This window comes from Rhinolophus sinicus, chromosome 3, assembly GCF_057876585.1.
Source record: "Rhinolophus sinicus isolate RSI-liver-muscle chromosome 3, RSI-T2T, whole genome shotgun sequence".
NCBI lineage: Eukaryota > Metazoa > Chordata > Mammalia > Chiroptera > Rhinolophidae > Rhinolophus > Rhinolophus sinicus.
The window spans coordinates 145,281,792-145,425,970 of record NC_142503.1 but is presented as its reverse complement, the minus strand read 5'-3'; the positions used below and the strand labels follow the sequence as shown (position 1 = coordinate 145,425,970).

The 144,179-nt window shown below is 40.6% G+C and overlaps 2 protein-coding genes and 1 pseudogene across 3 annotated transcripts; 2 read left to right on the top strand and 1 right to left on the bottom strand.

Moving 5' to 3' along the window:
* The first annotated feature begins 21,607 nt into the window (after nucleotides 1–21,607).
* TIPE3 (TNF alpha induced protein 8 like 3) lies at nucleotides 21,608–64,949 on the top strand. Its single transcript, XM_019730650.3, has 2 exons — nucleotides 21,608–21,996; nucleotides 63,424–64,949. The coding sequence occupies exons 1-2, from the start codon at nucleotides 21,945–21,947 to the stop codon at nucleotides 63,984–63,986; spliced, it is 615 nt and encodes a 204-aa protein (XP_019586209.1). The 5' UTR covers nucleotides 21,608–21,944; the 3' UTR covers nucleotides 63,987–64,949.
* Nucleotides 64,950–70,021: 5,072 nt separating this feature from the next.
* AP4E1 (adaptor related protein complex 4 subunit epsilon 1) lies at nucleotides 70,022–136,661 on the bottom strand. 2 transcript variants are annotated; one of them, XM_074327746.2, is made up of 22 exons: nucleotides 136,418–136,661; nucleotides 134,582–134,653; nucleotides 131,954–132,077; nucleotides 128,308–128,381; nucleotides 127,133–127,254; nucleotides 124,217–124,376; nucleotides 123,504–123,670; nucleotides 121,536–121,609; nucleotides 115,354–115,476; nucleotides 115,144–115,253; nucleotides 112,047–112,186; nucleotides 110,919–111,031; nucleotides 110,687–110,805; nucleotides 106,482–106,784; nucleotides 104,432–104,546; nucleotides 99,494–99,617; nucleotides 95,764–96,022; nucleotides 91,185–91,742; nucleotides 89,631–89,821; nucleotides 87,942–88,099; nucleotides 86,774–86,916; nucleotides 70,022–70,181 (listed from the first exon to the last, which is right to left on the bottom strand). In XM_074327746.2, exons 1-22 carry the CDS (start codon nucleotides 136,565–136,567, stop codon nucleotides 70,149–70,151), a joined length of 3,432 nt encoding a protein of 1,143 aa, XP_074183847.2. In that variant the 5' UTR covers nucleotides 136,568–136,661; the 3' UTR covers nucleotides 70,022–70,148. The 2 variants fall into 2 exon arrangements, with proteins under 2 accessions (XP_074183847.2, XP_019586212.3); XM_019730653.3 differs by lacking the exon at nucleotides 70,022–70,181 and having other exon boundaries at nucleotides 83,928–86,916.
* A 2,411-nt stretch (nucleotides 136,662–139,072) lies between these two features.
* On the top strand, nucleotides 139,073–141,257 carry LOC109446843 (histone deacetylase 2 pseudogene; annotated as a pseudogene).
* Nucleotides 141,258–144,179: the final 2,922 nt, after the last annotated feature.

The following is a 144,179-nucleotide window of genomic DNA, read 5'->3' as shown; positions in this document are numbered from 1 at the left end:
CCCTTTTGGTAGGAATGCCACATAAGTGATGTTGAATTCTTCTCAGTGTCTTGTATCAGGAGGCAGTATATTTTCATTTGAAAATATATTATATGGAATGATTGCTTTGAGAATGGTTCTGCAGAAATAATGTATAACTATAAAAATGAGAACAAACAACTAACTCCTCAAGGAACCACAGTAGAAACAACTGTAAAAAGATGTAGTTGTTTTCCAAGATGACACGAGAGCCTGGGAGCGACCATTTTCTATGTCTTCAGAATTTTCTGTGTGTCTAGTCCTGAGTGCATATAGCCCCATTTGATGGCCTGTAATACTTTTTAAATCATATAATTTAAGGAACAGAAGTCCGTATGATATATCAAGAAAATGGAATGCTATGAAATCATTAAAATAATACAATGGTAGGAATCATATGAATAGATCTGAAAAAAATGTTCAGGGTGCAAAGCAGGAGGCATAATCCCATTTACGTAAGAAAAACATGAAACAGAGAGAGAGAGAGAGATTTGGAATGATACTTACCTAACACTGGTTATTTCCGGGATGTGGGATTATAGGCAAATTTCAGATTTCACTGTCATCTGTCCATATTTCTGAATATTTGGAATTTTTATAAGGATTATTATTCTTATGATCACCACAGCCATACATATAATTCCATTTTGGAAAAAAATTGTTTTTTGCTTATAAAATAAGTCTTAGCAGCTTCATGGCATCTCCTCAGAAGCACCTCTCGTCCACACCCCTTCTTCTGTCACAGATGCCCTCACTGTCTACACCCCTCGAAAGAAAGGGTACGCCCTCCATTTTCCTGCCTTGCACCTCGTGGTTTCTCTGCACGACTCTCAACATTGCCCGTTGCCCATTACCTTCCTCTCAAAGGAAAGGGCCTCCTTTCCCCTCTTCCAGGCCCCTCTTCAGAACTCTCCCTCCTAAAATTTCCTCCATTCCCTCCTACCCAGCCAAACTTCCCAGATAGGCGTGTTGCCTCTCTAAGCCCTGAGGTCAGCCTCCGCTCTTCCTCCCTGTAACATCGTGCTCTTACTTCCAGGTCACCATGTGATTGCACTGATATGTGGTATATGAACCAAAAACAACAAAAGAACAAGACAAACAAATGAGAAACAAAAACTCATAGACACAGACAATTAGTTTAGTGGTTACCAGAGGATAAGGGGGGTGGGGGGTGGGAGATGAGGGTAAGGGGATCAAATATATGGTGATGGAAGGAGAACTGACTCTGGGTGGTGAACACACAATGGGATTTATAGATGATGTGATACAGAATTGTACACCTGAAATCTATGTAATTTTACTAACAATTGTCACCCCAATAAACTTTAATAAATAAATAAAGAAAGAAAGAAAAATCCAATGCTAGCTTTTCCTTTCCTTTCCTGGAAGAGTCCTCTGCAGCACTGGATACCTGTGACAGCCTCCTTGAAACACACTCTTCTGTGGCTTCTGGGACAGGCTTCAGCACCAGCCCTCTTCTCTCCTCCAGGACTGTTCATCTCCAAACCCTCCTGAATGGGTGGTTCTCTAAGAATCTGCCCTCAGCCTTCTGCTCTGCGTTATGACACTCTTCCTAAAGATGATCTCACCCACATCAGAGACTCATCAGTTCCCTCCAAACCTCCAAGGGCTCTTTCAGCTTTTAGCATCTGGTCTTTTCTTTCACACGGGATAGATAACGCTGACATTTTCATTTCCACAGTCATTGGCCTGCTACGTCCAAGTAAATCTACTGCTGAAATGTCTTGTTATGGACTGAATGCTTAGATCCTTCCAACCACCAAATTCCATATGTTGAAGCCCTAACCCCCACTATGATGGTATTTGGAGGTCGGGCCTTTAGGAGGTGACTAGGTTTAGATGAGGTTATGATTGGGGAGCCACCATGATGGCATTAGAGTCCTTACAAGAAGAGGAAGAGACACCAGAGTGCACACTCTCTGCCATGTGAGGACATAGCAAGAAGGTGGCCATCCACAAGCCAGAAAGACAATTGCTCAGAACCAAACCTGCCAGCATCTTGATCTTGGACTTTCTAGCCTGCAGAATTGTGAGAAATAAATGTCTGTTGTTTGAGCCACCCAGTCTGAGTTGATTTATGGCAGCCCTAGCAGACTAAGACATGTTTGTTAAGTCTTTAGTTCCTCTTCTGCCACCCCACAGCCACTGCCCTGCTTCGGGCCTTTGTGTGTGACAAAAGCCTTCTCCTAGAGTCTAATCACTCACCTTTACAAACTATACCTCAAGCTGAGACCAGAATCCACTTCCTGAAACATGGCCTGACCATGTCATTCCTCTGCTCAAAAGCAAAATTCAGATTTCCCAAAGGCCATTTCACAGGACACTTGCCCCGTTAACAGCTGATAGGGAAAACTTTTTAAAGTGGGGACAGCAACGTCCATATAAGTTTGACTTACTGAGACTTACTTGATTTTTTGAGAAAAAAGTTCAACTGTAGAACTCAACAGAGTCCTTCATATGCTAATGCACATGTTAAATCTCCAAGAAAGAAGTTGTAAATTTATTACTTCTCAAATTTATGTGACCCCAAAAGTCTTTTTTTTTTTGCACAGAACATTGAAGCTGTGGGCCACAAAATGGAAGGACACTAGGTCCTCAAGTCACAGCTTGGAGCATCCCAGGAGAGCAGTCCCATCATGGACTATTGGGTGGGTGAGACATACACGCTTACTGTGTTCAGCCACTTAAACTTACGGGGTTTGTTATCGCAGTTATCCTATGGCACCTAATGCAGAATGCATGCCGGTGTTATCTGCCATACAGATGATCTTTTTCCTCAGGGGAAGTTACTGTCACAAACAATAATAGGCCACATGGATGGCAGCCTTATTAAGTGTCAGGTACTGTGTAAGCGCCTTGTAAACATTATTTCTTTTAATCCTCTTGACCCCCCAGTAGGGTAATTACGATCATTGCCCCATTTCACAGACGAAGAAACTAAAGCTTACAGGTTAATACAATAACTTGGAGGTAGGAAGTCTAGGATTTGAATCCAAGTCATTTGGCTTCTGGATCCTTGACCTTAATCACACTGAGGTGCTGCCTCCTGAGCCCAGGTTACGAGGTCAGAAAAGCTGGGTCTCAGGCTCAGTGTGTAAGCTTCCTAGACCAACACAACATCTGGCTGATGGGCTTCCAGTCTTTTAATTTAGACAAATCGTTCTCAACCAGGTATGGTTTTGCTTCCTCAGGGGACATCTGACAATATTTGGTAACATTTTTGGTTGTCACAAGTGGGGAGGTGCTACTGGAATCTGGTGGGTAAAGGCCAAGGGTGCTGCTATAACATCGTATAATGCACAGGACAGCCCTTCACAACAAAGAACTGGCCCAAAATGTCATAGTGTCAAGGTTTGTAAACCCTGACCCAGGTATTTATATATTTTATTGACAGAGCCCAAAATGTCCAGAATAAATCCACACTCTTGTCTAGAATAAGAAGCATGCTTGAAAACTCTGCTTTCTGCTTTTATACCTAAAAGAGCAGGAAAGACAGTCAACAACAAATGGCTTTTGGTGCTCAATGGCCAAGGCTCATTGGGGGCGGGAGTGCAACCTAAAGAAGATTGGCCACAGATAAAGAATTTGGTTTGGCAAGAGCTCGGGAACAATATACAGTGGCAGAACAGAAATTCTCTTGAAAGAATGCCAAAACTTTTTGGTTTCCTAGTAACACAATTTTCCTGAGATGCCTCTTATATTTGAATGTGTAGCATCTCTATACCTATTTTAAATCAAAGCAACAAAAGAATCTTTTTTAAAGATATAATAGAATCAGAGCTTCTTGGGGAAGGAGGAAAACCTAAAAGACATCTGGTCCACCCCCTGCCCACATCTCTGGTGTATGCTGCCCTTGTTTCAACATCATGTAACTGTGGGGTGGTGAAGTCACCATCACGAGGATCCCATTCCATTTCTAGAATATTCTTTACAAAGTTCTCCTTCCCAGGGGCAGAAACCTACTTCTCTGAACCCTCTGCTTGTTATCTCTAATTCAATCCATTGTCAAAGGTTGGGGTTGGGAGGGAATGGGTACAAAGAGGACAGGAGGGGATGGAAAGCATCCTCCAATGATAGCTTACCAGGTCCCGGGTGCTGTGCTTCGTGCTTTATGCTAACCTTCCAACAATTTCTCGTAGCAACCTCAGGTTAATTGTCAGGAACAGCCTCCCACCCCTGCCTGTTGTCTCTTTTCAGGTGAAACAACAAGAGATCTATTTTCACACGAACATATCCCTTTGACACCCTGTTCGATCATTCATTCATTCATTCATTCATTCATTCATTCATTCATTCATTCCGTACGTATTTACTGAGCATTTTTGAAGTGACAGGCTTGTGCCAGATATTATGGATACAACCATGGGCAGGTTGGCCTCTCAGGACAGCAGAACTACCACCTACTGCTATGAGGGAAGCCCTCAGTCTAGGTCGTTATTATTATTACTTGCAGCAAAAAATTCCAAGGCTGGCACCCTATAAAGTAGCCTGTGACGTCAGGGGCCCATCCCAGAATGGTGATGTCTCCCTGGGAGTTTAAAGTGAGACACAGAGGGCTTCCCCAGGTGATGGGGATAGACAGTGTTACAGGCAGAGGGAGTCACAAGAGCACTCAGGACACTAAAATCAGGCCTGCCTGGCTGGAATGGAAAGCAAGGATCTGGGAGAGTCGAGAGCAATGTTAGAGAGGTGGGCCCTGCAGCTCACATAAAGGATTTGGGCCTTTAGCCGAAGGACAGTGAGGAACACTGAATCTGGGAACAACAGGATAGGATTCAACTTTCAGAAAGCCAGTCTTGAAGGCCGTGTGGAAAACAGATCAGAAGGAGCAGAGGGGCCAGAGGGGCCGGGTGGAAGATGTGCTATCGTTCTGTGTTGCACAGTAAGGACAGTGGCAGTGGGGTTGAGAGAAGAAACTGTGGTCATGGAGGGGTTGGGGAACCTTAGCCGTTGCCTATAATCTCCATCAACTAATTTCCAAAAGTCACCCCAAGCAAGCAGATACTCAAATTTAAAACAGGGCATTGGATATGCACTAGTAGCTAGGAAATAAGCCCCCAGTCCTACCCCTGCTTCCACCAGCAGATTATTCCCTAACCCCACACTTCACAGTAAATTCTATCCAGCCTAGAGAAATGGGGGTATTTAGGGTAGACAGGACTTGGTATTTGCACATGGGATGTGGAGAGGGAGGGAGGCAAGGATGACTCTGGTCTCTGGCTTGAAGCATTATCAGCAGGAAGATAATGGAATCTTCAGGAGACAACAGAAGGAGCATGTTCAGTGGGGAGAAGGGGGATTCAGTGGGTCCAGGTGGAGCTAGGGGCACCTGTTGGTCATCCAAGTGCAAGGAGAAGAATTTGGAGCCCCAAAAGAATCAGGGTGTGACAGAAGACAGAGGACAAAGGGGTGAGCCTGACAGTGGAATTAACTCTCTTTTGATCCCCATAAAATCTTCAGGGACATTTCCAAACTCATAAAACACTTGCCATAATGCATGTTCCATGAACACTGGGGTGTAGCTGAGCTCTGCACACCCCCGGGGCTTCATCAGGCTGTGGAAATAGGTAAGATGGCTAGGACAGGGAGATGTCTAGGGAATTTCACCTAGAATTCAACCAGAGAGAGATCCCTGATACACCTCAAGTGACGTACTCGTACATCTGGGCCTTTGATACAAGAGTTCTTTTGCAGAAAGAGCTCCATTGCATTACCATCAGCCCCTCAGAAAAAGTTTGAAAACAATGTCATCAAAGGGAATAAATCCCTCATGGTGGAACTGTAGGTACTGTGGCAGGTGACTGGGACCACAATTGGTGGTGAAGGGGACTTTTTGGCACCTTCAAATCACACTCCCTGCTAGCAGCTGGTTCCTTCCTTGTGCCCCACAGGTGCCACCTGAAGGAATGATCTCCCCAAGACCACTGAGGAAGGCCCAACTCTCTCCCGACTGGTCAGGAGTGTCCCCAGCCATCCCTGAGAAAGTAGGAAGACCTGAATGAAACAACAACAGAAAACAAATTATATGGAGACGTCTCTCAATGAACCGAGGGAAGTTGTGTACAATTCTATGTTTTTGCCATTTCTCCTGAACGTGGGGGGGTGGATTTTACGTCTGGAGACTGAACAAGAACAGACTGAAACAACTGCATAGAGGCTTCATAATCTCCTGGAAATCTCTTGAAAAATTACGTGAGGTAAATGTGGAAATTAAAAAAAACAACAACAAAAAAAAACACTTTACTGAAAAATAATTTGCAACTTGAACATTATATAAAAAAGTATTTTATATCATGTAAATTTTCATTTCAGGCTCATCTTGTTGAAATAGCATTGCCTTTATTTACTGTTTGTTTTGTTGTTAAGCACATGACTAAGCAACAAGAGGCCTATGTTCTGCCTGCTAGCTGTTTTTTGGGTACTTGTCTTGCACACACCCCAACTCCTCCCACCCCAATCCAGCTAACTGACTCCTTAAGGCTGAGAGGGTCCCATTTCTCTGCATGAGCACCAGGCCTGAGACCATACCTCCCAGGTAGTAGGTGCTCATCAAGAAAGAACACGCAGATCTGAAGGGAACTGTGGGGGGAGGCAGCAGCATGGCCTTTTCCTCAGGAAAACAAGGTCATGATGCAGCCATCTCCAGAGGTCACTTGCTCTTCTGTTCCGGGTGCCACATGACAGCAGGGACCAGGCCATAATTAGCTTTGAGTTCCCAGTCCTTGCTACCCGGAAGGCACTTCGCAAACGTTTGATGTAAGAAGCCAGGCATTAGGGCCAGGAGAAAGAACATCTACACATGGGGGAAATACTACAAACGCAGGCGTTTTTCTCTTTGCAATCAGGTTACTCCAGGCCAGAGGAGCAGCAGCATTTGGCTGCTGGTATAGCAGAGCCGGCACTGGTGAGGGATGGCAGGAGAGTTCCAGGATCTTCACTCCTGGGGGACGAACAATGTGGGCAAGATGTGAGGACCAGCCGGCATCTCCATGCCTGGAACTGCAGCGCTGACCCTGTTACAGTGCCTCTTTCTGAATATATTCCACTGCTACCATTTTTCTGGGATGGGCTCTAGGGACGGACTTAGGTTTCAATCAAAACTTCACCGTTTATCAGCTGTGTAGCCTTGGGCAAATGACAAGCCTCCATTTCCTCATGTATAACACAAGAATAAAATTTGGAAATGCCTATCTCATTGGGAAATCTTGAACTATGTAAAGCACAGCGCTTAATACATACCAAGCATCCAATAAATCTCCCAAGGACAGGAGAGGCTTACCCTTCGTGGGCCCTGGCCAAACTTTGAGGTGAGAGGTACTGTTCACAAGCCTACCTTCCCTTGTACTGCTTCCATGCAGACGGTCCCAACCTCAGGAATGGGGTGGAAGGACTGTCAGGGCTACAGGGCGTGGCACAGAAGCAGGGACAAAGCAGGACGGGGGCTAAGGGGAACCAGCCTGGAAGGTGGCCTGCTCCCACACCGGTGTCAGGCATTCAGGATGGGGGTGACGGAGCCAAATGAAGGGTTACCCAAGGGGGGGGGGGTGTCCCTGGACAGGAATCTGTAGGGAGATGGGATTTGCTGGTGCAGAGGGGAGAGACAGGGTTACAGTCCCAGGATTGGCAGGGATTTCCCGGGTAAACTGGGGCTTGGGATGGCCCCCTGGCCCTCTGGGAGAGAGGCTGCATCGCTATTAGGGTTTACTCCAAGCCGTCCAGGCATTCAGACTAGGAATCAGCAGTAACTACTCCTGCCCCCACCCAGCATCACCCCACGTCCTCCTCAATGACCACCTTCCCCGCATCTCCCCGCAGCCTCTAGGCCCCTTGCTGGTCCACCCGCACACCATGTGTGCTTCGCACTCAAGCCCTTCACCCCAGCTGGGCTCAGTGAACCACTTCAGGTACCATGGAGGGCAGGGGAGAAGGTGTCAGGCTGTTTGGCTCACCCAAACCACACCGTTTGATTCATTTCATGCCTACCTATAAGGCTAACTCCAATCGAAACCAAAAGGTCATTTATACAGACAAGTCATTAGAGAAATTTGAGAATTTAAGTCTTAGTTTCAGTAGTATTACCCAGATAAATGACAGCTTGTGGCTAGAGCTTGGATGAAGTTCTTGCCCACAGGTTGGGGTTTCTTCTCCCTGGTGCTCAAAATCACTGCCTGGTAAAGGATGCAGCAAGCAGGGTATCATTACCATCAAGAGTTCATGACAGGAAATTCAAGAATGTCCAAGCTCCACCCAGAAGCCATGGTCACGAAGCTCGCCCCATTTGCTCATGGCTGAAGCCACTGAGAAGAATCATTTCGGTACCCAGAACACATTTCTCCAGTTCCTGTCCACACGTGAGGAGAAAAGGCAAACGCCTCTCTGTGGGACAGCATCCAGAAACACTGGTGAGTGTGAAAGAAACCTCACCCACAGCCGTGGCTGACATCCAAGAGGTTTTCCAAGGTTCTTCCTTGAAGAAGCAATGAGGAGGGTGGGGCATGGGGGTGATAACATGGAAGGGGAGAAAGAAAATGAAACACCCCATCCTGAAAGTGTGAGGTCAGCAAGGGTGGTTGTGTAAGAGACAGTCCCTTGAGGGCCTGTTACGGCTGCCTCCCCTGCCTGCTACAGCCCAGGGCACAGCATTCCTCTTCAGCCATGACCAGTTACAACAAAATCCATTGCTATGAACGAGAGGCACCTGCACAGGGTCCCCTTGAGCAGGATTTGGCCAACGCCTGGGAATGGGCATTGTGTCTGTGCAGGAATGTCCTCAACACCCACCATAACTGGAAAAGGAATGGGGTTTGAATCTCAGTTCTCCCACTTAGCTGTGTGAGTCTACACAAGCTTATTAACCTCTCAGAGCCTCAGTTTTGGCATTTACAAAACAAAATAACGTTATGCCCATTGTGTTTTATCAAAATAAATATTATTACATGAAATTGTGTACATAAAGGATCTAGAAAATGCCTGGGAGTGCTCTATAAATATTACTTTCCCTATATGCCTCATTGTTTTGCTTACTAAATGGCATTATATTACTTTACAGTGGATTATTATTGCTTTTAACTCCTGGTCTAAACTGCCCCTTTTAGTTTCTTCTATTTTTTTTGTTTGTTTTAGAAAACATAGAATATATTCGTTGTTTAGTTATAATAAACCTATACATTACAACTAGCTTAGTCTAATAATACTCTCAAATATAGGAATGATTGGAGGGACATTCATTCTCCCATTAATTCATTTATACTCTGCCTTACTCCAAAAAGTATTTTGAGGGAGCTTACAAAAATAAATACAGCAGGATACAGAGAGACACAAGTTGGTCAGAAAGTCAGTCCTGAGCTTCCCAGAAGCCAAAGCAAAGGGGAAAGCAGAGCAATGGTAAGACTCAAGGTTTTTGCAAGATACTAGCTGCTTCCAGGAAACAGCATTTTCTCTGCACGAAGCTCTATGTGAACTCTGTCCCATCCTCAGTAGTATCCCCACAGAACAGCTGCCCTTGAGTCTGCCTATTGATACAAAACACGACATCACACCTAAGGGCTGCTCAAGAAAGATCCAAGCAAGGAGGGTTTCTGTGGGTCTGGCTTGATCCAGGGGTAGGATTTTACTGACAGAGGAATCAGTGAAATGTACATCGGTTCCAGCTACTATAGATGCATAACAAATTACTCCCAAACTTAGTAACTTACAACTACCATTTTATTTTGCTTCCAATTTGGTGGACCAGGAACTTGGAGAGATTACAACATAGGCAGCTTACTTCTGCTCCACGATGTTGGGAGCTCACCTAGGGGCCACTCAAAAGCTGGAATATGGAGGCACCTTCACGTACATCTCTGGTGACTGATCTGGCTGTTAGCTGGGACAGGAGTGTTCACACATGGCCTCTCCATGTGACCAGAGCTTTCTCACTGCATGGAGGTCTCAGAATGGTCAGAATTCTTATGTGGCAGCTCAGAGCTCCAAAGGTGAGTGTCCCAGAGAACCAGCCAGAAGATGTGCAGTCTTTTCTGGCCCAGCCTCAGAAGTTATGCAAAGTCCCTTTCACTGCATTGCATGGGTTATAAGTCACAAGCACACTGAGATTGTGAGGAGAGGACACAGACCCCATTGCTTGATAGGAAGCGTGTCAAGGTCAAATTGTAGAAAAGCATGTAGATGGGAGAGATTGTTGCTGCCCGCTTTGGAAAACACAGTCTGCTACAACATGCTTTATGCAATCGCACATAAATACCGTCTCTTGCAGCCAAGTGTTTGATAAGAACTGAGCAGACCTAAAGGGTGAAAGGGTCTTTCCAGTGCCAAACACCAGGTGAGGAGGTCTCAATGGGCATACAGCAGGTTTGAGAGGCACAGTAACCCTATGCTAAATCGATCAACAGGTCTGATTCCTCACGTGTACTATTCTTCTCAGGATTTAATAATATAGTCCCATAGACTGGGTGGCTTAAACAACCGAAGTTAAAACAAATTTCTCATAGTTATGGAGGCTAGAGGCCTGGGATCTAGAAGCAGGCACTGTCAGGTTCTGGTGACGCCTCTTCTCGTGGCTGGCAGATGGCTGTCTTCTCACTGTGTGCCCACCGTCAGAGGTCTCTTCTTATAAGGACACTAATCCCATCGTCACAGCCCCACTCTCATGACCTCATTTAACCCGAGTCACCTCCCAAAAGCCCCGTCTTCAAATACCATCTCAATGGGGGTTAGGGCTTCAACACAGGAATTTGAAGAGGACACAAACATTCTGTCCATAGCACCATAGCTACAGACATGCTAGCATTTAGTGGGAAATGACGTCAATTCCTATTTCCAAATATCTTGAGTCTTTAATCAAGTAGACAAATTACCCACACACGTGAGTTCTTCACTTTCTTTATAACTTAGTCTTAGAGCTAAAACTCAAGCCAGAGACTATGACATGGATATAAATAGACCTAAAGCATCATTATATATAATTTGGAAAGGATTTCACTGCCATACATCTGTAAGCAGTTCAGAAACACTTTCAAGCTGTGTTTACATGATATCAAACATCTGGATGAAAACTGAAAAAAATAATCAATTTGGATTGGAAACAAAACAGAAGCACAAATCTCAGTGCACTTGCCCTTGGAATACTGAATGCACAGCTGACCCCCATGCCCCAAGAATGAGATAATGGTGTACAAGAAGGACCACTGAAGTGGCTGAGGGGGAAAAGGGGCTTTCGTGGGAAGGCAGACTTTTGAAAAAGAGCTCCATTATGCAAACAGGGGATGGGGCAGAAAATCAAGGACTATGAAAAACATGAGAATACAAATCTTAAAGAACCATGCTGTTGAAACCAGGAGCTTTAAAGCTGAAATGATTTTAGTTCAACTGAAAACCCAGTAAATCCCGGCTATGAAGGAAAGGGGTGTCCAAGAAACTCAAGCTTTTAGATAGGCAAGTCATTATTCCTTTAAACATCACAACCCATTTTCACTTTCAGGCAAAAAACCTTTCTAAAATGTGGTGCTTATTCCCCAGGCCTCCTACAGAACACGTTATACCCCGATCACTACCACAGCCCTCGGTGTGTACGGCGATTATGTCACATGCCCCTAAGTTCCAATAGTCCTTGCTAAATGATCCCAGGGCCCCAAATACTTTAGTTCTTGTCTCTACTTTTTCAGAGTTCTTCAATTTTCTCTTTGCATTATTTCTCAGCTTTCTGTTCTTTCACCAGGATTTAAGATAGGTTCCCCAGACACAGCCCCTGACATAAGAATTTGAGGGTAAGTTGCTTGTTTGGGAAGTGATTCCAGGAAGCAACAGTCGGGAGCTAAGAGTGTGACAGGGAAGGGATGGCAGCCAATACAGGTGCATTACTTACAGGTGGAAGTTGCCTACCCCTGGGGGCAGCGGGGGCTCAGTGGCACTGGGTCCTCTACAAGCCTGCAGAGCTGTCCCATATGAGGAGTGGAAACCTAGATTTTATCCCCAAATCCTGCCCATCATTCTTTGAGGGCTGCTCACTTTAGCTCTCTGGCACTTCCACAAGCCTGCAGGTGTCTGCAGCAGGCAGCCAGCAGGATGTAGGGGAAAGTAAGTGCCTAGGGGATGTAGAAGAGGACAAAAGCTCCTCCACGCTGGCTCTGCTGGCTCCGGTGCTGCTTGGAGCAGCTGCTCCACCCCTCCCTCTTGTTCTCAACCCTGACAGAATTTTGGGGGTAAAGAAAGAAAACTAGACTATGAGTGACAGCCTTAGAAACTCTCCTCTGAGTCAAAGATAGATTTTATGAAAGCTCAGGGGTCCTTACTTTTTGCTTCTCCTGGGTTTTGGTTATATTTTTTAACTGGTAGTTAAAAATATTTTTTGGCTGTTCAAAAAGACCCAGGAAATTAATTTTTAAAGCAAAGTAAGAGTCCACAAATGGCAAGTTGTATTAGGCAGACTCTCTGGAGATGAAAACTGACTATTTGTGTTATCTCAAGGAATAGGGAATAGCCAGACCTCAGAAAGAGTCAATGTCCAGGGTGGGGCTACTATCCCAAGAAGGACGCATGAGTGCAAATGGGGAAACTGAGGCAAACCGAAGCACACTGGTTTATACACTCTATGAGGCAGAACCAAAAGGGAAACTGTGGGTAAGTGGATATGCAGGGTCCCGGGGTACTCTGGGCACCAGGTTACAAAATTCATCCCTTCTCTCATCTTGTGGCGGGAAGGAGGGCTTGGTCAGTACAGGCTGAGGCTTTAGCGGGGAAGTGGGGGCATATTCAAAAGCATGTGAGATGAAAAGCTGTCGGTCTTCAGAACTGGCATCTGAAGAGGTGTGGGACAGGCAGCACTGACTTATTTAAGGTCACATATCAAGTTCATGAACAGCCAGGACAAAAATCCAGGTGTCTTCAATCCACCACAGCGGAAATTACCCAACACTTAGTGGTCCAGAGGCAAAGCCAAGAAGAGGATGTGGGTTCCAGGGACACCAGGGCACACTGGCCAAAAGTTCCTATGAGGATAACTCTGGGGAGAAGGGCCTGAAGCCAAGGCAGAAAGTTAAAACCTCCAGTCATCACAGCAAAGCACCCGGGCCAACAGACAGGAGATAGGGAGAGTGTGTGTGGGGGGGGTGGGGGGGGGACAGGTAGGGGGGTTGGGAGCCCACACATCAGGGATGGAGCTGCCACAAACAGAGAGGGGTGGGCATGGGACAAACCCATCACTGCTTAGACTCTGGCTAGTTCTCTATTTTGATACATATTCACGCATGAGGAGCAGAACAGTAAAGATGCAAGCTCTCAGACGAAAACAGGGACCTTGAGCTCTGGCTTGGGTGTAGTGGGATTTAAGCAAGGGTAGAGAAAGGGTTGTTGCAGCTATCAAGACACAGGTGAAGACCGGGGAGAAGGGAGACTGCAAATTCTGAAAGAAAGGGGTAAAATCAAGAGACTTATGGAAGTAATACCATTAGAATTTGATAGGACTGTGGGTGCCGAAGTGGAAGTAAGAGAAAAGTCAGGGAACTAATGTGAAGACTACCAGCCTAGGGAACTAGGAGGCTGTTGGTACCTTGGGTGATGATGGAGACTTTGGAATGAAGTGATTGGAACTGAGAGACAGTATTGCTCTGATCCCCACCCTCCACTCTGTATCTAGGAAAGGCGAGCATGATGGGGTTAAGAGCCGGTGTCCAAGGCTGTCCTTTTTTCTGTGGGTCCCTCCCCCTTCCTGTTCTTGAAGCAATATCACTATACTAAGGAAGGAAACAGGTGTCCCATACACTTGTTTCTGGGGCAGAAACTCAATACTTGATCCTTAGACTTACCAACTTCATCGAGAGAAATTACAGTATGAGTTTCAAGTATGTGAAGGGTGAACTGAGTTCCTGAATTCTTGACAATTATCTGACTTCAAAAAAATCCACATTGGAAGAAAGTAACACAGAATTTGGAAGGATAGAAGAATATAATTAAGCCAACTGGAAATATGGTGTCTGTGTGTGGGGGGGGAAGGATTCATTCATTTACTCAAGATCATTGTGACTCGGATATTGTATTATAATGATGTTATCTGAAAGAGCTTCAATAAATCTAACAACTCATAAATGTCTAGGTAACACAGATTTGGAAAGATGGAAAAACCAGCTAAGATTGATACTAACAACCAAAGGAGAATGTTGTTGAAACACTGAAAACTCCCATGGAATGATATGTGTTAATGGTTTGAACTAAAATAAATGTGATATTTTTGGCTATGGGAGGATTTCCCATCTATACATACCATACTGTCTGAGGTGTTAAATGCTTACATCCACAGTGGAGAAGCCAAGGAAGTAAAAGAGATTGGCCCAGGGGTCCTGCCAAGGGGTGACATTAATTTATGGCTTTCCTCAGAGAATGATCAAAGGTTTGTGGTAACCAGAAATCAGATCCAGTGCTTGAAAGATTCCTCCCTTAGAAGTGTTGATGGCATCAAGTAGGCATATTGGCTTTGAACACAGAGGGGAAGGGTCAATTAAAGAACAATGCCAATGGAAGACTTGGTGGGAAAGAAAATGTTGGCTAGAGAAGAGAGAGGAATGGAAAGTGTGAGAATTCAGCAGAGAAGGGGAGGGTTGGGGAGGGAACAGAAGGAAGCTGCTGATGAGATGAAGCAATTAAAAAGAGGCGTTCGTCAAATCCGGCTTTTGATAATTCCATTCCAGGTGGAGGTGGGCTACGGGTGTGCAGGGGGTTAAAGAGGGGGAAGATCAATATTAGGAAAAGAGATTTGGGAGCAGAAGGCAGAAGCAGATTGAAAATTATGTAATGAAGGAGAGTAAAGGGTCCATAAAGAAGCGTGTGGTACGATGGGTATCCTGAACTAGGGTTGGAGACCTGGGTTCTAGTTTCACTTTTGCTCCTAACCTTGGGGAAGCCATTCCATCTTTCTGAACTTGTTCCTTTATATCTGTAGTGATGGGGTTAAATGAGGTGACCTTGAACATTCCCTCCCTCTTGTAAGCCCTCATACCATAGACATTATGAAATCAGAGACTTACATAAATGGAACCTTCCAGATTGGAACACGTATTTAGCTTTTCTAAGTAGAAAATGTTTTGAAAGTAGGAAAAAAAATGGTTCCACTCAACACTTGGCGAGCAGTATTTGTTCTGTAAAATAATTAGTGAGTAAGCATCATTGAACTGGGTTGTCACATAATTACAAGAGAATTAAAAGAAAAAAAATTTAAGAGACTCAATTTTCCCTCCCATAGATCAGAAGGGTGATTAACATAAACCATGGGTGGATGGTTAATAAAGACATATGCAGAAGGAGAGAACTAACATCAAATGAAAAGAGTGCTGATTTAGGGATCAGGAGCCTTGAGTTCTAACCCCACTCTACCACTCTCAGGATTTGGGCATCTCATTGGCCTTCTGTGCCCCAACTTCCAAAGGAATCCTAAAGGTTATGGGCTCCAGGCTCCCACAATATGATCATCCACCTGTAATCATCAAAATACTCTTTCTTCATTCTGTGTGTCTGTGCTAATAAGGTCCAACTAGGAAAGAGAAACTGTGTTATATCTTTTCAAGAGTAATGCAGGGAATTGGTTACAGAGGTGATAGAAGAGCTGAGCACCCAAGAGGTCAGTGTGGCAACCTAGATATTAGCAATAGCAGGAAGCCACCACTACCCTGGGCTGGAGGGATAGAAGAGAGAAGGTGCTGTGACCAGAACCCAGAGGCTGTGGTCACCAGATGAACGCTGGAACCATAGTGGGTCCATCTGGTGGGAGCTGGAGCCACAGAGAAGATGCAGCCATTGTCCGCGGTGCCAAGATCTGAGGGATATTGGATTGGAGAGAATATCCTGGCTCTTGCTTCCCCTGCCCTTCAGTCTTCTGCCAGTGCCTCTCATTGGCTGGATCCCGCTAGAAAATAGCTTCCAGGAGGCTGGTCAATGCAACCTGCAAGGGTCAGTCCCTCTCCCATACAGAGCAGGGAAAGGGCAAGGAATGGATTTGAGGACAAGCATGCCAGGACCGGCACTAGGTCCAAATTCTACTTTCTTATAACATCTACCTGTTGGTCCTACATCTGCCTAGAGTCTAGGTCTTCACACATTTGAGAACATCCATCCTGTTGTGCCTTGTGTTCTCTCTTCCCCAGCCTGACACTCAAACTTCCTCATACGGAATGGTTGTCAAACCTTCTTCGTTGTTCTGGTTCCACTCCTCTGGGAGCTCCCTTGTATGGCTCCTTAAAATGTGGCACCAGAAGTTCGTGAGACTCCAGGTGTCTATAACACCAGCTCAAATATAGAAGAACTATTCCTGCCCTTCTTGTAGCAGTGCAGCTGTTATCCCGCTGTTGACTCACATTGAGTTTATGGACAACCAAGACCCACATCTTTTCCATGTTATTCCAAGTCTTCCCTGACCTGTCCTAGCAGGGTAATCTACACATTTGATAAGCCAAACCAAATCTGTCCTCTAAGTCACTGACCTTAGCTCTTAGACCAGAGCTAAGGACAGAGCTCTGTGTCACTCCACTAGAGACCTCCCTCCACATTAACTGAGAACCATGAATCAAAGTTCACTGGGTAGGGTTGTTCAACCCGCCCCAGGTCTACCTAACAGCAAGGGGGTTATGTAAGACTTCATCAGGTTCTTTACTTACAACATGTGGTATCGGTCGCAATCAGTTCCCTTCACTTTGCACCTGAAGCACACAGTGGTCACCTAATACTTGCTGCATTGAAGTTGAATAAAATTATCTTGATTTACCCATCTAATGACCCTTTTTAAAGAAAGTTAACATGATCATTTTAACGGGACATGATAATGAATCCATGATGGCTGCTGGTGAGGATCGTTTTCTTGCTTTAAATATTTGTAAACCTGTTGTTCCACACTTTTGCTAGAGAGTGACAAAAATGCAACCAATGTTATCCCTGGAATCCACTCCTTTCTTTCTTTTAAAAACTTGGCAATATTGCCCCATCAAGTCTTTGGGTACTCTCCTATCTTCCTAAAAATTTTAGTGACTCGAGAGACTGCTTAAGCCTCGTGGGTTTTGACTCCCTCTTCTTGCCAGTTGGAATATTGACCCTGTCCATGCCACAGATCTGTGTAAGAACCCTGGAATATAGGAATACACTGGGCACAGTTAAAATAGTCCCGGGGTGCCCACGTAGGAGCCATGTGGATCCTTGTAAGAACAGCTCCAACATAGCACAGTCACATCCTGCAGCCCCCAAAGCGAATGCCATAAGCGGGACCAGACACCATATGTGATCAAGGAGATTCCCAGCAGGGCTGAAATTTTGATCCTGCTCCTGCTGTTTAAAGAGGCTTACAAACAACCCCATAGGCAGCTAAGCCAGAGCACAACAGAGATTGGTTCCATAGTTTTCTTCTCTCTCCCTTTTTCTCTTCCTCCTCCTTCTTCGTCAATTTCCCTGTCCCTCTGAACCAGTGCTTTAGAGTCACTATAACTGCATTAACTGCTCAGGAAGCTGTCCTGAAGGCAGCTCACAGGGGTAGAAGCTAAGAACCTAGGAGAACAGCCTGAGGCCCGAGTTGCCAGTCTCATCCACCCCCAGCCTCCCACAAGACGTCTGGACTTGCATGGACTATGCAGAGGACATACTGCCACAATAAAAACGTGAAAGGAAAGTTTCCATTCCACCTATAGGATCCCCCTCTGGACTCAATCAATGCTTGATAAATGCAAGAATGAACTCAAATAACCCACCCTCTTCTGAGAGGGGATTATACCCACAAAAATTCTTGATAACCTTAAAGTGTCGGGATATGTCCACAATTATTTTGTTAGCTACAATTTTCTTTCTCATTTTTCTCTCCCAAGAGCAAAAGAGGCCGCTAGAATTTCACAGACGGTGATTAAAGATGTGTACAAAGATTGAGACATGACAATATTTACTGATGGTATTAGAGCAGAACATTGGAAACAACCTATATGTCCACCAATAGTTGTTAAATACATTATGGTACACCTGTACAGAACACTGTGCAGCTATTAAAAATCAGATTGTCACAGAGTGGATAGAACGATGCGTACAACATATTGTTAAAAGGAAAAAGCAAGTTACAAAAGCAGAGTGTTGTACATACAAAGCGGGAAACTTTTCAAAAGATACCGCATGTTATCAGTTAAGGCAACTGGTGGAATTATGAATGGATTTAAAACTTTTCTCCTTTAGTGCTTATATATGTTTTCCACTTTTTCTACAGTGCTGTGCATTGCTTTTAAAATGGGAGGGAGCGATAAAACCTATTTTTGCTAACCAGAAAGAAATAAGAAAAGTCCCCACTTTCAAGGCTGTCTTCCAGCACTTTGTTCTGCCAGATGGGTATGAAGCCAGCTCAGACCCCACTGTCCAGCTTGCCTAGAGCCCCATGGATGCCACCTTGGCTTTGGACAGACGCTTTCTTGGTACCAGTATACACCTTGAGACAAGTTATTAAAAATGAAGTTGTCTGGGCCAACCTTTCATCCCAAAGTACCAACGGCCACTTCAGCCCAGAGAAACGGCAATTCCAGAGCTCTGTGGGTTTTTGAAGCAGAGCAGCAGCTCTAGCTTTTGCGAGAAACCTCCCTCCCTCCCTCTTCCCAGCTGCCTGGTAAAGGTTTGCAGACAGCTCCCTTTCCATCCCACAAGAGGAGACAGGCAGATGAGTCATAGCACTGGCTCAGATTAAAGAAGTATTATTGTGTTAGCAGAAACGGATCTTATTTTATTATCTGTTTCTTGACACCTTACAAATAGATGTGCTTTTCCCACCGACAAGCAAGTGCCTTAAAAAGCGAATAATTTCGTTAAGCTGAAGCTAAGAAATGACCAATAAGAGTTAGAAATTCATATATCTGAAGAGCAGCCAGAAGGAAAAGATGTAGTGGAAACACTGAGGAAAGTGGTTTATAACCCTCAGACTCCAGATTCAAGTCTGCAAAGTGATGCCATCCTTCTAAAAATATACAGAGGAACTACGGAAATCCTTTCCTTTTTTCTAAGAGCTTTCTCTTTCTTTTTTTCAAAGAAATATACTCGGCTTGGTTTGTAAAGGAGATTCACCACCTCAGATTTCACTGCTTTCATGGGGGTGATGGTCGTGGGATACTATTTTAAGGACTTCCTTCTCTTGTACAGATTTTTCCATACTGGGAGGACAGATAAGGTATGTTCCACTAATGTTCCTTATTAAACACACATGTGTGCCAGCAGTCACTTCCCTTTGTCTTGCTATCCCATGACAACAGATTGCACATCATCGGAAATTGGAATGGAGACCGTATTTAGTTTGGATCTCTCTTCTCCATTGTTTAATTCCACATTCAATTTTTCATTCTCTGTCTGCCTCCTTTTGCAGAAATATACTATGACTGACTATAGGAACAGATAAATGAATAGGCGTTGTTTACTAAAGACTTACATCATGCACTTTTCAGAAGCACTTAGAGGAGCACCCCACCCCAAGCATTTTTTTAAACCTCTGGGCTGAAATGTACCAAGTACTCATAAAGATCTGATGACTGCTGGATATATATGTGTCGTAAGTGTGCACTCCCCATACTTTGTTTACTGTTGATCAAGCTCCAGTAGTGAATCTCCCTGTTTTCCTTATTGCTGTGATGCATAGGGTATATGTCTCCTTCACCCTTCAACCAAGACCATCTCTCCTTTAAAATAAACAAAAACAAACAAACAAAAAGCTTCCACCAAGTGCCATCGCTCCTTTAAAATAAACAAAAACAAACAAAAATCTTCCACCAAGTGCCAGGAAAGGAGGTCTAAGGGAACAGAGAAAGTTTCACATTTCCTGTCGTTGAATCTAGGCATGGCCTTTAGAGGAAGCTGGATGCCTTTCCAATCCCATGTGCTCTGTTCTGACGCGATCATCATCGTTTTTCTTTAAGACTGCAAAGGTGTGGTGGCACACTTTTAAAATGATCCCAGCTGTTTGGTTTCTGAATATCAATTTTTATCCAAATGTTGCTATGACTTGTTTCTTTTCATTTAAAAAAATGTGATTTTAAAATATTTTGTTTTCCTAAATGGGATCCATTAGATCTAAGAATGAATGTTCTTTCCATTTATCAAACATTTAACTGTGTGTCAGGCATTGAGTAATAGCTTCCACACTCATTATTTCATTTACTTACTCCCTTACAACCACCCCATGCAGGAGATGCCAACACATGAGGAAACTGAGGGAGATGAAGCCATTTGCCCAAGATCACACATCTAGTGTGGGGCTCTCTGCATCTCTCCATCGAACTCCATCCAACTTTTATCAAACGAAGTCCATGAGTTTGGCCATCCAGAAAACGTTTTCTAAGAACACAAAGTAGAGTTGTATTTGCTCTCTGAGAAGCCCATACCTCAGTATAGAAAGCAGCCCTCAGGTAGCAGAGAGACCAAACTTACTTGTAACTCACCATACCGTAGCCATTAGGAACAGGTCTCTCTGTCACATAGCCCTGATTTCAAGTCCCTGCTCACCCACTCACTGGACCTGAGACCACAGGAAATTTATCTATTCTTTCTGAGACTCAGTTTCCCCATCTATAAATGGAGATAACAATATAGATTGAATTATATGAAATTGCCCACTTGCAACCATTTTTTACCTACGAGAAAGCATTTTCAAACGACTGTACCTAAATTCTTCACTGGGTCATTGTAGGATTGTGCATAGGAAACAATAAACGGAGCTTTTTAGTTAACTTTTTCTTTTTGATTTCATTTTGTTCAGGTTAGTAAAGTTAGTCTGTATTCTCTGCCTACACCTACACTTTGTAGGCAGAGAAGCCGGCCTGAAGTTATGTACGTGTTAGAACTGATAATTCCGGGAGACAGTAAGACTACGTGGAGAGTCAAGAATTAACAACAAAGAATCTCTGGAGGCCTCACTGCCTCAGGCCCCCCTATTTTACTCTCTTAATTACTAAATACACTTACAAATGCTTTTCTTTTCTTTTAAGAAAGTGAAAGGAGGGTATATTGAGGAAGTTTAGCACTCCGTGTTAAAGACAAAGAAAGGGTTTTAAAACCAATTCTTGCCCCTCTGGCAGGGCGGGTCCTGACTTTGTTGCGAACTAGGGTTCCCAGCCCTCGGAACCAGCTCCACCGCGGCTGGTCCACGCTGCCCCGCCCCCGCCGGGAGAGGAACAGCCCGAGTTAGCAATACCTGCTATGCGTTGTTTACTTCCTCGCTGGCTGCCAGGCCCTGCTTTTGGCCCCTCACTTGCATTATCTTATTTACTCCCCCCAAAACATTCCGGATAAAAGGACACTCTCATTTTCCCCATTTTCCAAGTGAGGAAACAGAAGTTGAGTCACTTGCCCAAAGTCTCCAAGTGAGGGAGTCGCACTCAAACCCGGGAAGCCCCGAGGCTCCCACTGGTAACCTCTCCTTTTCCTACTTGAGTAGAGGCGCCTTTTCACTTAAGAATCCTCCAGACTTAGTCACCGCATGGAAAGGGCGCGGCCTCACCGACGCGCACGACCTCAGGGGCGCTCTATAAGTCCCAGGCTCCTGGCGCCCGGCATTGGGCGCGGATGACAGGAATGACACCGCCCCCGGGGTATTTAACCCCAGTCTGGAGCCCGCGGGGCGCCGGCCACTCCCGCTCCTCCGCTCGCGCCTCCCTTCCCTCCTCCCCACTCTCTCCAAGCGCGCCCCAGCCTCCGCCCTGCGCTTGCCTCGCGAGCAGGCATCGGCCGGCGGGCGCGGGGAGCGGGGCGCCAGCAGCTCTCTCCTCTGCAGAGCTGCCCCCTGGCCGCGGCCGCCACGCACTGCCCAGACCGCGCCACTCCGGCTGCCCGCACGGAGTGCCCGGGACAGCCGGAGCCGGGACGCCGGACCCGAGCGCCCCGCAGACGGGCGGGCGTCTGTGGAAGCCCGGCTGGTAGCCCGCAGCATGGATTCGGATTCGGGCGAGCAGAGCGAAGGCGAGCCGGTGACCACCGCAGGTACCGAGGGGTCGCGGCATCCCAGCCCGGAGGGCTGGGGCCGGCAGGAGGGCAGGCCTGGGCTGGAAATCGCGAGTATTTCTTTGAGCGGCCAGGCGGGAGGCCGATCCCCAGCAGCCCGGTCCCTTCCAAGCCGGGACTGGGGATTGCTCCGCGCTGTGAGTTTGCTTTGGGCTTTTTCTCCGATTGCACTTGGACGCGCAGGAGGGACAGGAGGTGCGTTTGCGGGTGGCTTTCCTCGCTGCCAGACTCTTGCTGTGGGTTCTGGTCACCCTGGCTAGGCGGGGGTGGGGAAGAGTTCGGGAAATCCACGTCCAGTAGTTTGCTGCAGCGAGGCTTGCAACACAGCTGCCTTTTGAAATAACTTTCTGAGCTCTGGCACGGTCCTCGAACCCCAGGAGCCGCGGAAGCTGCGGAACAGGTGACCTGGTCCGAGGACCTGACAGAGGACTTGGGAAGAAAAGGCCCCGCGGGTAGACCGGCTGGGGTCAAACCGCAGCCAGTGGCTGCGGTTCCAGAGGCTGCTAGACGAACCCGTGCAAAAGCGTTCGCCCATCGCTGCCCCGCACGAGCGGAGGAGGTCCCCGCCAAGGGGTCCGGGGACACAGACGCGGGGGCGCGCAGGAGCCGGGCTATGTCTTTAAGAGGCTCCGCTGGCTTTTCACAATCGATAGTTATTGAAGCAATGGGTGGATGCTTACTTAGGAAAAAATGCATGTCCTCTCCCGCCCCTCCCCGATACTGAGCAACAGGAGGAAGCCACCCACAACCTTGAGCCGACTTACCGAGGAGCTCTGCCCGCCGCCCTCATGTCCACTCAGGAGAGACGCGAAAGCCCCGCGCCAAGTGGCCACGGCTCCCGCATGTGGCCCAGAAGGCTAGCCCTGGCCAGTAGACCTGTGACCTGAGAGCTGGGACCCTCCTGGTACAGACCGGAGGTCCTGGACCAGTCCCCACTCTTCTCAGTGTCAGACCTGTGTCCTAAGGGTGGGGACCCAGTGAAGGGAGGCACCATCAGCCCAGGTGTGGGTGTAGGAAAGGCAGGCTCAGGAACCAGACAGGACAGGGCCAGGCGCTACGCCAAGGGCCCTACATGTATTATTGCCCTTAATCTTCACAGCACCTAGTCAGGTGATTATTGGACTTGCACACGTCTCACAGCCAGGGAGTAGCCAAGGGCCGAGTTAGTCCCTTTCCACTGTATCATACACCTCAGCCTCTCACAGGGCGGCTGTGGTCAACACCTTCAGGTGGGTGGGAAGGGATGAGGCTGGTGGAAAGGAAAGATGGCATCGCCAAGATGCCTGTGTGTGAGGATTCCTGTGTGTATGCAAGGGCCACCTGCTCTGTGTAGGTATGTGTGGATATAATGAATAAACATGAGCCCTTTGCCTACCTATATATTTGTGACTGTGAAGCACCAAGATTTTGTTTCACAGGTGGCTTGTGGATCTCCTCACATCATTTAAAAGTTCCAGTGGGTGTTCTGTGTGTATCTAAGTATATCTTCAGAACTCAAAAGGGGGTTGGAGAGCAGTGACACTGACACTTCACTCTCTCAAAATCCCAGGAACTAAGAGGCTCTCCCTACCCCCACCCTCAGATCTCTTTTGTGGGTTGATGGAGAGGGGGAGGAGGATAAAGAGGCTTAGAGAAAGAGAAGGGGAGGAGGAAAGAGGGAGGAGATATTCCACAAGAGTTGGTACTTGGGTGAAAGGAGAGAGAGGAGTTCTTAAGGGTCTTGTTGCTTCTCCCTCCAACCTGCACAGCAGGAGTTATCTTGTACATATGTGTTCATGTCTGTTTCTGTCAAGGCCTCTGCACAGCTAACAGCAAACATTATCACCGAAGTCAGATGGGTCCAATGAGGAATAGGGCAGCCAGCTCTTGTGAGGTGTCACCATTTGTTTGTGACTTACTGTTTTCTACAGTCATTTCTTCTCTCTCTGTGTGCTTGAATCTCACAAGGTGAACATTTATTTGAATGTCACAAGCCATTCTGCTAAATGGCATTCAGTCTCACTCATTCTTTTCAGCCTTAAAGTATTTTTCATGAGGAAGCTTCAAAGCTAGGCGCTAATTCGTCGCCTTGCTGTGGCTGCATCATGTCAAATACAGCATGTCAAATGCAGCTTAGGATACAGATTAAATGACAAGTACGTCATCCATAGGGGCTGACCTTGTGTCCCTATAAGGAATATGGCATTTATCTGTGGACCTGTATCTGTGCAAGCTGGACGGGTTTGTAACTGAGAAGGACAGCAGAGCAAGTGGGACCTGTTGGAGTATTCATGTGTGTTTGTGTGTGTCTGTGTTCACCTACTTCATAGGCATTTGCTATATAAGGATTCTTTCCTGCTCAGTACTCTTTCCCTCCCTAGCTTGTGAAAAAGCTCTGCCCTAAGACAGGCCTTATTAAGGTCAAGAGCCTGAACTGTGGAATCAGAAAGACCTAGGTTTCAATCTCTACCTGATGGGCAAGTTACTTAGCCTCTCCAAATCTGTTTTCTCCTCTGTAAAATGGGAATAGCAATAGTACCACAAGGGGGTTGTGAGGATTAAATAAAATAACTCATGAAAACAGTAAACGGTAGTCATTCAGTAAACGGTAGCTGCTATTTTGATTATTACCTGATTGGATTATTTGTTGTAAGAACACTGCCAAATAATATACCCCTGTGCTTTGTAAAATGTAAATTACTAGCATGTGTAAAACAATTAGTATTGTTGTCATTATCATCACATTAATATAATTGCCTAAGAAGGTTTGTTTTGAATTTTCTCCTTTACACTCTCCCATTCTCTCTCTGGTGTGTGTGTGTGTGTGTGTGTGTGTGTGTGTGTGTGTGTGTGTTTGGGGAGATTAATTTACGCATACCTCTTCTCACCCTCATCATCTTCCAGCTCAAGGCATGAAGATGGAGACTTTCAAACCTCCTGGTTTTACTACCACCCTTTTCCTTCAACTCTAGGGCAACTTGTGAAAAGCAGAGAAGCCCTTACCCAATCCACCTGCTAACCTGGAGGTGAGCCACTTTGAAATAGAAGAAGAGGGTATAACCCTGTCTTCCACAGACTCTTTTCCCTTCAAGGTGGCAGGAAGCACAGGAGGTACTCACCATTCTCTCTTCCATTTTTGCCCATGGTGGGAGGTGATACAGGTGAAAAAGACCCAGCTCTTGCCCTTAGGGGGCTAACAGTCTAGGACAAGATTTGAGACGTGTACAGCAATAACCATAAAGCACACAATGGGAAGTGGCTGGTGTCAAGAGAGAACATATAAACAAGAGATGAGGCCGAGATGTAATCCCAAGCAAGGGGTCAGGAGTGAGGAAATCTCCGAGGACCACCTACTCTTTGTTGTACCCAATTCAAGAGACTTTTCCAAAGATCTCCAAGTACCTGCTGGCAGATCTCTCACCCAGCAACTCCCTGCATAGAAGGGTGAAGGGGGAGATGAGATTTGCCTCAGTCTGCATTTTCTGTTTTTCAGGAAGCAGAGGATGATGCTTCTATGTCATTCTACTGCCTGCAGCTCCCCTCTGCCTTTCTCTTGTTTTATGATTCTTTCTATGATTAGGAGAGAGGCAGCGTTTATGGAACACTGGATTCATTCCAGAGACCCAACTTGGCAGTCTTTCCTTTGGCAAACCCACTATCCATCTCTCAGAAACCCTAGAGCTTGGTGTATTAACTCAGCAGCGATTGAGAGGCTTTCCAAAGACGCAACAAGCGAGTAAACATTAGCAGTGTCAGCTTTTTCCCTTTCTGGCTTGTAAGACCAAGTTAGTCTACCCAGCTGAAGGCAGACAAGTTCCTTTCACTCACTAGATGGGCCAGGGCTGCCACACTGATGGGGCATCTTTGCGGCTGGGTCGGTACGACAGAAGAGCATTTCCATGAGATGGAGTCAGGATGCGCTAGGGGAACTTCAAGACAGTAAAGGATGTGGAACACCAGCCAGCTCCTAACATTGCCCTTCCTGTCCTTCCCGTCCCTAAGGTCCTAAGCTTGGTCTGTGTGAACAAAGTGGCAAGGAGTGGTAGGATTTGACAGGCAGCCAAGAGGAGGAAAGGTGTTCCAGAAGTCAGATACCACTTGAGCAAAGGTACAAATGAACAGGGAGGTGACTGGTGTGAAGAACATATGTTAGGGAGTACTGGGAAATCAAGTTAGATGAGTGTAGGGAGGGCCCCTTATATGAGGGTCTTAATACCTTGGTCCTGATGGTGCTGAAGGAGCATCTTGAGCTGATTGTTGAGCAGAGACGTGACCAACTGACAGCTGGGTTTTCAGAAGCCACATTTGACAGACATGAAGTGTGGTGATTGCCTACGCTTAGAGCCTCAGCTCCCTGGGTGTGGCCACAATACTGGAGGGGGCGGTAGCACTAAGACAAGGCAGAAGAAGAAGGATGCAAATGCCATTTCAGAGAAACAAACAACAGAAGTTGGAGACAGATTGTACAAAAGCAGTGAAAGGAGAGGGGAAATGGAAGGAGACTGGTGTGTTGAGTTGGATGAGGGCAGGGAGGTGCAGGAGACTGGTTCCCCCACCCCACTAATGCTTTCCAGCCCCTCTCTTTCCATCAGGCACTTAGAAGCGATGTTTGGCTTAAAGGTGCTTTCCCCCTGTAGACAGTAAATCCTGCCGGGGCGTTGGTTTCGGGGCAGTGTGAGGTTCTGGAGTTTGTGATTGTCATTGGTAGGCTCCTAGTGGAGGCTGTTCAGTAACCTTTGTCAACTGACTGAGTGATGACTGATGAACTGGCCAACTGAGGGCAGAGACTGCCTGGGGATGGTGTACCACTGGCTATTAGTCCCAGTCCCACATCTTACTCCTGTGTGTGTACATTTTCAGAGGCCTCTGCCTTGTCCGTGCAGTGGGCTGTAGCTGCTCTGAGGGTCAGGGCCTTGTCTTGTGCTTTCCTGTTCCCGAGATTTTTATGGACATAATAAATGAACGAGCATCTTGAGGAGCCTCCAGAGAACTCTGCATTAAAAAGTCAGACAGACAGACAGACAGAAACCTGTCCAATGAAGTGGAACTGCCAAAGATTTCTTTCAGTGTTTGGTTTTACTTTGTTTTAAGATTCCTTGCACAGTCTGGGACTCTGTGTTGGGAAGTATGGGGAACGCGAAGAGAGAGGACACAGTCCGTCCTGTCCTCCAAGGCTTGAGATCAGATGGGGAGAGGGGACGCATATGCCAATGGCCGCAGCCTAAGCCAGTGCCTGAAGATTCCTGACCTGCTTGCTTGGGATTATACCTCGGCCTTGTCTCTGTTTATATGTTCTCTCTTGACACCAGTCACTTCCTATTGCGGGCTTTATGGTTATTCCTGTACATGTCTCAAATCTTGTCGTGGACTAAGGGCAAGGGCTGGGTCTTTTTACCTGTATCATTTCCCACCAACACCATCCATGTGCCCTAAACACAGTGGTAGGTTGCTAGCTGGCTGGCTGGATAGATAGATGTATGGATGATGTTGTAGGTTGGTTCCCCAGGAAGCAGCCTCTGAGGTGGAGGTTAGCCTACAGTGAGTTTATTTGAGATTGCTCTTGGGATCCATACCTGGGGAAGTGATGGGAAAAAGAAGGACACTGGACAGGGCAGAATTAGAAGCTGAACTGCAATGCAGACCCAACAACAGCCTCGAGCTCTAGAGCTGGAATAGCCCTTCAGAACTGTTCTGAGTTGGGGTGAGGAGCTAGGCCTTTATATGTCTGATATAATGATCAGTCATTAAATGCAGGCCATTCCAGGGAAAAGGCTATGACCTTGGGTGAAGCCATTCCCTTCAGCGGAAAACTGTCTGCATGTATTACTCCCACCAGTTTGTAGAATGTTTGGGCCTTCATGCCAGAAGGAGAACCTTGGTAGGACATTGCAGCATCCACCACAGGTGACCTCCAATTTCTTCAACAGTGTTCACTAGAGATGGCAGACCCTGTGTACTAGCAGTGTGCAGGGGATACTTACTGAGCTGCCAACTTTATCCAGACCTCATTAGGGCAATTTAGATTGCCAGATGAAATTAGCCAGTCTAGACCTCATAGCTCTGCACCCAACTGTTAATCCACACAATCCAGCAGATACTGGCTGGCCATCTGCTTTGTGTTCAGAGTGGTGCAGGGGCTTCGGTAGCATACAAAAATGGAATTAGATGTGGCCCTGCAGCCACGTTAGGGAGAGAAAACATCCACCCAAGTCTGAACCTGCAAGACTGGGCAGCATTAGCAATAACTAGCGCAGGATTTGGAGCATGGGGCATGGAGGTTTGGAGTTCTGACAGGAAGGCTTCGTGGAAGCGATGGCCTTGAGGATAGGCCTGGCTCAGTGGGGGCCCCTTAGATGGCACATGGGAGAAGAGGGCTGTCATACTCAGAATGTAAAACTGGTGTTTTGGTGATCATTGTAGACAACATGTAAGTTTCTGAAGCTGGAGGGAGAATGTGCATGAACATATAAATATAAAGCTCTATTTCCTATGTTATTTTCTCTTTTAAAATATGGCACCTGCTTTTTTATTTGTCAGCAAGACCAAATTATAGTCACACTTTCCATTAGCACTTTTCTCTAACTGGTTCGTTTTCCTCCAGAGTTACCATTGGCTCCCACTTGAATTCACATGTAAATCTCTATTAAAAAAACACTATATACATAATTTTGTTGTGGTTTTCAGTCACTTGGCTTCAAACTCTTTATGTAAAATGCCTGTGTAGGTGGGTGTTTGGGCTGTATTTTGTACAAGTATAGAAATAAAGGCTAGAGAAGAAATAAAAAAATAAACAAGTCTACCCTAACAACCCAATCCAAGAAAACATATAAGGAGCATGCATGCCTTTTCCCCCCACATTTATTAAGGCATGCCAAAAATATATATTTGTTTTTATACATCAGAAATACTCTTTAGGCAACTGCATAGCACAAATTCTGAGACTGTTAGAATAATCTACACGTTCATATTGGGTTTCCTAAATATCATTGCCTGGGAACAAATTTGAGCCTGTTCATGGAAAATCTAGTGTGCAGACTATAAAAATGGAAGGCTTGGCAGCACAGGAAGTGCTAGACACACCCTCATAGAACGAGTATTTTGTAACTCAGTGCTCCAGGGAAAAAAGGAGAGACTTTGGTGGTGTCCAAATATTGGCTTAAACTGTTGAAAAGCCACAGAAACAGCTAGTAGCTTCTAGGTTCTCTTCTCAAAAGTAAGATATGCTGTCTGTTCCAGCCCTGAAAGGGAGCATTTTGATGATACGTAGCTTTATGGAGACTCCCAGTTTATTGTTTTATAGTAGAGGCATCTGATTTTATGTGCAGGGGGAAATTCTGTAAAGGGCTGCTCTGGTGAGCACCACATCCCGTGTTCCTGATTTGGGGCCTGTGGGTTATGCCAAGAAGGTCAACAGATATTTCAGTGTAGATTGTGGGAGGGAAGTGATGGGGGCCGTCTGCAGGGTAGGCCTCTTTCCTACCATGTTTGAATCTGGTTCCTTGGTTTCTTTGGGATGACAATGAGAAAGTCAGGGAGAGAGACTGAGTTTGGGGTTAGATGGTCAGAGAAAGTAGTGTTTAAGAAGTTGTAGCAAATATCCAACAAGATGAGAAATTGTAATGATGGTCTTTGCCAGCCAGAGTTCAGCCCCAGAGGGCTAGTTTTGAATGTGAAATAATAGTGATGCTTTGAATTTTTACTATTTTATATCAATTAAGCACGCACAATGTATTTAAGACTGGGTTAACTGTTCATATGGTACTTAACGCTTATACCAGTTTTCTGGGCTAGGTACTATAGAAAGCCCCATTTTATAGACCAGGAAACTGAGGTACAGAGAAGTTAAGTAACTTACTTAGGGATATACCGCTTGTCAGTGGATAAGAAGCCAGTCTAACTCTAAAAAAGGTGCTCTGGTATCAGGTACATTATGTAGTTAGGTCAATGGATGCCACCAGGCTTCTTTGCAGCTCCTGCCAGCTCCCCTGGGGCCCAGATCTCTGACCATTAGATTTGTTCATTAGGTTTCTTCTGTTAGGTTAGGATATTACAGTTCCAGTAGGCCCTGTTTTAAGCTGCAGACATTATCTGCATTAGCCCAGTAACACATGGGCAAGGATTGGCCGGCACGGGCTCCAGAACAGGGGCTGCTGAATGGTGGTTTGGGAGAGAAGATGGGGAGAGCGGCACTAAGTTGCTGCCTGGGTGAGAAGGTCCTGGAAGGACACTGCAGCCATGTGCATCTCCAGGGTCATAGAGACCTGCTGCTGAGTGGTGAACGTGGCAAACATTGAGAGAAGGATTGAAAAGCAGAGTGAAGGGAGGCGCCAAACACAAACCAACATCCCGTTTATCGGAGTACGCTTGAGCTGGATCCTAACCTACTTTTTTCCACTCCAACATTTAGAATCATTTCAGATATAGCATCTCCAGGACATGGTGACCAGTGGGATTCAAGGACAAGAGAAAACTCAAAGATGAGACTGCAGCTCAGTGACGAGACCTTGAGCTTCAGAGCTAGATAACTTAGGTTTGGGCTTCCAGAGCTATCTCGTAATAACATTGTTTTCTGACCAAAGGAATGCAAACTCTTGGTAGAATATGTGAAAATAATACAAAGAAGAAAATTAGACTGAGCCCTAAGAGTCGATGTGCTTTTTCCTAACGAAAGAGTGTAGTCCAAAAGCAATGCTGAAAAGATGACAGAGAGCTTTATTTGGGGAGGGAGGGGGTTTTGTAAGAGAACAAGAGTCTCCCTTCTGAAATGTTTACTCCGGGGCACTAATGTCATCTAGCTGCTCTGCCAGGCAGTGTCAGAACCAGAATTGGAGGCCAGATCCTCTGGCTCCTCTATCCTTCCCCAAAACATGTAATGTTAAAAAAAGGAGCAGAGTTATTCTGGGTGTCGGGTTATCAAAAGGATCCCTGCTCTTCCTCCCAACACCTTCCACCATGCTTCTTGCTGCCCATTCCCCTCTTTTTCTTGTCCTGAGGTTTCTCCCTCCCAAGCACATCTGCCCAGAGTTCAGACCATCAGAGGCCCACACCAGGCCCTTCCGTTGTGCCTGGCCCTCTCCTCTTTCTCAGTCAGGAGAGCCCTACACGGAGCCCTCACAAGATTTTTACATTTTTTTAATACCCGAGAGGCATTTGGTGGGTTTGACAGATGCCCAGTGACAATTGCAAAGGTTAATTTACTTTGAGTTTAGCTACCAGCTTTAGGAATAGATTTATTGGCCTTTGGCTCTCCAGTCATGTTTTATCTTTGTTTAGATTGATTTATTTTTGTCAGGAAATGGGGAAATTTGTTCATGTGTGTTAGCCTCTCTACCCTTAGGATTTAACTGCATAATTCAGTGTTTCAGTCTCAGTCAAACAAGGTAGCCAGAGCGAAGTTAATACAGAGTCAACTTTTAGAAAGCCCAGAGCAGTATCTGATGAGAGTTAATCCTGAATTTTCTTGACTTGCTTTTCCTATTGACTTCTCTGACTGTATCTAATTGTGGTTTCCCTGCACCTGTCCTCAATTGCTCTTCCTGCATCCCTCATGAATACCTTTTTCCTACCTATGTCTCCTAAGGCCGAGCTCCTGTCCTTGTTCTTTTGTGACAATACACTCATTTGGAAGCGATCATCCATTCTTACAGCACGAAGCTAAAGATTCCCAAAGCTGTAGTCTACCCCAGTCCTCTCTCCGGAGCAAGAATCCTGTCTTCCAGAGGCCTCTAGGCCTCTCCTCCTCACTGTCCACTGTCCAAGAGACATCTCAGTAACACCACAGCCAGACCATTACCCTCCCTTACCTTTTCCCAACTCTTCTGGTGGCCTCGACAGCCACCAGGTCATTCAAGGTTAAACAATTGTGAAGTCATAAGAGCAACGGGATATCCTACACGTGGTCTCATAGCAAAACCAGAACACAGAAAAGGCAGCGATTCTTATTCTCAGTTTACAGATGAAGAAACAGATTCAGATTACCCCAAATCACAATGTAAGTGGTAGATTTTCACTATTTAAAACTGCCTCCCCACCCCAAAAGGGGGCAGAAACTAACTGAACATCCAACCTAAACAAAACAATCTAAATATTCACTCACAGGAGGTCCAAGATAGTGGAGATACAGTAGGGTATGGAACTCACCCCTTCCCATGAGCAAACTCAAATATACAACTGAGGGCTGAAGGAACAACTTCTGACAACAAACAAGAGAAAGAGACAAAATAGCAAAGGCAGGGAAACCAAAGGAGCCCTTGAAGAGCTGCAGGAAGAGCCAGGGAGCACCACTGTTTACCTCCCCTCCACTTCAGTAGAATGGTAGGGAGCGATATTTGGGTGCTTTGGCCTACCTGCAGGATGGCCGGGAAGCGTTCCCAGCAGACTTTGCCTCCGAAGTGGGAACAACACAGCTTCACTGCGTGTGTGGCTCCCTGCCAGGAGTTGCTCCAGCCAGCAGGCCAGTGCCCCAGGTGATGTAAGCGCATGCCCAGCTGTCATGCAGGGGCTCTGGTCCCACTCCCCGCACAAGAACATGGTGAGGCCAAAAAGGAACATCAACGGAGCCATGGATGGAGGGTTCATACCACTATAGTCTCGCTGGCATCTGGGTTGGAGACACAGGAAGCAAGAGCCACACAATGCACAATCTGCCATCTGCTTCTCTGCCAACCAACCAACCCCACTTGCTAGCTGCAATCTGCGCTTGCTAGCTCAGCCACAGCAGTTATATCAGTGGCCAGTGGCTAACTGGTTACAGGTGATGGCCATCTAATAACAAGCGAGCACCTTTCCACATGAGGCCGAGAGCCTGGAAACTGCTCTCTGGGACTCTGTTCCCACAGTGGGATTTCTTTGGGGTCAGAGGGGCTGATGATCACCATTGTTTACATCTCCCTCCACCTCCACAGGTGGGTAGAGACTCTATGCAGGTGCTCTGGCCTACCTGCAAGGTTGCTGAAGAACATTTCTGGATTCATTGCTGGAGCCCATTTCAACCAACAGGATCAACAAGGCATTACTACATGCACCTGGCCTCCCTACTCAGAGCCGCTTCTGCTCAGCAGGCCAGTGCCCCTGATGCCTGAGGCACCCAGTTGGCTCCTACCAGCTGGTTAAAACCACCCTGCACACACAGCTTACACAGAGGCTGCTTCTACAAAAGCCCACTTTTCCAAGACTGGAACAGACAGCTATTTTGTCTAATTCATATAACAAACATAGAAAGTCAAAATGGAAAGACAGAAGAATATCTCTCAAATGAAGGAACAAGAAAAATCCCCAGAAAGAAAACCCTAAGGAAATGGAGATAAGTAAGTTGCCTGATCAAGAATTTAACTAAATGGTCATAAGGATGTTCACCAAACTTGAGAGTGGAGTAGAGGAACTTAGGGAAAACTTACACAGAGTTAAAAAGTATAAGGAAAAAAACAATAATTGAAATGAAAAACACATTGGAGAATACCATACAATAATTGAAATGAATAACACATTAGACAGGGTGTCGTACAGAGAAGCCTGCGGGGTCTCTGCTCCCGCTCCCCATACAAGAACGCAGGATATGGTGAGGCCAAAAAGGAACACCCACGGAGCCATAGGCAGGGGAGTCATACCACTATATTCTCTCTGGCGGCACTATACTCTCACTGGAGGCTGGATCCACACTGTCCGCAAACCGCCATTCACACTTGCCAGCCCAGCCGCCATCTTCTTGCTAGCCCCCATTCTCTCTCTCTTCTCTCTGCTAGCACAGCCACAGCAGTTATATTAGTGGCCAATGGCTCATTGGTTACAGCTGACGGCCAACTAGCCACAGCTGATGGCCATCCAATCACATTGATGGCCATTTACTACCTGAGCCAGGCACCTGTCTATGTGAGGCCGAGAGCCTGGAAACTTCTTTCTGGGGCTCTGCCCCCACACAGGGCCAGCCTGGTGGCTCAAGTGGTTGGAGCTCCATGCTCCTAACTCCGAAGGCTGCCAGTTTGATTCCCACATGGGCCAGTGGGCTCTCAACCACAAGGCTGCCAGTTCAATTCCTCTAGTCCTGCAAGGGATGGTGGGCTCTGCCCCCTGCAACTAAGATTGAACACCGCACCTTGAGCTGAGCTGCCTCCCGGATGGCTCAGTTGGCTGGAGCACGGGCTCTCAACCACAAGGTTGCCAGTTAGACTCCCGCAATGGATGGTGGGCTGCGACCCCTGCAACTAGCAACAGCAACTGGACCTGGAGCTGAGCTGCACCCTCCAAAACTAAGACTGAAAGGACAACAACTTGAAGCTGAACGGCACCCTCCACAACTAAGATTGAAAGGACAACAGCTTGATTTGGGGGGAAAAAAAAAAAATCCTGGAAGTTCCCCAATAAAGTCCTGTAAAAAAAAAAAAACAACAACAACAAAAAACACATTAGACATAGATGGATCTTGAGATTACAATGCTAAGCGAAATAAGTCAGACAGAAAAAGTAGAGAACCATATGATTTCACTGATATGTGGTGTATAAACCAAAAACAGAAGAACGAGACAAACAACTGAAAGAACAAAAACTCATAGACATAGACAATAGATTAGGGGTTACCAGAGGATAAGGGGAGAGGGCAGCAGGTCTCTAGAAGAGAGTAAACGGGGTCTAACATATGGTGATGGAAAGAGAACTGACTCTGGGTGATGAACACGCAATGTGAGATATAGATAATGTATTACCTGAAATTTGTACACCTAAAATCTATGATTTCAGAATTGTACACCTGAAATCTATGTCACTTTACTAACAATTGTCACCCAATAAACTTTAAAGAAAGAAAAAAAAAGAAAAACACATTAGAAAGAATCAACAGCAGATTAGCTAACACTGAAGAATGGATCAATGACTTGGCAGACACACTAGTAGAAATTAACCAATCAGAATAGAACAAAGAAAAAATCATTTAAAAAAAATAAGGATAGTCTAAGAGACCTCTTAACTCAAACATTCACATTATAGGGATCCCAGAAGAAAGAGAGAAAGGAACAGAAACTTAATGTAAAGAAGTAATGGCTGAAAACTTTCCTAACATACGAAAGTAAACAGACATTCAGATCCAGGAAGCACAGAGTTCCAAACAAGATGAAACCAAACAGACCCACACCAGGACGTATTGAAATTAAAATAGCAAAAGTTAAAGAGACAATCTTGAAGGAAGCAAGAGTGAAACAAGATAAAAATTGACAAAAATAAATGGAATTGACAAACCTTTAGCCAAACTTATCAAGGAAAAAAGAGAACACAAATAAAATCATAAATGAAAGAGAAGTTACAACCAACACCACAGAAATACAAAGAATCATTAAAGAATACTACAAAGAATGCCAACAAATTCAACAATCTAGAATAAATGGGTAAATTTCTAGAAGCAAACTTCCAAGACTGAGCCAGAAAGAAATACAAAATCTGAACAGATATATTACTAGCAATGAAATTGAAGCAGCAAGAAGAAAAACAAAAATTCCCAACAAATACAAGTCCAGGAGCAGACAGCTTCACAGGTGAAGTCTACCAAATATTTACAGAAGAAGTAATACCTATCTTTCCTAAACTATTTCAAAAAATTGAAGAGGAAGGAACACTTCCAAACTCATTCTATGAAGCCAGCAGTAGCCTGGTACTAAAACCAGACAAAGACATTACAGAAAAAGAAAACTACAGGCCAGTATCCTTAATGAACATAGATTAAAAAAAAAAAAAACCCTCAACAAAATATTAGCAATCCAGATTCAACAATATATTACAAGGATTATATACCATGACCAAGTGGGATTCATCCCAGAGGTACAAGCATGGTTCAACATCCATAAATCAATCATTGTGATACATTCCATTAACAAAATAAAGAATAAAAACCATATCATCTCAATATATGCAGAAAAACATTTGACAAAACTCAATATCCTTTTATGATTAAAAAAAAACTCTAAACAAAGTGGATATAGAAGGAACGTATTAAACATAATAAAGGCTGTATATGACAGACCCACAGCTAACATCGTAGTCAGTGGTGAAAAGCTGAAAGCCTTTGCTTTAAGATCAAGAACAAGACAAGAATGCCCACTATCATCACTTCTATTCAACATAGTATTGGAAGTCCTGGGCACAGCAATCAGACAAGAAAAGGAAAAGGCATCCAAATAAAAAAGGAAGAAATAAAAGTCTCATTATTTGCAGATGACATGATACTATATATAGAAAACCCTAAAGACTCCACCCAAAAACTATTAGACCTAATAAATGAATTCAGTAAAGTTGCAGGATACAGAATCAATATACAGAAATTTGTTGCATTTCTATATACCAATAATGAATAATGATAAGGAGAAATTAAGAAAACAATCCTATTTACAATTGCATGATAAAGCATAAAATACCTAGGAAAAAAGTTTAACCAAAGAGGTGAAAGACCTATACTCTGAGAACTATAAGACATTGAAGAAAGAAATTGAAGAATATACAAATAAATGGAATTGGATTGGAAGGATTAATATTGTTAAAATGTCCTAACTACCTAAAGCAATCTATAGATTCAGTGCAGTGCCTATTAAAATACCAACTGGCATCCTTCTCAAAATTAAAACAACTAATCTTAAAACTTAAATGGAACCACAAAAGACCCCAAATAGCCAGAGAAATCTTGAGAAAGAACAAAGTGGGAGGTATCACCCTCCGATATCAAACTATACTACAAAGCTACAATAATCAAAACAGTGTGCGTACTGGAATGAAAACCGATATATAGACAATGGAATAGAGAGCCCACAAATAAAATCCTTGCTTATATGGTCAATTAATCTATGACAAAGGAGGCAAGGATATACAATAGGGTAAAGATAATCTCTTCAAGAAGTGGTGTTTGGAAAACCAGACAGATACATGCAAAAGAATGAAATTGGACCACTTTCTTACACCACATATAAAAATAAACTCAAAATAGATTAAAGACTTAAATGTAAGACCTGAAACCATAAAACTCCTAGAAGCAAACATAGGCTGTAAAGTCTTCGACATTGCTTTGAGCGGTATCTTTTTGGAGAGGTCTCCTCAGGCAAGGCAAGAAAAGAAAAAATAAACATATGGGATTACATCAACTCAAACATTTTTACACAGCAAAGGACACCATCAACAAACCAAAAGCCAGCCTACTGAATGGAAGAAGATATTCACAAATGACACATCCAATAAGGGGTTCATATCCAAAATATATACAGAACTCATACAACTTAATACAAAAAAAAATCCAATTAAAAAATGGGCAGAGGACCTGAACAGACATTTCTCCAAAGAGAACAAACAGATGGCTATGAAAAGATGCTTCCCATCAATAATCATCAGGGAAATGCAAATTAAAACCACAATGATATATCACCTTACACCTGTCAGAATGGCTATCATCAATAAATCAACAAATAACAAGTCCTGGCGAGGATGTGAAGGAAAGGGAAGCTTCATACACTGTTGGTCGGATTGGTAATTAGTGCAGCCACTATGGAAAACAATATGGAGATTCTTCAAAAAATTAAAAATAGAGCTGCCATACAATCCAGTAATTCCACTTCTAAAAATTATCCAAAGGAAACAAAAACACTAATTGGAAAAGTTTATATGCACCCCTATGTTCATTGCAGTCAAGGTAATAATAGTTCAGGTATGGAAGCAACCTAGATGTCCTTCAGTAGATTAATGGATAATGAATGTGAGAGATATAGCTATAGGTATAGGTATAGGTATAGGTATAGGTATAGGTATAGGTATAGGTATAGGTATAGGTATAGGTATAGATAGATAGATATATAGATATAGATATAAATGACATATATATGATGGAATATTATTCAGCAATAGAAAAGAGTGAAATTTTGACGTTTGTGACAACATGGATAGACCTAGAGGGTATTATGTTAAGTTAAATGAGTCAGGCAGAGAAAGATAAATACTGTATGATTTCACTCGTGGACTCTAAAAAGACAAAACAAATGAATAAGCAAAACAAAACAGAAACAACCTATAGATATAGAGAACAAGCTAATGATTGACAGAGGTGGGGAAGAGGGAGGATGGGAATAATTTTTTTAAGTAAAAAATAAAAAGATTAGAATACAGTCCAATGCTTTGGGAAACTGACTCTTGAGAGGATAAAATTAAATAAATAAATAAATAAATATTCAAATAGTTATTGAATGATTAAATACATAATGACATTTCTACATAGTGGAATATTATTCAACTGTTAAGACAAAGTAATTCGAAGAACATGTAATATAGGGAAATGTTTACATTGTAATGTAGAAAGAAAGCTTGATAAATGATCCAAATTTTGTTATATACATGTATATACACACATATTATTTTATTTATTTATTTATTTATACATACACACGTATACATACATATGCATACACCCTTTTTTAATATAGAATCAGGGAGGAAAGTTCCTCACATTCCCATACATAAACTTTTTTTTAAATTTTAATACTGGAAGAGTTAACCACTCCATATAAGTTTATAGGTAATTTTAATTTCCTTCTTTGTAATTTCCTTCCAGATTTTTCCTCAATCAGTATGTATAACTTTCAGAAGGAAATGTTATTTTAAAAGCAAAAATCAAGTGAGATCCTGGGGCCCAGTCCACTGCTCATCTTCTGACTTTCTTGCACTTTTGTCCCAGATCCCTCCATCTTCTTCCTTGGAACTCTTCTGCACTCAGTTCCCCATGACATTCCCCACCCCCCTTTACCCCTGCAGACCATTCCTCCGTGGGTCCCTATCATGGGGTCCTCCCGGCCCCCTGTTGGAGGCATATTCCAGGCTTCTCTCCTCAGTCCCTTCCTGCTCACCCATTTCCCCAGCGTCTGCTTTTCCCCCTTTCTATTCCCTCCATCACATCACACCCTTCCCTCTGAGCCCACCCAGCCTGGGCCTTGTGGGTCCCTCATGCCATAAAGACGCAGTGCAGACAGGATGGGTAATGAGCTTATAGATTTGAGGCCTACAGAAAGGCCAAGAGCACCGGAGCCTTGCAGGCCAGACGGACCTGCTGGGTGACCTTGCTGACTCAGTCTTTTTGGCCCTTGAACCTGGCCTCGCTGTTTCTTGCTGACCAGCAGTGTGTGCAGCTGGCATTCCTGACCCTCACTCCCTCCGGGACCCTTTCTCTGTCCCTGACCCCCATCCCAACTATGAATGATTTTCACCTTGCACTTTTTCATTTACACATTGACTTTGTGTTTTTATTACTTTTACACTTAGAAAAAATAGGGGGGCATTTAAAATTCTGTTATAACAGGATTATTAGCTTTTAGGATATATTGGTCTACCACCACTATTATCAGTCTCTCAGTCCAAAGAAATTCATTATTCAGGAGTTGTATGATATTAAATATAATGTGTATCTTTCTGAAGGAATTCAAAGTTTAATTGAGGATTTCTTGTGCATCTTGGAGCTGAAAATAAGAGATATCATGGTCTCAAAATTCTTTACTGTCTCCCTATCTCCATCTTATTCTACTCTAGTCCATCAAATAGGGGTAACCCAGTCAGGAAGTTTGTAGGAAACAAAAGTGCTCACCCTTTAGATTCACATTTATCAGAGTTTAAATTAGCCCCAACCACCCTTAATGACTGGTATTCCCCATCAGCCACGACTTTATCTTTACTTTCTTGGGTTCTATTATGAAAAATAATTTTTTAACCCCTTTTCAGATGTAAAAATATATATTGACGATGCATTTTCACCCTTCCAGAAAAATCCCTCCTCCCATTAAAAGACATCACTTCCTTAATATTCAAGTGGAAAGCAGTGTCAGGTCCCGTATCAAGCAGCCATATCTTGCTGTTAATTGTGAGTGAATATGACCACTGGGATTTTTAAAGGACAGATCAGAGAATATAACAGGCAGAATGATAGAAATAGAAGTAAGTTCTTAGAAAATGCAGGCTTTTATGCTAAGAATGATGAATAGCACATCCTGAGACCAGCAAGTATGGTAAGCGCCCAGCTGTTGTCTCCATAGCGCTGTCACCAAACACCCCCACCCCAAGCTTCCTCTTAACCTGAGGAGGGAGGTCAGTAATGGGCTGAGGCTCACGAGTGAGATGTAGTCTGGTTCCTGCCATCCTTGGTTTTTTGTTTGTTGGTTTCATTTGTTTTAAAAAAAAAATCTCCACATAAAAATAGCTTTGCCCAATTGTCATAGTGCAGTGAGAGCGGCTGAGGTCTGAGCAAAGTCTGAAGAGAGGTGAAGGTTGGTGGTATTAGGGGCCAAGACGGTCATACAAGCAGGACGGAGGCCAGGCAAGGACTAAGAGCAGCTGGTCAGGTCATCAGGAAGTCCGGTCATGTGGCAGGGAAGCCAGAGGGCCCGGGGGCCCAGGATAGGCCAACTCTCTTGAGAGTCACTTAGCCTGCAGGGGGTCCGCCGCTCAAGGCTGCGCTGGCCTTCGTGGGCCTCTCGCTCTGGAGGGTACCCCTCTTAACCTTAAAGACTGAAGCTTTGAGGAATGCTGGCTTCCCAGTAGGGGCCTACTGACCTGTACCCCCAACCCCAAAGCAAGTCCTCCCCCTGACTCCCCCCTTCTGCACTGTCTCCCTGGCACCATCATCTCTGCCTCACCCTTGATGCTTCCCTTCCTTGCAGCCCCTCAGACCCAGGTTCTCCTCTCTGTTTCCTCTCCCCACTGCCCTCCCCACCCCTGTACCTGACAAACCCTCCTGGACAATAGAGAGACAAAGGCAATGGAAACTCTGAGACCTGGGGCCGTGGCTGGAGACTGGTCATGAAGCAAAGATCTGAAAAGCTTCCAGAGAGAAAAACCAGGCCCTTACCAATGTATTAGATTTCTAAATAGCTACGCCAAGAGGTAAATAATAGTAGTTGATGCCTTTGAATTCTCAAGGTGAATGATTTTCGACATGGAGTTCTGAATATAATCAAACCGTCAATCAAATATGCGGGTGGAATAAAGTCATTGTAAGACATGTTCAATCTCAAGAAAACGCCCGTGTTCCCTTCCTTAGGGACAGCTAGATCAGGACTCAGCCAACTGAGGCCCCAGACCAAGTCCAGCCAGCCACCTGTTTTTGTATTACTCACAAGCTAAGAGCATTTTTAATGGTTACATTCACTTAGTTATATAAATACCTTGCTCTATTTTGTCTTTTGGCCCTTTATTCTCTAGCCCTTTAAGGTAGTTTGCTGGCCAATGTGATACACAAATAGGAGATGGACCCAGGTGAGAAGGAATGAAGGGAGAACTGGGAGGACAGTCTGGATGGAGCAGGCTTAGCTGGAGTAGAGACACGAGTGCGGAGATAGACAATCGCTCGGGTGAGAAATGATGAGGGTCTGTTCTAAGGTGGTGTCACTGAGGCAGAGAAAGGCAGATGCATTTGAAGGTATTAAGGAAGCTCAATCAACAGTCTGATGCCCTATTAGGTGTGGGAGGTGAGGGAGAGAAAAAAGGCAAGGATGGCCCCCAGGTTCTTATCTAAACGTGGGGCCAGGCCACTTATAATACAAGGAGGAGGGCTGCAGGGGTTGGAGAAAGGAGGAGTGACGTTTTGAACCTGCGGAAGGTGATGGGTCTATGGGAATCCAGGTAGAGAAGTCTGATAAGTAGTAAAATATATGGGGATGGGCCTCATGACAGACTCCTAGGATGGGAGATACATCAGGAAGGGATCACCACCTGGGCAAAGGGTGACATCTCACGCTTGGGGAGAGTGTGTGGCAAGAAAGAGGGCTCTGAGGAAACTCAGGGAAGCCAGACGTCAGGCACGGACAGAGGAAAAGCAGACCCCGAGAGGCTGAGAAGGACCGAGGGGTAGGGTCGTCAGGAAAGCAGAGGCCGACAGGTGGGCCCACGCTGCCAGAGGTCAGGTGCTGAGCTGTGTGCCTCAGGGATGCCATTGGCATTCCCTGTCCTGGAAATTACAGAAGAGTTAGCATATCTGGCCCCACCCACTGATAGCCTGTAGGACCCTCCACTCACGTACTGTGACAACAACTATGTTCTCCCACCTTTCCAAACACTCATCAGGGACCATTAGAAGGCCCCTGGGTGACCTTGGTGAGAGCAGCTGCCATTGAGCTTGGAGTAAAACCAGGGAAAGGGTAGACGACGCAGCTCCTCTGTCCTACTGTGGTCATCCGTCCTCGGGCCTCTGCCTGAGCTCTGGGACTCTCCTCTCCAAAACCCCAGGCTCTGCCCCATGACCTCACTCCCTCGCCTGACCAGTCACTATTTGTTTTTTGAGGTTTACATGTATTATTCAGCTCCTACTATGTGCCAGGGCTACCACAGTGAATATGGCAGTCCAGGTTCCCCCTCATCCTTGCAGAGAACAAACAAGTGAAACCAGATGGGAGGTCCTTGAATAGGCCACGTAGGAGTTTGTTCTGGATGGAAGGAGGGTTCAAGGAAGGCGGGGAGGGAAAGCAGGCGGAGGTGCTTGGATCTGGGCAGAAGATGCACAGAGCAAAACAGGTGAGACTGGGGAAAGGGTGAGCCACTTTCTCTTTAAGGCAGAGACGAGACAGTTAGGGATGCGAGGCCTGGTGGGAAGAAGTGGCCCTGGGGTTTTGGACGTGAGTCCCATATGTGGCTATGTCAGCACAGGGCAGCCTGCTGGGGCTGGCCGTCTGTGCCTCGGTCTGTGGGTGCTGAGGCGAGCACAGGAGAGGGCTTGGGGAGCCTGCTGACCGCCTGCTCTGTGGCGAGCACAGGCTGAGGTCTGACAGAGGAGGCAAGGGCCCCAGGAAATCAGGTGATGGGGAGGCATTTTGGAGGAAAGCCACAGAAAAGGAAAGCTGGAGGCTTCAAGGTCAGTGCCCCAGGTTTTTCAGAAGGAGGCAAAAGCAGGAGGCATTCCACTGCTGAAGCATGACTGTTGCAGAGCTGGGAGAGAGCTTGGTGGATGGAGGGGAAGCAGTGTGAGAGAGGGAAAGCTGAGAATCCATTGGCTCACATCTCATGTATGCCCACTGCTGTTTTTTCATGGATTCAAAAACTCGATTTCTGATTCTGAAGAAGTAAATATTATGCTGAGAATGTAAAACAAATTAGCAAAATCATCTAATCCAGTTCCCTCATTTAACAGACCGATAAACCAGGAAGTTGTAGACGTGGCCCATAGCTCATCGTGAGTGCACTGGGGGGCAGCAGCAGACCCCGGGGCCCCAGCTCTCTTCTCCACACAGTGCTGCCTGCTCAGTGGCTAGAGACAGGACCAGAGCTCGGCTCGATGCTTTTCTCCGTATTTGGGGTTTTCCCTGCATCTGGGGAGTGACTCCAAGGCCCCAGCCCTGGCACCCCAACTCCACTGGAAGCCAGTCAGCATCTTTGAATTGACCACAGCTGACAACTTGATCTGAAACCTTTTGGTGGCACTGTCTTATAGTACCATGAAGTATAAGTAATTCTATTTGGAGACATGTACTGCCTTTGAGACAAGTATGGGGAAAGTATAATTTAGAAAGGAAGCCTCTGAGAAAGACACATTTATGAGTTACTTCTAGGAAAGCAGGTCACCAGAACTAGGTGGGCTCTTCCTCTTGAGTGATGTGAATGGGGCTCAGAGTGGCTCCATCAGAGTAGGGGTCCCAGTAGACCTTCAGAATCCGACCTCAAGACACCTTGCAGGTGCCCACCTCATATCTGCAAACTACTTCCCCCAACGCTGTCATTCCACTGGGATAGACACTGACTGTGGCACCAGTGGGTATCCACAATGTGGTGTGATTCCTGTCTCAGATCTCAAATCTATGAATCACCACAAAAAAACCAATTATGACAGAATACACGTAAGGGGTTTGTACGTGACATATTACGTGTCCCTTTCCTGCTGTTTCACTTTCAAATTGACTGAAATCCAAAAGTGTCATTGTACAAAATGCATATTTCACTAAAAAAATTAAGTGGAACATTGAGCAAGTCAGGGTGCTCTCTGCCAAATCATCTCCCACCCAGAAGTACCTTCTGGTTTCTTCTCCCTTGTGTGTTCCGACCTCTTTAGTACAGCTAACTGTTTATCTTTTTTTTTTGTTTTAAGATGACTAAGCTGAAGGTTAATGCATTACTGTATTTAATCTAAATACAGCATCTTTCAAGAGCCTCAGTTCTTTAGGCTTAAATATCTACTGTCTCAGGCCATATTTTATTTATTTTATTCCAATGTAGACTGGAGTTGGTTCCATTTTATTGACTGCTTTTTTTTTTTTTTTTTTTTTTAGCATCTTAAGTTTTAGATCTGCACTCCAAAAATTGAAGAATTTCCAAAACTGCCATTTTTATTACATCAGTCTATTTACTAATTTCACATATTACCAAGTTGGCACCCTCCCACGCTCTGTATGTGGCCTCCTACTGGTATCCTTGTTAGCAGTCTGGTGGCCTGAGCCTGGGCTTTTGAGCACCTGCTGCGGTGAACAGTTTGGGAGCTGCCAGCAGAGAGAGAGGATCACCCAGAGAGACAGATGTGGCCAGTGCTATTCTGATCCCCAACAGCTCCTGAGTATTAAAATAGCTGGTGAGCATGACGAGACGTGAATGGGGAGGTTGCAGGGATGGCAGGAGGGATGGGGGCTGCTGCCATGGAGAGAGGGTTCCTGCTGGAATTGAACACTAAAGGCGTGTGGATGATGCATCTGGTACCCCAAGTGATGCTGCTGTTTGTAGGGGAGTAGACACGCAGAGCCCAACTGGGCCACGCAGCTGGCTCCGTGTGGAAGGCAAGGAGTGGGCCTTGTGCTGAATTCAGAAGGCATTTGCGTGCCTGCAGTTCAGCCTGCACTTGGTGAATATGCACCTTGTTCGAGTGTGTATCCTGAACAGATAGAATCTGGGCCATAAAGATGAGAAAGAACCTGCTATATCGTTCATTCAGTCATTCATTTAACAGACATTTATTGAACAACTTCTACGTGGTGGACAGTGCCCTGACTGTGAGGATACATAAGTCCTCAGAGCATCAGTCCTGTAAGAACTCAGCGTCAATCACTGTGCAGCATGGGAAGAGGACTGTGCTGGAGTTGTGTGCAAGGGCCACCCTTCCTGGAAGGGCTGGCCAGGGGCTCATGATGGGAGGAAGCCAGCCAGAACAGACAAGATGTCCCAGTGCCTCTTCCACCTGGGCTAGGGGTCCATTGGACTCAGCTATCGGCACAGAGGGCCAGGGCAGTGGGGGATGGGGGGGGCAGAGCAGCACCCTCAGGGAGAGCTGACTTTGTTTCTGGTACTGCTTGGCTCTCGTGTGCCTGTCTTCAGCCAGTTGGGCTGGGGTGGAGCCATTCTTGTGAAGGGGTGAGCCACCCTTCTGATTTCAGCACCTCCTCTGACTGACGTTGGACCAGCAGGCGTCTGGTATAAGGGCTGCGATGATGTGGGCAGAACCAGAGGGTTCTGTTTGTGGGACTCCTCAATATCTCTTGTCACCTCCTGGCTTAGGAAGAGGCATTAGAAGAGAATCGTGCTATGTGCCAATAGTCACCTTTGGATACCCTTTCCCCCAAAATACAGCCTAGTGCTGGGTTGTTACTTCCTGCAGATTAAAAAACAGTGTTCACTGATCCCATGTTTATAAATATTAAAGTACACATACTTGGGGGACTGTTTGGAGGAACGTAGATATGCAAACCATGATGCATGGTGGGATTGTGGGGGACTCATCTTCTTCCTTTAGCTCATCTGTCTTTTCTGACTTTTCTCAGTGCTCATGTATCATTTTTTAAATAAAATTATTGAAGAAAAAAAATATTTTGAGAAATAGCTCCTCAGACTCTCGTCTCAAAATAAAACAAGAATAGAATTGAAAATTATACAGTGGATGGTTTTTATCACTTTATTCCTGAGAATGATCTACCATTCAGAGTGACTACCTATTTTGTAGATGCTCTAGGAAAAGAAAAGAAAGATCTAGAGCTTAAAGTAGTTGTTAAATAAAAATTTATATTTTTGTGTTGTTTTAGGGGATTATTGCTCTTACATAAATAAACACTAAAGAAATTGATTCTCCACTCATCTCCACTCTCAAAATATACACTAGTCACAAGAGGCTTTATGGGCTAATTTTACAAAACATTCAGAAAACAGTTAACCTTCATCTAATACAGTTTCAGAGATCAGAAAAAGGGAGAAAGCTACCCATCCTTTTTATGAGGCCAGTTTACTCTGACATCAAAATCAGACAAAGATGGTACTAGGAAAAAGTTATACATCAATCTCACCTTCGAGCATAGTTGCAACATGCTAAATACAATATTTACTAATAGAATTCTTCAGTATATTAAAAACACATGCATCGTGACCAAGTATAGCTTATTTTGAGAAAGCAATGCTAATTTAAATCAAAGGGTCATTTGCAGATCCAAGACGGCAGAGTATATAAACACTGTGCCTGAGTCCTTCCATGAACACATTAAAATTACAACTAAATTATAGAACAATCAACTGGGAGAACCACCTGAAGTCTAGTCAAACAGAAGCCCCATAACTAAAAATATAAAAAAGAAGCCACATCAAGATTGGTCAGAAGGGTGGAGATGCAGAACGGGCCCCAAACCTCTGCGTGGTGGTTGAGAATCAGGAGGGATATCTCAGCTACAGAGGTTCCGCCAGAGGATTGAGGCTCCCTGACCTCACACCAGACTCCCTGGCCCAGAAAAAGAAGGCCCCAGAATATCTGGCTGTGAAAAACATTGGAGACTCCGACCATCTGGGTGGGATGGAAGGCTATGGGAAACTCAGACCTCGTAAGCAGCCCGCGCACAGATTCACTCACTCGCAGGCACTCACCTTGGGCTCTGGCAGAGCGACAGTGACTCGGGGGGCGTCACAGGCATACAAGGAGCAGACTGAAGTGTGTGGCTTGGAGCAAGAGCTGGAGGACAATTGCCATTCTCCCTGTGAGGTGTTCTTCTCCCAAGCAGCTGGCAGGCAGGCGCCATCTTTCCCATGTTGAGCCCTCCCCCTATGCTTCCAGATTCTAATTGGCCTGGTGAACTTCACTGGGAGCCCGCCCCACCCAGCTCGCCCAATGCCAGAGGCACTTTCTTGTGAGCAGCCAGCTCCACCCACACTGCACTCTTTCTTTGGAAACTATAGGAGTCTGACAGGCCCCAGGTCGGGGGCAACTCGTCTTGGTGTGCTGTGAGACTTTTGCTGAATCGTTCCAGGCTCAGCACTGGCACCAAACTAGAATATACATTAATCTGGTGACCACAACTCTTCCCATCTGAGACCCTATGTCATGCAGGGAGTCATGGAGAGTCTCTGGTCCCACTCCCCACATAAGAACGCAGGATATGGTGAAGCCAAAAAGGAACACCCACGGAGCCATAGATGGGGGAGTCATACCACTATATTCTTGCTGGCGGCATCCACCTCTCTGCAATCTGCTCTTGCTAACTCAGCCACCATCTTCTTGCTAGCCCCCATTTGCTGCTAGCATAGCCACAGCAGTTATATTAGTGGCCAATGTCTCACTGGTTACAGCTGACAGCCAATTAGCCACAGCTGATGGCCATCCAATCACAGTTGATGGCCATTTACTACCTGAGCCAGCACCTTTCCACGTGAGGCTGAGAGCCTGGAAACTGCACTCCTGGCTCTGTCCCCACACCCTGCCTTACCCAACTTGCATACTGCACAAGGCTCTATCAGCAGCTGAACCTTAAGGGAGCTGGCAGGTGGCAGCAGGCCACATGGTGTCCTGGCTTTTTGCGGAGCTACCCAATATTGGTGGCAGATGTCCCTGGTTCTCAGTGTGGCCTCTCCCATGCGCCTCCAGGTGTGGCACAGGCAGTGAACAACTATGAATTGCTTTATAGCTCAAAGCAATTAGCTCCCACCTGGTCACATGCAGTGGGTGACTTGGGCCTGCACCAGAGTCCCTCTCAAGAGGCCCCAGAAGCAACATACTTGTAGTCTGAGGTTGGCTCAGACCACAGCAGAACACTGCCCATTAGTCCCACAAGCAGCGTATGCAAAAGGCAGACTTAATAGGCACTAGAGCCCACTAGGGTGAATCCCACTCAGTAGGGTAAGCCCCCTGCACAGCAGCCCATAAGCTGTGAACATGTCCAAACCCCACAGCCAATCAGCCTGAAGGTCAGTCCCACCCACTGACATGCCAATAGCAACCAAGGCTCAACTATAACAGGAAGACACACACAACCCACACAAGGGACACCCCCGGGGCACCTGGAGCAGGTGACCATGGAGACTGGACCAAGGTCCCACACAGAACCTACTACCTAAGGCTAACCGGCCAACACTGGGAGACATAAAAGATCTACCTAACACATAGAAATAAACCCAGAGAGGCAGCCAAAATGAGGAAACAAAGAAATGCCTCCCAAATGAAAGAACAGAAGAAAACTCCAGAAAAAGAACTAAACAAAATGGAGGCAAGCAACCTACAAGAGATAGTTCAAAACAATGGTTATAAGGAACTTGGTGAGAAATTCAACAAGGAGATAGCAAGCATAAAAAAGAACATAGAAACATAAAAAAGAACCAGTCAGAAGTGAAGAACACAGTAACTGGAATGAAGAATGCACTAGAAAGACTCACCAGCAGACTAGATGAAGCAGAGGATCAAATCAGTTATTTGGAAGACAAGGTGGCAGAAAACACCCCATTGGAACAGCAAAAGGAAAAAATAATTTTAAAAAATGAGGATAGTTAAAGGGCCTCTGGGACAACATCAAGCATACCAACATTTGCACCATAGGGGTACCACATGGAGAAGAGCGAAAGCAAGGGATTGAGACTCTATTTGAAGAAATAATGATGGAAAACTGTCTTAATCTGGCAAAAGAAATAGACATACAAGTCCAGTAAGTGCAGAGAGTTCCAAACAGGATGAACCCAAACAGGCCCACACCTAGACACATTATAATTAAAATAGCAAAGATTAAAGACAAAGAGAGAACCCTAAAAGCAGCAAGAGAAAGGCAACTAGTAACTTATAAGGGAGTTCCGATAAGGTTGTCAGCTGATTTCTGAACAGAAATTTTGCAGGACAGAAAAGATTGGCATGAAATATTCAGTGTGATTAAAAGCAAAGACGTACAACCAAGGCTACCCTACCTTCAAGGCTATCATTTAAAATCAAAGGAGAGGTAAAGAGTTTCCCAGGCAAGAAAAAGCTAAAGTAATTCATCACCACCAAATCAGTATTACAAGAAATCTTAGAGGGACTTATTTAAGACAGGAAAAAAATCAAAATTATGAATAATAAAATGGCAATAGCTACAGAGCTATCAAAAATTACTTCCAATGTAAGTGGATTAAATGCTCCAATCAAAAGACATAGGAGGACTGAATGGATAAGAAAACAAAACCCTTACATACGCTGCCTACAAGAGACTCATTTCAGATTGAAAGACACACACAGACAGAAAGTAAAGGGATGGAAAAAGATATTTCATGAAAATGGAAATGAGTAAGATAAAAAAAGCTGGGGTAGCAGTACTTATACCAGACAAAATAAACTTAAAACAAAGGCTATAAGAAGACACAATGAAGGACTCAGTAATCCCACTTCAGGGTATTTATCTGAAGAAGCTCAAAACAGTACTTTGAGGAGATGTGTGCATCCATATATTCATTGCAGCATTGCTTACAATGGCCAAGATGTGGAGGCAGCTTGGATGTCTGTAGATGGAAGAGTGGATAAAGAGTAGGTGGTACATATATACAATGAAATATTGCTCAGCCATGGAAGGGAATGGGTTCTTACCCTCTGTGGTAGCATGGATGGACCTGGAGTATATTATGCTGAGTGGAATGTCAGGCAGAGAAAGACAGACGCAATGTGATTTTGCTTATATGTGGAATCTAAAGAAAAAAATAAACAAAACAGAAACAAATTCATAGATACAGAAAACATTTTGATGGTTGCCAGATGGGAGGGGTTTGGGGATGTGGATGAGAAAAGGGGAAGGGATTAAGAAGTACAAATTTGTTGTTACAAAGTAGTTTTGAGGATGTAGGGTATAGCATAAGGAATATAGTCAATCATATCGTAATAAGTATGTATGGTGTCATATTGGTACTAGATTTGTTGGGGTGATAGATGGGAGGGGATTCAGGACAAGGTGAAAAGGGTGAAGTGATTAAAAAGTATAAATTGGTAGTTACAATATAGTCATGGGGATGTAAATAAAGCATAGGGAATATAGTCAATGATATGGTAATAACTATTTATAGTGCCAGGTAGGTACTAGATTAGTCAGGGGATCACTTCTTAAATTATTTATATGTCTAACCACTATGCTGTACACCTGAAATTAATATAAAATAATATTGAACGTCAACTGTAATTGAAAATTTGAAAAAGAGGGAAAAGGTGAAAGTAAATAAGACGTCCAAATTTCTAGGTATAAGATAAATAATTCATGGGGATGTAATATATAGCATAGGCAATATAGTCAACAATATTTTGATATTTGTAGTGTCAAAGGGTTGCTGGACTTATCATGGTGATCTCTTCTTTAAGTATATAAATGTTGAATAACTATGGTGCACCCCTGAAACAAATATAATATTGTATCTGTTAGCTATATTTTTTTTTAAAATAAATCAAAGGGTCATTTAATAATTGGTTAAATTCACATATTAAAAGGGATAAACCATATGATCATCTCAATGGGTACAAAGAAAGTGTTTGATAAAATTAGATATACATTTCTACCCTCAAGCAAAGCCTTAGCAAAATAGGAAAAGAAGAAAGATTCCTTATTTTGATACGTGGTATCCATCAAAAGCCCACAGCAGACACCATATGTGGTGGGGAAATTTTAGAGACAATTCTGTTAAAGTCAGGAACAAGACAAGGAAACCGAATAGCACCCTTACTAGTCAACATTGTACTGGAAGTTCCCACCAGTGCAATAAGGCAAGATAAAGAAATAGGAGGTAGAAGAAAAGAATCATTTTGTACAGGCAATGTAGCTGTCCACATAAAAAAAAGTCCAAGAGATGCTACATAAATCTATTAGAACTAATAACAGAACTCAGAAGAATCTCAATTGGAGATAAATACACAAGAATCAGTTGGGTTCCTATATATCATTAATAACCATGTATAAACTGTAATAGAAAAAAAATTACACTTATAGTAGCAACCAAAACTATATGGTACCTAGAAGTGAATCTAATGAAAGATATGCAAGACCTTTATGGAGATAACTATAAAACATTATTGAATAACACAGAAGAAGATCTGATTAAATAGAGTAATACATCATGTTAATGGATGGGAAGCTTGATATAAAGATACCAGTTTACCTCAGATTAATATAAGGTATTCATGGCATTTGGTCAAATGATCTTAAAATTCATATGGAAAAGTAAAGACAAGAATAAAGAATTTCTAAGAAGAATAAAATGTTGGGGGGGGGGGTGCTTCCCTATGGCCTACCAAGACTTATTGTGAGTTATAGTAATTTTTATAGTAATTAAGACAGTGTGGAATTGGTACTGAAATAGACAAATTGATCAATGGAACAGAGTAAAAAAACAAACCTATGCAGTATGGAAACTTGATAAGAAAAAGGTGGCCTAATAGATAAGTAGCAGAAGGATGAACTATTCAATAAATTGAATAAATTGAGAGAGGGAAAGATATCTCACACAATATGCACAAATAAATTCTGGATGGATTAAATACCTAAATGTGAAATGCAAATGTAGGGACAGAGCAAGGAATGCAGTTTCCAGGCTCTCGGCCTCAAGTGGAAAGGTGCTCACTCAGGAAGTAAATGGCCATCAACTGTGCTTGGATGGCCATCAGCTGTGGCTAGTTGGCTTTCAGCTGTAACCAGTGAGCCATTGGCCACTAATATAACTGCTGTGGCTACGCTAGCAGCAAATGGGGGCTAGCAAGAAGATGGTGACTGAGCTAGCAAGAGCGGATTGCAGCTAGCAAGGGATCGGTTGGCAGGCAGAAAAGCAGACAGCAGGTCGTACGTTGTGTGAATCCAGCCTCCAGGGAGACTATATAGTGGTATGACTCCCCTATCTATGGCTCCGTGGGTGTTCCTTTTTGGCCTAGCCACATCCTGCGTTCTTATGTGGGGAGTGGGAACTGAGACCCTGCATGACACCCTGCATGACAACAAACCTTAAAACTTTTGGAAAATATGAGACTCACTTATCAACACATTGCAGGAAAAGATTTTTTTTAATGAGATACAAAACTCATGAACTATAAGGAAATATTGATAAATTTCACTGTTAAAACTTTTGATTTCTGGGGCCAGTCCTGTGGCTCAAGCGGTTGGAGCTCCGTGCTCCTAACACCCAAGGCTGCCAGTTCGAATTCACATGGGCCAGTGGGCTCTCAACCACAAGGTTGCCAGTTCAACTTCCACAAGGGATGATGGGCTGCACCCCCTACAACTAACAACGGCAACTGGACCTGGAGCTGAGCTGCGCCCTCCACAACTGAGATTGAAAGGACAACAACTTGACTTGGAAAAAGTCCTGGAAGTACACACTGTTCCCCAATAAAGTCCTGTTCTCCTTCCCCAATAAAATCTTTTCAAAAAAAAAAGCGGGCCGGCCCGGTGGCTCAGGCGGTTAGAGCTCCATGCTCCTAACTCCAAAGGCTGCTGGTTCGATTCCCACATGGGCCAGTGGACTCAACCACAAGATTGCCAGTTCAATTATTTGAGTCCTGCAAGGGATGGTGGGCTCCGTCCCCTGCAACTAAGATTGAACACGGCACTTTGAGCTGAGCTGCCGCTGAGCTCCCGGGTGGTTCAGTTGGTTGGAATGTGTCCTCTCAAGCACAAAGTTGCCGGTTCAGCTCCCGCAAGGGATGGTGGGCTATACCCCCTGCAACTAGAAAACGGCAACTGGACCTGGAGCTGAGCTGCACCCTCCACAACTAAGCCTGAAAGGACAACAACTTGACTTGGAAAAAAAGGCCTGAAAGTACACACTGTTCCCAATAAAGTCCTGTTAAAAAAACAAACAAACAAACAAAAAAACTACTCAAAAAAAAAAAGCAAAACCAGCAGATTAAAAAAAAAAATTTAATTTCTGTATGACTAAAGACATCATATATAAAGTTAAAAAATACTGCAGACTCGTTGGAGATGGTTGCAGCTTATGTGATCAACAGATGATTAGAATTCGTAATATGTTAAAATCTCCTACAAATTAGCCAGAAAAAAAGACATACAGTTGAATTGGGAAGGGGAAAAAATGAGTAAATTATATGAATAAGGAATTCACAGATGACAGACCTGAATGTTCAGTATATACACAAAAATATATTGATTCTCACTAGCAATCCAAGAAATATATATTAAAACAAGATACCGTTTTGTACCTATCAGATTGGCAAAAAATTTAAAGGTGGACTATTTGAAGTGTTGATGAGGAAATGGAACCACAGGATCTCATACACTCCTGCTGGGAGTGAAAATTAGTGCAATCTCATGGGAAAGTAATTGGCAGACTCTCTGGTACCGGACCTGACAGTCACTCTCTAGGCACAGAACTCAGGAGACTGTTGTGTTGTGTGTGTGCACAAAGAGCTATGTCTGTGGACTCTTTTGCTGGCAGAAAGTGTAAAGAACTTAAATGTCCACCAACAGGAAACATGGATATATAGTACATTCATATAAGCGATTAAATGACTCAGATAAATCTTGAAAGCATGATGTTGAATGATGAGTTGCAGAAGAAGAATCTGTAGTATGACACCTTTATCTGAAGTTTAAAAACACTCTGAGCATTCTAATGTCTATGCATGCATACTCATGAGGCAAAAGTATAAAAAATGCATGAGACAAAGACGCATCAACTTCTGAAGTACAATTAGATCTGGGGAGGTGAAAGGAAAAGAGAGGGCGTTGAAAACGAAGAGGGCTTTACCTCACTCTGTCTCTGAGGACAAAACACTTAGATTCATTCTATCTGGGTGGTGGCACACAAGCAGAGTTTGTTATGTCATCTTCTGTTTTGTCTGTATATTTGAAATGTGTCATGGTTTAAAAAAAAAATTTTCTGACGAGAAAAAGCTGCTCAATCTCCATCTTAAAGTGGACAATAACTCAAAACACATTTTAACTAAATTGATGTTTGTCACCTCATGAATGGCAGTTTAGTGTGGCGGATTGAAGCACAGGACTCGGGGGCAGCCTGCCTGGGTCTGAATCCAGCCCTGCCCCTCTGAAATGGTAGCTTTAACCAAGCTACTTACTCTCTCTTTGCTGTGGTTTCCTTGGACGTAAAATGCTGCTGCTGCTCCTGTTGCTGACGATGATAATGCCGGTGATGATGGTGATGGTCGTGGTGGTCATGGTGGTGATGATGGTGATGGTGATGCTTTTAGTGCCTACTCAGAGTTGCTGCAAGGATGTTACTGTTCATAAGCACAACATAAGTCACTATTATGCTTGAAAGTGACCTAACAGTCAGAGAGACAGTAGTTATTTGTTAGGTGTAAGAGAGTGAAGGAGGGGATAAACTTGCTTTGTTTGAAAAAATTATGTAAAGTAGATGTTGTTTTTAGTGATGGTTGCTCTTCTACTGCAGTGAGACAAAAATATTTCTCAGATCTCCAAAATTAACCTGTTGAGTTGGAGATGATTCACCCCCCGGTGACTTCACAGTTAGCTCTGATAAGTAAAATTATCACTCATTCACTTTTCAGAGCTGGCTGTAAAATCAATATGAAAAACAAAATCAGTATGTAACTGTTGAAATATGTAGAATTTTCTCTGAAAATGGAAGCTGCATGTATCTTCAAGTTTTGATGAATATGTGGTATTGTTCTGTTACATAAGAGGGGCCTTTTTTGTTTTTTGTTTTTTTAAAGATGAAATGTAAATCTCCTTGTTAGAATTAAATTGAGGCCTATTTAATGTCTCAAATAAGTGAGAAATCACAGTCATTAGGGAGCCAAGGATAATTATCTGAAAGCAGATGCAGGAAGGCAAAGATTGCAGGCTTTGTCTGGAGTTGATTTGAACTACAGCTCTGCTACTTACTAGCCTCATTCCTAGCTTTGAGTAAATTCTTTAAATCTGTTGTGCCTCAGTTTGCTCATCTATAAAGTAGGACTCTCTCTCTCTTGCAGAACTCTTGTGAGGATCAAATACATGGCATACACTCCCTTGGGTACACAGTCTGTGCTGGGTGGTTATCGTCATCTCTGATGTGATTATTATTGACTGAGTTACAGATTCCTCAATGCCTATGGCTGGCTGGATGGATGGATTGCGGGGGTGGGGAGCACTAAGATGAGATAATGAGCTGGAAGGTCTTACAGATGACCTTGCTAATATTTCTTCACTTCACCTGAAACAATAAGATATTTCAAGGCCCAGGAATTTTTTTGAAATGAAAAAAACTTGGTCTTCATCTTGAAGATGATCAAATGCTATTTTAAAGTGGAATCAATCCAGTGCAAGGTATTGCAATGATCTGAACCTGCTTTCCTATAAGAAGCACCCGTTTCACTACCACGGCTTTCGTATGTCCTTGCTCAGCATCCTAAAACCTCCAATCGAGCTAGGAAATACCATCATGCCTGGTGCCCCCAAAACACTCAAATCCTCATTTCTGATCACTGGAGGAATGATGAATCTCTAGGACTGAGCAGCCACCAAGGGCAAAGCCAAAACTCTGTGCCTGCACCCAGGCCTGAGCCAAAGGCAAGATTTAAGGGTTATCCAAGCCGGAGCTGGAGGCAGGTCGGCTGGCCACATGGCAAAGGGGGTGAAGACGGGCTAATGCAACACCCCCTCCTCTGCTTTTGGTTTTCTCTGGCCATTTAGTTTTCTCCTTCCATCCTCCACCCCAATCCTACAATATCTAAGTGTGTCTATCACTTCCTATCCTCATTTTTAAAAATCCATTCTCTTGGTGGGGGAGGAGGGGCGGTTTGGTGGTCACCACACAGGGGAGAGAGAATGCCTAGGAAGGGTACACTGTGCCTCTGACTACAGTGAAACCCAGCAAGCTGTGACTAGAGACTGCACTTTCACCAGCAAAATAGGTATTTGCATTTTAAAGGAAGAACCTGTGTATCCCTCACTCATGGGCTAATTATTTAGGGAAGATGGGTTTTTTCACCATGTCTTGCTTGATGGAAAGGGACACGGTTTGGATGGGAAAATGGAAAGCTCAGAGCAGGACAGGCTGAGTCGAGGTACCCTACTGCACAAGCGCGTGTCACCCCGATGCCCGCGCCCCTCGAACTCAACATGCTCAGGACTGAATCATCTTGCCCCATGCTCCCAGATGCCTGTTTCAGTGGGTGGTGCCGTAATGCCCACCCTCCCACCACCTGTCTTCCAAGCTAGGAGAAGCACCCAGCATCCATGCTGTGCTGTACTGCCTCTCCCCATCACCCGTAGGATAAGCCAGGATCAGAATCACAGTGCGTTCACCTCTCTTGCTAATTGCCATGGCTTCCTACTGCCTCAGGGAATATCTCAAGACAAGTAACTGAAGTCCATATTTCAAATCATCTTATGAGAATTTTTGAAATTTTTACGGCCCATTTCTTGTCCGATCAGATTAGATCATTCCTTTTACTTTATAATTGGGCTGCAGAAAAGCTGGTTCGATAAGGAGGATCCACATCAGCTCTGCCATTTTCTTGCTGTTCCCTTGTGCTGGCAGGATTAGCGTATTGTCTTCAGTCCTCAGTGGTGTTTCTTGCAGGAATCTTTTGAAATCACTAGTGCGTTTTGTGAGGGTGAGTTTAGTTAGAACTAAATAATATAGTCCGTGAGTCCGTTTAACCAAGCACACATAAACTTAGGCTGAGATAAATCAAAACTGCTGCAAGGGAACAAACAAGTGAGGAATACGCTAAATAACCTGCCCTCCCCAGGTGGCTCGCTTTCCCCTCTGCCCTCAGAACACCACACACCAGTGGGTCCTAGGGTCATTCTGTATGTTAATTAGTAAAGCTTAATTTATCTCAAAACAAGGAAAGAGAAATAGAGGTTCTAATATGTTCACTTTGCACACCGGTCAGTGGTTCGTGATGGAGGCTGCTACCCTCCAGGTCATGGTGACCCTACCCATAGGACCTAAAAGCTGCCTGCTTCTAATCACAAGTGGTGCAAATTTGGGGACCTCAGGTCTTCTCAGGAGCAACGGGGAGCCAAGGGATATGTTTTCAAAGCAGGTGGCTCTCTTGGAAGATAGGGGAAGGGTCAGACCTAAGAAGGACTCAAGGATATGCTGGATTAATGCTCAGTCAGAAAAATCCATTTCCTAATCCTCCCAGGCCATCTAAATTTTACTGTGATGCCTTTTAAAGTATTCCAAAATACCTTTCTTAAGCTTCAAAACTGCCATCTCATTCAAGCGTGAAATGGATTAGATCAACAAAAGGCATTTTTTATGAGCTTTGGGGGGAGGGGAGGATCAAGGGTTTGGCATGTCCCTAAGTCAAAGGCCCACCATCGCGTGATGATTTCATTTCTTTGTGCCTCTACCAGAGCTGTGTTTTTTCTTTCCTATTCCAGCAGCATACAAACTGCAGTTTTATACAAGAAAATGTTTTTCAGTTTGACTCCAAAGGAGTTGTGACAACTCAATTAGTCTTTCTGGAAACCATAATTGTATTAGATTTGCATTTCAAAACACTACTTAAGTTTCCTTAATATTTGTCCCCACAGCTACATAGGTTCAACCAAAAACCAAAGCAGAGGCAATTTCTTCTCCAGAAGGTGTTTTATCATTGTCAAGGATATCCCATTCTGCAGACCACATTACCCCACAGCCCTCCCCCACCCCCCTTCCTCATCATTCACCTAGAGAACAGACAAGGAAGCAGGAAGGGTGTCAGTCTCCCCTCTGGCACCTGGTCCCTTATCAGTAGTGAAGGATGGAGCACCAGCTTCTCTGGGTACATGTGCAGGTGAGCAGAAGGCTAAGTGCTCATGAAAGTTCAAAAAGTAGTTTGCGAGGCTGTTCCATCTCAAGGAGGCTTGCTTGAACTTTTCTTCCAAGAGATAAGTGTAAGTGATTGAGTGCCAGAAACTTGGACTATCACAACTCCCCCTCTGCTTATACCCTCTGTCTTACCCTTGCTCATACCCTCAGGTCTCCCCTCGCACTTCCTTTGTACTCTGATTCTCCTGCTTTGATGAATGATGCTTATTAAGTGCCACAGATTGTTCTTCTCTGGGTACTATCTCCACTCCAAACTTCTGCTGAACACTTTTAGCTGCCTCTCTTCCTTGTGGTCTTAGGCTGTTCACCAGACTGATGTGCTGCTGTGCGAGTGCAGCCTATTCCACATAATTTCCAATTTTATCATTGTGACACAGCTCTCCATACTCATATACAAGTGTTTCCCACCTTAACCAGAGGTACCCCAAGTCCTGTGGGTAAGGAGAAAAGAGTTGAGTCTGTCCCCCCAGCCCTCTCTACTGTGATCCATCCTCGGTTGCTGCTCAGAGCTCTTCCTGGGTTGTAGCTGACAGCGCAGAGCCCGTCATCGTCCATAACCATCACGTACTTTGTTTGCCTGAATGTATCACCTTGCTCTTACCGCGCTGAAGTTCATCTGCCTCTTTTCTACCCACTTGCCCAGCGTGGTAAGAGATTCCTGCTGTTTAGCACCACCAGCGTGGCATTTCACCACCTGGGAGCGCTTAGTGTTTTCTAGAAACGTGAAAGCATCATTTTTACTAGTGCTGAACACCATGTATAGAAACATCAACTCAGACTGGCCCCAACACTCTCCCATGGAGTGAAGGGCCCACTTAAAATATTTTTTGCTTTCTCTCGCCAAACGAGTTCACTACGGCTGTCCTGCCATTCTCCCAACATAGTTCTGGTACTTTTCCTTTCCCTGTAAATGTGAGGGTGCTTATCCTCAGAGCACTGACTTTGTAATTCTTTCACTTGAGCCCCTCTATCAGTCTTGCTTGAAGGAAGCCCGTTTTCCTGTTTTTCGTTTTTTGGGGGGTTTTTTTCTCTGAGGATGAATTTTGTAGCTTCCTCAATCTTGTCTCATTGTGCGAGTCAAGTGAGATATACAATAGCTGCATATCACATTTTTAAGCTCCATTCTCAGAGGTATTGTAAACAATCCATTACTTTTCATGGTTGGGGAATGGAAACTTTTGTTCTAACATGGTGAAAAGAATCATCTCTGGTTGAAAGAGCCTTCTTAATCCTTGTACACAGGAATAAGAGAACGATTTTTGCCAAGACCTATTCTAGATCTCGTGTTGTTTGCACAAAACAAACCTGTGCCCACTAGTTACTCCTATTTCCCCAGCTACCCCAAGTGCACTCCTGACCTTGGCTGCCAGAGCTCATGCTCTTCCTCTCTGCCTGCAGTATTCCTCCCTGGCGGTGGTCTCCAACGTGGTTCCTCTGCAGAAGGCTGGATGAAAGGAAACAAGCCCAAGGTTTCCGTTTGCACAACGTCTTCTGAATAGGCCTGCCCCACCCAGCTCTCCCTCAGCACACACGCTCTCCCTCAGCACACACGCTCTCCCTGAAATCGTACATGTATGTTGGAAATAGTAGTGTTTCCCCCACCCCTCCCCCACAGATCCCTGGGAGTTGTTAAAGTTGACCAGAGTGGTGTCTTGATATTATTTCTCTGTGTTTCCCTTGCATTTCCCATAATGTATACCACAGGGTGGTGCAGGGATATACATATTTGTGTATAAATATATACTTGTGTGTGTGTATGTATAAATATATATATTCCTATAGTCCAGTAAATTTGAGAAGTAGTAGGTTAAACAAAACTCCACAGATACCGTTATTAACAAAACTTCTCAAGGCCTTTAATAAGCTACCTGGTATGGCAAATCATGAAAAGCCAGTCACAATATATACTCATCTACAAACTCATTTAAGTGACCACAGAATCTTTTTCTCCAGGAGCATCTAACAGGGCGAGTATTCTATAGGACACACACTGGGCATGTTGTGATCAGTGGGTCCTACGTTCAGCGTGTCAGAATCACTTAGGGAGCTTGTGATTACTGGACCGACTCCTTAAGATTTTTAATACTGACAGCCTGGGGTAGAGTGTGGGAATGTGCTTGCTTGTTGTTGTGTGTTGTGTTTTCTTAAAGATTTCCTTATGATTTTGATGATGACTCTTGATCTTTAAGGCTTCAGAGATGCTATCCCTGTGACCCTCCTGAGCCCTCACCAAAGAACTTGTACCCTAGTCCCTTTGTAGGTAAATAACATGTTTCTGCAAGAGAGATGCTGGGGGAACCACCCCAGGCATTACGATTTGGGGAAAATTGCTGGCCTGTTTCTATGCCCTTATAAACCACTTCCTAACATTGTAGCCAGCCCCATCCATCCACCTTCAAGTCCACCTGCAGAGTCCACAGAGCTTCCCCCAGTTGTTCTCACTGATGCCAATTTGGGCTATTTCATGTGTTTCTGTATTTTGTTTCATTTGTCTATATCTTGCCTCTCTGTAGGACCATATTCAGAGTAGGACCCAAATAAATACTTTGGGGGTAATGTTCCCTATAGCATTTCATACAGAGTTGAACAAATAGTAAATGTTCAATAACTACAGAGAAACCAGAGACAAAGGGGACTTTGGCCCAAAAATGGCACATGAGGAGCATTTTTAAACAGACAATAATGGGTGTTTTATTACTGTGGTATGTATGTTACAATGGACATATTTAAAAGAATAATTTGAAAGGTTAATTTTAAAACATCAATCTTTATAACATCTAGAAATTATAACTAATTAACCATACAATGAAAAATACTTGCTGTCAACTTAAAAAATATGCCATAAGAATTTTGAAAAATTCTTATGGGGACATATGACTAAAATGTGTGACAGCCACAGTTCTAGAGAAAATTGTTGGGAATGCTGATGGTGAAAAGAGCAGGGTTTGGAATTCGGATGGCAGGGAAGCCTTGATAAAAATGCCAGCTTCACCCAACTCTAAGGGTTAAAACCATGAAGTGCCTGGCACAGAGCCAGCGCTCCCTTCATTTAGTCACTAGCTTCCATGTGCCACTAATGCACTAGGCTCTGGGCCAACAGTTGGGCTTGGACACAAGTCCCTGCTCCCACAGAGCTTACATTCTAGTGGACACATATTTAATTGAGTCATTGCTTCTGCGTAAATGCATGTTTGCTACATTTCCAGAGAGTCTCTTAAAATACCTTATTCTCAGGCAATTTTTAGGAACTGTTTCTACAAAGATGTGACTCATTTTTTGATATTCCAGAACGGATCTATCTAGCTCCCATTGTTCCCATCAGAAGAATCACCTGAGGAGGCATTCGCTTACTTCAGTGACAGGGCCATTACCCAGAAGTCTTTAAGCTTCTCCTGTGGAATTGACTTCAAAGCATACAACAGTCTTTTGCACGTCCTTAATGCTTGTAAATATTTGTCTTTGGAGGACGAATGTGGTGTTTCTGGAACAAAGGTTATCCACACAAAGGTTCTGGTGACCATGGTGTATGATCAGACTAGGCAGGAATATTATTTGTCTCAAACTCCGAAAGAGCATAAATCAGGATGTTGGACTTTCTCATGGTAAAGAAGAGTCAAGAGATACCATTTATTATTCCCTTTGCAGCGAAGCAACTCTTGGCCACTTCGGAGTCACTTGGCTATGGAGTTGCTTGAAGATACAATGGTCTCAAACTTTAAGGAGAGAGCTTCTTGGGGCTGTGGGAGGCCCACAGTACTCACTACTTTAGTTCAGCTGATACCCCTGCAGCGACCCCTCTTCAGGCCGTGCCACTGGGGCCTGCAGCTGAAAGAGGCCTGAAGAGCTGAAGCAGCTGTCCTGGAAGAACCTAGGGCTGAGGGAGCGAGGCTGGGCCAGTCCGTGAGGGGGCATGTGGGTGGAGGAAGCACCGGGGTCTGTGTCTAAATTGTGTTTCAGTGTTTATTGAGTCTGTGTCTGCCAGACCTGAGTGATTAATCACTGTCCACTGAGGGAATGAGTCCAGGGTGGAGAGAGGGGTAGAATATGAGATGGGGAGGGGCCAGACGATTGCAGAAGCTGGCATGTAAGGCTGGCTGGCTGTCCACACTGCCTGTCACATCTGTCACTTCTATGTGGCTACGAAGCACTGTATAAAAGCTCTAGGGATCCTCGAGGGCCCTCAGTGCTCAAAGGAAAATTGTTTTGTTTCTTAGTATAAGTTTGCTCTGTATTTTACTACTTTCTTATTCTTCTGCAGTATTTCCCTGGTATTTTACTTAACAGACACCATCCCACCTGTGCCCAGAACTGAGCTAGGTGCTGTGGGACACTGTCTCTGTCCTCAGGCAACCTGAATCTTCTTGGGAAGATAATAATAATCTGTATAAGCAAGGATGGCAGTGGGTTTCTTTTTAAATGATAGCTCCACCTAATTGGTGATTTCCTGGTGTTATTTCATCAAATCTAAAACACCATTAATTGTAAGATTCTGCTTTATGTGCTCTTAAGACAAAAGATGCTGCCAATTAAATTGTGAATGATTACTTTCTTATTACTTAGAATTTTTATTTATTGAAAGATCCTTTTTAGCCTTATGTAGACATAGTGTTATTTTTCTTTAAACATATATTGCTCTCGTTCATTCGTAAAGTGGAAAATAACAGGGAAATAAATTGGTTGTGCTTTTCCTAAGCTTCTTCACACTCAGGGTGCTACCATCGAAAACACTTTTGACTTGGAGTTGTCGATGACTTGTTTCCCACACAGTGCAGTTCTCGATGCCAGGAGCACTGGAGAGGCAACATTTCTTACAAGAGTGGTCTCTACTTTTCTCCCCAATCTCTGGCTCCTATTGTGTAAACTGATGTGCATACAGGTAATGACAACCACAGCACAACTGCCACCTGGGAACAGTGACCACAAGACACATCCCAATTTCCAAGATATCAAATGTGAAAAAAAAATACCTCTTAGACTCAGTAAAGTATGGATTTTGAGACTGAGTCGGAAAAAGAGTAGCATGGCCAACCACCCACATCTGCCTTGGGAACAGGATTGGCAGTGGTGGGTGCAACATTCCTGTCCTTAAGCAATAATTTCCTCCTGTATAATTTGCAAAACTGAACGGTTTCCAGTGCAATAGCCATTGTAGGGAGTTCTCCATGATCTAATAGAGTCTGGAAGACTGTATGCATGAAGTAGATCTAAAGGGCAAGATTTGGCCTGGACAAGAGGAGACCTCTCCAGAAAGGGAAGAGTGCAATTTAGAAGGTGCAAGAGGGTAAACAGCATGTCATGTGGAGTGGACAGTGGGGCAATCAGGCATGGGTGGGGTCTAGTTAGGGACTTGTGGGCTATAAAGGCTTGAGTTTTTGCTCTAAGAACATAAGTTCAAATTAGTATGTTTCACTTGTAGAAACATAATAAATGGTTCTCATATTTTCATAACTGTTATTTCTTTCCTTACCATAGGTCCTGATGTTTTTAGTTCAAAGAACCTTGCCCTTCAAGCCCAAAAGAAGATTCTGAGCAAAATAGCCAGCAAAACCGTGGCCAACATGTTAATTGATGACACCAGCAGTGAGATCTTTGACGAGCTCTACAAAGTCACCAAAGAGCACACCCGAAACAAGAAGGAAGCCCACAAGATCATGAAAGACTTAATCAAGGTGGCAATCAAAATTGGGATCCTCTACCGGAACAACCAGTTCAACCAGGAGGAGGTTGTTATTGTGGAGAAGTTCAGGAAGAAGCTGAACCAAACCGCCATGACCATTGTCAGCTTCTATGAGGTGGAATACACCTTTGATAAGAACGTGCTCTCCAAGCTCTTACACGAGTGCAAGGACCTTGTACATGAACTGGTGCAGCGACACCTGACGCCCAGGACCCATGGGCGCATCAACCACGTCTTCAACCACTTTGCTGATGTGGAGTTTCTCTCCACCCTTTATAGTCTGGATGGAAACTGTAGGCCCAACCTCAAGAGGATTTGTGAAGGAATCAATAAATTGCTAGATGAGAAAGTCCTTTGAATGTCTTCCCTCCTCCTGGACTTTGCTGCCTTCAAGTCACAGAACCCAATATGGTCTGGGTGAGAATTCAGAAAACAGGAAGAAACCCTTGTCGAAGACACCCATGTTCTGTCCTTTTCGTCCCTCTGATGTTGATGCCAAGTTCAGCTCAGGTATGTTTATCCCGAGCTCACTGATGAGGTCTTGTACTTAAAAATCACCTTTGTTTGCAAGCCCAAAGGACATTTGATCTATTCTACGCAGAAAGGCTGCCCTGGTCATCAAGGTGAGCTCAGTTCGTCTTGTGGAGTGAAAGAAGCCCTGGACCGAGAGTTGGAGGACAGGGATCTGGTTCCCAGCTCTACCAATTATGATCCACCCTCCGGATCCTGCAACCATGACGCCTGCCTTCCAGGGCTGCTGTGAGGATCGAATGAAACGATGTGTGTTCACGCTTTTGAAAACCCTAACGTCGTGTCTTATTATTTTCGGAGTGTGAGAGGGATCAACCTGGATCTAGACTATTAAGCAACAAAGAATAGAACAATAGTCTCGAATGGGCTGGGTTTGCAATCTGTCTCTACATGTGCTGTTTCAAACAAATTTAAAATGAATCTAAAGGTGTGAAAAAGTATAGCTGAAAATTGGGAAAATGTTTTTCAAGAGCTGTGTTTTTTAGATGTTAGATGTTCAGGTTTATGATCCTGCAGCAGTGGGTGGAGAGAGATCCCCCCATCACACAGAAGCCGGGAAGGACTGTGCTCCCCTGCTGGACCTGCCCTCCCTCATCTATCTGTGAGGCACCGGGAGGGTTTATTCCAGCACGCAAGGGGAGAGTTGGGCAGAATGAACCCCCATCTGTCTTTTTGGCCTTTCATAGTCATTTTGTGCTGTTCTCTGGTTCATTAATAAATTGAAACTACCCTTCAAAAAAGAGGTTTTGGAATTGTGACTCAAAAATAAAATTCATTTGAGTTAGACAGAGTCTTACGAATAATGGGATTGAAAGGAAGAAGAAAATGAAGAGTAAGCGCTCTGCACTTCAACCGTAAGGGGAGGTAGTCCCGGGGGAACCACTGGGACCGGTGCCCCTGATCTGTGGGGAGCTAGCTCAGGGACACAGTGACTGCATTCTCTGAATGTCTCATGGCCTCGCTTTCACACTGTGGCTTCTCACATCTTTTCATCACAGTCTTAACAAGCATCAGGACGATGTATTTATTGCTTTATGATGTTGTCTGGAGGACACCACATTATGAGACTTGCTCCACCTGCATCACCTCCCCTCCTGCCATGCTTCTCTTATGTCTGATGATAATGTAAAAATACCATGTTAGCTCAGCCCCATGGTTCACCCCACCCCATGGTCTCTCTCTAGCAGAAGCATCAAGAGATGGTTTGTGGGAGTGTGTGAACTGACATCCGTTGGCCATTTAGCCTCAAGTGGCTCCCATAGCAACATCAGTGCAGACTATCCAGTTCAGTTCTTCCACTACGAGCACTCAAAATTAGTTCAAAGGAGGGATTTGCAGGGGGAATAGGGAGTGGTTAAGTCAGCCCATTCTCCATTTTCGAGGAGCATGACCTACTGCCTCCTCATAGCCCCAAGGACTAAACAATGATGCCCTGTGCACATCTGGTCTGGGGAGGTCGTCGGTCATTTGGGCAGTGCTGGTGGAAGCTGCAGGCAGAAGGCTCCCCTTCTCACCTGCCCAGTAGGCAGCAAGCACCCAGCAGTAGCTGCACTTTCACATGCAAAGTCCTCAATGCTTGCCTTGGTGGATTCATCTAAGGACTGCTTTCTAGTTGGAGGGCTGGTTCTTTTTTCACGAAGTGAGTGGACCTATCCAGAGAACTCAGACTCCAAAAGAATGGGTGGAACTGTCTTCTGTCCATCTGAGACACAGCAGGGAAGAAGGCGGGATCCCCAGACCATGAGGGGAGTCCCAAAGACTGCAGGTTCTCCCGCTCTGCAGCCCATAGCACACAGCTCTGATGGCAGAGGAGGGCTGAGCTTCTGACAGCCTATGAGCCTCTCAAGGAAGTGGGTCCACTTTATTCTGGTCAGAGATCAGCGCTTCCACCAGCAGCTCTCGGGAGGTGCCAACAGCAGACTGTGGACTGAAACATCCACTGCCTTAGACCTCCCCACTGAGGCTTCCCCCGGAGCTCTCTACACAAAGCCAGCTGGGTATATCAGGCTTATCAGCAGTCATCAGGGAGAGATGGGCTATCCAGGCAAAAGTAACCCACCAATTTCTCTAAACATAGCCAAAGCCAACCCCATGTATACATTTCAAACATACTATTTGTATATAAATTCAAGTGATTATTGAGTTTCATCAACCGCCTGAAAAGCTTACAAATTTCAAATACTTTCCATAGAAATCTAGTGATCAAACAAAGAATCTCGTTATTGGTTTGTCCTCAGGACACTAACCATGTCACTCAGTGGCCCTGAAAAGCTGATTGGGCTGACAAAATGTGACAGAGGCCACCAGATGCTTTCAAAAACAGGACTCTGTACAAAATTTTCAATGAGAACCCACAAAAGCAAGGTTAGTATATCTACATGTAAGTGGCACCTGAAAGAAAACTGGTTTCAAAACAAGCAATAGTACAAAATCACTCGATTGACCAAGCTACACACAAACCAGAAAGCAGTGCCTGGCTCAGTCAACCCACGGCAGAGACAGGACTCATTCTTTATGGATGGGGGTGGAGGGCGGGCAGGAGCAGCTTGTCTGTCACTTGGAAACATCACTGAGCGCTCAGCTCTGTCCCCACAGGACACTCAGGGACTGGTGCTACAGCTCCCACCCAGCCCCTAGTTACGTGCCCTTCCTGTGTGTGAACCCCGCAGACACACATTCCCTGCCGGCTGTGCCTGCCACGGCCGTGTGTCTTGATCACTCTTCCTCCCTGTGTTTGCATCTGTGAGTCTTGACACCCTCAGCAGCTCCAGGTCTCTGCTCAGTGACAAATCAAAATGAAAAGACTCCTCCATCTGTGCATCTCCTCCAAACTCCCATCTCCCCCATCTGTACATTTTTCAGAAGCAAATCAGTACATTCACTGGCTGCTCCAATGAACTTCCTGTATCCATTTATACAAAAACAAAGCTCAAAATCAGGGTTGCATACCCTCTGCACCAGTATCTCTGGGTCTCTGGGGGAAAAAAAAAAAATTCAACATGGTCCCAGACGTCAAGAGCAAAACCAAATCAGGGAAAATTCTAGATCAGTCAATGCTGGCTGCAAAACAATGCATTAGCAGGGGTTGTCCAGTGATGGATGTTGACAATAGTCATGAATCAGATGGCCTTGAAGGAAAGGGTCGCCAAGACCCTCCCAACTCAGAACTGTGTGGTCAGTGGGTTTCCCGTGTTTAGTCTGACCCTACTTTGGGGCCACAGCCCAGGCGAGGCCCACCTCCTGCTCTTTCCTTAGAAGGGGTCTTGCTTGCTGGAGGAAAGACTCTTGTACAACTTAATTCCTCAAAATGGCATCTAGGAATCCCTGAAAGTTCCAGGGGTAGGAGGGAGGGAGGGAGGGATAGCTTGAGGGGAGAAGAGTCCATGAGTTCTAAAAGGAGTTTTTAGATTTTTGTTTTATCCTTTAAAAAAAAAATCAACATCAACATCAGTACGTTCGCAATCATGTGGGGATGATTACCTTATAGCCAGGTAATGCCATCTGGCTTCAGGGTCTGAGTTTCTCTTTGTGTTTACAATGTCATTCATGCTGATTGATCAACTACAATGAAAGATTTTAACTGAATGTGTTTCTCTAACTAGGCCTGGGCATCCCTTAGGGGTCCACAGGCACAGTTGGGCACCCGAGAGTTCTCAATTTTGAGAAATGTTGCTACAACATATGACAGTATACTTATGGAGAATGAATGTCACCCTGCCTTTGACGGTGACTCATTTGTGGGGCCTCAAAGGTTGAGGGGTGAACCTGTGTCTGGGGGAACAGAGGCCTGCTGAAGAGACAGGTAGGCTCCATGCGTCCAGCCTGTCCTTGGAAAGCTGGCCAGGTATAGCAACCACATATAAATCAAAGAATTGACAATCCCGTCCTGCCAATCCTCATAATAAATCTCAAAGGTACAAGACACGCCATTGCTGGACACACCAGGCACGGTTGCTCCCACGGAAAGGAACAGTGAAGAAAGCTTGCAAAGCCTCCTTGTGGAGAAGTCACCAGCACCCACCCACAGTCCCAGTTCCAGCTTCACCTGCTGACCTGGGCGTCCAGAGTGTGTTAATCCCAGTAGGTTAATCTTTGGCTGAATTTAATACGAAAATGTGGCCGTCATCATTCCTTCCAGCCCCAGGAGTGGTCAGCCAGAGCAAGCGGGCTCTCACACCCCACCCACAGCAGCAGCTCAGTGTCACACTAACCTTTCTCTTCCTAGTCCTTTCTTTGCTGAGCTGGGGGAGGTCTCTACAGAGGAGGTGCCCTGGCTGCCCACCCAGGCAGCTGGAACTTGGGCAGCCAGACCCCCCAGGCCGTGGTACAGAGCTCTTCCTTGCTGACTGCTAAGGCCTTTCTGGACCGGTTCCTGGGACAAGGGAGCCCCAGGGTTGGCTCCGCCTCAAGGAGGGGTTGGATAGGAGCCAGAGCTTGGCACATAACCAGTGAGGAGGCTAGCAGGGACGCAGCAATTAGGTTACGTTAGGAGGGAGAGAGCACTCTTTCAGCCTCTGTCACTGGTGAAGGAAGAACTTGTGGGCTGGTCCCCGAGGAGTGATGGGGGTGACTGGGTTCCTTCCACCTCTCAGAGCAGCGGCTTCCCTGCCAAGAGGGTCATATTTCCTCAGTGATGGAATGGGCTGTCTTGCTCTGTGTTTCAGAAACAGCTTCGGCTTGATTTTAGAAATAGGCTGTTGGGTGTGGGGAGACAGGGGAGAGGGATATTTGGGGTTTTGTTTTCAGCTTTCAGAGGCAGCAGAAAGTGTACAAGATGGAACGAGCCACGCGTTAAGAGACTTAATCTTACCTCGCCCAGTACCTGGTGATTTCCTTACACTTCATCTCTTGGGCCTCAGTCTCCCCAGCCTCCTTGTGCAAGCAGAGTGTTTCACGAGAGCTTCAAGAATTCTTCCAGTTCTACAGTTCCATGTTCTTAGCAGCATAGGAGAGCAGCTTTGGGCATTTCTTTGTCGCAGGTTTCTTAGAAGGGAAGCTATACATCATTTAAACAATAGCTTCCAAATAGACAGAAATGACTCCTTAATGATCCCCTTCAGGACTTTTGATCATAGATCTAAGATCGTGATTTCAGAAGGGAAAGGCTTTAAGCCAGAAAATGCAAGGTAAAAATCCATAAAAATCAGTGACCTGCAGGATGCGGCCCCAGGAAGTCAGCCAGTCCCCAGCTTAGCAGGGGCCTGCTGGCCTTTCCTGCCGGGACTGACCCTCTACCGAGACATACATTTCAAATCAAAATGTGTCCATCTCCAGTAATGTATGTCGGTAGAGGTAACAGGGTAATAGGCAAAGTCATAAATAAGTCATTACTGATTTGAGTCATATATAGGAAATTATCAGAATTGTGTTTAATTAATAAAGCCATCCCCCCCAACAAATGGGACATTTTATGGAGTCCTCAGAACATCTGCCCCCCACTGTTTGAAACATTTTTAATACAAGTCTTTACGTAGTGTATTCTATGCACCCCAGTGTGGTGAACACATTCTCTCACTGAAATCACACTATCCTTATTCATATATACAATTAGCATTCATTGAAACATCTCTAATACGTGTCTTTAGATAGTCTATACCATGCAGCCCAATGTTGTGAACTCACTTTTTTAAATAAACAGCTTTATTGAGATGTAATTCACACAACATACAATTCACCCACTTAAAGTGTACAATTCAGTGTATTCTGGTGTATCCACACATCTGTGCAACCATAACCACAATTTTAGAAATCTGGTACCCTTTAGCTATCACCTCCCTCCCTTTACACCTTACTAGCAATATGTTACTCTTCCCCCCCCCCCCCCACATATCGCACATAATAATTGCTCAATATTGAAACTGTACTATGGGTGTAGAATCAGAACAAATAAATCCCAATGACGCATGTAAATGAGGTTCATTGTGCTAAACCAGGTTGAGCTTCAAGCATCCTGTGTGTTGCTCCTTTGAGGAAAAGCTTCATCAGCATCTTAATAGGGATGGTCTCTGCAGGGAGGTGGATTCTGTTAAGTGTAAGGATGAGCGGATATTAAAGTCTCCAACTATTATTGTAGAATCGTCTATTTCTCTCTTCAATTCTATCACTTTTTGCTCCATATATTTTGATGGTCTGTCATTAAATGCATACATGTTTAAAATTGTCATGGCTTCTTGCTATATTGAAGCTTTTATTAATATATAACTTCCTTGTCTCTTGTAACCCTTTTGGATTTAAAGTGATTTTATCTGATATTAGTATAGCCACTCCTGCTCTCTTTTGGTTATTATTTGCATGGAATATCTTTTTTTCCATCCTTTCATTTTCAGTGTATTTGTTTCTTTGCATCTAAAGTGAGCTTCTTGTAGACAGCATATATTTGGATGATGTTTTTACCCATTCTGTCAATCTCTGTCTTTTGATTGGATAGTTTAATTCATTTACATTTAAAGTAATTGCTGATAAGAAGGGACTTACCTCTGTCATTTCGCTATTTGTTTTCTACATGACTTAGTTTCTTGTCCCTCATTTCCTGCATTTTTCTTATTTTGTGTGTAGCTGATATTTTATAGTGAAATGCCAAAATCCTTTGTCATTTCCTTTTGTATATATTCTCCCATCCAAGTACTAATCAGGCCCAACAGTGCTTAGCTTCCAAGATCAGACGCATTCAGGGTGGTATGGTCGTAGACGCCTTTTGTGTATATTCTATAGCTATTTTCTTTGTGGTTACCGTGGGGATTACATTTAATGCCCTAGTTATAACACTCTAATTTGAATTGATACAAGCTTCAACAACATACAAAAATCTGCTCCTTTACAGCTGTCCCCACCCCTTTCAGTTGTGGATGTCACACAATTACATCTTTCTACTTTGCGTGCCCCAAAACACAAACTAGTAGTAATTCTTTTAAATGTATTAGTCTCTTAAATCATGTAGAAACCAAAAAGTGGAGTTGTTATAATACTAGCTTTTATAATTGCCCATGTTATTTATCTTTATTTCTTCATACAGCTTCAAGTTATTGCCTAGTGTATTTTCATTTCACCTTGCAGGACTCCCTTGAGCGTTTTTTTGCAAGACAGGTCTAGTGGTACCAAACACTTTCAGCTTTTGTTTTTCTGAGAATGGCTTAACTTCTCCCTTACTTTTGAAGGACAGTTTTTCCAGATATAGGATTCTTGGTTGCTGATTTTTTGTTGTTGAAAACCAGACATTTGGATTTAAAAATGGGGTAACTCTGGATATCAGATTCTCCCCCTTCCCAGTTTGCTAGTTTTTGGTTTTGTTATCATTGTTTTATTGCTGTAGGCTATCTCTGTGCCAAGGATCAACCTGAAGTGTAAACATAGGTCTTCTCAGGGCTTTTCTGAGCCTGTATCTTTCCCTGGCATGTACAGTCACTTTCTAATGATCGCCCTGCTTTTGAATGTCCTAGTCTTTAATATCTGGCTCCCAAAAAGGAAAACAAAAACTATGAAGGGGCAAGGATGCCGGCTCTTTAAATCCCCCAGAAGTCACATCAGCTGGAGGGTGAAAGGCTTGCAACAATGGTGGGAAGTGCTGCAACAATGACCACCTGCCTTTTGCACCTCTGTGATGAGAAGCGGCAATCAGTGATCAGAGCACAGATCGCCCTGGATTGGAGGACAGGGTCCTTTTTGTCCATTCTGGTTGCTGCAAGCTGTGTGCAAGCTGCCCCAGGAACACATGCACAGCTGCCTGCCACATGGTGAGGGACAGGGAATGGGTAGCTGCTACTGTGGTAAGAGCTGAAACTGACCAAAATTCACCATCCAAACCTTCTCCTGGAAGTTGTAAGCCTTCCAGTCTATTCAATAGATTCCAGAGTTCCAAAATAGTTACATCAGACAAATTCTGCCAGTGCGATTGTTGTGTAGGTGGGGAGACAGATTTCCTGTTGCCTCTTATTCCACCATCTTCCCAGAATCTCCCTGGCACATTCACTCTTGGGTCTCCTGCCTACTCCCCCGTGCCCTATCACATGTACTTATGTATGACCTCCAGTTTCCATGCTCCAGCCCCTACTTGGGTGTCAGACCACTGAAGAGATCGTGAACTCTGCTCATCAGTGGCCACTGGCCAAATGTTAGGATTCATCAGTACAGGAGATCCAGGGACCCACCTCTTCAAATTTCTCAACTCCTCACCTTTTTGCAATCATGGATCCTTTCACATTTTCACCTAATTTGCTACCCATGTGATCCAAATCCCAAGAAAAAGAGAGGGATCTTCATGATGTTTGTGCATGTATACACATATGTGTGGATATACAAGTACAACAGCAAAATGTAATTTTAAGTGAAATCCTATTGACAAATTTCCCCACACTCTCCGAGTTAACTACAAACAACAGGATTGCTTGAAAGATTCTTGGCAAAACTTAAATCCCCAAGAACCTGAACAAGGAAAACTAGCCCGAGCACATATGCTTGGTGCCTCTGAGCCGGAGCAGGTCCTCCAACCATCACTAGTGGAGAGAAGTGGTGACATTTAGCCTCCCACCTCTCCTCTCACTGCCCCTCACCCTCTGAATGATGTTGGTTTCCTTGTGGACTAATTAACACTGGGTTGATGTGGAAGTGCGGGGAGGTTGCAGGCCCCTTCACCCAGAAGAGAACTTGACAGGGCTGCTGGCCCAGGCCTGTGTAAGGACGGGTTCCCCCTGGTGCTCCTCCCCCACCTTACAGGGGGAGTGGGTGGCCCTTACAGTCGTGGCTGCCCAATTCCAATTCCTCACTCGCCTGTGAGTTCCCAGAGGAAATGCAAACAAATCAGACCACACTTGGCTGCTGGCCAACGAATCTTTGAACTTCTTCAATAAAGTCTCTAAAACTTTGGTTCTGACCCAAATCTTTTGCTCCAGCATTAATACGGCTGGACCTCAAGTCTTTCTGTTTAGGGAAACAGTGTGTCTGTGGCATTTGAATAAGGATGTTTATTTCAGAAATGGTTCCCTGAGTTCTACCAGGTTCTATAATAAGCTCACTGCTCACCTTCAGCCTTCAAACCTTCCCAGATATCTAGTGTGTTTACCTACACCCCTCACAGCGGTTGTTGGGTGTATTTACTTGTGAATGTGCCTAACTGTCTTCTTTGTAAGCCCCTAATTGTGCGTTGTAAAAGGGCCTAGAGGTTGCTGAGTTTCCACTGAAACCAGGACGAGAAAGAACAAACTCTCCAGCAGAAGGCATTTGAAAGGTACTGGTCACTGGTATTCACTATGCAAAACGGTCCTGGAGCTACCACCACTACAATTTTATTTTTTTAATTTAAATAATTGGTGAGATATAAAGTGCAGTGTTTTTTCTTTTAGACTAAATGGTACATTAGTTTTATTTTTTCATTCCCTATTTGTTGCTGCTTACTTCCAAAGCAGATTATATGACAGAAACCTGCTCTCCAAAGCCACATCTCCTGCCCTTGTAACCAGAAGTCTCGGGAGGAGGGAGAACCAAGTGTTCCAGACCTAGGCATTCCTCTTAGTCCCAAATCAATACCCTCACCACCTTCCCTTCCACACTTTCCTGAAAACAATATTACCGAGTCCACTTTGAGCCTCTGAGCGGCAGTCTAGAGGAAGTCAGTGGCCAGCAAACCACTAAGCAGTAGTTTCTTAATCTACCCTATCACCAATTACGTATACAACAACACAGACGTTCGAACAGCAGCCAAATCCTCCCAAGTGTGTCTCGCTGGCTACTAGAACCTCCTTAACCTGAAATCTGCCTGCTCCAAACCTGCAGCAGATCTGGGAGTGAAAGACATCACGAAAGTCTCCCCGAGAGTCCCAAACAGCTGGAAAAGTAACTGGGAGCAAAACAGGATACCAGACTCAAGGAAAGAGGAGAACAAAAGCTCATACCCTCGGCACATTTTTTCAGAAAACTGGAGTGAGCAATAATTGCTAATCCATTTCCATAACTGCTCTCTTAATTAACACCTTCGTAGAGTCAGGCCGGAACTGTTCATTTTCACCTGAATGACTTTTGGTGACAATAGATGGGAACCAACTCCATTTCAGAATTAATTTTCTTTTATGGCGCACTTCCAGACGCGTCACAGGACATGGAGCATTGTAAAATAGTATTTTTTGTTACTCTGAAGTGCCAGTTTAAATTTACGTGTACATAAATGTGCCGCGTCTGTATTTTAGGACCCCACCAAATCGGTTACAGAGATGGACACCATTAACCCAAGGACAAAAGAGGTTCCAGAGAGGCCTGCTCCTTGCATTCCCTATTTAGGCATCCTCTTTCTAGACTGGTGGCAATACACATATCATCTCCCCACTGCCCCCCCTCAAATGGTTTACTTAGCCACGCATAAAATGATTTCATATTCTATCATAATATTTGTGGATTAAATGTGATACTTGATCTTGTTTTGTTCTGTTTTCATTTTTTTCTTACCACCATATTCATATATTTACATGGAAACTTCTAAAATTGGCCAGAGCTCTGTTACAGCAGGCAAGTTATGAGAGCAGACGAAATAACATATTCATTAGATATTTATGATGTTGTAACTTTCTAAAATGCTATGAAGTCAACTCCTCATATGAAGATAATATTGCCAGTGCTGGTATTTATGGCAAGTCATAAATGAACATGTGGGATGTCTATGTTGGGTAATGGCTGCTTTTAGGGCTTTGGAAGAATTCCCTCACTGTAGGTCACTTTGACATCACTCCCCCCTATACAGAATTTCTGGATGGCAGTTTAAGAGGAGGCTGATCCTGGAGGGAGGCAGCCAAGGCTGCATGTAAAGAAAGGGGTGCGGTTATTGTCACAGGCCCAGGGAAAGAGTGGTTTCTGTTGTTCTCAGGTTGTATAGCCTGTCCTATCTTGGCTGCCCTGAGGCAGTTGGGGATTCACAAAGCTGTGCATTTGCTTCTGATTCTTTCCTCACCTCCTCCTTCCTCTGCTTCTATCCTTGTTCTTGTTCTCCTTACAAGAACTAGAGCCTGACTGCTTTGGAGCTCAAACACAATGACAGAGATACAGAAAACCCAGCAAAGGATGGCTCACTATCCCTCAGTGGATTACTATAATGGGGTAAAGTGAGCAACGTTAATCACCTAAGGATTATAGCAAAAAGCAAATAGGGGAGAGGTCTGAATCAACCAAGTTTCAGTTAGGAAAACAGAAATCACTTCCAGACATTTCAAACAGAATTTAGTTCAGGGAATTGATTACCAAGTGGATGAAAGAGCTGAGAAGCCTAAACGAGTACAATAATACAACCCAGAGATCAGCAATAACCACGAACCCAAATTCCACCAACGCTTAGGGCTGGGGGACCAAGAAAGGAGGCAATGTTACTTGCTCTCAGGAGCCAGAGCATCCAGTTCGAAAAAAACTTCGAGTTCCTACCTCCTCTTCCACTTAATCCTTTTGCTCAGGACTCCCAGCCTGGGGGGCAAATATTTCTTTACAGATTACTTAAAAGGTTAAAGAAAGCCATGGTACCTATGATATTCCATCCAGATCCCATTAGGCATCAAAGAAATGTTGAGTCCTTTCAGGTCTTTGAATAAACATAAAGGAGAGATAATAACATACACATGGTATTAATAATCCTTTATATAAATATATAAAAATAGATCCTTTACACAAACAGAAAGGATTTTATCAACCCTTGACCCTGCCCTACCCTCCCACAGCCGGTGCGCTCCCACAGTCCTGCAGACGTAGGGAGACCACATATTACGGTTTGCCAGGGACGAATGTAATATACACTTGCTGCTGTCCTGGCGCCCATCTTTTCAATGTATGTCCTGGAATTTTCATCTTTTAATGAAGTATTATTAAGAGGTAAAACTATAAATCTCTTACAAGGAAATATAGGTGAAAAACCTGCATGACCTTGGATACAACATCAAATGTACAAGCAATCAAACAAAAAAATAGATAAACTGAACTTCATCAAAATTAAAAACATTTGTGCTTTCAAAGGATACTATTAAGAAAGTGAAAAGACAACCCATGGAAAGAGGAAAATATCTGCCAATGGTGTATCTGATAAGGATCTAGTATCCAGAATATATAAAGAACTCAACTAAATAAAACAAGTAACCCAATTTAAAAATAGAGGATTAATAGATATTTCTCCAGAGAAGATGTGATGTTGAACACATGAAAAGATGCTCAACACCCTTAGAATTAGGGAAATGCAATCAAAACCACAATGAGGTATCACTTCACCTACTAGGATAGATGTAATAAAAATAACAGACAATACCAAGTGTTGCTGAGGCGTAGAGAAATTTGAACCCTCATATATTGCTCCAGAGGTCATTTCCCTCTGTTTTTCAGTACGGGGGCCAGGGAGAACCAAGGAAAACCTGGTGTGACGACTGGCACTTGCCCCTCTCCTCTCTGGGCTTCTGGAACTGGCAACCACGCCCCCTGGACCAGACAGTAAAATCTCACATGTGGCATCAGACAGCTGGCCCCACCCCTGGTAGAGACACGCACCCCCTGGACTCCAGTCCTACAGCCCTGGGCCGGCTCCCAGCACCCTGGACAGGAGCTGCTGGTTTGATGATTCTATATTATGCCCTGTTGGGAGAAGTCAGGGAACATTAGGTGAGAAACTTCATATTCAGAGAGTCTCAAGTTGATGTAGCTGAAATGATTCATTAATTTAAAAAAGATGTTTCACGTATGTAAATAATCATTTCAAACGTGTATTTCATTAAATAATAATATATGCATATGTGTGTATGTGTACGTATGCTGGATTAATCTGCTTATCACTCATTTTTGGTGATATAAAAATGTTCTAATACAAAATACACACGCACAAAAAAATACCAGTGAATAATCAATCGTTAATGACTAAATTGGTGAAAATAGTTTTACTCTGGAGTCACAATTACCTGCTTCAATTAAATAAAATAATCACAGCATTATTTAACTCCTTGACCCAACTGCTAAATTAATCTAAAATAAAAACAAATTACTGTAATTTTTCAATTTTCTTTAGACTATCTGGATTTACAGCATTCAGAATGGCTTCAAATCTGGAAGTAACTAAGAAAAGAAAACACAAAATGTGTCTCTCCAGTAGAAAAAGAAGAACCCTCCGGTGACAGGCTTGTCAATCTGCTCACAGAAGTTATGGCCCCTCGAATTGGCAGAATTCTCAAAGGGCCAGCTGCTCCTCACCAAAGACAAGAGGTGTGGAAGAAAAAAAAGGAAAAATGAAATAAGAAAATAAGCAGAGGTTACTCAAAAGCGGTCATAAAGTCCCAGTCTAAGTACTAACTCTACTACTAGATATCTGTGTGACCTCAGGCAAGTCACGTCAGCTCTCTGAGCCTCAGTTTCTTCATCAATAAGATGGGAAAATAATATCCGTATTCAGGGGTTTGGGAAAATTAAGCACATGACAGTGTTTGAACAGCTTCTGACCCAGTGGTATTCAATAAACGTTTCCTTGTTTTTGTAATGACAAATTATAGTAGATAAATTATATTAAGAGGTAAGGCTTGAGAGATACTTGCAAGCTGGGAACCACCCAATGTGAGGGAGGTTGATATTTTAAATCAACTATGTACTCCTTAAGTCAGGACAAATAGGTTTCATTTTAAGTGGCTAACTCAGACTAACTTGTAATGGATGCCTGAAATGCTATGGTAGGAAGGATTCTGAAGATGAGCCTTGGATCTAGGGGTAGGAGGGATATGGTAGATTGCAATGTATGCTCTGATCTCAGAAGAGGAACGAATAGCATGTGCCATTCCTGAACTATATATGCACAAAGGACACACCTGCCATGACTCTGGTAGCCAACTTCACAAGAGAAACTCAGACAAGCAATAGTATTTCTTAAACCAAAAAATAATTTAGTAGAAAATCACTTCATTAAAAAAAAAAAATCAAACGAAAACAGCAATACTGATAAAAATCCATGGCATTACAAGGTCAACTTGAAACCAAAGAGGTTGGGAAGGAAACTCTGTCGGACAACCCAGGAGCTGACAACATTTTTAACATAATTTTCATGTTCATGGAAGGAAACTTGAAGAAACAACAGCCCTCTCTCCTGCTCCCCCTCACCCAAAACCCTACTATAATGCACAAACGAGTAGTTCAAAGTCCACAGTATTCTCCCACAAAGAACACTCCCAAATACCACCCTCAATGGAAGGGAGAGTTCAGGTCAGACTAGCCGACTAGAGTTCTTAGCCTGGGGCTGCTCCAACAAAGGCCTGTGCCCGCCTGGCCTGTCTGGCAGTCTATTGATACGTGACTTCACAGACTTCATTCTGATGGGAAGATTTACGAAATCCTCTTCTACTCCACTCTGCCTTCTTAGTTATCACCTAGCTGCCACAATAAGGGGTTCTTCCTTTTGATTCTAACCGTACTCCCTAACTATAGGTTCACTATCTTTAATAACCTGGACAAACCTAAAACTTACAGAGAAGGGTTCAGTATCGACAGAGTGATACAAGCATCTTCCTTCCCAATTCTATACTGGATTTGATCAAGTGCCTCGGGAATTCCTAGAATAAGGTAGGAATGTGAAATTAAACCTGGTTAGGGCACTACCTCTTTTGGCCAAGAGTAACAAGGTCCGGATTTACCCTCCTGCCTTAAACAACTAGGAAACTGGAGAAATTATATGAAATCATGGTTTTTTTCAGACATTGAAAAATAACCAGTACAGGACTGATTTCCCTGAGAGAAGGGAAATGAAAACAAGGCAAGCCCCGTGATTAACCCAGCTTACTGCCAGGGTATAAGACAGGGAGAAAAAACTCTAAGAGTTCACAGAGGCCAGGATAGCTGGAACTGGGGATGAAAATAGTTTGTTTCCATTAGCCAGAGTGCCCTCACGATGCTCACAAGGGTACTGCCTCAGTGAGGATAAATTAACACTAAAGACTACTCTGGAGCAAGCAAAATAAAGCTTTAAGGCAGCTTGAAAGAATCAAACTGATTCCAAGTAACTTAAATGTGCACCAAAACAAATCCCAACACTGTGTAAAAGAATACAGTAAAATCCAGCACCCAACAAGGTAAAATTCAGTGTCTGACATCTAGTAAAAATTACCAGGCATGCAAAAAGACAGGAAAATATGACTAATAACCAGGAGAAAATGCAATGAACAAAAACAGACACAGGCCCAACAGTGTAATGGCTACTAGCACTCTGGACTCTGAAACAGACACACAGATGACAGAGCTGCTGGAATTATCCAACAAAGACATTATAACAGCTACTAAAAATACACTCCATATGTTTAAGAAAGTAGAAGAAAACATGAGCATGACGAATATATTGAATATATTAAAGCTCCAAATAGAACCTCTAGAAATGAGAAATATATCTGAACTGAAAAATACATTAATAGTAGTTTAGACAAAGATAAATTAGATATAGAAAAAAGACAAAGACAAGAACAAATAGATTCTAAATTCTTCCATTAGTAGAGGAAAATTCTTCCTTTTAAGAAGATATAATTTTCTCTGCATTGCCGTTAAGTTTAAGGATAATGGATTTAATGTTAGGGTTAGCCGTAAGGGACAGAAGAATCATTGCTTGTGTTTTCTAGATTTGATCTTTGTAGGACTATAAATTGAGATCTTGATTGAACATTAGATCCAAGATAGTGCTGTCCAGTAGAAATATAATGCAGTCACATATGTAAATTTAAATTTTGTAGTAGGCACATTAAAAATGAAAAGAAACAGGTAAAATTAATATTAATATTTTTAGTCTAATATAGCCAAAGCATTAAAATTTCAGTACCATTAATATTTAAAATTTTACATTTTTTGTACTAAATCTTTGAAATCCAGTGTTTATTTCACACTTAGAATACATCTCATTTCACAATAATCCCATAAATTCAGTATTACTATTATCCCCATTATACAGATGGGAAACTGGGGCACAGAGTATTTAAGTAATTTGCCCAAAGGCATAAATTAGTAATAGATGGAGCCAGGAATCAAAATTTGACAATCTGACATCAGAGTCCTTGTATCCTACTCAATTTTGCTACCTCTCCAAGCAGTTTCTCCTCAGTATGTTGCCCTATTCTGGAAAGGAACAATAATCAGTCAGTTTCAAGAGTTCATAGGGGCTAGAATACTTTAGATCTTAGTGTGCTTTGCACTCATTCCCTGTGAATTGTGCAAAACCCTGTCCAGCTTCAGATGCTAAACTCAAGTTGACTGTGCCTTCCAGAGACCAGCTGGCTATTTCAGAGTTATGCTGTTCTCAGGTCTATTAGACAACGGTTCCTTCCCTTTGCTTCCTCCTGCAGAGACGCAAATACTACGTACATATTTTGACCAGTGACCTGTCCCCACCTGCTTGTATTTTGGAGCTCACGGAGTTACCTTGTCACTTAGTTTTGTTGCAAAAATTGTAGGTGGGTTTTTGGTTTTACTATCTAGTTTTTCTGCCCATTTTCATGTAGAGATTCAGGGAAATTCAAACACTAAGCCTGCCACTGCCACCATCTCCACAGGACTTGTTTTATATTCACACAAGACTCCTTCCCTGGACCTACCCAGTATTTCCAAACAATGCCATTACTTACCTTCCAAACATTCAATAGATAATTACTTGTAATCAATTTCAATTGCAGAAAGGAGTATGGGGAAAACAATCCCAAACAATCCCACTGAGGAACCGTGGGGTGAGACATCTAAAACAGTAGTTCTCAAACTTGGCTGTGCATTGTAATTACCCATGGAGTTTAAAAACTGCTGAAGCCTGGGTGCCACCCCTGAAGAGATTCTGATTTAATATTCTAGGGTGTTTGGATTTTATAAAGGTCTCCAGTCTAACAGACAGTATAGTGATAATAGTTAGTAATACTTAAAAATGCAGTATTATATACTTAAAATCAAGATCTTAAGTGTTCTCACAACACACAAAAAGTAACTATGAGGTGATGGACGTGTTCATTAACTTGATTGTGGTAATCACTTCACAATGTATATGAATATTAAATCATGTTGTACACCTTTAAAAAATCACATTGTACAACCTAAATACAAACAATTTTTATTCATTAGCTGATGTTTTTCCCATACCACCAAGCAATTCTCTAGTTCTCGACAGACACACACTAGGTGTCCTACATATAAACTCAATCCTGACACTATCTACCTGGAGATAGCATCAGATCTCCCAAGTTAAAGGCTCTGTTCCACAAGACTACCCCCATTTCAGATGCCAATCGCAAGTCCAGGTTGTCACCTATGCTTCTGACCAACCAGCAATAGATCAGAGGGTCCCACAACCCCCTTCTCAGGTTCAGTTAATTTGCTAGAGTGGCTCACAGAATTCAGAGAAACATTTACTTAGACTGACCAGTTTATTATAAAGGATATCATAAAAGATACAGAAGAGGTACATGGGGTGAGGAACAGAAGGGTGCTGAGTACAGGAACTTCTGTCCCCACGGAACTGGGGTGCATCACTCTCCCAGGATGTAGATGCCGTCACCAACATGGAAGCTCATCAAATCCCACTGTTCAAGAGTTTTTATAGAGCCTAATCCCCAGCCCCCAAACCTTCCCCTTCCCTGAGGTCAGTGGGTGGGGCTGAAAGTTCCAACTCTCCAATCACTTGGTCTTTATAGTGACCAACCCCATTCTGAGGCTATGTCACTTCATTAACATAAACTCAGGTGTGCTCCATCCAACAGGCTCCTTATGAGACATAAAAGATACTCATATTACTTCTGCAGATAAAGATTGGTCCAACTGTAGGTTCAAATCATTTCATCTTCCCCATAGCTCACAATAATTCATCTATTTAACACCATCAACCATTAATCAGTCAACTCAGATGAAAAAATAAATTCTTATACCTTGATATCTAGCATCAATGGGGACCAGCTTGTTCCTATTACTGGTTTTGCCCTTATCTTCATTAAATTATGTGGTAGCGATTCAGACCAAATGCTTCTCCCTAAGAATATATATGCCTTGCCTCTGTTTCTACTTGTTACATAATATAAGAGGTGCAGGAGATGTACAATTAAACAGATTTCTAATTGCTTTTCTCTCACCAAAATACAAATAACCTCTGGGCTCTAGTCTCTATCCATTTGGCTCATGTCCTGCCAGATCCCATTAGGGAAAAATTTCCTGAGGTCAGCCATTTAGTCACATTGGCAATTTAATGTTTTGGGGAAGGAAAAGTACTCAGCCACTTAGGAAAATAGTTTAAAATAACTAAAGGAAATTTATTCCTTCCTTTGGAACAAAGCCCACAATCAAGCTGCAACCACTTACAAGGACCCACTATTTTTCCAGCACTATAGGTGCTCCAGGAAACTCATGGTGTTTTCCATCATCTGTACTTTCCCTACACCCAGGCCCATCTTCTCTGTATATAGGCCACAATCTTTAAGTCCTGGGGTTGTCTGGGAGCCATTTTTTGGGTACCCTCCTCTCTTGGATCCATGTACCTACCACAGTTTTCCCGTGTGATGCAAATGAAAGACGTTTCCTTTTAAATAACCCCTTTTCCTGCTGCTTTATCCCAGAGGGCCTTGTTCTTTCCCAACTTTCCTGATGCTACTGACCTTATTCATGTCAACAGTTGTCTCTCCCATTATCATAGTGCTCACTTTTCTAAAGAAACGGGTGATGCTAATTTAGCTGGTAAATATGCCTTATGGTGGTATTCATTAGCTCCCTATCTTTAACTTTAGCTTCACTGATCAAATATCTAATGCTTTCTGTCCCAGCACAAGTTCTTCTAGACCAGTACAACTTTGTGAACATCTGCCATAATTTAGAAAAGTCCCTCTCGTCCAAGTCACAATTTCTATCCATAATCACATTGCGTTTGCAGACAGATGTCTTCAGTGGCATGGCAAGTTCTCACAGGACTTAGCCTTCAGCTGGTAAGGGTCTCATCAAGTGATCATGTCTCCTTTCTCCCATCCGGTACATACTTGCACAAGCTATTTTCACCAGAATGTTTTTCCACTGACTTATATCTATAAACCAGATCAGACCACTTTATTTCTGGGAGAGCCAAAGTATTACTAAAATCAATCCCTGGATATTGTTTGGTTTCAGATTACTTACTTTGAGGGGACAGAACTCTTTAGTCATTTGTTCAACAAACCAAGTGCCTATTACTGAGTGCCTATTATGTACCAGGCAAAAGGGACATTAAAATATACAGATGGTTCCTAACCATAAAAAACTCAAGTCTCTCATTACACACACCCATAAACAAGTAACTTTCATACAATTGCTTCCACTACACATTCTAGCCAGCAAGAGGCATAACTCAGTCAGATTTCAAAGCTATTTCTGCTCTAGCTTTGTGTTTTAGGATACACACTGCAGAGATGACCGGGAGATTCCCAGTCTTTGGTCACTAAGCCTCCATCTGACTTACCACGTTTCTTGCATCTTGAGGCAGCTGTAAGGAGAGGGCATTATAGAAACAGAACACTCTGGAATGCTCTGGTCAGGCCAGAATGAAAGCAAGGGATATGGACAGGTACCTGAGGATCAATTCATACTCTAACATGTCTGAAGCCCAAAAGTTCTCTCTGAACATAATACAAAAACAGCAATAGCCTTATCTTTAATAACCAGTTAAACTAGATTCTTATGGACCATAATGAGGAAATTACTCTTTATCCCATTCCAATTTCTTCTGCTCTTTTTAGCTAATGCTTATCAAATTACTGAATACTACTACTTATTATTCAGCTATTTAGATAATAAAAAAATATATAGACCAAAGAACAGTATAGATCACTTTGTGTTTATTACATGTTTAACTGAATTGTTTCAAATTACAGAATTCAACTCCAAAATAAGGTCATTAATGTCTGTTAAGTTATTATTCACTAGCATTTTTCCCTCCTAAAACACCTTAAAGACATGTGCATGGGTTCAGTGCACTTCAGTGGCTCACAATCATAAGACAAAGATGACATTTATCCATAAAAATTAAGACAAATCGCTCAACATTTTAAAATATTATTGACATGAAATAAAATAAAGAAAAAAATAAAATACTGCGTTTTTACCACAACTGTTTTGGTAGATAGAATATTGTTTAAAATAGTGCTCCTCTGCAGAGCATATGCTGTGGTTGGCATGCTTGGCACACAAGCACTTGGGAACTGCTCAGCCTCCATCTGCAGTTGTTTTAGAAGGACCCTTATTCGGGACCCACTTTCCCCTGAGCTTGATCCTTCCTCCACCTGGTCTTAAAACTTTTCTGTCTTCCCTTTATTCTCCCCAGACTCACGCTTGCTGCCACCTGCACTCTCCACAAGATGCCTGGCCCAGGACTCACACAGCTGAGTACACACATCCGCCATAGCTCTTATTCCAGATGTTGCTCCTTCATTTGACTAAATTATGACTATAAAGTAAGAAGATGATCTACGAACAGTAGTCATTCTCCTTACTTTATAGTCACAATGCAAAAAAAAGTTGGTGATGTCTGATTTAGAACTTGAAACACTGAATTAGTTTAGGCAGAATATGTACTGACTGCTCTGAAGTTCTTTAAAATCTTTCCTACTATTGTTGTTTTTAAAACCATAAAAATATAGAAATCCTGTCACCCTACTTTTTATTTAGAGTTCAGATAGAACAAAAGTGACACCATGTTCCCTTTGGCAGACCCCAAATCATGCTCCCAGCCCTAACCTACTATTACACGTCTCCCACCACCAGATAGCTCTGTAGTTCAGGCATGTCTCTCATGACAACAGCTGCTGCCACTCATGTACACCCTTGTAACAAAGCAGTAGCCCACTGTAATCTCTCCCAGATACTATGCCCCTGCTTGCTGGGCACCTCACATCCACTGCTCCAGCCTCAATGGCCACGCAAACACATGGAAGTAAGGCTATAAAGATCCGGGAGCACCTCCTCTGCCACACGCTGCGTTCCTCTGACAAGTGAAAGGGTGCTTCCTATCTCTTTGCCAGACTAACAGCAGAATCAGGTGGGGGTACTGCTGACACAGGTAGGAACAGAGGAAGCTGATGAGTCAAGCCACCAGTGTCCACCACACCCCCAGAGATGGCACATTCCCTTCACCATAACACCACTGGGAGCTTCAGGATGAATCTCATCTTCTATTCCAAAGGAGAAACCTACACAGGAAATTCGTCACTTTACCCTGCTCTTAGAGCAAGGTTTCACTGTATTTTTAAAAGCATGAAATTAATAAGGTATTACATTTTTTAAATGAATAACTTAAACATTAATTAAAAAAAACACTGTTTTGTTTTTAGGGAGGAATATGCTAGACACAAATGACTAATGAAATCTATCAGCTCTGGAGAAATCAGCTTAGCATCTTTCAGATCAGCTATGATTAATGAGATAACCTAAAAACAGAATTCCACATCTGGGTGATAAACAATACCAATTAACCAGAGTATTTACTGCAATGATTTAAAACTATATTACCTGAATAGTCTCCATGGTGAAGTATCAGAAAAAGTGAAATATTTCCACAGCACCATAAGGTTTCATAAAATAGAATTTCAGCTTTTAATGTTAATGTACAATCTCAAGATTCTGGTCCATCATTCATATTTGTCTGATAATAGTTCTGACAGCGGCCATATAGGCACAACCATACATGAAAATGATATATTTTACTGAAGAAGCTGTATGGTATACTACGTCACTGTTTTGGTTGCATCCACTGAGTGTTAGTGGATTCACAGGCCAGGAAAAATGGTTTTGCCATTTATACTCTAATCATAAATTTTAACTTGCCAAAAGAACCAAAGTGGTAACTAAGATATTTGCCATAACTAAAAAAGTCCTTTTATATCTGTTTGCTTTAGTACTGCGTGCTCTTGTGGGTTTTGTTTCTGTATGATAGTATTTTGTAAATGGTTCTGAGTTTTTAACATAAGGATAGAGTTACTCAATTTTAAAAATAAATGCAAGTGGAAAACAGACAAATTTTGTAGCCAAATTATCTGCCATTATGTATAACAAGTTATCTATAATAAAACCTGTATCACAGATTGGATCCTCCAATATCCAGCATGCTCATGGATCTCTTGAACTTAGTGTATGCTGTGCCAACTTAGTTCAACACTGATGTAAGCAAAATATACCTGAAATACTAACTTGCCTACCAAAGAGCATACGCTGCATTCCAAAGCCAAATATGAATTAGGTTTGGGAGTATCAATTCCATGTCACCCCGCCATTAATGCAGAGAACTCAGACTTGGCTTTACTGCAAATCTGCTAGCACTAGAGTAAATTTGCTATAAAATTACTTATAACAAAATAAATATTTTCAGTCCCTCTACACTAAGTGATATATAAATCATTAGTAGTTTGTAACATTAGCTTAGGTCACTCTTTGAGACCCAAACATACTGTACAATCCTGAGTAAAAGGTTAGAGATACAGTTTCTTGATGATTTTCTTGACCAGGAATCATAAAGAAAACACATAACACCACAACTTGTAATAATCCCCATTTTCCTTAAAAGTACCAAGAGTTCTTTTTACTTTGGTAAATAAATTTATCTGTGTAAACCATTTACTTTGATGGAGTAAAATATAAGCAGAGCTTCTGCTAGGAGCCCTCCATCACCTTTTGACACTGATACAGTAAATAGTCAGGCAGAGGGGAGCAGGAGGACCTGAACCACAGGGCCAATACGTCACCATGAACTCGGAAATGCAGCAAGCAGGGGCTGGACGGGAGCAGCTGACAAGCCAACAGCCCTTCAGTGCCTACAACAAAACAAAAATTAAAAATTCTTTAAGTCCAAAGAACTTCAACAGACATTTCTCCAAAGAAGATATACAAAGGGCCAATAAGCACATGAAAACATATTCAATATGACTAATCATTAAGGAAATGCAACTCAAAACCACAATGAAATACTTCTTCACACCATTAGGATGGCAGTTACCAAAATAAATAAACAAATAACAAGTGTTGGTGAAGATGTGGAGAAATTAGAACCCTGGTGCATTGCTGGTAAGAATGTAAATGGTACAGGTGCTGTGGAAAATGATTTGACAGTTTCTCCAAAACTTAGATACAGAATTACCACATGTTCCAACAATTCTACTCCTGAGCATATGACCAAAAGAATTAAAAGTAGGGATTTGAACACAGACATGTGTGCACCCATATTCACAGCAGCATTACTTACAACAGTCAAACAGTGGAAACAAGCCAAGTGTCCAATAGACGAATGGATACGTAAGTGTCGTATATTCATACAATAGAATAGTGCTCAGGCTTAAAAAGGAACTTTTGGCACATGCTACATGGACGAACCTTTACGGCATTATGCTAAGTGAAATAAGCCAGTCACAAAAGGACAAATATTGTATGATTTCACTTATAGGCGGTACCTAGAGTAGTCAAATTCATAGAGAAGGAACACAGAATGGTGGTTGCCAGAGGCTGGAAAGGGAGGGGAAATGGGGAGTTAGTATTTAATGGATACAGTTTTAGTTAAAGAGGAGGAAAAAGTTCAGGAGTCCATGGTGATGGTTGCGTAACAACACGAATGTACTTAATGCAACTGACCTGTACACTTAAAAATGGTTAACATGGTGAATTCTGTTATGTATATTTTACCACAAAAAAAATCTTTAATAAAGTCTAAAGAACAGATTCATCTGAAAGATACTTTTAACAGGAAATATGGCGCTAAGAAATCTGACACTTATAAGAGCTGATTTGTGTTTTGACTGTGAAAAAGCCCTTATAAACAGTTTTGCCTTTTCATAACTCTACGAACCTATAATGTCAACAACATGAAGTCTCAGTTTCTGCTGCAGGGTCTTTAGGGCAGAAGGCAGAGCAGCTTGAGATTCTGACATTTTTACATTTTGCTTCACATCATTTGCGAAGGATAACCAGAGTTTGCCAAAGTCTTCAGTTGAGATTTTTAATGGCCTGGAAATAATTTTTAAAATTAGATTAATGTCAAAAAGAATGAAATTATTCTAAACAAATAAATATAAATTTCAAATGACGCATGGGAATAAAACAATCATTGTAAATCTGGGTCCCACAAAACTTATGTTTTTAAACCTAGTATGATTAAAATGCTGACCACCATCCTCTAACCTGATGAAAATAATCAAAGGAGATGATATTAAAGTGCCAATATCTTTTCAACAAATCACCCAGTTCTCTCTTTTTCTGAGATTTAGTGATTTCATTAAATTTTACAAAGTAATTTCATGAATCATTCAAATATAATACGAAACGTACACTTTGCATTTGGGGATAATGAGACACTCTATCAAAGTCATGTACAAGAGTATGAATACGAAGACCCAGTACTTTAAGTAATTTATACCAATAGAAAGGATTTTAGTAAAAGTGTTTTAAAAATGGTTCATGAGACTGAAGATTAAATAGTTAACATGGGTATCTTGGGGTGGGATTAAAGCGAACTTTCATATTGTACTTATATTTTTCGATAGCATTTGAATTTTTATAAGTATGCATTGATTTTATAATTAGGAAAAATATTTTTAAAGATACAGCGGATTTTATTAATACACACAAAAGAACTGTTGTGTTATGTATATTGTGCTTCTTCCGGTTAAAAATGCTCACCATAGGATATACCTTCATAGTCACAGAATGTAAGTTTTTTGAAGGCTGGATTCTATCTTATATAGCTACACAGGCATAAATACTCTTTGACAGATTGACAGACATGTTCTTACTAAAAGACTTTAAAGCGTAGGCAAAAATTATAATATAACACAAGTGGATGTGTGGAGATTAAAACAATTTTACAGATAATCACTGGTATTCTGCATTCTTGGTTCAGGTGGCTTTCATTTTAAAAAATGTTTGACTACAGTACAAAATATTTATAACACTAACTGAGAGCAGAAAAGTTAGAAGGTCATTTGCGATTATTCTGGTAACACTGCACAGTGTCTAGTATAATGCTAAACACTTACTGTACGTCTAATAAAAGTTTAATAACTTTGTTGAGTAATTCTCTGGCAGCTCTCTAAAGCTTAATGAACAGATTTTATGAAAGAATTAATCAAATCAATGAAATACAAATGAGAGAAACTTTAAACACTTAAAAAAAAAAAAGCCATGCACAATCTCTAAAAGTTATTTCAGTTTAAGCATTACTTTAATATTAGTGTCTCTCAGAAGTTTTCCAAGATCACTAACCAATCCCAACCTAAATCAGGTCCCAAACCATAACCAGTCATTGTACCACTTCCTTTGTCTTCATAGCACAAATCACAATTATACTCATATACGCATTTGTATGATTGTTCAATGTCTCCTCCCTAGACCGGACACTCTCTAAAGGTAGGAACTGTGTCTACTTTTGAATTGTTCTACTCCCTAGCACCTAGGATAGTGCTTCTGTCCACAGAAGAGGCCTGATAAATATCTGCTGACTGAATAAATAACCTGAATTAACATTCCAGAAAATATTTACCTAATGAAATCTAATAGTGATAAGTTTATTGAAAATTCAAGCTGAACTGCATGACTGTCCATCATTTGATAATTTATAAAACCAGAAAGATTCCCTTCTGTAAAAGGTTTTTCCATCTGCACACTATACTGAAAGTTTCTGGTGCTCTCTGCTTCTATTACAGGCAAGCAGCATCCAGGTTGCTCGGTGACCTGTAAATAAAGTAATGACAGTATTGAAGACCGGATCAACACAGACTATCACATGAATACCAATTTTCTATTTAAGTGGTATAAAAGCAAACTATTGTGAAATGTTAATAAACCACATTATGAAGACGACTGACAACTTAAGTTGAGAAACACTCACTAGCACACATAATTAAGAATAGTACACAGGTCAAAATTATGTAACAAATGGCATTACAATGAAAACCTCTGTATAATTTAAGAACCAAAAAAATTATTAAACTCTAGTTTTGTGGCTCTTAATCCTGGCTGGCACCAGATTTTTAAAGCTAGGAGAGTTAAACATATATACACAGGGTACCAAAAATATGTATAACCATTTTAAAAAAGGAAAACTGTATTAAAATCATAATACTCACTATATACCAATAACAAAAGACGAATAAAAGTCATGTTTGACTTCTGAAATTACAAGAGGTGCTCACAGTGGTTACCATCAGCATCCAGACACCTCTGATCACGGCGAATTACTGCTTGAGCAACGGTGACCAAGGTGTTAACATCTCTTAAAATGTGTATACATTTTTTTGGCACCCCCAGTGTGTGTACACACACACACACACACACACACACGTGTCTTCCCTTCTCATTCTCCACCTTTACTTGAGGTCTGGTGATAAAGCTCAGGCAACCGGATTGGGTTTTGTGTTTTGTTTTTTTAAATTCCACAGGTGATTCTAATGCATATCTAAAGTCGGGAACTTCTGCCCTGGTCAGGCCCAGGTAATATCCTGTTCAACAGATTCTAGCTCATAGAAGAAACTGGGTCAGTTTTGTGGAATACTGATCTACTGATCAAATCTCATTATGACTCCACCAAGAACATGCCTATAATAATTCAATTAACATATTTCAAAAAAATCACAATGGCAGTCGAAGTTAGGGAAAAAAAGAACTGATGCCTAAGCACTCAGTATAATGCAAAGGCACACATGCTTTTAATATCTTCACTTTAAACATGAGGAAACTAAGGCACAAAGCAGTTATATAACTTGACCATGTAACACAGCTAAGAAACAGTAGAAGCAAGATTCAAAGCCAAGCAGTCTGAGCCAAGAGCCTATATTCTTAACCGCTGTGCTCTACTGAAACTCGTTATATTTACAGCCTACTCCAATACAATCTTTATTATGTGTCCATGTCTCTCTTAAATAATTCACTTCTACTCAAAATATAATAAAAAATCTGTCACATCTTTTACTTATTTTGCTAAAGAGGAAAGAAGAATACGGAAACAATGGATAAACCATCAGACAAGTCAACAGCAGAGACAGTAAATAAGCATTGTCCATTTAAGGAAGAAATAATGAACCATTCATTGGCTTACCTTGAAATTTTCTGCAGGAGCAATTTCTAAGTTAGCACTTTTCAGTTCTGAACCACTCTTATTAGAAATTGAGCAGACCATCAATAAACAATCATCTTTCCAAATTTTGTAAGAAGACACTGACACAGTTTCATTGTTACAGACCTCCATAAGATCTGAATGCACGTGTTCAGTAGTTTCTTCCAGCAAAGAAGAAGCTAAAGAGATTTCACTGGCAACTGAGGCTGCTGTGGATGGAGGCGGGTGAAAAACTTCCATGTTGTTATCAGCAAACAATGAAGGTGTAGACAGCCTGCAATTTGAGTTTTTTTCAACCAAGGGCAGTTCTGTGAGTGACTCAGAATCCAAAAGTTCTGAATTGAGAGTGCATTTCTTTAATTCTTTGTCTTCTCTACCCTGCAAATTATCCAAATAATAATCTTCTTCATAAGTCACATTTGATGAAGAACTAAAGGAAGGACAAGTCGTATTATGAGCACTGGTTGTTTCTCCACTTTTGGTTTCCTTAACTTTCGATTTCCTTTTAAACTTGTGAGAGACGGTATCTGCTTTTCCTAGCTGTGAAAATGAAACATCATAATAATATAAAAAGAAATCATTCTAGTCATGGGTTTCAAACATTTTTCTATAATTTCAAGTGAGCAATTTACTAACTTGCTCAAGTTCTATCTATAAAGCATGGATTTAAAAAGAATCAGAGATGAACAAAATGTTAAAGCCCTGAAATTCTGACAGCTACAGAACTTTGAACTATTAACTAAATCTTATTTCTCATTAAAAACACATAAAATCAGAAAAAGAAATAAGGTTAAAAAGTCAAATATGAACAATCCTAAAAACTTGGCAGATTTCAGAATACTAGAGTACAGAATTGCACAAATTAAAAAAAATGAGAAACCTAGTCAATTTTTGGGTCCCTAGAGTCACCTAGGGACCCAAATACAAGAAGTCACTCAAATACAAGAATGGCTCAACTCTGATTCAGTTATCCATAATAATCATGATTTCATGGTCTGCTAAACAGGGAAGAAAAACTGATTTTACCTCAAGAATCAACTGGCAGTGGCTGACAGGAGCACACAGCAAGAAAGAATTCTGTAACTGACCAGTGATGTTCGCTACAAGCTCGAGATGGGAACAGCAACTTGCCATTGTTGAGCTAACCCTCCTGAGGAGTGGCCTGCCAATCTGTGCCCCACAAAGTCTATCTAGAATCAGTGCAGGAGATCAGCACTACTCGACGTCCAAGTTCATGCCTCCATCCTCGGGGGGGTGAGGGGGGGGGCTGTCACTATGTGGTCACCCTTCGCATGATTCTAGTTAACCAGAATTCTACTTCCCTCTCACTCCCTAAATTCCCCACATCTCTTCCAATTCTCAGCAGAAGAGTCTGTCTCCTGCCTTTCCATTTAGAAGTCATCAAAAAAGAACTAACACTGTATTAACACAAAAACAGGGGAGGGAGTGGGGGAAGCACTTCCATTCAAGTAGCCCTGGGACTTGAATTAGACATACAGTAGTCCACCATTATCTGTGGTTTTGCTTTCTATGGTTTCAGTTACCTGCGGTCAACCGCAATCCAAAAATATTATATGGAAAATTCCAGAAATAACAATTCGTACGTTTAAATTACACACTGTTCTCAGTAGTGTGATGAAATCTCTCTGTCCCACTCTCCATCCTGGGACATGAATCATCCCTTCATCCAGCGTCTCCATGCTGTGTCTGATACCTGCCCATTAGTCACTTAGTAGCCATCTGGGTTATCACCTGGACTGTCCTGGTATCGCAGTGCTTGTATTCAAGTCACCCTTATTTTACTTAATGATGGCCCCAAAGCGCAAGAGTAGTGATGCTGGCAATTTGGATATGCCAAAGAAAAGCGTAAAGTGCTTCCTTCATGTGAAAAGATGAAAGTTCTCGACTTAATAAGAAAAAAATAATATGCCGAGGTTGCTAAGAACAAATCTTCTATCCATGAAACTGTGGAGAAGGAAAAAGAAATTCATGCTCGTTTTGCTGTCACAACTCAAACTACAAAAGTTATAGCCACAGTGTGTGATACACGCTTAGTGAAGATGGAAAAGGCATTAAATTCAGGATGGAAGACACGAAGCAGAAAACATATTTTGATTGATGGCAACACGTTGCACCAGAAAGCACTGAGCCTAAACGAAGACTTCAATTCTGTAAGGGATCACCTGAAGCGAGTGACACCAAGCAATTTACTGCAAGTAAAGGATGGTTTTACAAATTCAGGAATAGGTTTGGCATTTTTTCATCTCACACCATCACAAGCAGGGTGAGTACAGCACAATAAGATATTTCCAACAGACCACATTCACATAACTTTTATTATAGTATATTGTTACAATTGTTCTATCTTATTAATTATTATTGTTAATCTCTTACAGTGCCTAATTTATAAATTAGATTTTATCATAGGTATGTATGTATGGGGAAAAAAAGTGTATATATATATATATATGGTTCAATACGCAGTTTCGGGCATCTGCTGGGGTTCTTGGAACACATCCCCCCCAGATAAGGGAAGACTACTGTATATTAGACTGCTCAATATTGTTCCTCAGGTCACTGATGATGCTCTAAGTTTTTTCATGTTTTTTTTTTGTTTTGTCTTTTCTTTCTGTGTTTCAGTTTTTATTATTTTGTCTTCAAGTTTAATGATCTTTTCCTTTGCTCTAATCTCCTATTAATGAGAAGCTAAATAAGCCAGAAGACACAGGAGTGACATCTTTGTTAAAATACTTAAACAAAAGAAACAGTTAACCTAGAATTCATTTCCCAGAGAAAATGTCTTTTAAAAATGAAGATGAAATAAAAGGTGAAGGGGGGAAAAAAGGAAAAAAAATCCTAGATTCTTGACACAGCGAACGATGTAAAAAAAGTTAACTAAAAATGGATCACAGACCTAAAATAAAACTAATTAAAGTAAAATGCATCAATATAGCCTTGATCTATGTAACTGAGAGCCTTAAACAAACATTTTTCTGAGAGCCTTAAAGAAAAACTGGCAGGGAATAGGACTGCCAGAGAAAAGCAGTTACAAAAGGAGTCATGCTGCAGATGGAGCACATCCACTCAGTGCCAATCCTGTCTGCTCTGCCCCAGTGACGGAGGAAAAGTTGTGGATGAGGAGTGACAGGACTCATGCTAATTTCACGTAATCACTTGCTTCCCCTCCGTTCTGCATAATGCCATCTGAGTTACAAACAGTTCCTCACAGAACTCAGGGTCCCTTAAAACTGGGAAATATACTCCTTTTTCCTTTTTAAAACTATTCTAGTGATAGCTGAGGGGAAAAGAAAAGTATAAGGGGTAACCTAAAAAGGATTTAGCATAACATAAATAGAAGAACATGGTCATTACATTGATTTTAAGATGACCACAAAGGCTGATAATTAATTTGTCCCCCTGAATGTTCTCCTGAGGAAGAATCTGATAGCTGTGCACTTTGTTGAGAAGGCAGGAATCCTTTAACCTCAGCAATGATGGGTGCGTTCTGACCTTGACGCAATCTGATCGGGGTGTACTCTGACCACTAAGAACATACCCCAACAGAGCCAGAGCAGCCACTGGTACCCTTGCCACAGCCTGTTGGAACAACTTAAAGATCCAAATCAATTACTCTGCTGTTGAACTGATAATATTGAGTGAGACAGCATTAAGATACATTACTTATTAATACTTTAAGGTTGAATTTGGGGTTTTTTAGGAGGGAAAATCAAGTCTAACAGAAATAGGATCTGGAAAAGAGAGAAAGATAGGCAAAGGGTGTAGCCTAGTCTGGTCTAGTGTTGATAGGGATGGAGGGAAAATTCCCCCAAGGGAGAAGGAGGCGGAAAGAGCTAGGATGATGTAAAAGTGACGACCACGTAGCTCTAATCACAAGTGTGCACGAGGTAGGTTCATCGGCCCACCAAACGGGATCTGACATGGAATTCTCACAGGCTAAAAAAGAGCATTTGAAACAGTTTTCATTTTTATATAATTCCTTTCAGTCTCAAAACATTTTTAAGTTATAGACAAGGCGTAAATAAAATGGTATATTCTGTTTTTAATATATACTTTTTTATTTTATAATACAATATATAATTTTTAATGGCTGAATAATATTTTGAGCTAATATAATTTATGTACCAATTCTCCAAACTGATTCCTGTTTCACTATTAAAAATACCATCTTGAGAAGTACTTTTTCCATAGACACATCAATATTGTTGAACTATTATTATTGACAATATTTCCATCAAGCCCTTTCCCATTGAGAGCTGTCCTCCACCCACGGGGGTGAAACTACCCATGGCCATATTTGTGACTTTATTTGGACCCTGACCCTTGCCCAGCTGACTGGACGTAGAGAACACCTGACTCAGGCTGAGCTAATTAGATTTTCTTTTTCAGGAATACAAAAGGCGTGTCATTGGCGGCACCCTGGAGCTGGGGAAACCATTTCTCACCATGTGTATAGATGACGGCCACGAACTTACATGGCGCCAGTTTCTTTTGTACAAAACAGGGGACACAGATTCTCAGAGGAATATAACTGACTACTTACCAAATTGATTGTACTTCCTGATCCTAGTCCAACAAATAATGATGATGCCAGCAGCTGCTTTTCTTTTTCTTCTTTAGATTGGGCAAGAACTTGAGATTGATCCTTTTTTGGTATAGTTTGATCTACATTCTCCACGACTCCACTCTCTTGGGGAACAGGCAGAACTTCAGTTTCATCACCAGTTTTGCTTTCCTTCTTGGGGAGATAGCCCTCTTTCCCCCACAATTTCTTTATGCCTTCCAGCTTCAAGCTATTTGTCCTACGGAGATTGATAATGAAATCAACTCAACTTAAATAATTGTGTTACTTTCCTGAAGCATTTTTAAAAAACACATCATTGCCGTTGCCTTTTAGAAACAGTTTTCATGTTGTATTTTACATGCCAGAAGTAAAACCTAGATCTCTAGATTTTATTTTAGTTACAGCCAACCTCCCCCCACCCTCCAGCCAAACGATTTAAGGCAACAGAACTCAAGACTTAGTTAAAAATATCAGACCATTTAATTTTCATTTAATTGCTTAAATAACTTGTCCAAAAATAGAACAACTGTAAATCAGTTCCTTTCCCCCATTGACTTTTCAAAAATATTTTTTCTTTAATTCTGATGAGTTAAAGATGAGAAACGACTCTTAAATTTCTTAGCTATCACCATTCAATGAAAGATTTAACCCTACATAAATTTATGAAATAAAATCCTGTTGAAAACAATAAAAAAATTCAAATCCACTCCTATATGTAAATTTAACCTTTCATCCAAAAGGTTTTCCTAATATGAAGACTAGCTACATTTTCAACTATTATATAATGTACTTTTATAAAAATGAAACGAGGTTTAATCTGTAAAAGAAAAAAGTACAATTTCTGGGAAAAGCATGAAGGTTAGGAGTTTTTTACACCTCAGTTGAAGAAGAACTAAAGTAGTGATTAGAATTTGGACTCACCTACTATTGTCCCAAAAGTTATAGCTATGAATCTGGAACGACTACTGTAATCATAACTGCAGGCTGAAACAGCCAAAGATTGCCTCTATTGTTTTCATGTAAGAACTACGTGTCCTTGGTACTTGGCTCATTTAAGCATCCCTATCATGGTCAAAAATAGCATTTTAAAAATTTGTACTACAAGATAAGCAGATCATGAAATGAATCTAAAAGAAAGACTCAGAAACACTTGTACTGATTATTCTCTTCTAATTTGTTGAAAACATGATCAATTTGATTTTCTGCACTGCACCAGAAACAAAAACCGGTAGTTATACTTCACACTGAGTGAAGAACTCATGCTATTAAGTATTAACTGGCTGAAAGAAAATCTGAATGTTAATAAAGAATGACCTATGGGGAATCAGTCTGTTCTTCCTCAATGAATTTTGCTGTTGAATGTTCCTTTACAAGTATCTTCATTTCTCCCTTTCTTTCAGGTACCAAAAGAATTTTCTAAAAAGTTTTTAAGAAAATAAAAACTCGTCATCATCTTGGTCCAACTCAGGACAACTCTAAAGGGCCATTCTAGCTTCCAAGCTCCCCACGGGGTCAGCAAAGGCTGTCACTGGCACCACATGGCATCTTCTTACCTCTGCCCAAACCTGCTTCTTTCCCCTTCCTTCCATAGGTGTTGATCCCAAGAGCACTCCTTAATATTCTGCATGCTAAATTCCAACACGCTGTGCACTTCCCAGGGAACCCAATCCACAACAATAGGCAAAATGGGAGAGGGGAGGAAAAATAAGCCCTAAAAGGAACCTTGAGCTTATTTTAAAGATTTTTCTGACTTACAAGTATTTCATCTGCATACATGCCTATCATCAACATAAATTTTCTCTGTCATGCATTACATACAGACAGTCTAAAAAGCAAGAAAGTAAGAGAGCAGCTTAATGCCATTTCATACACAAAATATGATATTAAACATATTATAAAAGAATTTTTTTAAACATGCGCCATCTTTGTCTGGATTTTGACAATAATAAAAATATAACTGGTGGTTTTATATGGTACAATTTTGTATTATTTTTAATCAGACCATTCAAACACAGATGTAAACTCTGGTCAAGCAACCTTCAAAAGATCAGGGCCATATTTTAACTCAGCTCTAGGAGCTGCCCTTTGCCGTAGGGTGCTGCCTGTGACAGGGCTGGAGGGAAGACACTCGAAGTTGGCCACTACTTTCTTCTCAGTTTGCCAGAGGCTACAGAAGAGTGACTACCTCCTCCATAAACTCATTCACTTTGCCTATTACCACACAGGTTCCTGATCTGAAATAATGTGTGAGCTGTGGTCCTCTTTGGAAAGAAATTTTAAATTCATCCCTCCTGTTCCATTTTACGATAATATAGCATATGTGTAATTCCTTAGCAGCTTTGCCAGATGTCACTTCTTGGAGGGTTGTACCTGCACACGTATAGAATTTATGAGGCCCTGTCAAGTCCTCCAGATTCTAGTTCAATACTGAAAAAGCAGATGCTGTTGACTGCTGTGCAGGTGAAAAAGAACTAAGTTCCTCCTTGGGGTCGGAGAGTTCCTGTCTCTCCTTCCCTCACCCCTCTCATCCCTGTTTGAGACACTTAATTGCCATCGCCTCCATCACCACATGCCCACAAACTGTATCTGCTCTCCATGCTTGCAATACAAAAATTAAATGTCTGGGAAAGAAAAGCATGTCAAAAAGGAAGGGAAAAAAAAGGCTAAGAATGAGATTTTTGAACTTATGCCATTTCACTGAGCATATCATTCTACATTCCTCATAATCTATGTGTCATTCTTATGAGATATACTTCTTATAACCATTTCAGTGGAAGACTGACAAATGCAAAGATGAACATAAAATAAGGTGACCGACTCCTTAATGAACATATGAGAATGAAAAATTCAAATGGCATCTTTCAATGTTGTCACCTTCGAGACTCTATCACATTTATTCCAACAATGCTGCCATTACTAAAAATACTTAAACTCCTTTAGAAGCTCCTACACAAAGAAGAAAGCCATCTACAATGCTTTGTGTCACAAGTCATCCAGATTGATCACTAATTTTGTTTCATTAACTCAGCTTTGGATAATGATGACAATGATGGCAACAATTATTAATATTAGCAGCGACCATTTATCAATTACTATGTACTGGGTTGTGAGGCACTTTACATACATTTTCTCATTTTATTAATTTAATCATACTTTTAAAAACAATTTATTTGTATTTTCAAAATCAAAATCTACTTGAAAAGAATAAAAATTTGGCTCCACATTAAGACATTTATACATACGTATCACCAATTTTCAAGCAGCTGGAAAGAAGCTCTGAAAGCATTTTGAGCAAAGTATACAACTTCCTCAAGTGAAGTCAATCACCTTATTTTATGTTTATATTTGTCAACGTTCCAACGAGCTGGTTATAAGAAATAGATTATAAGAAACATAGAATGATATGCTGAATACTCACCTGGGTATATAAATTCTGATATACTTTTTTAAACACACACACACATAATATATAGTAATAACACACACATCATTACTATGTATAAAGCTTGTATACATCCTATGCTGTCTTGGAAGTAAGCAAGCTCTTTTAAAGTACAAGGACATACTGTACAGCATTAACACGTGGAGAGCAATAAATAGAAACAACTAAAACAACAGCCCATGCAGAATTTAGCTTTCAGGAATCCGCCTACATTTAAAGACATTTAAATACTCCCATGTTTTCAAGTTTAATAAGAAAGGAACTTACTCTTTCAGCCCTGTCTCTGCACTATTCCCAGATATATCTGAACCAAGAGAAATGCCAGCAGGAGACTGTCGTCCAGTGAAGCCAGATGAAGAAAAGGAGAGTCCATATGGTTCAAAGTTGAGAACTAGAATTTTAAAACAATAACAGAGGTTCATATTTAAAACTAAACAAAAATTATCTTAAAAAAGGAAAAACTATCAAAATTATCGTTTACTACTGAAATAATCGAAGGCTAGAATCCAGTGATAATTTTTAAACTGGAAGGGACTTTGGAGATATTCTAATCAAATATTTATAGTAACAATAATAAAGTAGCTAAGATTTATTGAATGTCTACTGTAGTCTTCATACTATTAGTTAGTCAAAGACAGTCTTTCAGCGGCAGCCTGTGAGCTCAGTTGGTTAGAGCACCGTGCTCTTAACAACAAGGTTGCCAGTTCGATCCCCACATGAGCTGCACCCTCCACGACTAGATTGAAACAACTACCATGTTTCCCCGAAAATAAGACCTAGCCGGACCATCAGCTCTAATGCGTCTCTTGGAACAAAAATGAATATAAGACCCGGTCTTATTTTACTATAATGTAAGACCCAGTCTTACATAATATTATACAATAATATTATAAGACCCGGTCTTATTTTAATATAAGACCGGGTCTTATATAGTATTATTAAGATAAGACCGGGTCTTACATAATATTATTGTATAATATTATGTAAGACCAGGTCTTATATTCATTTTTGCTCCAAAAGATGCATTAGAGCTAATGGTCCGGCTAGGTCTTATTTTCGGGGAAACACCATACTTGACTTGGAGCTAATGGGTCCTGGAAAAACACACTTAAAATAACTTTTTTTAAAAAGGAAAAAAAAAGACAGTCTTTCATTTTTATCATTTACCACCCTTAGAAACTGAAAAAGAATTCAATTAGGAAAGACAACTGATAAAGCATGTCTACTGAGAAGTTGCTGCTCTCATGCAAAAATGTTTAAGATATGAAGAGATGAGCATGTTTTTGCGTAACAAAATGCTCTTAGGCAAGTCTTACACCAAACAGAGTGATGGAGCCCTTAATGTGAAATCTCCCTTACTGACAAAGGTTTACTCAGATTCACATTCCTTTGAGTCTGTATAACTTTCGATCAGAGCCATAAAAATTCACACTGTGATTGTGATAGGGGAGATGACAATATCTATTCTCTTCCTTCAAAGTAACAGAACCCTCGACTCTTAGCTAGGTACACTGCCGCTCAGAAAAGAGATGACATTTCCAGACTCCTTTACTATTTGAGTTTTGACCAATGAGATTACGTACATACTTTGTGTGCAACTTCTGGGAGGAATCCTCCTGGACTAAAAAACATCTTTTTTTCTCCCTTCCATTTTTATAGTCATGAAGCCATCATCAACCCTGGTTGCCTACTTAGGAATCTTTTTAATGAAGAGCAAATAGCCTTCTGCCTTGCATAAGGCCCCACTTAGCTTATTTGTTTTCTAATATGTTATGTAGCTAAACCTAATCTTAACTGGCACATTTATCTTCTTGGACTATCTGCATTATAACACAAAAAACCTAATTAAATCATTAACTGTATCTTAGAAAATATAAACGTGAACTTCTGTAATTACTATCTTCATTTTACAAATGAAGAAACTGTGGCAAAGAGTTTACTACAAACTTACTGAAGATCACTGAAATAGGAAATGATAGAGCCAGGGAAGAAACCAGATATGTACTCTGGTTTCAGAGTAGCACTCTCAACTATACTGCGTCCTCCAAAGGAAACAGCATCTAATCCAAAGAATACTAAATAAATGCTTGTTTGTTAGCTAAACGAATGATATAGAAGAAGAATCAATGTGCAGTAGAAAAAAATAATGGGCTAATTAGTAATCAACAGAACTGAGTTCTTGACGAAGGTTGGGTGTTAACCAGATATATGAACTAGACCTTAATTTCTTTGTAAAGTGAAGGGTTCAGACTAGATCAGCAGTTTCCAAATGTTGATTTGATAACCAGAGTCAAGTTGACTTCACAGAATCACCCACTGACCTTTTTATACAAACAGCCAAGCTTTCAGAGATCCAGGTACAGATGGTATAATCTGTATCATTTGTAAAATCTCTCTGCGATTCTGATTCACAATCATCTTTGGAAACTATCTGTTTAAATCTTTCTAAGGTCCTTTTCAGCTACAATATCCTCTCATTTTAAGCTTTTACTCTAACCTTCTATCCCATATTGCCCATTTTTTAATAGCATCTGTGACGGTTGGTCATCTAGTATCTGCATTAACACTTCCACTAACAGTGAATAGCTCAAGAAATGTTTCCTATGCAGAAGACAGAGTTTAAGCAAGGAGTAAGTGAACATACAGTTTAAACAAAGAACAAAAAGAATTCAAAATTAGAGGTGAGAGTTTGAGAGAGAAAAAGACTAGACATGGAAGGGGACAGTATCTGGAAAACAGTCACGTAAAATTCTGATCCTGAGACAAAAGAACTGATTGCCACCTAAGGAAGGCCTAGAAAGGTTTGAGGTTGAGAATGAAGTTCAAACCACATTCTTCAGGGAAAATTTCCCAAGGTCCTTCCAGAAGTGACTGACCAGAAGGGCCAGAGATTTTTAGGCGTTAACTAGATACACAATAACTCATGTGTATGTGGGGAGCAGGACAATAATAGTATGCAGAAAGAGTCAGGGGAAGGAAGACGATGGCTGAATTGCAACTTAATGAATATGTAGAAGTTAATCACAAGAAGAATGAGGACAAAGGGCAATTCATGTAGAAGAGAAAGCAGGAGTCTTTGGGAGTTGCAATTTATTGAAAGTAATCCAGGTGAGAGAGAAAATATACACTATCTTGGGCATAAATAAGAAATTCAATGTTTAACCTGATTGTGTATCCTTCATGACTTTAGAGGCCTTGATTGTACACACTCCCTTTTACTTTTTTACTACATAAGTTTCAGGTGTGTAACATTATAATTTGACATCTGTACACACTACAAAGTGACCACCCCCAAAAATCTAGTTACTATTTGCACCCTCCTTCTCTATCTTAACCTTGGACTGCAGTTTCTTTATACTTTGATCATTTGGCTCTACTTCTCTGACCATCCCAAGCTGTTATTTATTTATTTATTTATTTTTTTTTGAGAGAATAACAATCTCAACTTGACATGTTTTCTAAAAGCCATAGTTCTGTAGACAGGAGATTATACTGTTATTTCCCCTTACAATTTATAGTTTTATCTAACATTGGGGCTATAATATATTTGAATAATGTTTTAACGTGAAATTTAGTAGTCACTGCAAATTATTTATAAAAATCTCAAATAAGATCAGTATCAGAACTGACTGATACTTGAAGGATTCCAGAATTAACAACTTTTTAGTCCAAAAATACCATTTTCCCCCTACTCTTTATTTTCTGTCTTACAGCCACTCATTCTGAGATATATAATTTTATAACTTATTCCTCAAATGTTTATTAAGCATTGCTATGTCCTGTCTCTTAATTCATTTCTTTTTCCTTGACATAAGTCTAAGCTCATGAAATTTTAATTTTACTTTAGAGAACTTCTGAAAAATAAATGTGGGAAGAGCCTAATTTGAGAGCTTTAACCCCATTTACAATGATGATTGGGGGGGGGGGGCGGGGAATGTAGTTGGCAAAGGAATGCATTAGCTTGGGGAATTCCAGGGTTATCTATTTTATTTGCATCAGCCACTTACCTCATTTAATGAAAGAAGACAGTCAGTGCCAGGAATCAGGCCCCTCATCCTACCTCCCCTTTCCTACCCCATCCGTAAATTGCCATAATAGAAACTCATGGCCTCCAGACATTTTAAAATAAGGAAATATGGCAATTGGACCGTATCTCCCACTCTGGAACTCCAGATTTTCACTCTATGCCCTGGATGTCATAAGGCCTCTATATGGACTATATATAGTCCCAGGTTGGGCAATTGTAATTTAAAACTTTATTTTTTCCTCCACATAGTCTATCAATATATGAGGAATTAATGGGACGGAAACTGATTATTTTTTGAAAGGAAGCTGAATTTTCTAGGCCATTAGGTATCACTATGCTAAATAATAAATCAAAAACCTTAAAAGAGCAAAACTCTGCAAAAAGATAACATCAAGCCTATCATTAGTATTTATATTTTTTGGTCTCATTTGAGGATTAACCATTTTAGTTCTACCCAGCACAGAGCCTGGGAAATAAGAAGTACTCAAAAAAATTATTAAATGATGAATAGAAAAACAGAGACTTTTCATCATTGAACTTTGCGGTATTAACATTGTGAACCCTTATATAGATAATATTCAGTGGTCTCCTTTTATTCATATACATACTTCCCATTCACCATCCAAATACCTCAGTGATTTCCTATTTACCAAAATCATGATAGAAGTCTTTCCCTGACATGCTACTTTTCTTAAATGTAAAGTTATTCTTTCCTTTCTTAATGTTCCTAACTTCACTGATCAGATATTTTGTTGGAGAGTATTCTAATATACTTAAGGTATAAAGATGTACAAGGCTGCTGAGAATGAAAATGAAACTCACTAGTCAATAGTAACCAGAGTTGTTTTTTGAAACTTTTTCAGATATGCTTATACTAATATCGTTAGCCCTCTAGCACAGTGACCAACATGATAATTACACTTTCGAAGTCTTTCAAAATTCCAGGATGGCTGTCACGTTTCAGGCACTTCATATGTATAGAAAGCCTATGACTTTGTGAATACCTCTAGGTTAACTTTATTTCTGGATTTCTAAAGACCTCGTCAGGGTAAACAAGTCACAAGCAGATTTACTTTTATTAAAGACAATAAAAGTAAATATCCTCAGTTATTTGCTTATATGCATTAAAAAAAAAATGATGTCCCTATAACCTAGCTTATAAACTCATGATAAATTACCTTTTTCCTGAGAAAGCTTTTCCTGCTGCCGTTGGTGGTGAGGTTTATAAGGTGCTGCCCCCTGACTCAGTTGTTCAGCCACAAAACCATCCAGAAAAGACAGGGAAGCATCTACCTGCATTAAAATGAAGCAAAAATTAGGAATTAAAAAAATTTACCCTAAACAGTAGACTGTACATTCATGTAAGTACTTTTAGTCCATATATCCTAAAAACAATTTTTATATGAAAAACAGAACTTCAATTCCAAAAGTGCTACCTAACTGTCTAGCTTTCCAAAATATCTATAATCAAATCACTCAGCTAATAATCTGACAATGTAAACCATTTGCAGTTATTATTAATTTTACTGCATGTCAGATTACATTTTTGAGCATCCAATTATATTAGAGCATCATGTGAGGTGCTATGATTGAGACAAAGAAAGACACAGTTCCTGCCCTCATGAGATTTATAACCTATTAGAGGAGAAGATACATACCCTACGAGCTATAATCTGTATGTATTAGCTTCTTGCCACTGGGGGCTAAAAACAAGGTGCTGACAAGGCTAGTTCCTTTTGGAGGTTCCAGGGGAGAATAAGTTCCTGTCCCGTCCAGCTTCCAAGAGCCACCAGAATTCCTTGGCTTCTGGCCATATCACTCTGATCTCTGTTTCTATTGTTACTTCTCCTCTGACCTCTGGCCTCACTTTTACAAGGACCCTTGTGATTATATTATGCCTACTTGGCTAATGCAGGATAATCTCCCCATCACAAAATCCTTAATCACATCTGTTTACAAAGTCCCCTTTACCATGCAAGATAACGTAAGCACAGGTTCCAGGGATTAAGATGGGGATATCTTGGATGGGTGGGGCTATTATTCAGCCCCCTTTGATTTAACTATCTGATTCCCTTCTATGAAAAAATGCTTTTTTCAAATCTTATGGAAAATTACTTAATTTCAGTAGTAACAGAAAGGTATAAGACAATGATTAAACGAAAAGAAGTAAGAGATGAAGAAAGAGTAAGGGGGAAAGGACAAAGAGAAAGAAAAATAGGTATGTAGTGATGACCTTAGAAACCAGAGATTTGCTTCCCCTGATTTAGCTAAGTGTATGGAAACAGCACAGATAATTTAGAACAGCAGGTAATTCACAAACATTTAAATGGCTTGCCACGCTCTTAATTTGGAAAGGTTTAGTTGCAATAAGATTCTTAAGAGATGAAACTATGTCATCATCGTTACCTTTCATGGGAGGAAAGGGGAAATGTGGTTACTTCCAAGTCTAATACTATGTACAGCAGATTTATTAATCATTTCAATGTCTCTGGAATGCCTACCGTTATGTTAAATCAAGGTCTCTGCCTTTAAGGAGGTGTTGAAAGAACGAATAAACAAGGCTTCAAAATGAATACAAGCCATGAAAATGTGATTCAGAATTAGTGGGACTACTGCCCACCCTCTCCTCTTTCTCAACTATATGTCATCCAACACATAAAAATTTGAACATATCTGGTTTCCTTTTGGAAATTTTCTGATTTACACCAATCTGAGGGAGAAGCTGGTACAAATTCAGAAGGTGAGTAGTAACTGAGTGTTGTGTGTTAAAAGGGGTGGTGGCTGAAAGTCGGTGGGAGAAGGAAAGGTAGGTGGTCAGGTTCCAAAGTGGTAAAGAATTTAGGCAGTAGGTGGACAAAATAAAATGGAAAACTATTTTTTTACATTCTCAAAGAAGAGAGAGTAATAATAAAATGACATAGTAGAGAAATTCAAAGGAGATAAAAATAAAAATTCTTCAATTATTACATATAAAAGAGATTGTCAGAGTATAAATCCCTTCACTGCAATTCTCCAGAAGAGATACTCTTTTTATTCCTGACTATTTAGGATCAATACTGAATGGAAGCTCTCAAATTCTCTCTCATATCGATGTGAGAAAAACTCCAACCTTCATCTTAAGTGCTGCGGAAATTATATTTTGATATATTCCAGATATAGCACAAATGCAAGAATTATTCTGTTTAAAGAATATGCAATCTTTAAAAAGATGGAACGCAGATGTCTTACCACCATGTCTTCACAACTCTTATTAACTGGAAGCAAGCTCTTCATAAATTCCACATTCTCATGCAAATGCTTTAATTCAAATGCATGCTGTCTCATGCAAGTATTCAAAGATACAGTAAATTCCTGGATTAATCTCTCAACAATGTTAGAAGAGTGTGCTTGAGGTGTCAACTTGGTCACAGCAGCAATTAACCAGGCTTTCGTTTCTGAAGAAATGGAGTCATTCATAAGCAACCTGCAGAGCTTGGTTATAACTTCATCTGGCGTTTCCTTATCTGAGAGATAGGAATACTCCCCTAAAACCTACAAGTAAAACAAAGAGATATTTATATACAAATACCAAGTTATACAGCAAACTATACTTGGAAATCTAAACAAAGTGATGACTGCTGGAATAAATTTAATCTAGGTTAACATATTCTCACGGTGAAGAAACTATTAGCTAAAGATACAACTGTACATTTTAGGTTCAAAATCATACCAAGAATTGGAACACAATACAAAAAAATTTTCCACATCTTTATCATTAACAATATATAAAGCAGATAGATACCTGTACAAGTTAGCTTTCTTCTGAACTTCCAGGTTTGGTTGTTGGTTTCTACAAGTACTTTCACATTCTGCTATTATTTTCCAATAAGCATTTAAACGAGTGGTTGTCACATGCTAGCACGCATAAGAGTCACCTGATATGTTTCATTAAAATACAGATTTCTACACATTTACCCCAGGTATTCTGATTTAGTATGTCTATGGTGATAATCTACAATATACATTTTGAACAATCGTCAGCTGATTCTCATGGACATGATCCACTGAACTCTAAGGAACACTCGCCTATGTTACATATCCTTTTTCTTACATCTAACTTACTCAGGTGATACATAATCCTACTCGTCTAAGGATCATTAATAAACATAATTTATGGAGTGCGAGCTCTTTCGTAAGTGGTATTTATGAAGTATTTTCATGTCTCTGGTCAAATAACGGTACTAGCAAGATAAAAAAGAGGGAGGTGAGGTGACAGTCAAGGGAAAATTTATAGCTAGTAACAAGAAGAGGAGGAAAAACTAGGACTAAATAAGTTCAATCTTTAAATAGTACAATAATTTTAAAAGATGGAAGGTAGCTCTAGAAGAACAGGTAACCTAAATCCCAGTTCAAAAATCAGCGGACTTCACTTCTGGGAAGATGCAGTCAAAGCATTTTCCCCTATCCTTCCCACTCAGTACACATAAAATCACTTGATGTCATATATAAAATACACACAAAAAGACTCTGAAAGGTGAAGAAAAGACAGTAGATCACTAAGGACCGTGGGACTTAAGGAACAACATTGTGGGTTATCTGTTGCCTCACAGGCCCCAGACCAAGTACTGGAAATACCAATGGACTCAGACAAAAAAAGTCCCAAGAAAAGCTTGCTCTCTAGCCAAAGAGCCAAGAGGACAGAAAACTTTTAGACAGTAACTCCAGCCAGGCACCACATAGAAAAACTGCAGCCCCAGCCATACCAGCAAAGACGGGACGGAGTGGAGAATCAAGACTTCCACCCCACCGGGCTGTAAGAGGCACCACAACTCCCCCACAAGGGTGGCGACAGAGAAGGTCGAGTTGAGGGGGCAAGACTTTCATCCCCACTGAGCTGCAGAGGCCACTCCTCTGCAGTGTCCATGAAGACCACTTCACCTGCACCCAGGTATAAAGAGGTACCCTCCCCTCTCTCTGCTGCGATGGTGTCAGGGGCTGCCCAGGACTTTCACCACGGCTCAGCAATAACGAGGCCACCCCTTCACAGTGTCAGTGGAGGCCACATGGCTAATCTCAACACCCCTATGTCAACACAATCTCCAAAAGAATTTAATCCACATTTACAGAATACACCACCCAAAAACAACAGAATACCCATTCTTTTCAAGCACCCACAGAACGTATAACACAGACCACACCACAGGCCATAAAACAACCCTCAATAAATTTAAGGAATCACAGAGTATTTTCTCTAACAATAGAAATCCAACCAACAATCAGTAACAGAAAAGATAATAGGAAAATTTTCAAACACTTGAAAACTACACAACACCCTTCTACACAACCTTTCCAGAAACAGAAGAGGAAAGAACATTCTCAACCCATTCTATGAAGCCAGTATTACCTTGATACCAAAGCTAAACAGAGTAGAAAAAAATGAAAACTACAGCCCAATATCCCTCATGAACAGAGATGCAAAAGTTCTTAACAAGGTTTCAAGAAATCTACAAAAGAAATCCTAGATTAATAAGTGAGGGTACGAGACTGCAGGGTAAGAGATCAAAATACAAAAATCTGTTATATTTGTATGTAGTATTAGCAACAAAAACACAAACCAAAATTAAAAATACATTTATTACCGCTCTAAAGAAAACAAAATACTTAACTATAAATCTAACAAAACATGTAGAGGATTTGTATGCTGTAGAAAGACATAAAAACACTCTAAATATATGGAGTGATATGTCACGTTCATGGAAGGAAAAAACAAATGGTCACAAAATACAGTAACCAATTTAGGCAAGGATTATCAATACTAAAACCACTGGTGAAAGAGAGTTGAGGAAAAAATGTTCACACAGCCTCACAAAATCAAAGATTAGTTATAAATTACTAAGGAGAAAGGGCACCCTTTCAATGAAGAGATCTGAAGGTCACTATCTTAACCCAACAAAGAAACTTACAATCGCCAATAACTGGAGGAATTGACATTATATGCATTCTGATATGATGCAGTGGGAAGCACGTTATATTGCTGATGTAGTAATCTTGCTAAAAGTGTTTAGCTGAACCAGAAATAATCAGACAAATTCAAAATGTTGGACATTCTACAAGTCAACATGACTCATACAAAAAATCAGTGTCATGAAAACAAACAGAAACTGAGGATCATTGTAAAATAAAAAACAGGCTAAAAAGATATAACTAAATGCAATTTGTAAACCCTGACTGGATCTGGGATTGGGAGTAGAAAAGCAGCCATAAGAGACATTTTTTGGACACTGGATAAATGTGAGTATGAACTGTACACTAGGTGATATTAGTGAATTAATGTTACAATTCTTAGGTGTAATAGTGGTTTTATCATTATTCAAAACTCTGTCATTCTTACGAGATTCATGTTGAATTTTATATGGGTGAGGTGTCATGATGTCTACAACTCAATTGTAAATGGCTCAGCAAAACAAACTGTATAGGTAGATTTAGATGTTGATTCAGTAACGCAAAGGTGGTTAAAGATAGTAACTGAGAATCTAGATGAAAAGCATAGGGATATTTATTATACAAGTCTTTCAAATTTCCTGTAGATGAGAAAATAAAAATTCTTAAATAAAAGTCTGGGTAAAATTTAAGTTAACATGCTAACATTTGGCCAAACTATAAAATATTAAAATGTGCATATTCTATGACCCAGCAGTCGCACTTCTCCAAATCACCCCCATACAAACAAGAAAGAATACACAAAGGTGATAGGATGTATGTGATTACATATGATTAAATTACATAAAATTGTGACCTTCGTCTTACAAAGAGATGATCTCCTTTGCTGGCTTTCATGAAGCAAGCAGCCATGTTGAGAGGCCCCCATGGCAAGAATCTAAGGATGGCTCTGGGAGCTAAGGGTAGCCTACACTTGACAGTTTGAACCTCAAACCCTCCGTTTTACAGCTAAAGAAACTGATTCCTGAACTTGGAAGTGGATCCTTCACCAGGCAAGCTTCAGATGAGACAGCAGCCCCAGCCAACACCTTGACTACAGCCTTGAGAGACCCTAAGCAGAGAACCCAGCTAAGCCATGTCTAGATTCCTGACCCACAGAAACTGTGAGATAGTAAGTTTATGTTGTTTTAAGCACTAAGTTTGTGCACCAATAGGAAACTAATATATCACAGATGCATGAGTATTCACACATTCAAATACAGATTCACATAGAAAACACACAAATGTATTATAGACACAGAGCTAGAAATAAATAGCCATATTTAAAAGACTAGGCAAGTGAGATGGCAGGGAGAATGAACAAACAAGTAAATATTTAAAGGATAGAAGGTAGCCACTGGGAAAAAAATTGACAGCTGAAGGACTTAACTAAATGGTTTCTGAAGGAAATACAAGTGTATTTGGTTTTATAAAAAAATGTCATAAACATTTGTGATTTAATTAACTTTGCTCACCCAGCTCATAACTTGAAGAAATCTCTGTGGATAGAACACATTTTCCACATCTAGTAAAGTGAGATAAGACTGAACTGCATAAAGTCTTAATTGTTGATCTTCTGTTTCATCATCAAAACCTACAAAGAAATTGATATATCATTTTAATTTCCACTAAATTCTCTAAGGACTCTGTAATAAAAAACATTTAATTTTAAAATCTTTACTTTCTAGAAAGCAATAGTTTACTAACCTTCCGCTAGCAGTCTCAGGAAGTTATTGGGAATATCAGGATGCATTACATCTCCTCCCACTGAAAACACAGCATTCATTGTCTGAATAAACCACGCATTATCAGGAGCATATGTGTCCACAGTGTTAAGAACAAGTACACTTCCAAATGTCACTTACTAAAATTATCCTTTCTGCATCAACCTTTTAAAAATAACCCCCAATTCATCCTAGTTTGGCATTTTTATCTCTAACCTCTGCCAATAAATTGTTCTATACTCCAGTTTTATATAAAATAGGTGCTCAGTAAATCTATTTAATAAATTTAACAAACCAAGTTCACGTTGCTTTATCTAGCACTCTGCCTTTCACATCATAAGCATCCAATAAATAAATGGGAAATAACTGAAAGAAACATTCCAGCGAATGACAGACAAATAATGGAAAATGATATACCCCTCACAGAGGCTAAATGTTGTGATGTGTCTACTTGAACAAGTTGTTTAACCTTTTTTCCTCATTTGTTCCTCTTCATTTCTAAAATTCTATCATTCTGCTGGCCAGAGCTATAGCACTGGCTAGAACGTAAGCAATTTCCAAGATAATCTGATTAACATTATTTATTCATTCTTTCTTAGCTCTAACAACAGACATCTTAAAAAGAATGGAATATCTTTGTGACGTGTGCAAGTTCCTCTGACTTTTAAAAAATGAATGTGAAGAAAAGTAACATGTGAATGGCATTCCCACTATTTTCTTGTGACAATTTCTAATATAAACAATAGTTTACAGGATAAATTTTAGCATCCTGATTACCCAACCCCCAAAACAACAAGAACTTTTCTCAGAAAAGAAACTGAGCAGGAAGTAGAGACAAAGACAAGAAGAGACTGAAAGAAATCGGGCAGAGGTTCTTTTATCTTCTACTCATAATACTGACCAACTGTATGAAAAGAGCCAGGAAAAAAAAAGCCATCCCCTGAGAAGTCTACACAAATTCCTGTTTTTGATAAGAGGCTCGAATATCAGGAAGGGAAGTTATTTCTGGGTCTCAGAACTCAACTTGCAAGTGAACATGTCTATACCAATCATTTAAAAATTATTGCGTAACTAAAGGTATTTTATGACTCAAAGTCCAAACAAAGGATATTTCTCAGCCAGTTCAGCTATTTTACCAACCAAATTGACAATAATATACTCTTCTTTGCTCTGATGTAAATATTCAAGCATTTTCTGGACAATCACTGTTACGTTTTGTGCATTAGTAATTCTGTAAAGAAGTTCCAGAGTCTATTTAAGAAAGAGAAATAAAAACAGTATTATAAAACTATGCCTTATAATACTGATAAACATAGTAACATATATGTTTATAAGACAGTTGATTCTTCCACTTTTATGGAGATCTACAGGGCAGGTCAGTTTATAGGTGCTCAAGAAATGCACAGAACTTAATAAAGGTAACTTTATTAGAAATAAAGAAATACAGATTATATCTCCTCTGATTGAAGACTAAAAACAAAAAATAAAACTAGAAATTTATTATTTAAAATTTACAAAACTAAATGATTACTAAAGAAATTTAGATACAAAAAAAGAAAGAAAGAAACCTTAAGTAAAACTATTGTTAACTAAAAAGAATTATGATCAATTCCAAAGTCTAAAAGCCTTTTATTGATATAGATAATTGTGATCTGACATTTCTACAAAAAAGGCTGTGTAAAGACTAAAAAGTTAACTTTTATAATTTATTTTTTAAAAATACAACAGCTTCTTACACCTACATTACTTATGCCTATCTGTATCTGTTTATGTACGTACATACACATACTAAAACCCAGTCTCGCAAATTGTATTTTCCATACTACCTAAACAACAGAAAACAGCATGTGAGAGGGTTTATCAGCTAAAGGCCAATGGCCTCTAATAGATGGACAAAGGTTGGTGGCTCAAGCGCTTCAAAGCTTAGCAAGGCCTACGTTTAGAACCTCAGTTACCAACAAGAACCACTTGCCAGCTGCTTATCAGTGCTGAGGAAATATACCTCTTGCTGCCTTAAGTCAGATGAAGGAAGACCAGTACCAGAGTAAGCTCCCATTTGGCTGATTTCCTAAGGCCTTACATTAAGTTTCTAAAAATGTAACTCCCAGAAATCAACATAAGACCAAGGGCAATACTGAGAAAGTATCATTTACTGGTGTTTTAGGATCAACAATATTAGCAGCAAGATAATTTCCACTTAAGTATACCACTTGTCAAACTTGTTCAAAATATCTTTAGGGCTCTTTCTAATTTTTCAATCCTTACAGCCAAGACTTCAAGTACAAAGGATAATAGATTTTGAACGATTACAGCAACAAAAAATCCTTAATTCTATTTAAAAATCTATAAATACGTTAAGTCCCCCATCAATAGTTTTCAATTTAAGAAGCTGCTTCAGACATACTCCCTGCACACCCTAAACTATCTGTTATGTATTTTTAGATAATCTCTACCAAATTTATTTCCTACTCTAAGACCATGGAATTTCGCATTTCCAGGACTGAATGGTGTATGGTTTTAGGAATTCTATGGGTAGAGGTCTTTTCTGTTAGCTCCTTCATGCCTTCTTTCTCCTTTTATGAAAGAAAGGTAATAAAATCAGGTAAAATGAAATCCCAGCCCCAAGCAACAGGTCACTCCATACCTAAGGACCACAGTTCTTGCCATGTAATTACTGATAAAGTAATGAAGTTAGAAGTGACAGCGGCATGAGGAGACTAGACTACAGTGCCTTCTTGGGGCACTACTGATACTCAGTACCTCCCCCAAAGAATTCAAACTACTTTTCTCACTGTAAGTAAAGAACCAAACATATCAGAATTGATCATTTTAACAGTTGCCTATTTTCCCTTTGACTCCCATTTTCAAACTAGAGCCCAATAATTCAATATAACAATAAGAAAACTGTACCTAAGTCAATCCTGTTCAATTTAGTAGTCAGCCTCACAAAGAAAATGCATGCTCTGTATCTGGTCAAAGTGGAAGAGCCATATAGTAATTTGTTATTGTCCCTTGGTACTTTCTCCTTTTGCTACGATGACTACACACAGAAATCAGTACATACATCTATAAACTTCCCAGATTCATTCAAGGCAGGTAACAATTTTCCGAAAATTAAAAATATGAATGCAAAGAAATATGTGTGTGTATACAGATACACATCGCATACATGGCAATTTGTCAAAAATAGTTTTGTTTCAAAAACAGTACCTTTTAAAATTCAAAATTCATAATCTTATCTTTTAAAAATTACAACTATTTAATGCAATACAGTATTCTCTCGATAACTACTTTTAACTCATTGTTTTTAAGTAATTTAAATGTTTAGTAGGTTCTTTTTATCTTTATTACTTTTAAAATCAGAAATAAAACTATCCAGTCTTCTTAACGTAGTCCTATACACCATTTTAAATGAAGGTATAGAGTGATTTCTCTACGTGAGAATTAACAGAAATATTTACATAGACACCCAAGTACATATTAAAGCAATTTTACAAAAGGAAAAAGTCAAAAACAATTAAGTATATTATGCACCTTTCCTTTCAAGAAATTCAAAACATTTTAGAGATATTTTTATTAATTCTTTCAACATTCCTATATATGTAACAGGAAATGCATTAGCCAATTTTACAGATGCTAAGGAGAGTAATAAAAAATATATTAGTCATCATATATTACATCTTTAATGTGTACTAATAGGAAGACCTGGTAACAAAATTCAGGTCTCCTACTGATACAATTCTTGGACCAAAAAGATACTAATGAATCCATACAGGTAATTGGACCCAACTCCTTCAACTCATAATTTAAAACCATTTCTGTATGGGGGGCAGGAGGTTCACACAGTGTGAGGGATATAAATGATAAACGTCTAAGTATTACTTTGTCTTGTGCACCTGAAACTAATAAAAGATATATATATTTTGTTATACTTAAAAAAAAAAAATTACATCATCTAAAACTTAAAAAATAAATAAGTAAATAATTAAATTTAAAAAAATCCATTCCTGTAGATACTGACACAAGTACTTTTTAGAAAAGTTCCTTAAACTTTAGTGGAAAGAATAAAATGCTCTCCAAAGTTAAAATGCACGTGTGCACACACACGCACATACATACTGCCCACCACTTTCATCTCTCTCTATAATATCAACAAAAAGTTTAAAAATTGTACCACTTCACATACACTATTCAAAAGATTAGTTTACCTCTCTTTTAATAATGGGATCGGGATGGTCTAAGCATTCAATTATTGTCATCTGGTGTTGAAGAGCCAGAGTGGGATCCTGCTGGATAACATAGGTAAGAGCCTTCAGTCCTAGCAACAAACATTACATTATACCAAGTGACAAAACAAATTCCCAGCAAATTTCAAAAGCTCTTTTTGTAATTTTTGTCAAAAGAACTAATCATCTTACCTAAATATTTCAGATTTATTTTAGGTGATAGAACAAATTTTCCAATGCACTTGGCAGCCTTCTCAAGTAATTCTGACTTAGGATAAATAGAATAGACTGTATGCACACATTCAAACAGAATAGCTAGAGAAAGAAAATACAGAACTGTCAGGGATCATGTTAAGGCACAATAAAAGCACAAATCTGTGTAGATTCATAACAAAACAAACTACCTGAAAGGTCAGTTTTAGTCAAAAATCTTTAAGAAAAATTTTCAAAATATGAACTTTACTCTTTTCAGGCTTACAGTTACTAGGATTATGTTACCACAGTATAATTTAAAGAGAATTGTATATATTGATAAGAATGATCATTCATTCATGCAACAAGTATTTACTGAACACCTCCTGTGTGCCAGGTATTGTTCTAGCAGTATGGATACAGCAGTGAACAAAACAAACACCCCTGCCCTCAAGGAGGTCACATTCTAACGGACACTTAAGTAATATACCTATTGTTCCTTATAAATAAAGGTTTCTAACACTCCTTGAAGGCTTTAAAATAATTTATTTTCAGGCAGTTTCTACCACTTATACACAGGAACTGTCTATGTGGTTTATTTCAAAGTGGTTTATATTAATATAATCATTTGCGGATGCTCTAACATTTATTTCAAAGTAGGGCCACTGTTCAAAAATCCTCAAGTCATTTCTTCAGTATTAACATCAAAGAATATAGAACAATCTATTGAACATCTTGATAGTGTTCACATTTGATTTTTTCATATGGTCAAACATCTGATAGCTAAAACAGAAGATCAAAGTGGACACTAAGTCAAGGAGCTTTGCCATGCTGGAGCTTTGCCGTGGTAAAAAGGAATCACTGAGAGAGGCACCATTAAGTCCTGCAGGTCCTACTGGAATCGCAGCATGAGAAGCGAGACACAGAATCAGTAGACTTAAAAACAGTTCTACTACAAGTTGAAGCACATCAAGTGTCCTTGACAGAATCACTCCTTCTGTATTTCCAAAAGCTTAAAACATAAAGATCGGACACTTCTTTACATACAAGATAGATCCTGATTATTCAACTACTAATGTTTTACATTGCTAAGTTGCCTACCAATTGAGGCACACATAAATTTTGTGTAAAAAGCTTTATATAAACCCTTTCTATACAAGGAGAGAAAAATCAGAAATATAATTTCTTATTAAAAATGGAATTGACTTTTATTAAAGGAAAACCTACAAAGTAACTTAATTGAACCTAAAAAGATATTTTGTATATTCAGATGTTGTGCTATAAAATATCTTTGTGCTATGACTTCACAACTTTATGAACTAAACAAAGAGAGTCTTGGTCAATTAACTAATCAGCGAAGGCAGGCATGGGCAAACTACCAGTAAATTCAGACCTCAGTCTATTTTTGCAAGCCTGTGAACTAAGAATGGTTTTTATATTTTTTAATTGAGATATAATTTATATCAGTATATAACATTATATTAGTTTCAGGTTACAATTATATATTTTAAAGGTTGTAAAGAAAAGCCAAAGGAGAATAGTGGCAGAAACCTATGTGACTTATGAAGCCAAAAATATTTGCGATTTGGCTCTCAGAAAGTTTGCCAAATCCTGAACTAACATGACAGTTCTAAGCAAAATTTAAAATGATGATGCTCCACTATCATAATTGACATATTTTCCTTTATGGATTCCTGCCATTTCAGAACTTTCCTGCTATCAAATTATTTTACTACAAAAGATTCTCATTACCCACCTAAACTAAACTTCTATATACAGGAGTTTAAAATCTAAAGTTCTATATATAGATGCTCATAAGATTTCTGGAAAGCTAGTATAGTTCAAAATTGCACTTTGTAGTCAATTTAGGCATAAATGAGCTGAAAATGAATTTAGTAGGTCTTTAAATTCCCACCCAAAGTCCCTTTATTCTCCAGCGCTACAAATACGTGAGTATAAGTCCATAAATGAAAAAGCAGCCACTCTGCTGTCTCCTCTGCAGTAGTTAAAAGTGCTTCTGAGGGAGGATTGCTAAACATACAACGTAGAGCTGTACTTACTCTTCCGGAGGAACCCAGGTCGTAACCAAAACACCACCAAATAACTATTACCAAATTAAAAATTAGTAACATTCTAAAATCTGTTACACTGGTTTATCACAGATATTTTGGGTTAGAATATGCACAAAATTTGAAGTTCTACTGCTACCTTATCCTTCAGACTAGACTTTACTTTCATTTTAAATGTTATGTCTCTATCTACTGATACGACTCTGGCAGGGAGCTGAGGGTACTGCCAGTGGGGGTGGAAGTCCAGGTCCTCCACTTTGCTCCTGACACTCTGAGAGGAGGGGATCCTGGTTCCTTCTGGGTGGGGGATGAGAGTATCTGCTGATATTACCCTGTTGGGAGGAGGGACACCTCATTACTGCTCCCAGTGTGGCCTCCACTGACACTGCGGGGGTGGCCTCAGTACCCCTGACCAGTGATCAAAGTCTTTACGCTCCACTAGGCTTCCTCTGACACCTACCCAGCAAAGAGGGGAGACGTACTAGTTACTTCCTAGTCCTGGATAATGTGAAATCGGGGCTTCCCACATCATCTCCACTGACAATGAGGTGCTGGGTGTCGTTAACACCTAGCAGGGATGAAATTCCCGCTCCTCTCTTGGGCTTCTCTGTCACCAGCCTAGTGGGAGGATTCAAGCGCCTCCTTATAGCTGTGAGGGTGGAAATATCAGCTCTCCACTAAGCCTTGCTGTAGTGGGTGGACCCATAGTTATTTCTGTACACTAATTGGCTGGAATAGAGGGGCTATTGTCTAAAAAGTTTCTGTCTTGCTAGTTTGCCCTTTTCTTCTTGGTCCTTTGGCGAGAGAGCAGGCTTTTCTTGGGGCATGTTTGGCCTGCACCTGTTGCTGGCTCTCCAGTATCCAGTCTGAGGTATATAAGACAAAAAGAAAACCTAGGGTGCTCACTGTGTTGTCCTTCCTTGCATCCCAGGATCCCTAACTAGTCCACCTCCATTGTCCCACCTTTCAGAGTCTTACATTTATTCTACATATAATTTCCAGGGTTTTCAGGCGTACTTAGTAGGAAAAACAGAGAAAGGTACTTCTATTATTTCTGATCATTCTGTCTCTTGTACTCCCAATTTACTAGTTTACTAAAAATGTCATTCTTATCAGTACCCTGCCCAAAAATCTTCTGTACTTCGGATTTACACAGTATGAAGTCCAAACTCATTTGGCTGCCATGAGAACACCGCCACAATGAGGCATTGCCACTGCTCCCACTATGAATCGCCCATTCAGGCGGGTGAGTCAGTTCTCTGAAACTGTTTTAAACATCCCCATTTTGGCACTTTCTGTCATGTTCCCTCTTTCTAGAACCCCTTTCAACCTGCCTTCTGGCTATGAATCCTACCTACCTTTCAGGGTCCTATTACATCAATAAATCTTTATGTGTGCCCTCAGACCCACAGTGATGGCTACTATTTCTGTAATATTTATTCCCTGTACCACCTCTTTGCATTCTGCCTTATACTGCTATTATGCTTTCATAAAAAGTTATCTCTTCCATTATAATGTAAATTCCTTGAAGGCAAAGATTACATTTCATACTTCTTCATATCCTCTACAACACTTTATACAATGCCTGGCACATAGCAGATACTCAATAAATGTCTTTGGTGTGATTTATTATTATTTCTATGATTTGACACTAAGGTAAGTTATAATAATGGAACTCTCATAAAAATATGGTTTAGAAAGTGTTAAGACTGACACCTAATCAGACAGGTAATTGGTAAAAGTAAAACAACTTTCTCTTCCTTCAATTCAGTTAAAATGGAACACTCATTGATTAACCCAGTGCCAGTTACTGGGACATACTGGTCACTAAGACAGACACAGTCCCTGCCCTTATGAAGTTTGTAATTTAAAATTCACAATCTGAAGCAGTAAAATTTTTCTATTAGGATTACTAGAGAATACTCTACTATTGATGAAATCAATGGAAACTATAAACTCTATTAATACAAATATAGGGTAAAAGCATAACAATGGAAAGATGAATAAAGGAAATAAACAGAACAGAAACCAGAAGGTTTCTGTGGCAAGATGAAACAATGGACTGACAGCCTACAAAGAAACAAATTGTTGGTGTTGGTTGCAGCAGTTTTAGTCAGAGAAGGGTGTCCTAGTGGAGAACATTAAAAAATATTTCATCAGGTATACAGTATTCTCCAGATCAAAAGGAACAGGTAACAGTGGTTATTTCCAGGAAGGGGAACTGGGTGGTGGGTGACAAAGATCGAACGGACACTTACTGTTCACTGTATACCCTTTTGTACCTTTTGAATTTTGAACCATGTGCATATATTACCTATTCAAAAAAATAAAAAAATTAAAGCTGAAATGTCAATTACAAAAAAAAAAAAAAAAAGCTGTCTTCAAGAAAAAGAAAAACCGATTCTTAACTAATTTTAAACTGAATTCGTTGAGAGCCTTTCAAACTCTTATCCTAGACACTGATTATATCTCAAGCAAAACTTTTTCACTTATTTTAGCTGCCTGCAGAGACTCGGACACTTTTCTGGATCTTCTGACAGCTGCTAGCCAAACCACCTGCCTCAGTAAGGGTCATCCTTACCTCTGGCCCCTTACTCTTCTTTACACAGCAGGATCCGAGATCGTATCAACTGCTCATTATACCATACACGCATAAGGGCAGGGCCTGTGTCTACCTTACCCTTCCTTTAATCTCCCACACTTAGCATGGAGGAATAACAAGTCAAGTAACTCCTCAATCTATACCTAGTTTACAAATCAAGTCTTTGTTTTGTAGGCATTCAATAAATACTGGTTGAACAAATGAATAAACCACTCATATTGCCTTTAATTACCACTTACACTACAAAACACAAAGCTATCCTTTTAAATTTACTATCCTAATTCACTACCATGTGATTTTCCCTGTACTAGTCTTATGCATACAATCTTTTCTCTTTATTCCTACTGCATCTTTGTCAAGCACTTTTATACTATAGTTAAACTAGTTCAATTTCTGCCCTCTAGTCTACCCTATACTTCTACCATCACTGTCCTTAAAGATCCCCAGTTTACCACTGTCTGAAAAAACAAGAAATGCTCTTCATCCCCTACTTCACAGTACTTCACCAGATTATGAAATGACTTTTCATTTGAGTTATTAGGTTGGTGCAAAGTAACTGCGGTTTAAAAGGTTAAAAATTGCAAAAACCACAATTACTTTTGCACCAACCTAATATAGCTCTCAATGCCTCTTCTACTGCTCTTCTCCGTAACATACAAAATTCAAACTGCTTTACTTCTATCTTTTAAATATCTCCAAATATCCCAATTTCTTCACTGAGCTTTCTCAGACTGATCAATAAAGAACTCATTAGCTACTAAATTGGAAGATTTTTTGATTACTTTTCTCAGTTCTCCACCCTCCTCCCCAACTTAGTCTTATCTCCTATCACTGAATTACTCTGTGAATTGTATAAAATTGTATATACACAGGTATTGTCTCTTCACAAAATAGTATGTTATTATTCCACATATACCCTTATCTATGTCCTACTCATCCTTCAGTTGTGTTCTTGAATATCACTTTTCCTTAAAAACCTTTTTTGTTCTCCCCTCATCTAAGACTAGCTGCTACATTCTCCCACAGTACCCTGTAATTCTCCTTTATAGAATTTACAGCACCTGTTCCTATCTGTCTATTATGTGAGCTCAATGATTGTACTGTTTTATTCACAGCTGTATTCCAAGCATCTTGCACAGGGCCTGATAAATAACAGAAATCTAATAAATATTTGACAACTAGCTGACTGATTTAAGAATCGTCTTCTTAAATATGGAACAGGTCTACTAAGTTGATGAATATTTTCAATAAAGACAATTTCTCTAAAAAATAAAGTCTTAAAAAAGAGAAATATTATATAATAATGAATTTAGATCAACATTTAAAATGCCTTAATTGAAAATTATTTCTATTAGTTATTCAATGCTTCCATTGAAAAATAATAACCCAAAGAATCACCTTAAAAATTAACATAAAGTTCCACTGGAATTTGTAGTATTCTAACACAAACGCAGCTATAATACTGGAAAACACTGCTAGTCATTAGAATAGCATTTACATATGTTACCTACCATATGTGACATTGTGATTTAACTCGGCTCTTCGTAAGGATTCATCAAGAACATCATACATTATTTCACTTGTCCTGTTTAAAAGATATTTTATTTGCAGTAGAATTATAGTATTATAACCCAATAAAACATAGTTTTTCAAACTCCTCTTTCTTTAAAACTGAGGATCTACAGAAAAGTGGAAAAAATTCATTTTATGAAGTTATGGGAATTTTACTCCTTAAAGATTCCATTTGCTCTTTTTCATGAGTTTAACTTCTGCTTTATCAATGTTAACTAGTCAATGAAGATAAACATAATTCAATCAACCTCTTGCTCAACCTGCACTTAGTTTGCAAATCAGGTTTTTGTTTGGTTGAATATACTATCTTTTATCCTTTTCCTTGTAATAAAATATTTCTGTTTCAGGTTACTACAATAATATTTCATATATCCAGATCATTTCAGACAGTATTATTTTAACCACATAATTTTTTTAAAGTATTCAAATACTAGTCTTTCTTTGAGCAGCACTAGGTTCTTCAGAGAGAAAACTTTAACTTTCATTTATGTTACATATAAATATATTTTGTGGAATTAACAAATTTGGACATTCCTCTCTTTATGATCAGATTACAGTTACAATAACTGGGTGGAAGCAGATACTGTAAGAAAACACAGTGCTTTATAGAGCCCTAGCACTCATATTCCAAACCTAGAAAGTCCTCTCCAAAATGCCACTGTGAAAATTATGGCTTCTCAGGCCAGCCCAGTGGCTCAGGTAGTTGGAGCCCTGTGCTCCTAACACCGAGGTCGCCAGTTCAATTCCCACATGGGCCAGTGAGCTGTGTCCTCTACGGTTAAGACTGTGAACAACAGCTCTCCCTGGAGCTGGGCTGCCGTGAGCAGCTTGGTGTGAGCTGCCGTGAGGTACCGTGGGCAGCTGCCACAGGCTGCTGAGTGCTGCCAGGGGCTGCTGAGTGATAAAGCAAATGCAAGTAATTCATGAATCTAGGCAAAGGGCATAAAAGAGTTCCTTGTACTATTCTTGGAACTTTTCCATAAATTTGAAAAACTACGGCAAAATAAAAAATTACAAAAACATACATAATTGGAAAAATAACCATGAAAAAGTTTAATATAAATCATTGGTTAAAAGCAATTCAGACAAATGAATTAAGAAGGTGAAGCACTCACATCCAGCTAGAGCAACAGTCAGCAAATCATAGTCCACAGGCCTAATCTGGCAAGTGGTCTGTTTTGTATGACTGCAGGCTAAGAATGGTTTTTACATTTTTAAATGCTTGGGGGGGAAAAAAATCAAAATAATAACATTTCATGACCCATAAAGAGTGTATGAAATTCAAGTTTTTTATTTGTGTTTTTTTTAAACAGAATTTTTTTTAACTTTTATTTATTTTTAAGAGTGCTTTTCCAAGACCCATCAGCTCCAAGTCAAATAGTTATCGCAATCTAGTTGTGGAGGGCGCAGCTCACAGTGGCCCATATGGGTACTGAACCAAACCGGCACCTTATTGTTAAGAGCACTGTATTGTAAGCAACTGAGCTAACCAGCTGCCCCAATTCAAGTTTTAATGTCCATAAAAAGTTGTGTTTTTTTTAATGAGCTATGCTCATTTATGTATGTCTATGGCTGCCTATGGTTGTTTTTGAGCTATACAATAGCAGAGGTGAATGGCTGCAACAGACAACATACACCTCACAAAGCCTAAATATTTATTATCTGGCCCTCGACAGAAAGTTTCCCCACCTGGAAACCAGAGTGATTAAGAAAGCTTCACAGAACACATAAAGCTTCATAGGGTTTAGATAAGCAGACAGCCAGGATTATCCCAGAAACCTGAATTTATATACTTTTTACAGTGGCTTATTTATCACCATTAAGCCAATCAAGCTTTGGGAGAATCTGGCTTATCATGAAACCCATAGGTGACTAAAGCCTAAGGCTATCAAACTTACTTAGTTTACCTTTGATCGTCTTTTCCTAGAAGTCCTAGTATTCTCAAGAGCTGAATTTGTAACCATGGTGCTGGCACACTGTGGTAATTGAAATCCACTGGGAGCTTTCCTCCAACTACTTGCTTCAAAATTGTTACAAAACTCCCAGTCAAGTCTTTATATCCAGATGAATTCTCCTACATCGAAAAAACAAACAAACTTTCTGTTAATGTCTTCTCAAATATAAAATAGACATGGTTGAAATGCCATATAGAATCCAACTTAATATCACCATTTAGAAAAATTTTTTTACCATACCATTCAACTCTTCTTTCCTCATCTGACACAGTTTCAATGTATGGTTTCAACATTGTAGTCTATACCTTACACAACCCCCACTGGCTCTCTTCTTTTTTATAAGCTATTATGCGTCCCATGAAGTTGTATAAGAGTCACTGCTTGAAAAACCACACATCTGCAAATTTCAATTGCTGTCCTTAGCTACCATTTTTCGATGCTTCTTTAGTAACATTAAAAAATTTTAGGCATCGAAAAAAGACTAATTCTGTAATGTGCCTACAATTCATGCTTTCAATAACTTTTAAAAATTACTATTAAAAAGTCAGTAATAAAAACTTGAAATATTAAGCATTTTACTAAAAAATCTGAGTTTTCTTTTAATTCCAAACTTACATTTTTTTCTGATGGTAACTACTCAGTACCTGCTGAAATTTCCAACTTACCTTAATCATCCTAAGGTATATGTGCAAGGAAGCAGCCATGACCCCAACATCTCTGTCACAAAGTGCTTTCCGAAACTTAATATGGATATGCTGTACTTGATTAGGAGCAATGAGATAGAATTTGTACAATGCCAAAACAGCTTTTCTTCGTATAATCTCCCTAAAGATAAAAAATGAAATCTAAACAAGCCATCTAAATTGTCAGGCATTTAATTTGAAGATTATGCACCAGATGATTTCAATACTGTGTTTCCCCAAAAATAAGACCTAGCCGGACCATCGGCTCTAATGCGTCTTTTGGAGCAAAAGTTAATATAAGACCCAGTTTCGGGGAAACATGGTCTATCAGTTATCACCTTAATCTAAAACCAAAGAGAGAATTTATTTATTAACTTCTTTTTCTAATTAACACATTTATTATTAACTTCTTTATTCTAATCCACCAAATTATAAAAAGTGGGTATCTCTAGGAGAGACGACCTCAAGAGACTTAAACTGCTCATAGTATATATTTCTCTAGCTATGGAATTTTTTTGGTAACAAGTATATATTACTTTTGAAACCAGAACAAAGAAGAAAGATAAACAAATTCCTTAATTTCAGAAATTCCATTTCTGAAAGCCGTATCTCTAGAAATTGGGAAAAGAATCAATAGTAAGTTTAAACCAGTAAGACGTCATTTCAGCTAGTAATAGTAGTCTGTTTATTAATATTAAAAGTCTCTTCAACATTCTGGATTTTCACATTTCTTTTTTTATATCATGGGCAAGCATATTTCAAATACTTTAGGTAGACAGGGAAGTACAGGAGGGACTCACAATAAAAGATATTACTTCTCTCCTTGCCCAGCTCATTTCAAAAACCTCGTTACAATGAAGAAGAAAGCATACACCAGACTCGCATTTCATTTGTCACAGATAATGTCTAGCACACAAGCAAAAATAAAGTTGCTATCCTCTGTTCATAATGTAGTTTTCAAGGAAGTATATTCCTTGTTATTCTCTCTCATGCCTATTTCTACACATCTTACATTTGCAGACAAGAGGGCAGTGCTCACTAACAACAAATGTCACAAAAGTGAAGTTTTTACTTTTAGGGTTCCTTAATATGTACTTCTGTTAACTACAATCAAGACTCTCAAAACTGAGATTATTCAATGCAATCCTCTGTGTTCCACTTAAGAATACCTTCTATTTCTAACAAATGGTCATCCAGTCTCTGCTACATTCCATTAACAAACAATTCACTATCTATCTATGCAAATTATGCCATGATGGAAAATTCTTTTCATATAGAAAAAAATCAGATTAATAAGAGATTTGCCAGTAGTATTAATACTATGGTAACTATAAACTACATCCCAGTGTATTGCTATTGGATGTTAATCAATATTAGTTCTGGGAGAGAGTAGGTAAATGAGGTGAGGAAACAGAATAGAAACTGAACAGGCTCGGGAATCCCTAAGTCTGGCCCTATGTGGTGGTACTAACACAAGACATCAAGAGACCTGGATTTGAGCTCCAGGTCTGGCATGCTGGCATACAGCCAGGGATTCAAAAGTCGAGTCTAACCCCTGTCTCACATCTTTGTGACATTTACTGGCCCACCTGTAGCTCTGCCCCATATGCTTTAGGTCTTTACTGCACAGCACGGAGTTAGGTATGGCCATAACTGCAGAAGCAGGGTTTCAAAAAGTCTAAATTCTAAACAAAAAAAATAAACAAACAAACAAAAGTCTAAACTCTAGTAAAAGACTGGAGAGGCCAAGATTTGAAATTAGAGTAGATGGGAAGCAATAAGGAGAAAATTGAAAAGGTAAATGGAAAGCAATAAGGAAAAAAATCAATTCTCAGAAGGATTACATACAGTAAAGGGTTAAATATAATTACCACAAAACACTGGTGTTATGGAAAAAATTATATAAAAATATGCTCTGCTATGATCAGATCAACCTATAATTAAGAAAAGCTAATATTTTATTTTCAATAATTGTCTATACCCATCATTTGTTTTAAATACAGATTTGACATATAATATTATAGCAAGTCTGAAAAACCTAACAAGTTATTCTATCATTCTTACCAAAACTATCATTTTAGCTGGAAGATTCACGGTCCAAGATTTCTTAAAAAATGACAAACCGTTAAGTCAACATTTTATAATCTTAGAACACTAAAAATACTGACTTAAAACATAAGAAATAAAGAAATATTGTATGAGTAACAAAAATATATTTATCAAGAATGTACATGTAACTATAATACTGTAATCACAAAGGAAATATGGAAAATATTGTGAACTTTTTCCTAGCTTTAAAGGTTATGAAGAGGTACGGTCAAAAACAAAATAATTCAAGTATGGTGAAAAGATAAGCCAAGCATTAAGCAGAAAGTTAAGGAACTGTACAAGATAAGATTAGCAAAATATTGTGATTAAGATTTATTGGGGTATTCTGCTATAAAATAGAATTTAAATGCTGCAGTTTTGATATAAAAGTACCCCCAGTACACTGAAGCTCTCCACTGATAGCACTTGAGTCATTTCCAAATGTTTGCCATTATTTTATTTTATCCTCAAAACAACTTTGTGAGCATTAAGGAGCTTCAACCAACCTCACACAGCCAAAGGAAAACCAGGACCACTGCTGGTTAGTGGCAGAAGTGGGAGGAAAGCCAAGGATTCCTGACATTAAGTGCCTCACTGTCTTCTCAGTTTAACTTTAGAAAGCTGCCGAACATTTTTCTAAACCCACATAAAAATAAAGAACAATGCTATCACGGATTTTTACATTATAGCTGGCAGTCAAAGAATACCCTCTACCCTGGTAGCATTAAGTTAGTTACAATAAATTTTTTCGTGTAAATTTTTGTTTTGAAATATACAGTATAGACAGCTATCCAAAAACAATTTACTTACTTAGAATGCTGAAGTTTATCTTCTATTAATGGAAGAACAGCTGGAATCATTTCTCGAGGGAAAATCTGGCTGACAATAGTAAGTGCCATACATACTTCCACCAGGTTAGTGCTCTGCAAGTCCTGACATAATTATTAAGCAAAGAAAACATTCAGTGCAAATTTCGAAGCTAGGGATAGTAAGCTTAATACTGCAATGGTCCTACATACTTCATAGTTTTATACTAACTTTATAATTAAGTTGCACATTAACACTTATCTCGTATTTTATAGGAATATCTGTTTCATTTGCCTTAATAGAGTCAATAGATAAATATACCCAAAAAGCAACTGATCCAAAAGGAAACTATATTTCTGTTCTGACACTGGCCAAAGTAATCTCCTTTATGACAGCTTTTTAAAACTTTTCTAAACTACCAACAAACCAATTTTAAGAATTTTTTCTTGTTAATCAATATTATGAGTGGAAGTTTAAAAGAAAGTCAAATATATACAACAAAATGAATGCATTCATATATACATAAAGTTTATAAATCATTCTAATAGAACCTGAAAATGTGTTTTTGAGAATTTGGAAAAATTTAAGCTACTAGTCACATTAAGAGAGTATATGACTTAAAATTCAGACACAACACATATCAAAAGACTGACACAAGATAATCATGGAAAAGCTCAACAATCAATTATACTTCATTACCAATTCTGATTAAAAGTTTAACAGGGAATAATATTGTGTGTGGATTAAATTGGTTTTATTACTTGTACATTTCAGTTACCCAATTACTTTATTCTCCTTTAAAATGACTTTTAGAATTTAAAAGATTTCAATTATTCAGTTATATCCCTTTAGAGCAGATCCTAGTGAATGATACGACAGCATGGAAAGTACACTGCACTGAGAGTCTGGAGATCTGAATTATAATTCTAACTCTGCTTTTTAAAATAAAACAATAATAACAGCAGCAGAAGCAATCTAACCCTCACACCTTGGTTAAGTTCTCCTGTTATCCTTATTATCCTCATTTTACAAATGCAGAAACTGATCTAAGAAATCTTTCTAAACCCATTATGTAAGCTAATCTTCAAAAATATCTAATTCAATATGATTGAGGAGAAATATCAGATGCCTGCAGAAATAATTTAAGGCTTCATATTAACCAACATATTACACAGTACCTTTACAACTGTATTCACAAGGAGAAGCAAAAGTTCATGACTTTCATGTAGAAATAAAGAAACCGCCAAATAACCTATAAAAGTTGAGGGGAAAAATTTCATTATTATCTGTCAAAAATTAACGTTTCCCAAGAAGCTAAACAAAGCAAAAATAGATCCAAAATTTAAGTGTCAAAGATACCAGTTACAGGTAAATATGAAAACAAATTACAAAATATGAACTTCAAAAACTTTGGAATGGAGGATTTCAGGTGTTCTTCATCCTGAAATCTTTCAGAATTATGTATTTCTCAGGACGTACTTGAAATGGAAAAGAGGCTACAGGTACCAACTTAAAGTCCTGTAAATGACAGTAGGAATATATGTCTCTATTGTCTGTGCAAATCTCCACAATCAAAACATTTTTAATCTTGTAGCCAAACATGTAATTATTCAAAAACTAATAACTACTACAGTTAATAGTGAGTTACTAGCTCTTTCTATTATTGAATGAGCTACCTAATACAAACCCATATGACGCAAATCACGTTAAGCCATAAACAATACCTTACTTTCTCAATTTGAAGATATACTACTGAGTGAATAATAGTCGCTGAGGAAAGAAACTTGTCTTCCCCATTAAATGTACTCACCGACTTATGCATTTTTATTTTAATATTAAAACAAAAAGTACACCTTAGCATTGAGGAAACACATTAATACTTTGGCAAATGCCATGTGCATGGAATCTAGATGCTCCGTGTCATTCTCCTGGCATCCTCCACACTGGTAACATTGGTTAGACAGTTACTATGTGTCAAGTACATTACAAGCCTCACCTCATTTAATCCTCACAACTCTATGAGGTAGGTATTATTATTATGCCCAATGTAACAATGAAGCCCAAAAAGGGTAATTGCGCACGGTCTACAGTGATTACACAGTGGAGCCAGGACTGAAACCCAGTCAGTAGGAGTTAGTTCATGTTTTTAACCCCTAGGCTGTCTCTCCACAGGCTACCTTAAGGCCCTATTCCCTCAATCCCATCCTCACTGTTTTTCATTCTTCTCAATTCTTTCAGCCCTTTCGTTAGGAATTCAAATGTTAACTACTCCCCCACCATTTACCAGCATCCATACTGTCTGTGTCTGTTGGGAACATGGGAAACCTGTAGAAACTTCCTATTTTCACAACCAAGTAGCTGCGTGACCCACTGCAACATCTTCACTGAAGGTCAGAGCAGAGCTATTACTCCCACAATCATGAGAGAGAAGAAACAACTAACTAGGGCCAAGAAAGAGATAAGAAAAACCCTAGAGAGCATTAAAGCAGAAATCAGATCTTATCAGACTGCTAAGAACTCATCTGCTCAGCTAAGGTATCACCCACACCCAAGTCACCAATATCAAGGCACAAGATCAACAAATTAATCCAAAGACAATCTCAGAGAAACCTTAATTCTGTTACAAAGAATTTCCTAACTGTTTGGACAATCAGGAAACAAGGAAAAAGATTTCTGTGACTCAGAAAATGAAAAAGTTTTCAGGAAAACAAATAACAACTATGATTATAGAGTATATTTGAAATGACTAAGAGTGAACTATAAGAAAAGAATACAGGCTTTGACTCATAGAAACTTTGGTTCACATTCCAACTCCTTCATTCATTAGCTCCATGACCTTGGACAAGTAACTTGACCTTTCTGAAGCTCAGTTTTCTACTCTGCAAAATGAATATACTATGTCACAAAATAAAGCATCTAACATAATGCCTGACTTAATGGCTACTGAACTTTATCTATTCAACAATATTCATATAAAAAATGAGGCATACGCCACCAGAGAAAGCACCAAAACTAGCTTTGGAAATCTCAGGAAAGTGGATGAGGCAATAGTACCAGAATGAAGACATAAAAGACTTAAATGCTATCTTAAAAAAAGAACTTCCACTCATTAGCACACATAAAGAATATCTGATACCTGCAGATATCTAGTTGGCAATAAAATATTTCCCTAAGGAAGACCATGAACCTCAATAAAAATGACTCAGGTTGCTTTCAAGATAAGCCTTCATAACTTCAAATAAACACACGTAGGTTATTTGTTGCAACATTATTTATGAGAGCAAAAGTAAAAAACAACCCATATGTCCACCAATAGGGACCTGACTGAAAAAACTATGTTATACCCATCCACCCAATTATGCAACTGTTCAAAAGTATGAAAATGTCAAAATAAGGTATAGAATAATCTATATAGCATGTTATCTTTCCTGTAAGAGTGTGAGTGTGTACCCATGCATTTGCTTGTTTTTTTTCAAAAAGAAACAAAAGATTAATCAAAAACTAATGAAAACATTAATAGTTACATATGGGGCTAAGAGGTAAACTTGGTAAAAGGGCTAGAGTTGAAAGTGAGACTTCTCTGATTACACCCTTCTATAAGGTCTTAACTCTTGAACCATGTAACACTTCACATATTTTAAAAATTGAATTAAATTGAAAATGAAAAAAATTTACGAAAGTCTAAAAAGCAGAATATAGCCAACAGTTGTGCAAAATAACTATACCACCAACCATCTAGTATTTATTGGCTATCTATTGTTTTCAAAATTTCCTGCCTTTAAGGATCTTAAAATCAGTTCGGAGTTAAGATATTAATATATGAAAAGACAACACCATAAGATAACAGATGGTAGGAGCCACCTGAGTGACCACAGAAGAGTTAAAACTTGATTTGGAATATGGAAAGGGAGCGACAGGATGCCAGAAGACATTCTACTTGGAGGGAAGCAGAAAACAAATCTAGAAGTTGGAAGGGCATTTGGTGGAGTGAGATTCAACAAGTGAAATATTGTGTGTATATAGTCTCAGAATCGTTACCAAGACATCTCCCACCCCCACCCCAGCACCTGACAGCACAGGTCTATATAACTTGTGAAGAACGTTGGTCCTTGGCAACATGACACAATCAACTCCACTGAATAAACATGTTCTACTCCTATACTAGTCTAAACTGCTTCCTTCTTGGGATTCTGATTTAGCTGAATCCGTATGAATAGAACATTTAACTCCTTGAAAGGATGTTTTTCCTAATAGCCCTGAAGATTGATTACGGAGATAAATTTTTTAAAAAGATGCCTGTAATCCTCATAGCTAACATTTGTGAAACTGAGAACAGTGTATTTTAAATTATTCAAGTCAATCTTGGTTGTATTTTATAAAGAAACATTTCTGATCATTAACATTTCTGAGGTTAGACAGACTTTTTTAAAATCAGCTTTACTGAGGTATAATTTGCATACAAGAAATCTCACTCATTATAAGTGTCAAGTTCACTGAGTTTTGACATATATATGTGTACATATATACAGGTACATACATACATACATATATATATATGTGTGTATATAGTCATTTAACCACCATCACAAGAACAGGCAATTTTTAATCTTCTCTATAACTCCTATGAATGAATGCTATGAATCAGGAAAACTGACTTCATTCATAGGCTTTGATTTTTGAAGTACTTTTGAAGTATCTTTTAAAGCTTTGGGAATTACAAAGCAGTATTCTAAAAACATACTACATACACGTTGTCATTCATTTTACACAACAGCTGGACTTTTAAGGACTACATTAAGTATAAAGTCTTCAACACATACATACCTACTCTTTTTTCTAAAAGGTTTCCTTGTTGTGCCAACTTGATTGCATGTATGTAGCCAAAGGAAGCATCGTATCCAAGCATTTCACAATATATAAGTCTTACCATACATTCCTTCATCATTTTCTAAAAAAAAAAAAAAAAAAAAAAATCCAGTAACTGTATAAATAAATAGGTTTTGATTTTATTATGTTTATTATGTGGTAATCATTTAACAGGGAAATCCTTTAACCCTGGCACCAAAGAGAAAATATATATATAAAATAATCACCCAAAGTCAGACTTTTTAAATAAAAGTTGCTCCCAAATTTAACTACCAAGGGTATTCATTTTAGTCAAATAATTTCAAAATTTTATTAGTGGCAACACTATAAAATAAATCAACTGTAGCTATTTCTAATTCTAGGTGCCTCTCATGTAAAATTTGGTTATAACATGAGACACATGATCCTCAAATAAAATTTCACCCATGGTAATCTGACTTGGCTTCTAGAATGCAGCATACCATTTTAATATATTTTGTCAAATGAAAACATCCATAAAATTCCCACAAGTTGGTAATAATTTCTGTAATGAAATATTTTTACATTTAAAAACCAAATTGCACGTGGCCTTTCTTCAGAATTATTATGCTGTATGTAATATGCTATAGTTTGCTTTATAGGTTTATTTTTCAACAACTCTAGTAATTATTATGAATTAAAGGGCATAATGGTATAGCCACTCCAATATTTTAATTTTTTAACTGGGTCTTTCAATATTTACAACACAAGCAAGTAAGGTGTTTTAAGAGATTCTATAAATTTCTTTTATTAGTATGATAATATTTACATTTTTTAAGTATTTGCATCATTGGGTATTCTCAATACTTACAGCAAACTTTTATCAGAAATAAAAAAATACAAATGTGTTTCAAAATAAGAAAAGCTCACAGACTATTTTAATACTTAAAAATTAATGAGGATTAGTATATTACAGGATTACTAAATCACACAATCCTTAGGAAACAAAACAAAATATTTTAAAACTAAAGATAATGATGTTAACATTTCATTTATACATGTATATATATAAATATGAAAAGTCTAAAAAGAAACCATAGGAAAATCTTAGGAGAATAAGATTTAATTCAGGTCACTTATGTTTAAAGTAATAAAAGTCAATTCATTAGCACATTAAGACTACTAAATACTGAAAGAAAAAAGATTAAAAGATACTGGAAGTCCCTCTTCAAAAGGTTTCTAAGTTTATTAGGAGTGGAAAGTATTATTTAAGCCATTAAGTATCAACCTGGGTTTTGTAACATTTTGTTAAATATCTCAGAATTTTTTGTAAGTCACTATGAACCTTAAGTAAAATTGTATTGCATATGTTGTTATTCTCTTATTTTTAGAAGATAAAGTGTATTCCCCAATGCAGGAATTCTCCTTACAATTCTCTAAGGAACTCAGCCAACCTCTTCATGACCATCTCAGGGGCAGACTACTCTGTAAGGCATGCCCAGAGTTGGGTGGCCATAATTATAAACTCTTCCTTCCAAACTCTGCCTCCCTAACTTCTACCTATTTATCTTAGTTCTGCCCTCGCCAGGTTTATGCCTGGCAGCAATAAAAATTCTATTTATTAATACTAGCTACAGAAAATGGAAATCTAACAAAATAAAAAGAGAGAAACCATTTTTGCTTAACATTTCTATCAATGAAGCACAATGGTTTTATACATACAGATATACACATACGTATATACACAAGCATATATATACACAGAGATATCAGATTAGCTATGTTTTGAGTTTCATTTGTCCCCATATTATTATGATCCTAAAAGGAAATATACATTCTCTCAGACTTTACAAGTGTTATTCATGTACACACATTTATGCATGCAAAATGATTACCCCGATATTTTTATTAGAGGAGGGAGAACATTCCCATAGTGACTTACACACAAAAGGTACTTACTAAATATTTGCTGAAAAATGTCGCTTGGAAGAATCTCATTATGGGAAATAACATTAAAATTAGGAAAGAAAAAAAAAATCCTAGGTCTTAGTCTAACTATGTAGGGACAACCCTACAGTAACCTGCATATAATAGCCACTCATTAAACAGTTGCTGAATGTTGTTTGAAAAATCAACTTATAGGGAACCAAGTTTAAAAACAATTGGATTTTGGCTTAGCTGCTGGGCAATACACTTAGTTTTACAGCAAGAAAACCATTTTTTCTACCTTGTCAGTCAGTCTATACTCCAAGATGTGTAATGGTAAAATGAGATCTACAATATATCAATTCAGGTCTGAAAATACTATTTTAAATGATATATCCTAACCTTTTAATGTGCACATTAAAACAATAAGATCAGCACTGGGGACCCAGGAGTATTACCACATTTATGTAATTATCATCATGTTGGCGCTAAGTTGATTTCTGTCAAGCAGGTCTTTTCCCAGTACAACCAGTCAATAATAAAAGGCTAAATAAAATTAATATCTGACTCGCTACCATCCATAACAGATTGCGATTATGATAAATTAGGTTTTAGCAACTGATCAATTAGATGCCACTATCGAGTCCATAGTGGACCAGATTTCAAATTCTATATGTGTTGGCACTGATTATGCAAACTTACCAGTGTTGTTGTAGGAGCCGAAACAGTTGCTTTCAGATTACTCAATTCCTGCTGGATTAATTTCTCTTCCTCCTATAAAAGTGAAAATATTTAAACACATGAATAACTGTGTTTTTAAAACTATAACGTTTTTAAAGGGGAAAATGCAATTTATAATACTTTCAATAAAAAAGAAACATTATTTTAAAAGAGAGTTATAAAAAGTATGTACTTAAGATTTGCTTAAAGGCATTTCTCCAACCCTCAGAATCACTCCTGGAAAGATTCAATATTTCCAGTCTAACCCACCATTTCTCTTTTCTTTACTCAGTTACTGTCCCCTTAAGGACAGTTTAGCAAAAAGTGGTTTTAAAAACAAAAATTAACAGTGGAAAGAAAGTAGAAAAGAAATTATTCATATACTGGCCCAGGATGAGATTCTCACACTCCCCTTAAAATTAAAATCTTATGGAATAGAGAAAAAGGGTAAGAAGTCAGAAACAGAAATCGGTCTTTTTCCCTTACACTATCCTTTTCTCCTTATTCCTCATATCCTTTTCCATCTCTTGCTCTAACACACACAATAAACATACTAATGTGGTCTGTATTGTGTTTTACCTCCGTTAGCACTTGAAAATTGGCCCTATTTTTGGCTAACATAATGCTATCTTTAAATTACACAATTAATTAGACAATGTCAATCGGGTGGCTAATCAAGAACTACTAGTGAAGTCCTGCCACATTTAGACAACGTACGTACAGTTTCAAACCGCAATTTAAGACCAAAAGTATTTTTAATTTCATTCAGCATCTCATAAAAATTAGCAAAGAACAAAACATTAAGACAAAGACTATTAAGCCCACAAATATGAATTCTGAATGTGAAGCAGACCCTCTCCAGCATGGCATCATCCTATTTGTTTAAAAACAACATTTTAAACACTCAGAGCACTTCGAAGAAGAAACCTTCCCTCTTTGTCTTTTCTTCTCTCCAGGCACTTATTTCATTGAATACTGCTTACACTGTCTTAAACCCAAGATGTATGACCAATTCCTAGGGAAAAGGAAAAGCGTTTTACTGTTTCCTCTGTGTCTACCACATAACTTCTTCTAGAAATATCTTTTGAACAAATTATGACATAACACGTGATCTCTTAAGACAAACTCCCTGAAGTCTGAATCAGTATCTTACACAATCTGTGCAACCACCAAAAGTCTGGGAACTTAATAACTTCTATTATAACTGCTCGTTTTCAAAGTCCATTTGAGGCAGTGACTTACTCAGCAAATTTTACATTTGGGGAGAATTATGCTTTTCCTCTCCTCTACCCATTGGTCTAACGTAAAAACCTCAAGCTCTGCAAAGATATTCAACAACAGGTTCTGATGGCAGTGTCAGTTCCCGTGTGTGACATCTAGCAGTTGAAAGAACTGAGGGAGAGAAAGAACCTGAGCAGGGAAACTTTGTTCAAGGTAAATAATGCTGACACTTCTATTGCACTTGGTATTTTCGCACGCTTGATGTCTCATCTAATCCTCGAAACAAACTACGAAATACATATTGGTAGCTTTGCACTCCAACGTTCAGGAAACACATGGAGGCTCAAACATTAAAGAGATTTGCACCCTGATCATAATGAGTCAGTGTCCGGGCCAACTGTGGAAACCCGGCCTCCCAAATATCAGTTCGGGTAAGTGACGCTTCCAGACAGACGCAAAAACGGACCGGCACACAAGCAGTCCCTGAGCCCCGCGGGAGGACCAACCCCGTGGGCTCGCCGCTGGACCAGGGCCTCCCAGAGCGGGGGGCTCCTCCGGGCGTCCCCGACCTCCCGGCCCGGCCCGGCCGGCACCTACGTGCTTCGAGGTGAGCGCGGTGATACCGCGGACGAGGCCGCCCAGCCGCGAAGAGAAGGACGCCGTGGCGGCCGCAGGCCCACCAGCCCCCTGGTTCTGCAGGAAGAGTCCCGGCAGCGCCGTCAGCGTCTTCTCCACTATGTCGCTCATCGCCGCCGCCACCGCCCGCGCTCCAGCCGCCGCCCGGCTTCATGCCCGGCTCGTGCCCCGCCGCCCGCCCGGCCTCCGTAGGCACTTCCTGTTTGTTTGAAGAAGAAATCTTTATTCGCGTCCCCGGTGGACAAACACAGTGTAGTCTCCGAGAGAGGCCGCCGGGGAGCGCAAGAGTCCACGCGAAGGAAAAGCCGCTCGCCACGCCTGCGCGCTGGGTTGCATCCTGTGGAGGAATCGAAGCGCGGGACTTCGGTGCTTTCGATGGCAACCCCGGGATCCCGCTCATCACCAGGTTCTCCTGAGGACGACCTCTGGCTCCTCCCTTTTGCAGTTGGTCCTCCAACGTCTCCCTTTCGGTTTAGCAGCCTCTTCCCAAGACCGCGTCCGGAGGTGCACAGTCCTGGCCACCGCTCACTGACAGACCACAAGCAATCCGCCCCCCAACCGCCACCGAACCCCGAGAGGCTGGATTGACGCGGGTGCTCCGCGCCACGCGGTCCACGCGGTGCTGGGGACTCTGGTGGTAGTGAATGTGCGAGTGTCCTGCGGGCCCATCTTGCGGGTTTCAAAGCCCGCCGCGTAGGGGGGCTCGTGGCCACTGTTGCTTCTCATCCATCTCTCTTCTCCTGGGATTTGGGGAACAGCCAGGAAAGGCAAGAGGTCGCGCAGCCAGCCCGGCCCCGGCCGACCTCGCATTTTAAAGGTCACTTTCCTGGACGGGACTTCCCTGGCCTGGCCAACTAAGATAGGTCTTCCTGTTCTACCCTTTCATAGGCTCGGTTCTTTTCCATTTTAGAACTACTCACAGCTGCCACTACACACAAATATTCATATCCCTATAGAGCGGATATCTATTGCTATTACCCCAGTTTCTTTCTACCTAGAACAGAATCTAGTACAGTGGTTCTCAAAAAGTGGTCTGATGACTTCTGAGGGTCCCTGAGACCCTTCCAGGGGGATCCACGATGTCAAAACTATATGCATATTACTTAAATGTCATGTGTTGTGTTTACTCTCATCCTCTCGGGAGGGTACAGAAAAGTTCAGATAGATGACTTAACAATCGCTCTACTGGCTGGTGAAATGTGTGTTTGAGTACTCTTGTGTTTTCTAGAATCTGCTAAGGTTTAGGATATAAATGTGTGCGTTTTCAGAGATTAATTCAGTTTGTCTTCAGTACTTCTAGTGTGTTCTTACGATCTATCTTCACTTATACGTAACCTCTGTAATATTAATCTTCCAACAAATGATTTTTTGAAATCCCTAACTTGCTTTGTACCAATGCAGAAACACAAGAAAAAGTTGTTTTGTTGACTTGTTTTGCAAGAATATTTTTAATTTTATCTAAAATTGTTACACTTTTAGAATTTGAGGGGATTAGCACTTTGTGAGGGGTGTATATGTCTAATCATTATATTGTTTTGTACACCTGACACTAATTTTAAAAAATAATAATAAATATATATTAGATGCTGTTAGAAAAAATTTTTTAAAGAATGTAATCTTTTATTCTAAAATAAAATTTAGTTTGTAATTTTTTTTAATGTTAGTGTCTTTCATTGGCTTACAAAAGGGGGATTAGAAGGCTTGCTTTTTAATCCGTCCCACATCAAAAGATGCTTAAAAAGATGATATTGACATCAATATCAGAGGATTCCGTGACTTGGGTAAAGCGAAGAGTCTGGGTAAAATTGAATAAGAAAATATAACAAAAGCTTCTTTCTTTTCCATGGCTTTAGAGATACTAATAATTGACACTGTCTTGTCTTATTCAACAGAATATTTCAAATACTATCATGGTGCCAGTAAAGTTAGGGCATTATTTTGAGACCAATCATACAGTTTAAAGGAAAGGGAGTTAAAGATTTTCAACATGTTAAGTTCTTCAAAAGCCAAAGCTTTCTTGTTATCACTTTTCAAACAAGAAATGAAAAACCAACTGAAGCATCTTATAAATTAGATTATTGTGTTGTACTGGCTAGGAAAGAGTGCACAATGGCTGAGAGACTAATAAAGCCCGTACATTATTAAGTGAATGCCTGCTAGATGAAAAAACAAAGAAATCGTGGCAGTGAGTGCTACTTTCTAAAGACGCAGTAACTCACCAAATTAGAAATTTAGTTGCAAACTTAAAGACTGAGTGAACGTCTCATCTGCGGTTATACCGCCTTTAAAATGGATAAAAATGATCTAATTACAGATGTAGCTAGACTTGTTGCTTTGCTTATATCTACCCAGTGTCAGCACGACTAGTACTTGAAGATTTTTATATAAATTCTGGGCAGTAAACACAAGGGGTGCTGAAATAAAGTGTTGAACAATTTTATTTAATCTCATAGTTTATTCTGGAACAACTGTGCTATTTGTACTGATGGTATAAAAGCAATAATGGGCAAAACTACTGGCACCTCAACACAAATCAAGGCAGAGGCTGCAAACTACTCTTCAACATCAGATACTGACATTAAAAAAAAAAAAAAAAAAAGCCAGTTTCACCTAAGAATGTCTTTGATGAAGCAGTAAAAATTCTTAGTTTTATTAAATCTCTACCATTGAGTACATTTCTTTTAAAACTGTGTGACAAAATGGGAAGGAAAGTACGCAAAAGCAGTCCCGATATACAACCAAGGTTTTTCATAAAAGGGCACTGTAACTGTTTGACTTGAATGGAACTTTACTTCATGGAACACAATTTTCAATTGAAATGATTAACTTATTTTTCTTGAAAACTAGCAGTAAGTCTGTCACTTCAAAGAAAGTAACAGACAGTACTTGTTGTCATTGATAAACTTTAAGCTTTCAAGTGAAAATTGGAATTTTGAAAAATGTGTATCTACCACCAGGAGTTTGATAATTTCTCAATATGTAAGAACTGTTCTGATAAGATTGGTGGTGATATTAATGAATGTTATTTTTTAATATTGTATAATTAAATGTGTCAACATTCATAAGATCTATATAACTCAATAAACCAATATTTTTCCAATTGATCAGTGCATGATGTTATATAATTATACGTCAACTAAAGATCTATTTAAAGTGCACATAGCCCCCTCCCCAGTGTCACAAGTTGGCGCCAGTGCCACCCTCCACACCCTCTCCTTGTTCTGGGCCTGCTTGGCTGGGCTGTACCAAGTCCCCTCCTCTCCTCCCTCCTACCTGCCCTGCCGGGCAGGACCGCCACCCCCACCTGCCTCCCAGCCCTTTTGTCTCCCTGCAGCATCAGGAGGGCAGCCGAACTGGAACCGGAACTGGAAGTGGCAGTGGCCAGTCAGGGTTGCGGCAAGAAGCAAGTCTGCTACTACTACAATGGTGATATTGGAGATTATTATTGTAGACAGGGTCATCCCATGAAACCTCATAGAATCCACATAACCCATAACTTACTGCTAAATTATGTCTTGTATAAAAAAAAAAAGGGAGGAACATATAGTCCCCATAAAGCCACTGCTGATGACAAAATACCACAGTGACAAATACATCTAATTTCTACGTTCAGTATGACCAGATAACATGTCTGAATATAGTAAGCAGATGCAAAGATTTCAAGTTGACGATTACCCAGTGTTTGGTGGGCTCTGAGTTTTGTCTCCTCTCAACTGGTGGCTCGGTTACTGGGGCTGTGAGTTCAGACAACAAATTGATATGGCTCTTTACTGGGCTGGAGGATTACATCGTGCTAAAAAATCAGAAGCATCGGGATTCCGTTATGTTAATGATATTGTGCTTGCTATCCTTGAATTACTAAAGTATCATTAGAGGGTCTTATGTATTGATATTAATATCCATCACGGTGATGGTGAGGAAGAAGCTTTGTATACGACAGCTCGTGTAGTGACTGTATCATTCCATAAATATGGGGAATACTTTCCTGGAACAGTAGACTTGAGGGATATTGGTGCAGGCAAAGGCAAATACTATGCTACAATTTTCCAATGAGTCATAGTATATAGATGATGAGTCATAGGGGCAGATAGTTAAGCCTGTTATCTCAAAAGTAATGGAGATCTATCAACCTAGTGCTGTGGTGTTACAGTGTGCTGCTCACTATCTGGTGATAGATTTGGTTACTTCAATCAGACGATCAAAGGTCATGTGTAAAAGTTGTAAAAACTTTCAATTTACCATTACTTGGGGGAGGTGGATACACAATCCATAACGTCTTTTCAAAGTTGGACATAGGAGGCTGCAGCTGCCCTAGATTGTGAGATTCCTGATGAATTGCCATATAATGATTACTTTGATTCTTTTGACCCAGACTTCAAACTGCATATTAGTCCTTCAAACATGACAAACCAGAACACTCCAGAATATAGGGAAAAGATGAAACAGTATTTATTTGAAATTTTATGCATATTATCTCATGCACCTGCTATCCAAATGCAAGCTGTTCCTGAAGACAGTGGAGATGAAGATGGAGAAGATCCAGACAAGAGAATTTCTATTTGAGCATCAGACAAAAGGATAGCTTGTGATGAAGAATTCAGATTCAGAGAATGAGGGACAAAGAGATCGTAGAAATGTGGCTGATCATAATAAAGGAGCAAAGAAAGGTGCAATCGAAGAAGACAAGAAGGAGATAGAGGATAAAAAAGTAGATGTTAAGGAAGTAGATAAATCCAAGCATAATAGTGATGAAAAAACAGACACCAAAGGAGCCAAATCAGAACAGCTCAGCAACCCTTGAATTTGAGTCTCACCAATTTCAGAAAACAAAAAATTAGAAAATATTGGGAAGAAAAATGTTTTCTCTTTGAAGACTTCTAGCTTCATTTTATAATATTTTGGCATGGACTATATTTATTTTCAAAATGGCTTTTGTTTTTGTTTTCCTTGGAAAGTTTTATTGTGAGTTTTCTAATTATGAAGCAAAATTTCTTTTCTCCACCATGCTTTATGTGATAGTATTTAAAATTAATGTGCGTTATTATGTCAAAAAACTGATCTACTGAAGAAGGAATTGGCCTTTCTGAAAAAAAATAATAAAGTACCAATTACTTTAATATAATCCAATACAAAAAGTTCACTGATATATTTTAAAATTCCACATTGCAACAAACCTTTAAGAAACTACTTCTTATTTAGTTTTTGTGTTGTATCGAAGAAGATAACTATCCACAATTATTTGAAAAGGCTATTAAAATACTCTTTTTTCCTGAGCTACGTATCTGTGTGAGACCAGGTTTTCTTCATAAACTCCAAACAAAATAACAACCCTGTGTTGGGCTGATATTGACTCCCAAGGATACATCCACATCCCAATCCTTGGAATTTGTGAATGTTACCTTATATAGTAAAGCTTCCGTGTTTCCCTGAAAATAAGATCTAGCCGGACAATCAGCTCTAATGCGTGTTTTGGAGCAAAAATTAATATAAGACCCGATCTTATTTTACTATAATATAAGACTGGGTCTAATATAATATAATATAATATAATATAATATAATATAATATAATATAATACAATATAATAGCAGGTCTTATATTAATTTTTGCTGTAAAAGAAGTATTAGAGCTGATTGTCTGGCTAGGTCTTATTTTCAGGAAAACAGGGTTGTGCAGATGTGATTAAGGATCTTGAGATAAGAGATTATCCTGGATTATCCCAGTGACCTCTGAATGCCATCACAAAGTCCTTACAAGAGAGAAACAGAGGGATATTAGCCACCACACACAAAAGAGAAAAGTTGAGGTGAAGATAGAAGCAGAGATTGGAACCATGCAGCCACAAACTAGCAAATGCCAGGAGCCACCAAAAGCTGGAAGAAGCAAGGAACGAATTTTCCGCTGGAGCATCCAAAGGAAGCATTTCCCAGCCAGCACATTGATTTCAGCCCAGTGAAACTGATGTTGAACTTCTGGCCTCCAGAACTGCAAGACAATACATTTCTGTTGTTTTGAGCCACCAAATTTGTGGTGATTTCTTACAGAAGCCCCAGGAAACCAAACTAAAACTCCAAAGTAAAAGATTAAATGCAGAACCAGGCTGCCTTATATTAAACCTGGCAATAAACAGATTTGCAGACTTGTAAAACTACCAATCCTCTCACTAATATTTTTGTTTAGAATATATAGCTGTTTTTAATTTTTTTAAATGTTAACATGTAATGGATTAATTGTTGCTATTTTATTTTTTATTTTTTGAACACCTTTATTGAGGTAAAATTCATATACAATAAACTGCATATATTTAAAGTATACGGTTTGACAAATCTTTTTTTAAAGATTTTTATTAAAAAATATAGCTAACATACAATATTATATTAGTTTCATGGGTACACCATAGTTAGTCAACATTTATATACCTAAAACAGTGATCACCATGACAAGTCCAGCAACCATCTAACACAATATTGTTATCACAATATTATTGACTATATTCCCGATGCTATACATTACATCCCCATGATTTATTTGTTTTATACCTGGAAATTCGGACCTCTTATTGCCCTTGTCTTCCCCTCCCTTTTTAAATTTATCAATTACAGTTGATATTCAATATTATTTTATATTAATTTCAGATGTGCAGCATAGTGGTTAGACATTTGTATAATTGAAGAAGTGATCCCTACTAGTCTAATACCCACCTGGCACTATACATACCATGTTTCCCCGAAAATAAGACTGGGTCTTGTATTAATTTTTGCTCCAAAAGACGCATTTGGGCTTATGTCAGGGGATGTCATCCTGAAAAATCATGCTAGGGCTTATTTTCCAGTTAGGTCTTATTTTCGGGAAAACAGGGTAGTTATTACCATATCATTGACTATATTCCCTATGCTTTACTTTACATCTCCATGACTACTTTGTAACTATCAATTTGTACTTTTTAATACCTTCACATTTTTCACCCTGCTCCCTAACCCCCTCCCACCTATCACCCCAACAAATCTAGTACCCATCTGACATCATACATAGCTATTACAAAATTATTGACTATATTCCTTATGCTATAACCTATATCCCCATAAATTCTTTGTAACAACGAATTTGTACTTCTTAATCCCTTACCCTTTTTTCACTCACATCTAGCAATCCCCTCCCATCTAGCAACCATCAAAATGTTTTCTGTATCTATGAGTTTGTTTCTGTTTTGTTTGCTAATTTTGGTCTTTGATTCCACATATAAGCGATTCCACATATCACATTGCATCTGTCTTTCTCTGCCTGATATACTCCACTCAGCACACCATGCTCCAGGTCTATCCACACTGCCACAGATGGTAAGAACCCATTCTCTTCCATGGCCAAGCAATACTCCATTGTGTATACATTTTAAGAAAGAAAAATAAAAACTGTTAAAATTGTAATACTCAATATATACCAACAACAAAAGATGAATACGAAGGTGTGACAATTAAGTTCGCGAACTCAGGAATCCTAGAAAAAGTGCTACATACCTCATTGCTGAATATCACTACGGTCACTTTCGAAGTACTCCCCTTGGGAAGCTATGCATCAACACCAGCGCCTAGCCCACACTTCAAAGCAATTTTGGAATTCTTTTTCTGGAATAGCCATTAGAGGTACCGTCATATTACCCTTGATGTCCTGAATGTCATCCTTTCAATATTTCCTTTACCTTCGAGTAAAGAAAGAAGTCTTTGGG

Coding starts and splice junctions, on each gene's coding strand:
- TIPE3 (XM_019730650.3), top strand. CDS start 21,945: ATGGATTCGGATTCGGGCGAGCAGAGCGAAGGCGAGCCGGTGACCACC. Junction 21,997..63,423: donor CGAGCCGGTGACCACCGCAG/GTACCGAGGGGT, acceptor TCCTTACCATAG/GTCCTGATGTTTTTAGTTCA.
- AP4E1 (XM_074327746.2), bottom strand. CDS start 136,567: ATGAGCGACATAGTGGAGAAGACGCTGACGGCGCTGCCGGGACTCTTC. Junction 115,477..121,535: donor AAATCACAATGTCACATATG/GTAGGTAACATA, acceptor TTCTTTCTCTAG/CTATTCTGTTTGAATGTGTG. Junction 86,917..87,941: donor TCATGTTGTTGACATTATAG/GTTCGTAGAGTT, acceptor GTTTTGTTGTAG/GCACTGAAGGGCTGTTGGCT.